Source organism: Peromyscus californicus, unplaced genomic scaffold, assembly GCF_007827085.1.
Source record: "Peromyscus californicus insignis strain IS unplaced genomic scaffold, ASM782708v3 Scaffold_19__1_contigs__length_69161282, whole genome shotgun sequence".
In the NCBI taxonomy this organism is placed as follows: Eukaryota; Metazoa; Chordata; class Mammalia; order Rodentia; family Cricetidae; genus Peromyscus; species Peromyscus californicus.
The window spans coordinates 29,933,641-30,077,819 of NW_026294491.1; the positions used below are offsets into that span (position 1 = coordinate 29,933,641).

General features: G+C 41.7%; 1 protein-coding gene and 1 long non-coding RNA gene across 9 annotated transcripts; one reads left to right on the plus strand and one right to left on the minus strand.

Moving 5' to 3' along the window:
* Window positions 1-15,023: 15,023 nt before the first annotated feature.
* On the minus strand, window positions 15,024-37,181 carry LOC128114754 (uncharacterized). Of its 4 annotated transcripts, none has more exons than XR_008219878.1 (4): window positions 35,235-36,962; window positions 26,297-26,541; window positions 23,197-23,480; window positions 15,024-21,874 (listed from the first exon to the last, which is right to left on the minus strand). It is a non-coding gene; the product is annotated as an uncharacterized LOC128114754 (long non-coding RNA). The 4 variants fall into 4 exon arrangements; XR_008219877.1 differs by adding an exon at window positions 24,261-24,411 and having other exon boundaries at window positions 15,024-23,635; window positions 35,235-36,651; XR_008219875.1 differs by having other exon boundaries at window positions 15,024-23,480; window positions 35,235-37,181.
* A 177-nt stretch (window positions 37,182-37,358) lies between these two features.
* St6gal2 (ST6 beta-galactoside alpha-2,6-sialyltransferase 2) lies at window positions 37,359-109,175 on the plus strand. 5 transcript variants are annotated; one of them, XM_052744970.1, is made up of 6 exons: window positions 37,359-37,497; window positions 75,983-76,971; window positions 85,200-85,297; window positions 89,093-89,194; window positions 90,388-90,562; window positions 104,483-109,175. In XM_052744970.1, exons 2-6 carry the CDS (start codon window positions 76,047-76,049, stop codon window positions 104,752-104,754), a joined length of 1,572 nt encoding a protein of 523 aa, XP_052600930.1. In that variant the 5' UTR covers window positions 37,359-37,497; window positions 75,983-76,046; the 3' UTR covers window positions 104,755-109,175. The 5 variants fall into 5 exon arrangements, with proteins under 5 accessions (XP_052600930.1, XP_052600931.1, XP_052600932.1 ...); XM_052744971.1 differs by lacking the exon at window positions 37,359-37,497 and adding an exon at window positions 37,573-37,886; XM_052744972.1 differs by lacking the exon at window positions 37,359-37,497 and adding an exon at window positions 37,903-38,036.
* Window positions 109,176-144,179: the final 35,004 nt, after the last annotated feature.

Genomic DNA, 144,179 nt, shown 5'->3' on the forward strand with positions numbered 1-144,179 from the left:
ACACATTGATTCTGTCAGCTATTTGTCAGAGAGACACCAAATAAATACTACTGTTCCATTTAGCAGGTAGGAAGAGTCAGTGAACCACAGGAAGCCAGATTTTGGGTAGAAAATGTTCCTGAAGAGGGTTCTGTGAATGCCCCCAGGGCTAATCTTCATGGAATGCTATCTGTATAAGGACATACTGCCAAGTGTTTTGCCTGTATCGCAATTCTGCATTGATATCTTTCTATGTATTTTTCTAATGAAATTCAAAAGAGTCCATTAATTTTAATGCGGTCCCACATTGCTCAGTGGAGAGGGCTGACTCCATGCTATAAGACTGAAAGTCTGCCACAGTATACACCATCTGCATGCATAACATCATCTAGGGTAGGTACCAGGGGTGCCCAGATGAAACAGCAGGCTCTGAATCACGGAATCCATGAGGGTTCCCTGAAGAAGACACATATAAACACAAAAGGATATTTAAGGTAGCCATTTTAATTAAATAAGGTAGACTATTCAGAGAGCCCCTCAGACAGGATCCAGTACATCACCTGCTACTTGACAGGTGAGCAGGCAGGTGATGTTTCAACCTCCAAAGATGAGGCAACCTTTCCAAGAATGAGAATATGATGTTTTGTTTGGAGTATCACCTATCTAAGGATGTCACAGTGACTTTGCAAGATAATTCATTCATAGGAAAACAATGTCTCATCAACCAATTATTTCTATGAGCTTACATTATTTCATGCTCTGGTGGGTACCATCTTCCCTCAAAGTCTTTCCAGCTAAACCACTGAATGTCTACTGAACTCTATCACTCACTAGGCACTGACTGATTTAAGTCACACCCTCCTTTTAAGCTGTGCTTCTTGCACTTCATTTTCTTTTCTTTTTGAAACTGTATGCAGGGAGTCATATGTCTCAGTAAGCAGGTGGAAGTCAGAGGTCAGCTTGCTAGAGTCTCTCTTTCTACCACATGTCTCAGGGATTGAACTAAGATTGTCAGGTTTGGTGGCAAGTGCCTTAACCTGCTGAGTCTTAACTTCCTGAGCCATCTCATCAACTCTGTAATGTTTTTCCTTTGTGCCTCTCTAGGTGCCATTGGAGTGACAGCTCATAGACACATACATATCCATGTCCCTCAACCTCCACAGCCCCAGCACATAGCAGTCAGGAAGCATATGGCTTTTTGCAGTCCTGGGAAGCTCAGTCTGCTCTCTTCCCTGTAACTAGCCAATGGGAGCCAGCAGTAGGATTTCATTCCTTTGCTTTCTCCTCTAGCTTTCTCTCCAACACAACATAAAACTAAGCAGAGGTGGCTTAGCCTGCTAGTCTATGAGCACACAGATAGCAAGTCAATGAACTGGGACTCAGCTAATGTTTTTCGAGTCCAGATTTTATGCTCTCCTTTACAGAAAATCAACTAACAAACTTTGCAAGAAATAAACAAAGCAAGTCCTCTACTGAAATGGCACTTGTGAAGAAAATAACACAGAGCCCTGTGGGAAGCAATGGTCCACCCAAGATGGTACATTGTCAGTGGTCACAGTTCTTACTCTGAGAACCTCCAGATGAGAGAAGTTTAAGGGTTTATACCTTTGTTGGACACCTGCCCCTGAAAGCAAGGGTCCAAGTCATTCTGCAAATATGAACCCACCAGAACCTCTCCAGTTTGGAGTTAGATGTAGTTAGTCTTCTCCTTGAGATAGTCAAACGTTCCTCTTTCCCAAAAGTTTTATAGAGGAAGCTTCAAGGTTTATCATTAATAGAAAGTAAGAGCCCTCCATCCCACCAGTTTCCAGAAACTTAGAATATGTGAATAGTAAAATTATCCTGTCATGATTTGTTATGGTGACTCAAGACAATTTGTATTTGTCAAAAACTATAGACTATAGAACACTAAGTGTGAGCCTTACTATTAACTATACAATTTAGTTAATAAGACTGTGTCCATATTTGTTTATCAAATGTAATAACTATGCTATGATAATGCACAAGGTCAATAACAGGAGAATCCAAGGAGGAGAAAAGGAGCAAGAAGTATGTTTATACATTTTGCTCAATTATTCTGTAGACCTGAAACTGCTGTAAAGGATAAAGTCTATGGATAGAAATTGATTAGGAAATGAAGCAAAGATAATAACAAATCTCAAGCTTGGTGTCTCCTTGGTACCAGGATGCTGCTCCTCACCATCTAGAGCTGGAGTCTTTAATGTCTTCTTGGACGTAATGTCCCCTCCTCCCGCATGTCTCTGTTCTGTTATATCTACCCCAACTTTACCACTGTCGAACAAAAATAAACACGACTATTTCAACTTAAGCTGCTGTCCTGTCCACAGGGCTCACATTTATGTCTACATACACCATTTTCTACTCTCACCTTAACTGCCTGCATCTGTCATCTGTGTTTAACGTATTCAGGGATAGAAATGAAGATAAACTTCATATTCCAATAATAGAGCTAAAGCATCATTGTTCGGTGGCCCTAAGAAGATGAAGTATTAAAGAATAGCCAGCTTAGAAACAAGCCCTCTCAAGGTGTCTCCCTGTATGTCATTAGACAGAGCTCTGTTGTCTTTTCAGTTGTAGTCATTGGTCTTAGCTTCCTTTTCATGGGTTCTACACACCCACAGACCTTCAATGTGATAGCCCTGAATTCTTTCATCCATGCTGCCTCACTACTTTCTCATCTCATACAGATATCGGTTCTCAGGTATTAGCAGTACGCATTGAATTGAAAATGACACAGAAAAATCAACAAAAGACAGGGATATTTGAAACGGTATCTCACTGTATAGCTCAGGCTTCCTCAAACTTGAAGTGTTCCCAGCTCAACCTCTTTTGTGCTCATATTACAAGTATGTACCACCATGCTAGGTTCAACTCACATATTTTAAATGTTATCAGGTAGTTCTCCAATATTTACTGTGCATGTATTTATTCTCTAATACATTGGTACAAATTCTTTCTTCAAGCATAAGATCTTATTTGAACTGCAATCTACTATGTTGCCCTGTTTTCAGATTTACACGAAGTAAAAATGACTTTAGGGTACTTATATCACCCTCAGGGTCTCACAATGTACACAAATATGGGAGCTCCAATTCACCTGGCCTCATTCAATGGGAGATGGGAGGTTTTTCTAGCTCACCACCACCAACTAAGCAATGAAGCTACAGCAAGGTAAAGAATGCTAATTAGAACCATCAAACATGAAGTAAACCATCTTCATCCCCCACCTGCAAATGAAAGTCAGGATCATATGGGGGAGGTAAGACCCGGAGCCATCCCACCCAGCGACTAACTGTTCTGACACTTGACATCTGAGTCCTCAGCATGTGATTATCTTGCTTCTAACTCACCTGCTAAAGCTTGAGTAGTGCCAGCAATTACAGACAAGCTGAGTCAGAGTGCTTTGCTGTATGGCTTAAACAATAAATGGGTTGATTATACCACATAATGAGCAATCCATGAGCCAGGAAGTTTGACAATTCAGTAGAGTGGTAACAACTTTCCCAAGAACACTTTCCTGCCTGTTTTTGCTATTTGGTTAGTTTTTAACCTCAAGTTAATCCACTCATGGCCCCAAGAAGACTGAAGCAAGTTCCAGCATCCCATCTTCACACAGCAACATCCAAGATCCAGGGAAATAATCCTTCTTTGTACTTATTTTTTTTCATTTGTTTATTATCATTGTGTGTATGTGTGCACGCACATAGACGCACACGCACCTGTGTGGGTGCATGTGTACCATGGGTGTATGTGAAGATCAAAAGGCAATTTTCAGGCACCTCTTCCCTACTTCCATCATGTGGATCCTGGGAATCCCAGATCATCATTATCAGACAGCAAGTGTTTTTATCCACCAAACCATTTTGCCATACTAACATGAGTAAAGTTGCCTAGGAATGAACCCAGGGTCTCATACATGAAAAGCATGCACTCCACCATTGATATATATATCTTCCTTTGTACCACTTTTTTAAGAATGGAGGAAACCTTTTTTAGAGGCCATTTTATGGCCTCTAAATATACATCACTGCTACTACTACCACCAATGGCATGTTCTATTCAGATTTTCTGCAAATTTTTAGAATTGGGCTTTTCATTTTCTTGTTGCTGTGTTTTAGCATTTCTTTGACTATTTTGGATAGCAATCTCACATATTCACAGTGCTAACTCTTTGTTTTACTAAATAACAATTTAACCTGTTCTAATTTATTTTCTCTTAAGGACCATGCCTTTGGTGTTGTGGCTTAAGGTATCACTTAACTCAAGGCCATCTGGATTTTCTTATGTTATCTTTCAGGCCCTTTGAATTGTACAGTTACAGTCATTCCTCATTCTCTTATCAGAGATTGTCATAGAAATAAAAAAAGGCACATTTTCATTCCTATAAAAAAAACTCTGGTGGTAAGAACAGAGTTCCCATAATCTGTTTCAACTATTGATTTTCTCCAACATTGAAATCATTTGTTATGTTAGGATTTCTTAAAGAAACAGAAATTAAAAAGGAAAACACATGAGATATGTGGAGATTTATCATAAGTAATTGCTTCACAAGATAAAAGAGACAGGAGAATACAAAATATCCAGCATCTTGGAAACAGAAGACTGGCTTGTGTCCTGTCTGAAAGCTATGGATGATAAAGAGAGAAGAGTGGTTTATGTCCTGTCTGAAGGCTATGGATGGGAAACAGAAGACTGGCCTGTGTCCTGTCTGAAAGCTATGGATGAGAAAGAGAGAAGAGTGGTTTATGTCCTGTCTAAAGGGTATGGGTGCAAAACTCCCTCTGGCTTGGGGATATGTGTCTTTTTGTTCTATGTAGACCTTCAGGTGATTGCATGAGGCTGACTGGCATTACAAAGGGCAATTTGCTTTTTCTACGGCCACAGATTTAAGCACCAGTTCCATGCAAACAAAGTCTACATTGACAGCATTCTCTCTCCACCACAAGTCCACCTTGTCAGCTTGCCACCCGCTTGCATGTGCTTGCATATAATCTCCACATAAAGACACAATGAGACCTTACTTCATTCTTTCCTGGCTATAACCAAGGATGCCCCGTATCCTTCTCCACAAATATAATGAAGAGTCCTTAGATAATGTCTCCTATTTCAGTACCTATAGCTCCGACTGGAAGATCTAGCCTGGGAGAAGAGTAATCACAGAGCTCTGTAGGAATGTGGGGGCTCTCTGACAAGCTCCTTGCTAGCAGACATTATGAAAAGTATGTCTTCTGGATCCTCTCAGGTGAATGAGCTGTGGCAATCTATAACATTCCAGTTTCAGCCTTTGAAGACCTCCTCCATAAGTCAAGACAGACTGGGTAATTCCAGGTGGTCACTTGGGGCCATCTTTGATCCATATATCAGCCAACCAACCTAACAAAACTATTACATCCCTTAATAATTCCCTGCGCTGCAATACTGCATGCAAAGCCTATAATCAGTGAGCTCCTACTAATAAAGTCCACCTGATCTGATGTTACATTTTTCCTACCGTTATGCCACACTTTTGCTACCATTCCCTGTGTAGTCCAGGTATCTGTCTGTATCAATCAGAAATCACAAGTGGTTCATTTGGACTGCAGCAGATCTCGTGATTACATTTTTATCTTAGCTATAGAGACGTGCTAGGTTTGGAAGTAATGAGGTAAAATCATGAAGTGTGATGGGGCTGAGTCCTGAGACGAATCAAGCCTGTCTTGCATGGCAACTGCCTAAGGAGAGGTCATTATAGTTTGTAGGGGTTTGGAAGATAGGTATCCTACGGGGGAGGGAGGGTGTTACAGTCCCTGGAGCAGAGTAGCTACTTCTGTGCATTGGGAGACTGCTTCCCTTATGGGTGAGACATCTTCATCAGCCAAAGAAAGCTCTTCTGAACGTGGGATTTCAGTGTTCCCACACCCATCAGAGTTCACCTACTTGTCTCCATCTCAATTTATACAATAGCATCTGCTAGTTTCTTAGTCAGTGTACATTCACCTCCATCAAACACACACACACACACACACACACACACACACACACACACACACACACACACACACACACTGAAGCTGGCTGTTCATGGTGTGTTGTAATTCACAAATCTGCATCTGCTTTTCGGCAATACCAACTCTGTGGTTTTTAGAGATGCCCCTGTCCTTAGAACACATACAAAAGCCTTGTGACCATTTACACTGACGTTTCAGCTAGGAAGCTGAATCCCCCAGACCTACCCTTTTCTAGTATCACTCTGTCCAGCAGCAACAGAAACAGTCACCCAACTTTATTGTATTTGTTATTTTTCCAAATATGTTTAAAAATGGCACGTAGGTTGTCACCCATTCCTTGCTTTTGATGTAGTGATTAGAAAGATTCAGTACAGATATTTTGTGTCTCTCCTTTGGCAGATACACTATGGACCATCAGGGCTGTCTTTATTACTGAAAATAGAGTCATTGGCATGACATAATCCAAACAGATTATAAAACCAATTCCCAAACACATTTAGAAGATTCATAGTTAAAATACCCTTCTTCTAGAACCATCCCTTCTACCAAAATGTTATGAGTCAAGGATCTTCAGAGAAAGAGAATCTATAGAACACACACACACACACACACACACACACACACACACACACACACACACGCCTATACATGCACACACACACACACACACATGTGTATATAATATATATATTTATTTTCCTTTCTCTCTTCTCCTTTAATATATGTAATATAAAATATATTTATATATTATGTAACACACACACACATCTCTTAAAGTCAGGAGTATGGTATAGCAAGGTGGTTTATTATGAGGAGTTGACCTAACTCCTGTGTTTATGCAGGCTAGGAAACCCAAATTCTGTAGTGTGGCTTCACACTATGGACCCAGAAAAGCCTTAAATTTGTGCATCATTTCTTCTTGCTAGAGGAAATGAGTCCTTTTCTTCTCTTCGGGCCTTCAGATGATGGGATGGGGCCCACTCACACTGTTGGGAGTAATTTATATGCTTTATCTGTGGTTGACTGACTGAAATGTTGAACTCATACTAAACTATCACTGAAGCTAAAACAAAATTAGCCAGTGTTCTTGGGGGCTTTAATAAACCCTGATGCCAGAGCCCTACCCATAGACGCTTAATTCACTGGCCCAGGGTACAATTTGACCGCCAGATATGCTTAAAGTCCCCCCAGAAATCCTCTTCCAATGTCAATTTAAAAACCTTCTAGATCAATTAAGATGTCTTTCATCTGGAGAGGAGCCTATCCTTGCACAGGGCCTCTAGATGGGTTTAAAAATGCATCTAGTAAGAAAGGAGCAGGAAGGAATGCCACAGGCCACAGTGACCACTTTTGTAGTTAAGGGTACATGTATATCATATAGAGCTGGAGAGGTAGCTCAGTGGATAAATGTTCTTACTGTGTAAGCATGAGGACCAACGTTTGAATTCCCAGAACCCCAATTAACCACTGGACACAGTCTGTATAATTCCAGCTCTCATATTCATAGAAATGAGAGGGAGAGACAGGAGAGGATTTTGAAGCAGAAGAGTAGAAAAACAACAAAAAGACTGTTTTGAACAAAATAGAAGGTGAGGACTCATACCCTCACATACAGAGCTATGCTCTGACATCCAAACAAAAACTGTGGGAAGTGTGTGACTGTACACACACACACACACACACACACACACACACACACACACACACCAAAAAAGACTACATCCTCTCTACTCCACAGGTTAGAAGCGAATTGTTTTTCTCCTTGTTCTTATTGTTTGTTAACATCTTCTATCCTCTTTTATATGAAGCTAATTAAAAATCTAAATTTATATTAAGTAAAATAAATAAAACCAAAAATTAATCTTGCAGTTCTATTAGCCACATTCCATAAGCTCAGTAGCCACCCAAGATTAGTACCTAGTATGTCAGACGACAGAGACAATTCTTGCTTCACAGAAAGGCCTGCTTCATGGTCATAAAGGGAATAACAAACTCGGTGAGTTCCAGGTGCTCCATGCCAGAGACTAAAGACCTGGAGATCATTAAAACACAATCCTGCCCTTCCATAGATTTCTATGCAGTTGAAGGGCGTGAGAATGGATAATTATAATAGTAGGTGACAATGACAATTGCAACATGTTCACTACACAAATGTTTACAAGAAAAACAATTGCTTTGTGTTGTGTTAGTGATGGTAATGGGATCCAGGCTATGTACACATAGAACAATGTGCCACTGAGCTACCTCCTCTGCCTCTCCGTGTTTCTTTCTATTTTTTACCTACTTCTTAAGGCATTTGTGGCACATTTACTCCTGAGATGTTAAAATAATACTTCCATATTCTTTCAAAGACAGAATGTTTATAAGCATAAAGACCACAGAACACCAAGGGTAAATGGGGCACCCTTGAAAGTCATAAATGGGCCTGTGGTTGCTTCCTGTAAATTGTGAGCCCATGTTCTATAGTAAATTCAGGCTAAAGTCTCAAATTAATCTTCAAGAATTGTAACCACACATGAGAAGTATGAATTCTGAGCACAGCTTCCCTCCTGACTGGTCTTGATTTGGAAGAGCTAGGAGGCTTGGCCTTTGCTTGCAAAGTTGACAAAACACAGACATTCATAACCAAAATTCCAAATTTTAGTCCCCCAAGGAGACTAGAACCCTTCATAAACCCCAGTGGTATATGCTAGCTACCTGTGCAGTCAGTGACCTATCTGGAAGACTCATACAGTAGGAAGGTTTGGCATGCATGACATAATTTACTCTCTTGGAGCAGGACAGCCTAGTGGAGGTGATGGACACAAAATTTCCTTTTCTATCTGTCCTGACAAGTCATGAAAAACAGACTCGACAAGCAGATCATATTGATTTCAGGAGAGGGGCCACAACTAAGGAAATGCTCTTCACTCTTGCTGGGGCTATGGACCTAGCCCCTGCATCTAGAATCCTGACAAAGAGATATTTCCTAAATTACATAGTCTTTTTTACGTGGTGCATTCAAGTACTCTTGCTCTATGTCAAGACTCCCTGAAAACCAGGTTTCAGATGTGACGGGTGGCTTCGCAGGGTTCCTTAGCCACAACATCTCTGATTGGTCTGACTGAAGCTGGCTTGGGGTTGGATATGGCGAGACCCTCTGATTTCTAGAGTCAGATCTGATTCTGGTTGTTAAAGCTCTGTCTCCTACCGTTACAAGGTGTTTGAACACTTAGATGAACAGAGAACCTTGCCTTTTCTAAGAATAGAAATTGTCGGAGTCTGCTGACAGTCAGCTGGGTAGCTGGGTAGAGGCCTGCAGATTGAAGAGACAATGAAGAAGACAGAAAAGAGTCAAGAGGTCTGCCGGTCAATGCTGGACAGCCCTGAGTTTATTTTACAACCAGCTTATATACAGTTTTGAAGGACAGAAATAGAACAATGCACAGCACAGGCATTCAACCACTATCGATCCTGCGTTGCGTCAAGGAGCAGGCAAGTTCATTTTCTATCTCAATGTACCTCTGGCTGGCATCAGCAGCCTGTGTCTGACTAGATAGTGTGTTCCTTCCTGTGGGCTAATCAGGACTTTCTCACAGCCCTAGAGCAAGCAAGCTTGGACTCTATTGACTCAGAATAGACTTCAGATTCAAACTGGGAAACTGAGTCAGTTGTGGACTCCCACAAGAAATGCTGGAAGGAGAAATAAAAATAAAGTATGAAAATCATTTCCTTTTCTGGTAGAGTCTTAGTTGTCCTATAGTTTGAATTCTTGGAAATATATCTTTAATGATAAATGATACTAAGGTAGATTTAATGGTGGTCCCTAAGAAGTATATCAGTATCCTCATCTCTACAACCTAAGAAATTGACCTCATTTGGGAAAAGAATCTCTGTAGATGTAAGGAACTTAGGATAAAATCATCCTCACCAGATAGACACAGTAGAAGTGTCTTTACAGGAGCACATGGAAGAAAGACACAAACACAGAGCAGGAGTATGTAAAGATGAAGGCCAAGAGTAGAGAGACCCAACACAACCCAAGGGACACCTAGAGCCACCAAGTCCTAAAAGGCAAGCAAGTATATTCCCTAGAGACTGGGGGATGACAGTCTTACCAAAATGCCTTGGATTCTTGTTTTTTAAAACTGGGGAAGAAATAAACTTCTAGTGGTTAAAACCATCAAATCTGCAGTAATTTGCTGTTGTAGCTATTCACAAACAAATGCAAATACTAGGTTAAACATTATCATTTCCTCTGAATTCAAAACCTGGGTCACAGAAAATAGATACCAAGGACCAGTTTTTTGTATGTATCAATTTTGGTTTAACACTAAAAGAATATTGAACAAAATGTCTGGTGTTTATCCAAAGTTGATTTTCTTTCAAGATAATCTAGATTTTGGGGGAGTCCTAGCCTGGTTTCACAGACTTTGAATTCTCATTCTTCAGTTGAAAGCAATGCTATTTTTGACTCCCACAAGAGGTACCCGAGAGAGAATAAAGGGAGTGAAAGGGAGTCTTTCTTTTCAAATGAGTTTTAGACTTTTATGTAGGTTGGATGTTTCTAACTATGGGAATATTTTGACATTTGACACCTGGGGCATTTAAAGGGACTTTCATTGTCTGGTTCTATATTTTCACATTTTAAGCCAAGACAAAACATACAGGAAGGGTGAAATTGCTATTATCCTTCAGGAAATAGGAGACACAGTCTTCTCCATGCATTTAAATTGGCTTCTCTGTATTTTTACACATTTCTAAGGCCTGCAATGAAGAACAGAAATGATACCTCCCTGTTATAATCAGCATAAAGTCCCAAGCAAGAAAAGCATCATTTGTGACTGCAGGTAAATTAAACAATCCTACTTTCAATTTATCCTTACAATGCCCTAGTATGGTAGTTAAACATTATTCCTGAACCCTTGCTAGCTCTGGAGAATTGGTGTCAAATGATGTTCCTCCAAACCAGCCAAAACCTCTGGTAGGAGAGCTCTCTCTCACAATCACGCACATTATGAGTCCAGTCCTAAGCATTATTTCACTCATGCTACTCACCTGCTAATAAGATCTTCAGACTCTCCTTCTCCTGAATTTAACACAGAAGTAAACTGGCACCAGAAAATCTGAAGGTGGAAGTATTTGCAGGAGCACAGGACACCAGTGACATTCCCTTCCCATCCTGTAATAGGTAGCCTCCCTTAGTGTCTTGGCCTATTATATTCTCATTTCCCTCTTAGAATTCAGCTCAGCCTGGGGTGGTAACATAGCATTTGCTAGTATCCCAGCATGGATTTGCCAAGAGCATTTTATATTTTTGGTTGTGAGCCTAGCCTTTAACGGCTGAGCCATCTCTCCAGCCCGCCAAGAGCATTTTAATGTGATGGGACATGGGGTTTCTGGAGAACACTAGGTGGTGTTCTTGAGGACAATGAAAGTACTAGAAAGGTTAATAGGTGTCTTAGTTAGAGGTTTTAATGGCTGTGAAGAGACACCATGACCATGGCAATTCTTATAAAGGAAAAACATTTAATTAGTGTGGCCCGCTTACAGTTTCAGAGGTTTAGTCCATTAACATCATGTCAGGGAGCATGGTAGCATGCAGGGAGATGTGATCCTGGAGGAATAGCTGAGAATCCTACATCTTGCAGGCAACAGGAAGTCGACAGAGACACTGGGTGGTATCCTGAGCATAGGAAACCACAAAGCCAGCCCCCACAGTGATACACTTCCTCCAGGAAGGCCATACCCACTCCAACAAAGCCACACCTCCTAACAGTGCCATACCCTATGAGATTATGGGGTCCAATTACATTTAAACTATCACAGTGGGCATGCTAATCAAGACACAAGGAAGAGAAGCATTACTCTGAAAGTAAGTACAAAACTTGGAGAAGCCAGAGTCATAGTAGGGGTGGACAGAGTGGCTCCAGCTGAAGGGTATCAAAATGTAGCCATGAAACATTTTAGGTGCCTTCTAGGTAGCACCTTGGCTAGCGACAACACTGCTGCTTTTGGTATGGTCGCAACTCCCTCAGGCTTGCCATTGGCACACACCTGGCTGAATTGCAAATTTCATTATTTTATCTGGGTGCCTGAGGACTTTTTCTTGTCACTGTCGTTTTCTCAGCCAGCTCTGGGCAGCCCTTGAACAGAAACCAATAGAAACTAATGCATAAATAACCCAAATTCTTCAAAATCTCAGCTAGCCCGGGCTAGCCACAACTTCACAATGCTCTCCTTCAGAAAGTACTCAGAGCCTTCCTATCACCCACACCTTCTTGGTGATTTTTGTGATCAACTCCAAATAAACACATACTTGTCTCAAAGTTTGCTTCTGGGGCAGCCAAACCAAAATGGTTGACACAGTTACTTGTGACCAGAGACTCGCTGCTTAAATGACTGTTTTGTACATCCAAAGGCTTGTTTGTTCAGAACATTAGCTCATCCTTTCAAAAATGGATCAGACTTGGTACACACACAGTTTAGATACATATTTTCTGTCTTGGTTCATGATGTAATTGTTAATCTAAAAATATTTCTAGGTCAACCGTTTTTATTGCAGAAACAACCGTGTTCCAGGGTGCCAAAGTGGAATCAGTAGAAGCTGGAGGAGCATTTAAATCTTCCATACTCAAGGAGAAGTAATGGGTGTTTCTATCTTATCCCTAAATATCAATAGAGCCAAGTGGAGAATGTTTTCACCATTCATCTCCATATCAGTGTGATAATGTCAATAAAGCCATATCAAAACATTGGAGTTTTGTAAGATTTTTAATCTTCTACTCAGTGTACTAAAGATTGTGTGTGTGTTTTGTTGTTGTTTGTTTGTTTTAGTCATGTCATACAAAATGCAAAACATTTTTTGAACTAAAAGAGAAAAGATACCAATGCCAAGATCATACTGACAGTAGGATTGTCTGGGAAACAGCCTTTCTAAGCGTGCTTTCCTAGGGGACAGAGAGATGGCTCATTTGTTACAGTGCTTGCCACAGAAGCATGAGAACCCAAGTTTCAGCCCATGTTCTTGTCACAGTGGCACACACACACTGATAATACCAGCACTGAAGAGGCAGAGGCAGGGCCATGCTGACCATGTACTCTAGCCAATCAGCAAAACCAAGTTCAGTAACAGACCATGTCTCAAAAATAAGGTGAAGATATATAAAAAAAAAAAGAGAAAGAAAAAGAAAAAAAGCAAAGAATAGGAGGAATCTCAGTGTTAGCTTCTGCCCTCTACAGGCTCATTCATATAATGAATTGTACACTTTCATGCTTGTACACAAATACATACACACACACACACACACACACACACACACACACACACACACACACACACAAGAATTCCTCACTAACCAATAATGAAAAGATTAAAAAGAAATTTAAAAGCAGCATGCCTAAATGAAAACAAGAGATGATATAAAGTGATGAAATGAATGAGAAGGTTGGAACTAAATGAATATAACATGCCACTCAAAACAAAAGATTCAGTGACAAGATCAGCAGTTGAATGCAAAGAAATGAAGAAATAATCACTCATATATACAAAGGCTACCAACCTTTATGTGTTAATTTTGGATCCTACTACCTCATTGAAGTGTTGATCAACTAAGGAGTTTCCTGATAAAGTTTTTGAAGATTTTTACACATAAACACATATCATTGCCAAATAAAAATACTTGGACTTCTTCCCTTCCTATTTGTATCCCTTGATCTCCTTCAGTTGTCTTATTGCTGTGGCTAAGACTTTAAGAAATTTATTAAATAGGTATGTGGAGAGAAATAACTTTGTTTTGTTCCTGGTTTTAGCTGAATTGCTTTGAGTGTCTTTCCATCTAAGTGGACACAGGCTCCCATCCTAACTAAGAAGCTATGTGCAATTGACATACACTTTCAAAAGAAAAATTTATCATTTTTCTTCAATGGAGTTTCACTAGGTATATTAGCCACACTTCAGAGTAGGTCCCATGCCCATCTGTAGATGGCCAAAACAAAATTAATTCAATGGTATTTTTGTATACTTTTTATATCATAATTGTTTTGTTTGGTCTTTTTTGTCTTATTGGCCTTTTGCTTGTATATTATGGCTTTCAGTTTAGAGCTTTTGTGGAGTTTATTTTCTTTATGGTGAGTTTGTGAGTATGTATGATTTTCTTGTGTTTTGGGTTTGGTTTTGTTGTGTGTATTGTTATTGAGTTGTTTTCTGTTTTGTTTTATTTTGGTTTTTTTGCCTGTTTTCTAAGGAGAGAGAAAAAGAAGGGGTATGGTGTTGAGTGGGTAGTTAGGTTGAAAGGATCTGAGAGGAGTTGAGAGAGGCAAAAGTATGATCAGAATATATTATATGAAAAAACATCTTTCCAGTAGAAAAAAATAAAAGAAAAAAGCTAATTTGAAATTAAGAGTTATTTAACATATTTCTTAAATATCAAAATATGTTCAAATGTTCACATAACTGAAATTATAATTTGTAATTACATATTTTGTGTATTTTTATAATTATATATTTTATTATATATTGTATAATTTATAATCATAATTTATAATTTTCTTTTAGAAGTAGCTTTTTTCACTACTAAAATAAAAATAAATAATTAGTGAATTTGAAAAGGAAACAACATAAATCACCAAATCAGAACATCAAGGGCCAAAGACGAGGTGCAAATAAAAAAGACCAGAACCTCTTAGGGACATGTGATATTCCAGGAAAATCTTTCACATTCCTAGTGTCAGAATCAGAGTCTAAAATGAATAAAAAGGAGAAAAACTTCATTTGTCATAAAACCAAAAACTTAAAGACAAAGATGGAAGCAAGGACCTTAAACCAGAAAAGATTCATACCAGGATACATTACAGTGAAACTTCTGAACACTAAAATCATAAAGAATGTCTTAGGTCTTAGAAGCAAGCAGGAAGTAATGACGCACCACAAACAGGAGAAACGTGATTCAAATGGCAGAAAAGTTCTTTCTAAAAACTTTTCTATTTTTGAGAATTTCAAACATGTATACAATGTTATTATGATCATATACAATCCTAATTTTCTTTTTCCAACTTCTCCCATATCCCTTCCAACCTGCCCTTTCCCATCTTCATGTCTTCTTTGTTTACTTGCTTTTGTTTTTTGATAACCCCGTTAGTCCAGCTGCTGCTCTTCATATATACACAGGTGTAGGGCATTCACTGGAACAGTGGAAATCTATTAATGACCTCACCCTCAAAAAGCATGATTCTCTCTTCTCCAGCACCTATCCACTGCTAACACTTCATCAATAAGGGATGGGGCCTTCAGATCATCTATCCCATCATCTATGTTGGGACTTTTGTCTGGCTTGATCATGTACAGGTCTTGTGCTAGTAAACCCAGCTGCTGCGTGTCCGTGATTGCAATAGCCATGTCGTGTCCAGCAGAAAGCACTCACAAAACCACTACTCATCCCCCAGCTCTTACGTTCTTTACGACTTTCTTCCATGATGTTCCCTGAGGCTTGTTGGTGGTGGTGGTGGTTGTAGGGTGAACATGGATGTCTCATTGAAAGCTGAGCACTCCATCACTTAGTTTCAGCACTTTGACCACTTACACTCTGCTGTCCACTGCAGAGAGAAGCTTCTGTGACCATGGTTGAGTGCAAGCACAAATATTTAGAAGGCACTTTGATAGCATGGCTGCTTGGTAAAATAACAACAGCAGTTCTACCCTAGGTCCTACAGCCTCAACAGCTGTTGACTTTCACCAGGATTACAGTACCAGGCATTCCCTGAGGCATCTACTTTGGTGGATAAATACCATTTTAAAGACCCACTGCTGATATCACACTTCATTGTGAGAACTGAATGTTTTATTCTTAACTTTGGAAGCAAAGCACGGCTGTCTGTTATGAGCACAGCAATTTTACTTTCTATTGAAAGTTCTAGCTACAGCAAAGAGATGAACAGATTATAAGGAAATAGAAAATACTGTCCACATTTACCAGTGTCATGATGATCAACATAGAGAACCCAAAAGTATCCACCAAAACTTCTCGAATAAGTAAATTCAGTAAGGCTGTAAGATGCAAGATTAGTATGCAGAAATCATTTTTATTTCCATATAATAGCAAGGAGCACACTGAAACCGATATTTTAAGAAGGAAATTCCTAGGGATAAATCTAGCATCGCCTGTATAGGAGTTGCATGTTGAAAATCACAAAATGCCAAGGAAAACAGTTTAAGAAGCTATAAGTATCTAGTGAAATCATATACTTTTGCAAATTGAAATAATGCAGTAAAAATGTTAATTCCTTTTAAAAGGATATGAGAAGAAAACAAAAAATAAAACCTATTAATTCCCAGGGATAATCTTTGCAGATTCAAACAAGATTCTAAAATGTACTTGGAAAGACAACAAAACTTCATGAAATAACTGAATTTCTGATGAAAATGAAGGATGACTTGAGAGTTACCACTTCCTAATGGGGTAGGAAGGATCACCCCCATCATAAGACAGAGCAGCAGTGGCCAATACTATATGATGTTAAGGTTGGGAAGGAAATAAAAAATACTGGTGTTTCTTCCAGAGACCTGGAATGGATTCCCACCACCCACCACCCACATGGTGGCTCACAGGTGGCTGCAACTCCAGTTGCAGGGGATTATGGTGCAAAGACATTTATGTACAGGCAAAATCCATAAACATCAAATATTTTTAAATGATTAAAAATGATCCTCAATTTTAACCTCACACCTAACAACTCAAAATAAATTTAAATGCAAACTATAAAATGATCAAACATGGTGCTGGAGAGATGGCCCAATTGTTAAGAGCACTTGCTGCTCTTGTAGAGGACCCAGATGTGGTTTTCACATCTTCATCAGGCACCTCACAACCTCCTGCAACTTTAGCTTTGGGAATCTGACACCCTCTTCTGGCCTCTGCAGGCACCCCTACTCATGTGGGAATACCCACATGAAGACATACACATACACATAATTAAAATAAAGTGAGTCTTTTAAAAATACTGAATGTATTACTATCTTGTTATTTATGCTTTATGTTTGAAGGGCTTCACAATGCATTCAACTCAGGATAATGAAAATAACATTGTTTAAAATTCTCAGTTTTAGTTATTGATATTATCAGTCCTTAAAGAAATTTTAGTTATTTCATCATACAGAGTAATTACAGATTTCACTTGTATATTTCATATGTATTGCTTATTGATTCTTCGGAAATTTCACCCTATCTGCTTTTTAGACCCTTTTTGTTGCTCTCACCATGCCTTTTTCATACCGTGTGTGTGTGTGTGTGTGTGTGTATCTTAAATCTAGATTTTGCTAAGAGAAAAAGTGATATTTGTCTGCTGAATGTGACTTACTTCATTTATCATAATGATCTCCAGTTCTATCCATTTTACTTCAAATGTCATGACTTCAATTTTTTACACTTGAAAAAAATTCCATTGTGAATATGTGCTATCATCTCTGACTTCATACTTCTACTGATTCAAATCTACCCTGCTTCCATGACTTGGCTATTGTGAGTAATACAACAATGACATGGATATGCAATTATCTATGGTATGCTAACTTAGATTCCTTAGGAATATACCCAGGAGTGGCATAGCTAGATCATACTGAAGTTCCATTTTTAGATTTGAGGAACCTACGCATTGACATCCACAGGGGCTACATCTGTTTACACTCCCATTCTAACTCCAATGAAGAGGAATCTCCAGGGAGTTTTAATTTGTGAATTCCTGATGGCTGAGGATGTTGAATATCTTTCAAACATGGCTTGGTTATTCATTCAGATCCTCTGAATTTCATTGGACTTTGCTGGAAAAGTCACTGTTTCATCTCTAATTGTTTTAAATGCAGTCCTCTCTTTCTTTTGGTTAATCTGGGCAGAACTTGTCATTTTTTTCTTCAAATAATTCTTTGATTCTCTATATTGCTCTTTCCATCTGTATTTCATTGATTTCTACCTCAATCTTTATTATCCTCACATCTACTGCTTGGAATTTAGTCTGTTATTTTTCTAAGACCCTGAAGTGCATTATTAGATTACTTACTTGAGATCTTGGATTTGTTGTTGTTTTTTGAAACAGAGTCTCACAGATCCCAGGCTAACTAGTCAACTAGTGTGCATTTTTGTTGGTGAGTTGAAATCATTTATATTTAAGATTATTATTGGGATATGTTTACTAATTCTTATAATTTTATTGCTTTTGTCTTATTATTTGATACTATTCTTGAGGAGACATTATCAAATGACTACTCATCCCATATAGGGAACTTCCAACAGATCAAAGTATCTGTATCACCACAGGTATCACCACAATCCATGGTGAACCAATAAATTTTGCAGGACCATGAGTGAGTGGTTACTTGCAGTAACCAAAATGCCTCAAAGACAGATGTATCACCAAAGCCAACCCTAGCACTAATGGCAGTTAATAAATGCTAGAAATCTGGACCACGCTGTACTACCTTCCAGCAGCTTCACAGGTCAGAGAATGCCCTGCCCAGGTGCTTCACTTGGTCTTCTGAGCATCTTCCAGGTACTGTGGCTAGTTCTAGGCCAATTGTTGGAGCTCCACTTTTTCCAGGTGTCTCAGCTGGTCTAAGACTCTTTCTAGGCAGCTCAGTTTGTGTAAGACTGTCTCTCAGAAGTCCTTACAGCAGATGTATGCTTGAGGAAGGAGGAGCCTAGTGAATCTAGTCCATTTTGGGGATTTCCTTTCAAGGCTTCAGCCTTTGAGTTGTTTGCTTCCTGAGATTAAGAAGCTTCCTTGCAAGTGGAATGTTTCACCTTCCCTTAGAACATCCATTGTTTGGCCTCCCCTGTAACACCCTGCATCTTAAGGAGTTTACCACTGAGGTAGAAGGTTTTAATCTAAGATGAAACTTCTAAACAATCTCTGGTTGTTTGGGAATTATTTGTTCTTTTCTTTCTCTCTCATTCATAACTGGGTTAGCTGCTAATTTACTATGTTGGAAATAATGGATCTCTTTCTGTTTTTTTCCTTTGCTCATCTTTTCATCTCTAGAAAGTTATCCTTTCCTGTGTTCTTTTGATGGACACTATCCTTTTTCTTCTGCATATAGCATTCCTTCAACTGTTACCTTCAGTGATGGATTGGTGGTCATGAGCTGAATTCATATGAGTTTGGAATTGTCCATTTCTCCATCAATTTTAAAAGAAAACTTTGCTAGGTATGGTAATCTTTACTTGGCAGTTATTTACTTTCAGGGTTTGGAATACATCTTTCCACACTTTCTTGGTTTTTAAGCCTACTAATGAGCCATCTGGTGTAATTCTGACATTTCTTCCATTGCAGGTGAATTAGCACTTTTCCCTTATAGCTTTTAACCTTGTTTCTTTATTTTGTACTTTTGACACTGTGCCGAGGTAGGGTCCTTCTCTAGTTTTGCCTTTTTGTGGTTCTAAATGTTACTTGTGTTTGAATATCAATGTCTTTCTCTAGATTTGGGGAGTTTTCTACTATAATTTCAAATAAATTCTGCCTTTGCTCTCTATATGAACCCTTTCTTCTTCCCATGTGAATGTATAAGTTTTATTTCTTGATTATCTCATTGTTATTAGACATTCTAGGCATACTTAGTATTTTCTTTATTGATGTTTGAGTTGAGTTTTTCTCAATCTCATTCTTAGTCCTTGAAAAATGTCTGCCTGGCCAGGTGTATGACTGTGTTTATCATTTGATAAACTGAGCCTTCATTTCTGACATTTCTTTTTTTTTTTCAAAAGTCTCATATTCCTTGCTGAATTTTCTTTCTCTGTCTTACCAGATTTTTCATGCATAATGCTGATTTACTCATCCATTTTGGAAATTTTCTTCCCTGTGTTTGTGAATTTTGTCTCCAGGACCTGAATCCATTCCCTTGCTTTACCCACGTTGTTGTTTATGGGGTCATTAATAACTTTTCCTTATAAACCTGTGAACTCTTCCTCAGACATTTGTCCATGCAGACTCAAAGCTGATGGGTTAGGATCTTTTGGAAGGATTCTGTTGCCTGATTTTGTGGCTTTCTTTTGTTTCTGACTTACAGCTCATATGTCTGTTGACTTAGAGGTCTCCTCATTTATTAGTGATCTTCTTAGTGAACAACCTACTCCTGAGAGCTCAAGCCCCAAGACTCTTCACAGAGAACACAAACTGCTTTTACATTGGCAATGCTGAACCAGATAAGATATGAAAACACATTTAAAATTGATTCAAGCCAACTAATATACCAGCAGTGATCACAAAACAGATAACATTTTTTTAAATCTATAGTAAACCAAGAATTGTTCATTTTACATCTTCTTTTCATAAGGCCTTTATTCAGTCTTCTTGTCTGTTTTCTGTAGGGATGATCTCTGTTATTTGTTGATGTGTGGATATTGCCAGTCTCTTTTATCATTCTGCAAATTGCATTTACTCTTAACAATGACTGTGAGCATTAGTACATACAGAACACAATTTCCTATCCCAGGTGTACTGCTTTTCTCAATGCTACCACCAAATACTTGACAAAAAGCAACTCTAGGGAGGATTTACTTTGGCTTTGTTTAAAGGGGACACAGTCTGTAATGGAGGAGAAGGCACGGTGGTGGAAATGTCTACTAGCATTGATGACTGAAACTTGAGAAGAGATCATGGTCTACTACATGCCAGTGTATCAAGAAGCTCAGAGAGACTTTCAGAGGTGGAAATTGGAGCTGAGAGATAGACTCTAAAGCCTCTCCTCAAGAGATCTCCTTCCTCCAGAGAGGCCTCATCTCCTCAAAGTTCCACAGCCTTCCACAAACATCACAATCCACTGCTGACTAAGTATTTAGATACACAAGTTTGTGGAGACATCTTAAATTCAAACCACAACTAAAAGGAATGGAGAGACCAATGGCCTATCTTGTTCTCATAACCATGGCACAGTTTAGTGTTCAGGATCTCAGAATCCCTGGGGAGTTCCCAGGATACAACCACATCAAATAGTGGGAATTAACTACAGCCGTTTCAGAAGTAGAGCATATACATTAGAAGCAGTATTTTTACTTCATCCTTAAGTAGCCAGGCACTTGGTAATGTGTATGTACTAAAAGGCAGCTGGTGCTCTTTAATTCTTCAGACCCCAGTCTTGTTGAATATCAGCAGCTTTGTTTCTTTCACTTAGATTTTTCACTGCCATGTTTTACCACCATAAATCCTGGAAACACAATCTCAAGGAGATGTGACATCACCAATAAAAGTGCCGTACCATGTAATGTTGAGGCTGTCAAACTACACAAGCCCAATGACAGACCAGGTAATCTCTGCTTCCCTCAGAACTGTGAAGTGCCTGGCAGCAGCTCACTGAGCTGTTCTGACAGGCTGGGCCCTTCCACAAACCATAGAGCTAAAAAGAACCGACTGAAGGAGAATTCCTAAGGGATCACCAATGTGACCATTTTTCACAGTATAGAAAGAAATTGTGTATTTTTGAGAAATGGAAAAAGCATGGCTGAAAGTAACTTTTGAAGTAGCAGGTGAAAACTTTGGGGACCACTTGGTGGTAGTTAGGTTTTTGGTTTTGGTTTTGTCTTGTCACTATAAGAAATACTGAGCTAGGCAGTTGTGGCACACGCCTTTAATCCCAACACTCAGGAGGCAAATACAGGTGGGTCTTTCTGAGTTCAAGGCCAGCCTGGTCTACAGAGCTAGTCTGGGACAGCCAAAGCTACACAAAAAAACACTTTCTTGAAAAACAAACATAAAAAAAGAAATGCCTGAGAAAAATCAAGCCATAATGTGAAAGGTTCATGCTGGCTATTATTTCAGAGGCTTCAGGCCATAGTTGTTTGGCCTCATGACTTTTGGGAGAGTGGCAAGGCAGTGCTTCATGACAAAAACGTATAGCACAAGAAACATGCTAACCTGGTGGTGGCCTGAGAATAGAAAAAGAAAAGAGAATTGTGGGATCATAATGTCCTCTTCAAGAGCAAGTTCCCTACTTCTTCCCACTAGATCCTCCTAAAGGTTACATCACCTCCTAACCATGCTAGAGGAGATTTAGGCCCGTCACACTTACTCTAGGCTTTTGGTGAACATTTCCAAACCATAGCATTTTTCTAGCTTGCTATCCTATTGCTATGATAAAAATGCCATGAACAAAAGCAACTTGAGGAGGAAAGGAAATATTTGACTTACAGGCTAGAGTCTAGCATTAAGCTGAGCCAAGGCAGAAACTCAAGAAGTAACCTGGAAGCAGTAACTGAAGCAGAAACCATGGAGGAACACTGCTTACCGGCTTTCCTTCTCTGTCTTACTCAGTTACATTTCCTATAAAACATGGTACCACCTGCTGAGGGGTGGCACCACCCACAATGAGCTAAGCCCTCCTATATCATTTAGCAATTAAGAAACTGCTCTGCAGACATGTCCACAGGCCAGTCTGGAGACAATTCCTCAGCTGAAATTCCCACTTCCCAGGTACTCCGGTTTATGTCAAGTTGCCAAAAAAAAAAGTAACCAGTACAGGCACTCTTTCAAAGTACTTAAGTTTTATTCCTACGTTAAAAGAGAGTTTCTAAGAGAAAAGGGTGGCAAATTGGTGTGTTTATGCAAGATGTAGGTATAACTATGCAAAGAAACACATAACTAGGTCATGTTTGTGCAGTATTATTTTTAGGAGCCCAATCTGGTCATCATGGAGAGTGGAAGGAAAATTAATGGCAAGGAGATAGGGAAACACAGTTATTTCAGTGTAAGATAAGAATCACTTGCAAAATGTAGGAGGAGGACAGTTTTGTTTTTAGTTGTGTGAATTTAGGACTTGAAGGATATAATGGGTGTTAGGGAAGAAGGATTGTGCTTGTCCTTCAGATCTTGGCTTCCCTAGTGGAAGGAATTCGATCAGCCAAGCTCCCATGATTCACCTCCAGGATGCTTTTCATGTCTGTATTCTAAGAAGGAAAATTTAAACCCCAGTTGCTACCCTGATCCAGCTACTCTTTAGCCATGCCTCTGTTAAACACTGTTGGTATCCACGCCTGATTCCCTGTTCTTTTCAATGCCAACACATTCGGAGCACTAATGGCCTCTTGCCCTGCTCCTCTTAGATTGCTAAGGGCCCAAGCTCTTCACTTCCAGGCTTTTTAGTCAGCTTTCATTTTCCATTCAAGCCTCTTGAAATCAAACACACTGCCTCATGCTAAACATATCTGGCACTGTTTCTAAGATGAATACATAGTAACAGTTACAAGCATACCTTCCCTCGGGACTCTGGCCCCGCCCATTCAAAGGGTTTCTTATGGGAGCAGCAAGCTGGGGTCAGGGCAGAGACTCTGATCCCAGTTAAAACTCAAGGAGTTCTAACATTCCCAGCAGGCACATGTCCTCAGGCATGTGGTCTGGGGAGAGATCATTGGAAGATCCAGACAAGTGTACATCCTCTTAGGAATTCTTGGCTGGTGTCCTGCTGATAGGTCTTATAGAGGACAAGTCCGCGCTGAGAAGACTCCCCCTTTGTGTGATGGATTACAGAAAACATTGCTACAGAGAAAACAGAGGAAGAAAGCCAGATTTTACCAGCCAAGTCATTTTCAGCAAGCTACCATGTGTCTGGCTGGAAAGTAAGTGGGCTCTGAAAGCAGAGTTAGCAGTGATCATTCTTTCAACAACAGGTGGCATCTTTGCCTGTATTGACGCTAGCAAAGGAAAGAGAGATCAAAGAATGTATGTCAGTGTTCTTAAAATGTATAGATTTCTGAAGCTGGAAATCTAGAGAGGGTTCAGTAGTTAAAAGGTCCTCTTGTAGAGGACTCAGTTTTCGTTCCCAGCACCCACACTGACTGGCTCACAACCACTTGTTCCTCCAGTTCTTGGAGATTCACAGGCTGCACTTGTACATGCATCTACACACACACACACACACACACACACACACACACACACACACACACACACACTTTACTTTCCATGATCAGCCTTTAAAAGTATAGCCACATGCCCACTCCCAACATGCCTAAATCCTCCTCATGTGCTTGTTCTGTATGTGGCTGTTATTACCAGTTGATTTGTCATATAATTTATATTTATTTCCTTATTCGGTGCCACCCCATGCCTCACCCTACTGCCACCTACAAGACCATAAGACCCACAAGGACTGGATACTTCTAATTATTTTCATCATTGTAGGTTTATTTTTTTCACCTAGAGAAAGTCTCAGCATAGAGAAAACTTTCAATAAGTATTTAGTGTGACCACACTGCTGCTAAACGCAACCATGCACAGGCACTGTAGACCACAGTGGTGTGCTTTAAAGGGGCTTACCATTGTTTAAGGTATCAGTTGAGTCTTCTGGTTTTACTCAGGATGAAATGTGAAGGATGAGAAGAATCTCTGCTCAAGGAGGTAGAAGGCAGACAGAGGAGGAAGAGGAGCATAAAGCTCAGGTTGGCTGAGAAGGGCCTGAGCCCAGGATCTGAGGGATATTACAAAGAAAGGAGAGAAAAAGGCCACCTGAGGGGCAGTGGTAAGGCTTTAATCAAATATTAAAGGGATTTTGATCAGAAATGAGACAATTGGAGCTTGGGATATTAGGACAGCCAAGGATTCACAAGATACTAGAACACATCAAGGAAGAGAGGGTTGTCAAGAACGTTGGTTCTCCAACTCACTCATCTGCCATCCTTGCCACTCTGAAAACTATTGAAGACCCAAAGGTGCTTGCATGTATACATTATCTATTAATATTTGCCTCCCTCATTTGAAATTATTGGGAAATTTGAGACACACATAATTCTTTTAAAAATATTAGGCCAGCTGAATATGATGGTACATGCCTGTGCCCCTAGCTACTTGGGAAGCTGAGACAAGAGGCTGAAATATTAAATTCTTGCTGGACAATTTAGAGAAGTCATGCCTTAAATAACTGACTGAATAAAATAAATAAATAAGCAAGGCTAAGGGGGTAGCTCACCTCAATTGCCTAGTGTGTGTGTGTGTGAGACCCTGAGTTCAGTACCATAAAAAAAGGAATAAAAATAACCATAATCATTTAATATTAGCCTCAAACATTTTAAATGAGAACCTGAGTATGTGTTTCAGAACTTTAGTCACATGAATCATGTTGCTTTATATTTTGGCCACTTCATAAGTGGGTTTTAAAACATGGGTAGACTTTAATGGTTGCTTTTGAAACTAATGTGCAGGAATATTATGTGTCACACAGCACACTGAAATTTCCACTGTGCATTCATGAGAGGGTGAAAGCATTAAATACCATGCAGTATTATCATTGCACCCTTTACCTACATAGGCTTGGCTCCAAGGTACTGAATAGATCTCTAAAGCCACACATAGTACCCAACCCTATATATTATGTTTATTCCTAGCCATATATACTTATGATAAGCTTAAAGTATAAATTAGTCACAGTAAGAGACTAACAGTAGCTAAAAAATGAAATAGGATGATTATAACAATACCCCGAGGTAACAGTTGAGAATTACGTATTTCCACAACTATTCAATTAGTGTTTTCTGACCTAAGAATGACTACAGGTAATTGAAACCTCAGAATGTGAAGCCACAGATAAGGAGTTTTGTTGTGCTACAAGAATAACATTAGTGCCTTCTGGGTCTTTCTGAGACGATCCCAAAGACCCATGGGTGCTGAGCCACACTTTAGGGCAGTGATTTTCAACCTGCGGGTCATGACCCCTTTAGGGTCACATGACCCTTTCATAGAGTCACCTTAGACCATCAGAAAATGCAGGTATTTACATAACAATTCACAACAGTAGCAAAATTACAGCTATGAAGTAGTGTTAAACATGAGGAACTGTATTAAAGGGTTCCAGCATTAGGAAGGTTGAGGACCAGTGCTCTATTTTGTCTTCTGCTGCCCATTTGAGAAGATACCTGGGGAAACCACCCTACCTGCAACAGCAGCCCAGGCCAACCCCATTGCACTGTGCCTTCTGTAAATATGGTCCTACGTGGGGAATTTTTAAAAGGCAAATCATGGATGCATCATCCTTTTATTGTTTCTCAGTGGTGCAATAGGTAGGAGCACCCTTTACAATCCATGTAAACTAGAAAGGAAAACAGGAACTCAAAGTGCTAGCCTTTTCAGAACAAATTATCCCATGTGTCCTATCAAGGATGCCACCATAAGCTTCAGTTGAGCCAAAAGAGCCAAAGAGATTGAGTCTGTTCCTGTCATTCTAGTATTCTTACCTGTCACATGATAACTGGTTTTTGTTCCCTTCATGCAAGTAACTCAAAAATTCTAACATTACATCCTGTGTGTCATATAGATACCATTTACATTGGTGACTTCTGTTGGCTTGTTTTTGTTTTTACCTTTTGAGACAGGTGGTCACTCTATAGCCTCAGCTTTCCTTGTATCCATGGAAATTGCTGTACCTTAGCTGGGATTACAGGAGTAAGCCACACTGGTGATTCTTGGTAAAGTTTATGATGTTTGGAAGAAAGGCATAGCTGTCTGAGCTACGCTGCTCCATATGTAATTTACCATCAGTCTCAATCACGGAGGAATACTCCCGGGAAACTGCATTGATTTTTAAGTCGTTAGCTGAGACCTGGAACTGTGCAGAGAAGAAAAACTCAAGCTTAAGAAGAAACGTATCAGGCAACCTAGCACTTCTCTTTTGAAAGTATGTAGGGCTTTTTTTTTTTAATTGGTCCAAAGTTTCCACTTTGTGTTCATGCCTCTGAAGTCTTAAATTAGTGTCATTATTATCCATTAGTTTCTATAATGAAAGCTATTTTGTATCATTTCTATCTGTGACTGAACAAAATTTAAATTGCTGTAGGATTTAGACTTCTGAAATAGCATGGTGTTTTCAGCTCCACAATAGCCAGGTGTCAGATCGGGCCACTTCAACTCAGAATGATTAGTGTTTTGTGAGGGATGGATGAGAAATTGCTGGGCTAAGCTAGTCAAGGGAAAACTAACCAAGAGTCAAGGTGGGTTTTAATTAATTACAATGCTCTCTCGCTAACGAGAGGCCTTTGAGAAAGTAATCAAAGGAGTCTCCCATATAGGGTGTTTGTTCTCTTAAGATAATGTTTCAAACAGAAATGCCTCCAATGGTCTTCAGATCATCTCCAGATAGCCGTGAGATGCATTTCTGTTAATTTTCTAATTAGTATCCTCTCTGTTGTGTGGAAACACACACACACAAAAAACCATCCAACAACTAAAGTCTAGATTTTAGAATATATTGTAGTGTTCAGAAAAATAGACAAACACCCTTGGTGGGTTGCAGAGACTTAAAATTGACGGACAGGTGGGAGAGCTTCAGAGTGGAGAGAATGGGAGGCTTCTGGTGGGAGCTGGTGACAGCCTGGTGGCTGGGAAGCTGCAGGATGATGTCTACAGTGTCCTGTTTAGCAACTGAGGAGCACATGTCTGTCTGTGTCTTACCTGGATCACATGAAAGGAAGTGAAGACAAGTCCAGGACTGCCCTCTCTGCATTTCCAGATGCTACCCCTGAATCAGCTACAGTATTGACACCTGACAAGCACTTGCTGGAATGGGGTAGGGATGGAAATGGCCCTGCTCTATAGCAAATCCCAGCACACATCTCTCAAACCTTTTCACTGCATGTCGGTATCTGCAGTCTGGGCTTTCTTCCATCCTTCTAAAAAAAACAGCTTCTGTTTATTAGCGGTTGCAATGTTTTGCACCAGAGTGGGCACTTGGACATCACCATCTTATTAAATCCTCTGAACTAACCTAAGGTATGATGTTATTATTCTTACCTTACAAATGGGAAAATGCTTCAGAGTTAACTGTCTTGTCTGAGTTACTTGCACTAAGAAACTATGTGAACCAGGGAAACTCACATTCTATCCTGATGCCTTTCACTAAAGACAAAAAACACTTTCCCCCAAGCATGTTATGAACAGAGCAGAAAAAAACCTCCCCCCGCCCCTACCAGGGAAAAATGCTAGCTACATCATGTGAAAGGAGAAACAATATAGAGAAGGACCGAGATGCAGGTGGACTCATGAAAGGAAACTAAAATTAGAGAGTGGACTGAAGGAGAAGCAACCTCAAAGCCAGCCCACATAAATTATCATTTCACTGGGAAGGCGTGAACAGCACTTCGCTGTGGTGAGAGGGACAGAGAACGTCTTATTCACTGAGTAAGCAAATTACCATTATCCACTGTTGGGGGGAAATAATTACAACAGCCTTTTAGATGTGCTGAGAGGAAAATGATTGTCTGGGGTGTTTCCAGCCCAAAAGTAAAAGAAAACAAAAGCCAGAAGTACATCTGAGTCTAAACTGGAGGGAAACAGGCTCACACTGGTAGTCACTTAGAAAATGGTTTGAACTTTTTTAATATTCCAAGATCAGGTAAAATGGGTACACTGAGGAAAAGTCGCATATGAGAGAGAATAAAGAAACAGGGGAATCTAGACATGGTAATGTCCCCAGTGATGAATGCTTGAGAAATGGAAATTCTAATGACTTGGTCTGAACATTGCTCATCGAGTACTGGATTATCACACTGATCCTCATAGATATGGAAAATTATTATATATCTCCTTCTATTTATGGTGTGTGTGGAGAGGAGACTATATTCTTACAAAATGCTAAAGAGTCTTTGGGGAAAAGGGGCATGATACATACAGCTTACTTCCAAAAGTTCAAGGATCAAGGAAAATTCTAAATAGAGAGGAGGTCTAGGTATAACAAACCACATCTATGAAGGTATCAATATTTCAGGAAAGCTTGGTTACATTTTCTATTAAGATAGTTTTATATGGGTAAAAAAAAATAACTTGTTAGAGAACTACAGGAGTCAGTACTTTAAAAGCCCTGCCTGCACTTTTAGTGAACAGGTACCATTATCACTGCCATGCAATTAACAAGAGACAGGGCCATCTCTATTTGGCCCCAGAGCCTGTCCTTGTCCCTAGTCCTTCACACCCTCACTCCATCTTTCAGACTTTTCAAAATCGAGCGAGATAATTCATGGGAAGGTTTATATGAAGTATGAAATGCCAAGCATTTGTGAGTGATAGTGAGCTTGTGAGTGAGCTCAGCTATTTCTGCAAAATGATTAGATGACCTTCATCCAGACCACGAAATGAGTTGTCGAAGCTCAGAAGTAGAACTGAGGGGTCAAGGTCAGAGGCAAACATGTCTTCCAGATTTCAGCTCCATCTGCTGGTCTTGGAACTGTGGAAAAGTCTGGTCTCTTTCTTTCTGACATGTTTCTCTGTTGTAGAATATTATTTTAAAATATGTTACATTTGTTTATGCTGTGGAACATTTGTTTAATAATGCCAAGAGGTGTTGCATTCTTTTATGTTGTATTTGTTTAACTCTGTGAAGCTGTGTTAGTTTGCCTGTCTAAAACACCTGATGGTCTAATAAAGAGCTGAACAGCCAGTAGCACGGCAGGAGAAAGGATGGGGATGGGGCTGGCAGGCATAGAGAATAAATAGAAAGAGAAATCTGGGTGAAGGGGAGAAGAAATAGCAAGAGAACAAGGAGACGAGGATGCTAGAGTCAGCCACCCAGCCATACAGCCAGCCAGAGAGTAAGAGTGAAAGTAAGATATACAGAAGTAAGAAAAGGAAAAAGCACAGAGGCAAAAGGTAAACAGGATAATTTAAGTTAAGAAAAGCTGGCAAAAAAAAAAAAAAAAAAAAAAAAAAAAAACAAGCCAAGCAAAGACTGGGCATTTATAATTAAGAATAAGCCTCCATGTGTGATTTATTTGGGAGCTAGGTGGCAGGCCTCCCCCAAAAATAAAAGAGTAAAAAAAAAAAACCCTAACCTTTTGGCACCCAACTTGGGGCTCTTGAATTTCCATGTAGGTCCTTAGAAAGAGGGGGGGGGGGGGGCGGGCAGAGGATATGACTCCTTTAAGAGTTTCTGCCTGCTGATAAGCCCTCGAGCAGCCAGTATATTATATAGGAACAAAAAAAAACCCAAAACCCTAAGTAAAAATGCCTAACACAGTGCAAGCATCGGCATTGTAGAGCTCTAGGAAGGTTAAATGCAGTTCTTGGTCACCTACCTCTGACTGGGCTGCAAGCTTTTGGCTTGGGTTTCCTGACCTGAGAAGCAGGCAGAGCCAGCCACCAAAGCTGCATGGAGGTCTCAGCCTCACTGCTTAGCAGTTTTTTGCTTGTGAAGACAAAAAACACTAAAAGATACACAGTAAAAGAGATTCAGATGGAAAAACCTCTAAACAGGCTCCAATGTGTTTACAATGTGGTTGGGCTTAATAAAGAAAGAAAAAGGGGGGCTGGAGAGATGGCTCAGAGGTTAAGAGCACTGGCTGCTCTTCCAGAGGTCCTGAGTTCAATTCCCAGCAACCACATGGTGGCTCACAACCAACCATAATGAGATCTGGTGCCCTCTTCTGACCTGCAGGTGTATATGCAGACAGAACACTGTATACATAATAAATAAATAAATGTTTAAAAAAAATTAAAAAAAAAAAAAAGAAGTTGTATGTATTTTAAAAAAAAAAAAAAAAAAAAAAAAAAAAAAAAAGAAAGAAAAAGGGAATGGACAGCCATAGAAAGAGATATTTAAAAAATAATAAAGTGTTTTAGGAGAAAAGTAAAATAATAAAAAAAAATAAGCCACATAGAGATGAGAAATATGAAGAGAGTTTGGATCCTGTATGTTATTGTGTTGATTTTGAATTTTTTTGAATGCTGATGAGCAAAAGACAGCTTCTAAGAGACTTGAGATTGAAACAGTGACAGCTGAAGTAAACCAGCCTATATACTTTAGGAGTGCCTTAACTTTAAAACGGAAGTTAAAAATGTTTTGGAAACGAGGTTTTACTTTTGTTTCCATAGGAAATGAGAGGCTGTAGATTCCTTCTAGGTTAATGTGGTTTGATAAGGGAAGACCTCCTGAACTTTGACAAGTGATATCTATCAACAAAGTTATATCTAGTATTTCCAGGACTTGGTTATTATCTCAAATTTTCTCAGGGAACCTTAATGTTGCTCTGCCTACAGACAGTTTGGAGAACACAATGCCCACATTCCCAAAAGGGGGTGGGGGTGGGAGGCATTTGATTATTTCTTGGGCTATGGATGTTTGTCATCATTTATGGGGGTTGTTTATTAATTGTGACTGGTGTTAGCAAGGAAGGAAACTATACAAATGAGATTACATTCAGAGATCTCTTTCAAAAAAAGGGAAGGGGGATATAGGAATGATAAGATAAAAGGGTAGATTATTGAATCCACTTTAAATAATAGGGTAGATTATTGAATCTACTATAAAGTAAAAATCAACTCAAATATTTTGTATTTGTAAGGACTTTTGTTTATTGATACAAATTTAAGATAATTTTGTTACAATACCCTGTATATATGTTTCTACTCTTGTTTAAAGGACTTTTGTATATTGTTCCAAATTTAAGCTAATTTTTGTTACACTGTATATATATTTTTTGTCTTGTTTAAGGTATTGTACCTATGTAGTTCATTTAAAAATGTAAGGTAAAATTCTAGTTTTTGAAAGGTATTAATGTAAACTATTTAGGATAATCAAGAAACACAGGCTAGTAGTTAGTCATTCAGAATGATCAAATTTGTAGATATGTTAGGTACATTTTTCAAGATCATATAGAGATATAGTTTACGTAGATAGATGGTCTTCAAACACTTCAAAGACCTATAGAATATGACATTTAAATGTTTTGTTAACTTAGGGTTTTTCATGACAATGAGACACCTATGTTCCTGGCAGCATCAATTTACTTCAGAGATGATGGGCATTGAAGAAACTCCTTATGGAGTTTGTTTTCATTGTGGCAAGGTTAGCCACTGGGCAAAGAAACTGTTCTTGCCTTTGACTGCTGACAATGTGCTACGCAGACTGGACATGCAGGATACACAGGAAAAAGACTGTTCAACTTTGCCAAAACAAGGCAGGACAGTCCTTCAAAATTCCTGCTTCACAGAAGATTCTGCCAGATATTCTGCAAGACATAGAGGAAAGTGACTGTCAAACTTTGTCAATGCAAAGCAGGACAGTTCATCAAATTTCCTGATTCATTGAAAAGTTTGCCAGATATTCTGGGTCTGTAGGTCTAAAATGGATGCCCCAATGTTGCAGAGGAACTTTGAGTGACTGTCCAGGCAGCCAAATGTCTCTGTTGTTAAATAATATTACATCCTCTGGGTCTTTGGCAGAGTTGATGACTAGATAGTTATAGTTGCAGTTTTATAGTTGTGATAGAAAGTAAGTTAAGTGTAAAACTTTGGATTCACTAAGATAGGATAAATAATGCATTATTTTCTCTGAATATGCTAACTATAAATGGACATAATGTTATAAATGTAATTCTTACTTGATAACTGTTTTTGATGTGTATGGTTTTACTATGTTTAAGTTAAAACCTTTCTTTTTATTTAGATATAAAGGGGGAAATGTAGAATATTATTTAAAGATGTTGTTTTACATTTGTTTATGCTGTGGAACATTTTTTTTAAAGATGCAAAGATGTGTTGCATTCTATTACGTTGCATTTGTTTAACTCTGTGAAGCTGTGTTACTTTGCCTGTCTAAAATATCTGATGGTCTAATAAAAAGCTGAACAGCCAGTAGCAAGGCAGGAGAAAGGATGAGGTGTGGCTGGCAGGCAGAGAGAGTAAATAGAAGGAGAAATCTTGGGGGTGGGGGAATAAAGAGCAAGAGAACAAGGAAAGGAGGATGCTAAGGGCCAGCCACAGAATAAGAGCAAAAGTAAGATATACAGTAAGAAAATGAAAAAGCCCAGAGGCAAAAGGTAGATGAAATAATTTAAGAAAAGCTGGCAAGAAACAAGCAAGCTAAGGCTGAGCATTTATAATTAAGAATAAGCCACCATGTGTGATTTATTTGAGAACTGGGAGGCGGGCCCTTCAAAAGAGTAAAAGAGAAAAAAACAAAACAAAACACCATTTCTCCATGCCTGTTTGGTGTTGCTCCTTGAGACTGAGTTGTGACTCCCCAAATCTGCTGGTGGCTTGCTTCTTCAAGGCAAGAGCTGACTGGATGCTGGCAAGCCTAAAGGCCACCAATAGCATCTGTGCGTCATCTCTCCCACAGCTGATGTTGCAGATGGCATCTCTCTTGTGTCTGATGCAAAACTTATTTTCTTTCCCATCTGAAATACAGAAGGGAAGGTGGGCAGGGGGCCTTGGGTGGCCTACAGACTTGATTCCCACATACACCTAAACAGAGTCTCTAAGGCTGTTTCTTCATAACAGGTATTTCTATTTACTTAATAATACTTCTAAGAGTTTTAAATTGGAATCTGGGATGTTGATACTGTATTTCATTTGAAATTTAAGATGATAACTTCAATTTCCGTGAAGAATTGCATTGGAATTTTGATTTGGTTTACATTGACTTAATAGATTGCTTTGGTAAGGAGGCCATTTTCACAATAATAATTCTACCAACACATGAACATGGGAGGTCTTTCCATCTTTTAGTACCTTTTTCAATTTCTTCACAGAAATTGAAGATACCATCTTAAATTTCAAATGAAATGCAAGAGACCTTGAATAGGCAAAACAATCCCAAATAATAATAAGCTGTTGGAGATATCATCATCCCAGATTCCAAGTTATACTATAGAGCTACAGTAATTAAAAACAGCATTGTAGTGGCAATAAAAACAGATACATTGATCAATAAATAGAATTAAGGACCCATACATAAGGCAAAACTCACACAGCCACCTGGTTTTAAACAAAGAGTCGGACAATGCATACCGGAGGAAAGGCAGCATCTTCAACAACTGGTACTAGTCAAACAAGATGGCTACTTGTAGAAGAATGAAACAAATTCTACCCTCACAAATTTCAACACCACGGGGATCAAGAACCTCAAGCCAGATACCCTGAATCTCATAAAGGATGAAGTAGGACATCTACTGGAACTCATTGGCACAGGAAAAGATTTTCTGTACAGGACTTAATAGTGCAAGCATTAATATCAGCAACTGCAAAACGGAACCAAATGAAACCAAAAAGCTTCTGCTCAGCAAAGGATACCATCTCGCCAGAGAAGCAGCATCCTAAGGAATGAGAAAAAGTCGTTACCAACTTTGCAACTTACAAACACTACCTAGAAGAAAGAACTGAAAAAAAAAAAAAAACCCAAACATCAAGAAAACAAACAACCCAATCAAAGATGGAGCATGGAACAAAACTAAGAGATCTCAAAAGATGAAATACAAATGCCTGAGAAATAGTTTTTTGGTTTTTTTTTTAAGTGTTCAACATGCTTAGCTGTTAGGGAATCGCAAAATAAAACTACTTTTAGATTTCATTTTATTACATTCAGAATGGTTAAAGTAAAAAAAAAATAGATAACATGCTAGTGTGGCTATGGGAAAAAGGAAACATTTAATCAGTGTAATCTTTACAGTCAGGAAGGAAATCAGTGTGGAACTTCATCAAGAAACTACTAATAAATCTGCCACATGATCTTGTTACACTGCTCTTAGGCATATAGCCAAAAGACTGACTATCTTACTAAGGAGGTGGGTAGTTCATTGCTGCTCCATTCACAACAGACGGGATACAAGCAGCCTAAATATCCCTCCAACTGATGAATAGATAATTGAAATGTGATACATTTACACAATGGAATATTATTCAGCTGTTAAGAAAAAAGAAGTTATGAATTCACAGAAAAGTGGATGGAACTCACACAATCATGCTGAGTGGTAGCATAGACCTAGAAAGAGAAACAATGAATGCTTTTTCTCATTTATGGATGCTAGCTTTAAACCTTTAGAGATGTATGCTTCATATGGAATATTCATAGAGGTCAGAAAATTAGTGAAGGGTCCTGGGATTTAGGGGAGGGTATTTAAGGTAAAGAAGAAAGAACCTATTGATATAAAAAGGGAATCCTAATAAAGGAACAGGAAGGGTTAAATGGAGTGGGAGATGGGAGGGTAGTGTAGGGGAGGGAAAATGGGAAGGTATCCTTAACCCTAAGGACCTCATGAAAACCAGTACTGCAAAGTCTTCCAAGTCTTCCTGTCACTTAAACACACATGTATCTAAAAAGATCTGAAATGGAATTACCCTATAATGGAGTCACAATGCTCCTACTAGACACGACCAACTAATAAGCGAAAACTCCAGTGTCAAGAATGGGTTTCCTCTTTAGGAGTTCTTGGTCAGTGTGGTCCCATAGATATTGCAGATTTTTTTTTCTAATGCTCTTGGTTCCAGTCCAGAACTTGATGCTAAGACCCTGTTGATGAAGGCACCACCTACCTGAGTCACGGAATGTGTACAAACCAAGCTGGCACTGAACTGTGTGCATCAAGAGTCTAGTAGTAGTACTTGGCAAGTGGTGGGTTAGGACAAGGATGACAGAGGAAATCTGTGTTTAACAGAGAACAGAAATGCAAGTTAGTATGAGCATAGACAGAAAGTGGATTTTTAAATGATTCCTAGCTTTGTTGTTGTTTAATTTTTCATTTGAAACTGAAAGGAGTACTACAGAGTCAGCAGAGCTCTGCAGTAGACCAATTAGAAAACAAGTCTACTCTTGTTTAGGGTTCCTCTGAGCCGAACAACTAAAGCATGTGAAAATATGTCATTCACCATTACACTCGACAGAAGCCAGCATTGACATACAGCCTTCTGCATACAAACTGCCTTTATGATTTGTTTGGGAAGCAACAGGTTGTCAGGTATGGTGCCCCTTCATTTTCTACCTGGGCCATAAATAATAAACTAAACCCACTCAAATTGCTACAACAGAAACTGGCATGTTTGTTTTAAACTGGGTCTTTTTTCTCCAGGCACAAAGTTGCTTGTTTGCTGGGAAGCATGCTTACCTTTTTTTTTTTTTAAGGTAGTCACAGAGCCATCAACTTTGGCAGTGTTCTTGTAAAAACAGCAAGATGGGAATAAAACATGTTTTCAGTCTCAAAGGAACATGGTAAGCTTCTTTTTAATTTTTCAGTAAAATATTTTAATAATGCCACTGTCGTTTTATTATTATTATTATTACTCAATTTACTGTTGACTTTAAGGACCAGCAAAGATGCTCTTAGCACATTATACAGCATACCTTGATGGTACTACCAAGTGTACCCATTACACGGAAGACATAGCTTAGAGACACAGTTTACATCACCTCAGTGCCCCGAAGTGTCCACTGTGGCAACTGGTAGGAAGGGGACAGAGCATAAAATTAGTTAGACCATATGTATTTCATTTATATAAGATGCAGTTATTAATCTGAGTGACACATCATCCCTTCGGGCAGTTCCTAGAAATTCTAAGTGTCAGAAACAGTTAATAGAACTGGGGAAATCCGAGTAAGCATCTCCCAGCTACACTTGATACCACACAGTGCATTTTACTCTGTGGGTTTTAGTTCAATTCCTGTGATGTTTTAAATGTCTGTAAACTTCTGGATTGAGTTTTGCTCATCTATGGTGGTGCCTAGTCCCAAACACATAGTAAGCACTAAAAAAATAAAAAATCGACTAGATGAACTTTAAAACAATACATTCAGTGAAGAATTTGTCTCCAAAATGTTCGTCCCTGCAAGGATGGGAGGATTGGATTGATCGGCTTGACCACAGTCCTGTCGGGCACAAACAGCAACTGAGTCTTGTTCTACTAGGACCCCTCGCCCTTGCTCTTTTCTGAACGCTGCAAGAGAATTCATAGGGAACACCCATATCCAAGGGGGCAAAGTTCACAAAAGCATGTTTACCCGCAACTCGGGACAGCTGTGGCTGCCTCTGAAAAATAGGAGGGCCTCCGTGACAAATGGGCATTCCGCACGTGAGCAGACCGACACACCCGATCTGCGGCTCCCACAGCCCGGCTCTTGGTCACCCCTGAGCCCCTCGGATAGTCCCAGGAGTCTCAGAGGCGAGAACTTGGCCACCTCTACCAGGGTTAGATCGGCCTGTGTTGGTGGGCAAGTGGGGAGCTCCGAGTGGAAAGCGACCCGTTCCTAAGTCCGTCCCCGCACAGCAGGGCGCCTCTCTGTAGCCGCCCGAGTGAAGATGCAGGCAGCTAGAGTCGGCGGAGCCTGAACAAAGGGAGCCAGCGGCCCAGAGGATGCTGCGCTCCCCACGCCCCACCCAGCGGGCCAGGACGCTGCCTGGCGTGCAGGTAGCCGGGCTTTCGCTCTGCCGAGGGCTGTGTGTTCGAGGCCAGCACACAAAGACTCACTTCCTTGAGGCCAGCCTCCCAGGCCGCCCTGCCCACCACTCGCGGCCGGTGGCATTCCTGTGGCCACCACCTGGACTCTTGCAACCCCGGGTGCCAGGTTCGGAGGAGTCGAGGCTGTGCGGGGAGCCCTCAGAGCCGCTCGCCTGGTGGAGGCGGTGGCTGGGATTAGCACGCCTTTTTAGGCAGCCGCGCCGCCCCACGCAGCGGAGTCTGCAATCGCTGTGCGAGAGGCAGGCTCTGCGTCGCCGGAGCTTCCCCGCCTGCGCCGGCCGCCGGGCAAGCTGCGGGCTAGGGCGCGCGCGGGAGGCCGAACAACTTCCCGGCGCCCATCAGCTAGGTGAGCCGGGACGGAAGACCGGAACCGGGAGGGCGGGGGTGCACGGGGCTCCAGGGCGGGACAGCCTCCGATCGCGGGCCCACGGGGCCACCAGCAACCGTGCCACAGCCGCGCAGGCTGGAACAATGAGGTGCGCGGCGCGGGGCTGAGCGCAGCCACGCATCGGCTGGGAGGCCGAGCTGCAGCCGGCGGCGACGCGGTCGCGCGCTACCGGATAGGGGACCACGCCACCACGGGATCGCCTGAGCCCCCAGCGAGGCCGCGCTTCCCAGGGCGTCCGTGTGAGTGTGGGAGCGCGTGGTGCGCGCGCCCGCCCGCGTGGCTGCCGGGGAATAAAATGTGACACGCACGAGTCTGACTTCGGTGCAGAGCACAGGCGTGGGGACAAGGTGAGTGAGTAGCGCGCGGTGTGCGGGCATCTGAGACCCGCCGCGTCTTGCTGGAATCGCCTTGGCCGCTGCGTTGAGCTACTCAGAGTTTGATGAGCTCAGCTGCCAGAAGCCAGCGCTGTGTGGGGAGAGCAGGACACTCCGAAGAGGGTGAGCGAGGAAGGGAAGGGTTGCGCTTTGGGGACAGGTGGACACAGTTCACTCTGGGGATCCGAAACTGTGCATTGGTTTGATGTGATTTAGGTGTGAAAGGAAGTGAAGATTTTTTTTATCAAATTGCTCGACCCATCTTCATGCCAATTAGCGCGCTTACAGCTCATAGAGAGCATCCTGATTTTATTTTCCCCACTGTGTGGCTGTACTGTTTAGGTGTAGAGGGCTCTTTAGAAGCCGCCCTCCTCCCCCAAAGTCAGTGTTAATTCTTATTCACTTGGCTGGCGAAAACTCCGCGTTGGGATTGTTTCACTTCCCATCGTGTAGAATGGTTATGTGATGAATTCTTTTTAGTATGAAAAGTGACATCTATCTCCTTTGGACCTGATGGTACTAGTGCTGCGGGACCAGTGAAGTTAAACTCATGGTTCGACGCAAATGAGGCTTTCCAAAGAGAGCTGAATAGTGTGTTTGGAGAAGCTGTGCTTTCCAGGAATTTAAATGAGACTTTTGTGATTGCCTTCCAGCGTCTCCCCCAGTGTTTCTCGGGGCAGAACTTCCAAAGAAGTGTTGGAATCCAAAAGCACCGTGGGGTGAGGAGTTACATGTACCTAGATTTTAGTAAACTTCGGGGTGGCGGGGGGGGGGGGGGGGGGGCGGGGACGGGGACGGCGGGATGTCCTGCTGAAAATTTGATGAGAAATAGGTCATATTTGGTGGAAATCATTGTCTCTTGAGTTACTGAGCGTTCTAGTACATGGAGGCACACAATGGTCATCCTGCGGACTGCCTTTCTGGGTGAGGAGACTCCTAGGCTGACTTAAACGCTGCACTTTCTGCACGCAAAAAGAAAAAAAAAAAAACTAACAGGAGTTTAGCTTTTCAACCTTTATTTTTTCCTGGGAGTTACTTGATAGTTGACTTTCAAAAATTCTGATCAATATTTTTGTACCACTTTGAAATACAGCGTATGACTGGGGGAGGATTTCAGTAGCAGAGTGTTGGGGTGGTACATTTGGGGTAGCTCTTCTTTTCAAAGGAAAAGCAACGTGTGGCCATTTAGCCACTTTTTCCATCACTATTTTTCTGGAACTGACAACCAGTCCCCTTCCCCCATTTTGTTCTAATGTGTTAAAAAAAAAAAAACTGTCAGCAATGGTAGTTGGGTACTGTAACTGAAGAAAAGAAAAAAATAAAAATAATAGATGACTGGGTTCTGAATTTTACAAGGGGGCGGAGACTCAGACGTACAGAAGTTCTCGATCTGCTTCTCACAGTTCATAGAAATTGGAGCATCCTGCATCCCTTTTTGCCCAGTGAAGATGATGTTTCCTGAGTTTTGAGCTAAATCCTCTTGGGAATTTGGACATGGGTCCTCTCCTGACAGAGCTCTGAACTCCATGGTTTAGGGTGCTGGTTGGTGTACATAATTTTGAATTAAAGGTAAGGATGAAGATACGTACCTGGAGGACCTGGGCTGAGATACTTTAATATCTGGAAATGTGTGAACGAGAGATTATGCAGAAAGGGACATTCATCTGTACTGAGTTCTGACCATGAAAACTAAGAGGGAATGGATTCAAGTTTCTGAGGGCAGCTGAGCCAAGCCATCAGGACAGATCAGATGCAGTACTAGTTGCAGAGATATCTTATACATATGTCCTTGTTTTTAGGGCTCCTCCTCCTTTTCTTCTTCTTTCTCCTCCGCTTCCTCTTCCTCCTCCTCTTTCTCCTCTTCTTCCCCCCTCCTCTTCCTTCTCCTTCTTCTGAGATGGTTCTCTTTCTGTGCAGATCGCTTGCTTTTATGCTAACTGAACCTCTATCCTTTAGTGCAGAATGTATCCAGTCATTTCTTGATAAGCACTGGCATACTCGGATCGGTACAGCCCCTGCTTAGATAAATAGGTCTCAGAGAAACTTGCAGACATTTATCCCTTGGGAAATTATTAATTAATCTGCAGGTTTTCTGCCTCCTTGCTTCTGATACTCTGAATAGAAATATCTCATGCATGATAATAGGATGTCTTGTTTTAAACACGGATTTCTCTTTAAGTGTACTGTATTATGGTATTCCCTGTTGATTGTGTTTTCCCTCCTTTGGAGTGTTCTGGAGTATGACCTTAAAATTTAATTGCTTCAATTAGTGTTTAATTCAACTTGCTCAAGTGTCTAAGCAAAACAGAGTTCCTTTTGTGGTCACTAGATAGTAAGTATTAAAATTGTTTTAAGCCTTAAAATTCGAAATTCATGCTTTACCAAAGATGAGACTCATAAGTATGAAAGAAACAGTTGCATGGAATCAGACACTAATTTTGGAATCAGGCGAGAAACAGGTGCACATTTACACAGAAATTTTCAGTGTTTTTAGCACCAATTATTGATGTCAGTGCCAAGGACTAAATGGGCTATGGATGATGACCAGCTACTGTTAGCAAATTAACATACCTTCAGTTTAATAAAGCTTCTCCTTTTTTTTATAGCCCATTCTGTACCACTTTTGAGAGATTTATCAAAAAGTACCAAGATTACAGCATTTGGGGTGGGGGAGGTTGTATTTATTATGTCTCTTATCAAATCTGAAGTTTATCATGATCTGAAATTCCCAGAACCCCCATGAGTGGATAGGGAACAGCTGCAGTGTGGAATATGTGCCTGGAACTTACCCAGTCTGCATTTGGAATGTATTAAAATAGGGACTAGACTGCCCTCAGGCTTTGTTAGGAACTGGTGATCTGGTCCAGCACTGCCAGTGATCCTTACCTGGCCACTTGGTAGAAGCTGGATCCCAGCTGTGTCAGCCACCATGTGTATTCCACACCACCCCCCAGAACCAAGTGCTTCCTGGTGTGCAGGGATGGGGGGCAGGGGAGTGGCTATGTGATAGGAAATGACACCCGAGGCTTGCCCCCCACTCTCAAACATACTGTCTCTACACAACTGTTCTAAGCCTGTCCTGCCTCCTGCTGTCCCCAGTGTTCCTCTTCAGGAAAAAATTCCAAATTCAAGGTACAGTTTGGCCCTAGAGAGATGGAAGAGTCTGAAGACTAGGTTTACTATTTTGTAATGGGCTTTCCTGAAGAACAAAGTGATCAAGAAAGCTGGCCATCAGTGGCCTTGCGGTGACTTATCCTGGAGGAAGTCTCCCTGTACCAGAGTTCAGTTTCCAGGGCTATAAAGGAAAAACAGGGACCAAATCTACTCCAAGTTCACTTCTGGTTTTTGGATTCTTAAGATCAATAATTTAATGTTCTGGTGTACTTAAAATCGATTTCCCCTGCAGCTCCTGGAGAAGGTATCAATCCAAGAAATCGTAACAGCAACTGATTTGCAGGTATTGGGTACCACACCCTGCCATTTGCTTTGCATAGGTTATTTGAGTACACTTCAGCCATAAGCCTAGGAAGTGCTATTACCCTGTTTTAACCGTGTGCAGACTGAGCCTCAGAGAAGTGAAATGTCTCGACAGCATTGGGGCATTTGCCCAAAGCTCATGCTGCTGGGCTGAGCTCCGCTCTACAGAAGATCACAAGTGGCCACTGTCATCATCGGGTCCGGCCAGAGAGTGTTGAGACTGTGAGATCATCTTCTCCGGTGTGCTGGAGCTGCTGGGTGGGGCAGGTGCACCAGGGTGAAGGAGAAGGTACGGGCCCTCAGAGACCCTGCAAGCAGGAAGAAATATTCAAGCTAAAAATTTTTAAATGGGCTATGGCATTTCAAGAATCCAGACCAGCAGGATTAGGATGAAACTCTGCTTGATATGAAGGACGCCATATTGAGTGAAATTTTCAGGGAAAGATTTGGGCTGAGATTGGAGAAAAAGGAGACATCTGCTTTGAGTTACTGGGCAGTGAAGAGCAGGCTTTCAGAGCGTAGTCTAGAAGTATATTTCAGACGTTTAGAAGTATATTGGCGAAAGCATCAGAAGGTTCACTGTACAGTGGAACCTGCCATCTTGATTACCAGTCTCTGTTTTCATAACTTTATTGTTCACACATTGAGTTCTGTTCAGTGCTGCTTCTAGTTTGAGCCCCCGAGAGGAAAAATGCTTTATTAAATTTCAAACAATTGGCTTTGCCTGTTTGAATTATACAGATTCTTTCAAGTCGAGGTTCTTGCTGTGGTTTCTAAAATGGCTTTAAATTAAAGTCTGGGAAGGTGAGCCTCTTGTGTAATCCAATTACTTTATTATTCAGGAATAAATCTGAAAGGAGGCTTCCTTGAGAGCATGGTGGTAATGATGATTTTTGTGAATGATAGTATATATGGCTGTGGCTGAAAACTTAGTTAATATGGGATTTGTTCATGTTGGTTCACTCAAGTGTAAGATGAATCTATAGTGTGTGATTAAATGAATGAATTCATTTTTGCTGTTGAGGAGGGAGCTAACTATGTAAACTATGTTTTAGATTTTTTAAAAAATCCTATTAGCATCTCCATGTGGAGTTGGGCATGGCGGTAAACACTTGAAATCCCAAGCTAGCATGCACTGCCTCATATCCTACTGGGGAGGAGCGGGGAAGAAGAAAGAGAAAAGAAAAGTCGTTTTCATATGAAAAAGTCGACTGCCTTTAAATAGACACACATTTCCTCAAACACACTCACACACAAATAAAGGAGGAATAAGTTCCTTATTTGTATCTTAAATCAGCGATTAGGAATGAGAACCAAATTAGGGTATTTGGTCTGGGATTTATAACGGTTAAACAACTAATCAGGACTCGAATTTGGCCCTTCTTACTGAGAGAATATTCCTTTTCTTATATCAGTTCTCTCTGACAGAATTCCGTGCTCCCAATTACAAGTGGCTTATCAGAAGTTACCCAAATGGGTAGGGTTTAGAGAACCTAAATTAGTTTCTTATCAATGGGACCTATGTGGAAGCATGTGTGCTAATTTATGTGTATGTGTGTTTGTGGGGCACATGCCTGTGAGGATTCTTAATAGCAGTCAGCATCTTTCAGGTGCCTTTGGTGGTTTGCAAACTGCTTCCGACTGGGGAGACTAGCTCTGGAGAGGCCCTGGGCAGGGCACCCAGTGGAGTAGCCTCAGACTGAAGACTAGACAGCTGCTCCATGTAAGCTGTTTCCCCAGGTGACAGACTGAGCCACTTATTTCAAATCAACGTGAAGTTGGTCAAACAATGTAGGTTACTCAGCCTCTCCCCCAGGGAACAAAATGCTGTTTGAAGTTGTCCTGAGTCACGGTGTCTTCTAGCTCACTGTAGGTGATAGCAGGTTACAGAATTTAAAACAGTAAGCCCAAGACTTTTGTTTTTAAAATACTACACTTCCTAATTCTCACAGGGATTTTTGAGTACACCAATTCATGAGTAAGTGGCAAGTGGGTCAGTGTTAACATTTTAAAAAACTCTGTCTAGCTGCAATATGCATGTGATTATGTGTGGGTATATAATTTCCATTTTTCAAAGGGAACCCCCCAACTTGACTCATAGTATAATTAAGAGTTATTCTGCTTTGAATTTAGAAAATTAGTAGAGTGGAGACTTGAACTCATTAACTAATTTGTCCAGTTAAATAAGGTTGGCCCTCTGCATTTGTGGATCCTACACAAACAATTTGACCAACTGCAGTCTGTTTGGAAATAATTTCATAAAATTGTGTCTATTCTGAACATATATGGACTTCTTAGAATCATTCATAAATGACTCAGTGTAACACATGCATAATCTGGAGTTGATTGACCTAAGTCAGAGGATGCATGTAGTTTCTGTGCATATGCTGTCATTTGATATGTGGGACCTGAGTATGTAGGTGGTCTTAGACTAGTGGTTCTCAACCTTCCTAATGCTGTGACCTTTAATACAGTTCCTCATGTTGTGGTGACCCCCCAACCATAAAATTATTCTCATTGCTGCTTCATAACTGTAATTTTGCTACTGTTATGGATCATAATAATGTAAATATCTGTGTTTTCTGATGGTCTTAGGTGACCCCTGGTAAAGGGCTGTTTGACCCCAAAGGGATTGTGATCCACATGTTGAGAACCACTGTCTTAGAGCAGATCTTGCAGTTCATGCATCATAATAGCAGTTTGAATGCCATTAAAGAAACTGTTGTATTAATCATTTGAGGCAAGGGGGTTTCAAAAACTGACTTAATCATATAGAGAACAAATACCTATATGGTGTCCTTTAAATAATGTGACTTATGTGCTTCATTTTATTCTTTGTACCACAGAGTTAAAATATATCACACTATATTATAATTATACCCTAGCAATGCATCATTTGGTCAAAGAGAAGCTTTAGTACACATTACTCAATATCCCTCTTATGGAGTAGTTAAAAGAATCCTCTACCAAGTTATCTGTGTTGTTTCTAGATGGTGTGCTTAACCCAATTATCTTGCAGAACTGATTGAGCTTAATCAGGTGTGTGGTGTGACTGTTGTATTGGCAAGACTAACTTATTTTACCTCAAATCTCTGTGTATAGATTCAGTCCAGATGACTGAATCTACTTGGTACTTAGCAGGATAGATGTGGAATATGGCAGATGAGTGTATGATGTTGAAACTTATAAAAGTGATACTCGGAATCACTCTGTGAGTGATTTAACCAATGCTCTGGGAAATAACAACATGCGGTGCCTGAGAAGCAGCCCTTAGGTGCTGGCTCTGTGATGCTATAATGGACAGCCAGGTCCTGGGCCAAGTGCCAGGTTTCTGCTTCATTTATACAGCAGACTCTCTTTCAGAAGCCATTGGTGGGGTCCTTCCTTGCCAAGCTAGATGGCATACCTAGAGCGATTAATTTGGTTCTTAGGATCCACATTTCCTATGAACCCAGAATGTCTCCCTTCCCAAATGACAATTCAAATTGTATATAGGATGGGAGGAGGGTATGCATCAATACTTATGCAAATTCATACACATTTTGGGTTGCTTGCTTGATTTTTTTTGTTTTGTTAGTATTGCAAGTATACAAGGATTGGCAATTTCAGGAGGCGTTTAAACACACCTCTTGAAGGATCTAAGACCTTGGTAATGTCTAGTGTTCACATCCTTTCTATAAGACAGCATAATATTTGCAAAAATCTACATACATTATCCAGGTGTCCTTTAAATCATCTCTAGATGACATGTACCTAATACAGATAGTTATAATGCATATATTAAGGAAAACGATAAGAAAACAATCTGTGTTCAAAATATATGTGACTTTTGGTGGGGGAGGGTAAGGGGTATTTTTTAACCCATAGTTTGCTGCATCTGTAGATCTAGAGGCTATAAATGGGCCCGTTGCACTGTCTGGCTTTTCTCAGAGCTGTAGAGTGTTGCTAAATGGAGAAATGTTAAATATTTTGCCAGTGCCACCTGTGCTGGAATTATAAATACACCATTTGGTGACTGTTCATGAATGGGATATGTTTGCAGGAAACACGGAAAAACGGATGTCACCACTTCATCAAGCCCCCTTTTGCCCCTTTTTGTCATTGTCCCCACGGTCCCTGTTTGGTTTCTAACAGGCTAGATGCATGTTCTCTTCCTGACTACATTATGATTTAATCAAAATACCCAATAATTTAGCATATTTTCTTGCAGAATTAAGGTAAAGTTAAGTAGGAATGGGAAGTACTGGTTGCACGTTAAAGTTGAAAATGTCTGTAGTTTACTCATCATGGAAATTTTTGTACTGAGAGTTGACAGCTCTAGAATTGTTTTTATCGCAAGAGCTTAGTTTTGTCATTGGGTGGACATCCTAGGCTTTTTCTTTTTGCTGACTGCAGATGTGGCTCACAAGTAAATGTTAAAGAGTTCTAAAAGCTACCATGTTGTGTTTCGAATCATGCAAAGTGCAGAACAAAAACACAATGAGTGGAATTTGTATTTCCAACTGAATTTATCTCATATGAATTGTGAATTTGGGATAACTTAGTATTGGCAAATGGATACATAGTTATAGAAGCAATTTTGCACAACCTAGTTTTCTTAGGAAATATGGTAGAGAAAGTACCGAAGCATGGAGGTCAACTGGGACTGATTCTTTGGTGCTTTTATCTTCTTAAAGAGGTTTGTCTTACAATGTGGAAATAAATGGAGATTCTGAAAACCTAGTCCAGACTGTTCCATGACATTAGCTTCCTAGCTTATACTAGAGTGTGAGGAGCAACTTGGTGATATCTTTCTACCTCGCTGAAAGTGAAAGTGAAAAGTTTTCTTCCAAAGGTGGAAAGATGTCTGAAAATTTAGTAAAGAGGGAGAAAAAGAATGTGGGTCTGGAGAGATTGCTCAGTGGTAAAGAGTGCTTGCTGCTCTTGTGGGTTACCTGAGTTTGGTTACCAGCACCAACATTGTAAGACTCCCAACTACCTGTAACTCCAGCTCCAGAGGATCCCATGTGCTCCTCTGGCATCTTTAGGCATTTCCACACATGTAGTGCACATGTAAACACTCAGGCACACACACACACACACACACACACACACACACACACACACACACACACACACATGCACATGCAGAAAAATAGAAAATTGTGGGGGGAAAAAACGGAAAGGAAATGTGATTCGGATAATAAGGGTAACAGGCAGGTTGTTTAATAAAGGTTAGCTGTACTCAGATTGTGCTGTATGAATTCGGGATTCCCCTAAAGCCAAAGCTGGCTTCCATCCAATGGCAGCTGCAGGTGCTCCATGTAGAACCAGACCCGAGGCAGAAAAGCCTACACACCAGGAGGTTCTATGGCCACCTCCTGAGGAGGAAGCTGTGTCTGCGACCTGCTCCCAGCAACTGCAGCATCTCCACACACAGCATGCCCTAGGGCAAGAGCTATTTAAGGGTTTGGGAATATGTGATTTGCCTGATGTGCTCCTCAAGCCCCTTTCCTATTCTAGACAGCAACATTGATGGTTTCTGGAGGGTGACTGTTTCTTGGGCTTCAGTTTCAGGGTCCCATATCCTTTAAGGAAAACATCAAGGAGAAATGGATCCTATTTACGAAGGATGAATCCAGGTTACCTCTGTCTCTCCCATCCTATCAGAATGTCCATCTATTTTTACTTCTGCATGCTTGCGGGGCACAGTGGGAGTACGTTGACGCATGGATACATTTAAACATTTGTCTCTTTCCTTTGCTTTGTGTTTCCCCCACTCCTGTTTACATCTGTCTGTATTCTGTTTTGTCAGTCACCTTATCATGTGACTTTCTGCCCTTCTTAGGTATCCCAGCCATTCTCCATGGCATGCAGGGCCAGGCCTCTGCTCTAGAGCATGAATGTGAAGTGCTTCGGGACTGGGCCAGTTCATGGTCTCCACAGTCCATGGTCTCCATTTTTTTCACTCTCCTTCTAGCCCATTCTCCTTTCAGGCTATTTTCTCTCCTTTTTAACTCCAAATAACCCTGGTCATTTCATGCTTCCTCTCCCTAATCCCAACCCCCACCAATTCATGTTAATTTTTCCAAGACACCCTCCCCCTCCCCCTCCATTCCTCCCACCCTCCCCCCCAGAGAGAGAGAGAGAGAGAGAGAGAGAGAGAGAGAGAGAGAGAGAGAGAGAGAGAGTTGATGGCTTTTCTGTGGATACATTTGTCACTGTCTTACAAGTGCCTTTTCTCCTCTCTCCCTTTCTTGGCTATAATCAAGGATTTGTGTTCCAGCCACATAGCCCATGGTGTACATGCTACTCAACAACTCAGTAGGTGCTTCATGAATGTTTGTTGAATGAATAGCTCTAAGAATCCCAGTAGACCGAAATGAGGACTGCCCACTCCTAAAATGTGAGTTCTGAAAATGGAGGGGAGTAGGCAATACATATTGCCCCTCTTATTTTGAGTCAAATCCCCATGGATATTGCTCCCCACTTAGAACAGAGTAAAAATGATGGGTCCAAAGCCAGGTGGATCCTTCTTAATATAGGTTATCTTGTGCTTGAGAGTCTCTATTAAGCACTTTGGAGAGACACGTTCATTAGCAATGTTGTGAAATCAGCGTTAAACCATTCAACCTTAAAATTTTTGTGACAATTGGGAACCTCAAAGAGAAACCTGAAATGCACATTTCTTTCTGTAATTATTCTAAATAAGGTTGAATGGCTTTGTTTCTTTCCTCAGCAACCCATTCAGAACTGAAGGACATGAGAAACTAGCAAATAATTAGAACATAAATTGGGTAGGATCTGTCTGTGGAGGATTTATGACGGCACATCATCTAGGATTCATAAATGCTGTATTAAATCCTAACAATTAGGACGGCACACAGTACCAACACCTGGCAAAGATAATAAGGCAGCGTTAGTGCAAATGGGCTCAGCATCGTTTTGTTATTAGACTGCATATTTAATTCTTTCTGCCCAAGTACCATCCACGAATAGCTATTAGAATATGGGAAAATTACTTTCAAGCCTCTGAAGAATTATATATGTGCAGGGCTTTGACCCCGAGTTCAGTCCAAGCCCAACTACAGGTCAGGAATCTGACACACCTTTAGCCTTCAGCCTGAGGGGGGGCTGTGATGTCCCCTGCCCCCCCACCCCAACACAGTGTCAGATGCACAGCTCTGGTCTTATTCTGCCAATGCTTCCCATTGGTGCCAGATACAGTGGTGAGGGGCTGAGTCAAGGGTCGGTGTATACTAGTGCGGGTCAGTGGGCACCCACCGTGCCTGTCGGATTCTGTCAGGAGCTCTCTGTGTATCTTCAGGGTACCTCCCTGGACTCCCACATCTCTGAGTCCGAAGCACTCTGCATTCCCCTCCCCAGGATCTGTGTGGTTTTATATTTGGGCTTTTGAAATTTTGCTGTCTCCCCCAAAAGGTCAAGTTGAAACTGGGAGCTTGCCTGAGCCATGTGACTTAATTAAAAGGGTTATGTCAGTCACTCTCAGGCTACAGCAGATGTTACCAGTGCTGCAAGTTGGAGACACTGAATGACTGCGAGTGGGAAATTACGCATTTGCCAAATCGCACAGGTGGAATCTAAAACAAAGGAAAGTGCTTGGAGCATTTATAGAAATCGTTTCCCTGTCCATTTACAGTGGACTAGATGCTAGGACTGGCTAGGAGTGAAGAGGAGAACCGAAGTGGACTCATCACACCGTGGAAATCATTTTACTGGCATTCATAATCACTTTAAGTGAGTGTTAATGGCTTTGTGCGGGTTAGCTATTAACTGTTATCCCGCGGGCTGTCACAGTCCGCCAGCACTGCTGTGTGATGGCCCCACCAGCACCTGAGCTGTGACCCCTGTCTTCACAGCACAGCACAGACTCAGCTGGCCTTGAATTCACACACCAAGAAAAAGGATGCTTCTAAGTTAAGAAAGCCAGTTCTACTCTGAGGAGCCTGGGTGGGTGGGTCTCAGTGCATCTGTCTGTGTGTTGCTGTTGCTCACAGTCATAGGCGAAGTGTGGAACCCTGGAAAAATTATTTCGTGTTTTGTAATAATCTTAGATCTCTGCACACCCCAAGCCCTTTTCATTTTCTTTCTGAGTCATGCTATGCCAGCTTAATAGGCCTGCCTCGCCAGCTGGTTTCTGTGTACTTTTAATTATGTTGTTGTCCGTAACAAGGGTTTGATAATAGGCTGTGGTTAGAAAAGTCTTCTACTTTTGTTCTGGAATACTGGTGCCAGCCAAGAAAGCTTCATCCCACACTAAAACCAACCCGTCAGCCAGAGAACACTGCAGGAAGCCCATGAGCATGGACACTGACAGTGCCTTCCAAAGGATGCCAGGCATGGGGGAAAGAGGATGCTGGCCTTGGCATCTCTCTACCGACAGGCCAGTGGACACTGTGCCCGTCTATTGCTGGATTTTCTTTTTGTGTTTTTCAACTGCCTTCTAATCCCTGGGCAGTGAAAATGAATATAATGTGGGGGCGCCCTAGAAAATTGGCAAAAGAGGTTGATTAGCGAGAAGTCTTGCCATTGTTTGTGCTCATGATCATCTGTGGTAATTGGAAATTTCAGCGTTTTGGGCTCTGTTAGTAAATTTACTATTAACCATTAATTTCACACATCACAATAGTGGCCTTTGTTCAGGGCGGGGGATATAAAAGCCTTTACTTTAGAAGGTTAGGATGATGTGTACTGTGGGAGTTAGTCTCAGTGCTTGTCTCTCTGTCTCTCTTTGTCTGTCTGTCTGTGTGTGTGTGTCCTCCTCCTGCGGTCTCCTCACACTTCTGCCCAGAGGAATGTCTGTACAGAAGAGTCCCAGGCAAAGTGCAGAGGCTCCCTGGTGACTGCTGTGTAGCTCTGGCCTGGCACCTCTTGCCACTGTTCTGGGGAGGGGCTCCCAGCAACCACAGCAGTTAGTTGTGTCCTTCAGTCCAACCAGGCGGAGTGCAAAGCTGCTCCTACAGAGGTTGGCCTTGTTACTTTGTTCAACAACTAACTTGCCTTTCCCAGCTCTGAGGTTAGGAGCCTCTGGGGCAGGGTGGTCTGTTCCGTCCTCCTTCCAGCCCTGAAGAGGCCCTTACCTGAGCAGGTGTGATGGAAGACATCAGACTGCATAAGTTTAAACCTCAGTTGGGTCCCTGCTGGGTCAAGTGTAGAGCTTAGCTCTCTGGGGAATTAATGAGAAGGGCTTAAAGGCAAGCAAAAACTCTATCCTCCCCAGGCCCTTTCATGTTCTAGAAAGACCTAACTGGTAGCTTGAAGACAACCCCACCTACTGCCCAGAGGCTAGTGAGAGGGGGCTTAGGCACTAGGTCTTTCCCTTGGTGTCAGAAAAATGAACAGGAAATCAGGGAGCTCCCTCTTGCCCTACCTCAGTCTGGAAGCTACCTGGGGCAGGAAGCTTAGATGCAATCTAAGGCGTTGAGGGAGTAGTAGTTTGAGAGCTCCTGGGAGGAAATGGTGAGACAAAGTGTGGCTTCTGCCTACAGTGGAAAATTAGCACACTGGCATCAAGTTGGTTTTCTCAAAGTATCTTAACCACCAGCTTTGCACACAGAAGCTGCTCAGGGTCCAGCCGCCTCCCTTCCCGGTGGGTTACAGATTCGAAAGGTGCCTTTCCCTTCCATGTGGGGAATTCCTGTGAGTCTTCAGCTCCTTCCTGTCTGTCCTCCTAGGCCTTGCTGGTGTCTCCTGGATGTTACCACCTCCAAATTCCCTGCAACATGTTTCCTTTCAAAGCCCCTAAATCCTGGGCTTAAATTGTCTAACCTACATTGTTACCAGTACCAGTTACCTCTCACAGATATGAGGGGTGTGCTGATTGGAGGGTTTTTGTTTGTTTGTTCTTTTTTCAATTAGACACAGCTGGGGTCATCTGGGTAGTGAGAACCCCAATTGAAGATAGGTTTCAGTCAGATTTGTTCTGTAGGCAAGTCTGGGGGGGGGGTGGATTTTCTTAATGAATGAATGATACGGGAAAACCCAGCCCATGATGAGATGTGCTACCCCTGGGCAGGTGATCCTGGGATGTGTAAGAAAGCAAACTGAACAATCCGGGAGGAGCAAGCCAGTAAGCAGCCCTCCTCCATGGCTTCTGCTTTAGGTCCTGCCTCTAGGTTTCTGGTTCGAGTTCTTGCCTTGACTTCCCTTCATGACCGTCTATGAACTGTAAGCTGAAATCAACCGTCTCCTCCCTGATTTGCTTTTGGTTACAGTGTTTTTTTCACAGCCATAGAGACTTGACCAAAAGAATTGGGATCAAAGAAACCATGTTATATTAACAGTGGGCTCCTTATAACCTACACTCCTGATGTGTGTTAGTGTTTTGCCACATCTATGACGGTTGCCTCTGAAGGTCAGAAGAGGGCATGGATCATCTGGAACTAGAGTTACGGATAGTTCTGAGCCACCATTTGGGTGCTGGGAAACAAATTCAAGTCCTATACATGAACAGCCTGTGCTCTTAACTGCTGAGCCATCTCGACCCAGCCCGTACACTCTTTAAACTTATTACTAACTTACAGTAGAAAATGATGCCGGGCAGTGGTGGCATACGCCTTTAATCCCAGCACTCGGGATGCAGAGGCAGGCGGATCTCTACGAGTTCGAGGCCAACCTGGGCTACAGAGTGAGTTCCAGGAAAGGCGCAAAGCTACACAGAGGAACCCTGTCTCAAAAAACCAAAAAAAAAAAAAGAAAAAGAAAGAAAGAAAATAATGTACTCCAGTAAATAATGTATTTAATGAGTAGCTTTTTTGGGGGGTTTGGAGTTTTTCTTCTTTAAGTATCATCTACTGATTCATACTCTCCAGTCATAAGTAATGCCTTTGGGAGCAGTAAAGCACATTTGAAGGTTGGAAATTCCCTTCCTAAGAACAGAGATAAGTTGACTGAATGGGTGAATGGTGTTTCCTTATATTGGGTTTCCTCAGAAGTCTGCAGTCACTTTTTCCCTCCCCTGGAATTTCTTTCTGGTCTATGATCTTTCTCCAGGCCACCACAGCAGTACTTCAGTGATGACGACATGCTCCAGGAAGCATGGCCAGCAGGGTTATTGTTGCTTTGGGACCAGCACATAGATATTTAGTTTATTATGGCCAGTTCTAAAAATTTATGACCTATGAAAAGTTTATTTTCAGAGTGGAGCCGAGGTCAGAATGAGACTTTTCATCAGAAACCCATGTCACTGAGTCCTCCCACCTGTGAAAGTGCTTTCCAAGCTATAGAGGGCAGCCCTTAAAGAGAACCAGGCTCCACTCAGCCAGTTCAGGCTCCAATCCTAGGGCACTGCCTTGAGGAAATTTGAGAATCACTCTTTCCCCCCCTCCACTTTGTGTTGTTATTGCTCCTCTTCCTCCCCCTCTTCTTCTTTTAAAGTAAATGAAAACAAAACAACCAAACAAAAAAGAATTAAGCACATTCTAAGCTTCGGGCTCTATCTCTGTACCATAAGGCTCTTTTGTGACAAGCAGTATTTTGAGGCGCAAGCCAGAACACCTGCACAGGACTCAAGGTCAGCATCCTTGTTCCCATTCAGAACACAGCAAACTAGTCAAAGGAGATGGAGTTGACGGCTACCTGGCCCGTATAGCTTCAGCAGTCTGGCTTAAGCCACGTGGCACTTTTCTTCCACATTAACTTTTTGAATAATGCCTTGTTCTGCGAAGGGACTTGCGGTTGATGTCACTTAAAAGCCCGTGGGTGGTTTTGAGGGAGAAAGAGCAGTAAAGCTTTGTGGTGGAAATCCTCGATTTTGCTTCCTCCTCGGACCTCCAGCGCATAGTTTTAATCCCTTACCTCCAGTGCACATCTGGTCCTTGCTGGAAAAAGCCCTTTGAAACTCAATGCCTCTTAGCAGCCAAGAGCACTTTCCTGGCCCCTCTTTCCTGTTTGTACAGTGCCCTAGAAGATCAGACCTGCCCAGAGCTACAGCCTCTTGTCAAAGAGGTCATTAAACATGAGATGAGCCAGAGAGAGGCTTGGAGGCTATGTGAAGCTTGTCATCTGGTTGTTTTCATTAAGGTTATCAGAGGTGATTTTGTCATATTCCTTCCTGAAGTTGCAGGTTGGGCTGATGCATCCTTCGAGGTGTGTTGAGCATACAGTGAGTGAATGGCAGAAGGTCAGCTGAAAGACCCTGCACAGAAAAGCGGGGTAGGGGAAGGGAGTCAGTCATCGGTCTCCAGGTGTCTCTCTCCAGATCCATTGCCAACCTCGGAACAACGGTGGGAGTTCTAGACACTGAGGAGCCTTTGCCTGGGAAGCTACATAGACTAGTGCCAGTGCAGAATAACTTTAGTCAGCCTGCTTGGGACTCGGTGCTGCTATTTACAACACTGGCTATGGGATGCTAATCAAAATTAAAATGAAGGAGTTTTTGTTGTTGTCTTTAAAAGTAGGAAATAGGTGCCCTGAAAGGAAGGTAGGACTCCATATTTATGCTGTTCTCTTTAGTGCAATTGGTTGGCTGAGAAAAAGAAACCAGAAAGGCCAGGAGGGGCCCTAGTTTGGAAATCATTTGGATTTCTTGGAGTGCAGCTGTTTCCTGTTGCTTTGGAAGCAGCACATGGTTCCAGCAGATAGCATGACCTCTATGACAGTTGAATCCCTTGCTGCCTTATGGCAGCCTATTTACCTTGTGTTCTTGTTCAGGCTCGTTGAGCTCCGTGCATTTGTGATTGGCCAAATCCTGTGCACTAGAGACATCAAGGATGTTGGTAAGTAAATGGAAGCAATGCATGATGGGTACACAGTTCACATGTTACTAGGGTCTGCTCTGCTCAGGGGCTTTGTTCCTTTCTCTCTCAATTCACTTCATCCACAGAACAAAAATTTCAGACAGCAGCAGAAAGACATTAGCTAGTGTGAGCCTTCCAAGCCTGTGTAGCAGACCTGAGGACATCTCATGTATTCTTAGACAATGTTGTCTCTTCTTATTGTATCTGATATGCGCTGTCTACAGTGATGGACTTTTGCAGATATCTTCTCTGTTCTGTTCAGGGACATCACATTGCTAGTTTAAAATTATCTGAGGGTTAATAAACAATGATGGACACTTGCTAACAGCCAGGTAGGTGTCTTTCCTCCCTCCATTTCTCTGAGAGTCGACTGTAAAGCAGCAGCAAACTGCCGAGGTGGAATCACAAATTCCTTCTGGAAGATTCATTCCATGTTGTGGCTACTGTGGCTGTTACAGAAGCCATTAGAAAATGTGAAAAGGAAAAAGAGGATGGAATGGTCATTCCTTGAGCAACAATACCTGGTGAGACATTAATTGCCTTTTATCTGAAGTCTGATAAAAATCTTCTTCCAGATGAGCTAAACTGTGTGAGACTATCCTAGTCTTGCAGTTGAAAAAGCTGCTCTGTGGCTTCTTAATCTTTCCAAGTTGATAAACTTAATAAATGAAAAAGACAAAACAAAAACCAGGTTAGAAGTGTGTTTGAGTCCAGGTATTTGTGACTCAAATATTCATTTTTTTTTTGCCTTAATCAATGGAAATAAGAATGTATTTGGTTTTGTTGTAGTGTGGTACTGGAGATGGAACCCAATTCATACATGTACTAGGCAAGTGCTTTATCCCCAATCTATAGCCTCACCATAGGGGTATAGCTGCTTGTAAGGTGCTGTAAGTGGAGGAAGGGACCTAGGAAGGCCAGGGAAGGTCTTAGGAAAACAGAGCTTCCAAAACATCAGGACATGTGTGCCTGGCATCCTGTGTGGTCTCCAGGATTGAAGGAGGAGGCTGGTTTTGGTAGAGGCACTGAGGCAGAGTTTAAGATGGTGGTCAGACAGACATCTGTTGGTGGTTTGCTAATTTCAATCAATATGCTGAACACTGTCTGTGTGGGAAACTTCCCAGAGTGCTAAACCACAGAAGCACACCTGGGATGCAGCTTCTCCTGGATTTCTCTCAGGCATGTGCTCCAGTGTGAAGATTTCCTAAGACAGCTCCTGGGCCATGGTCTGGTGTCCAGTGAGCCTTGGGTAGAACCCAGGATGGTACATTTTAAACACACTTGCTTTGAGATTTCAAGGCAGCAGCAGCAGCACCAAACGTTGGAGACTGCTGTTTTGCAGCTTCTTGGATAGCCACAAGAAAAGAAAGGACAAGCCCTCAATAGTAAAGATCTTCCCAGCTTCTCTTTATTTTACACGCCGTCTGTCTGGATCTCCACAGTCGCCTGGAGAGGTTGCAAGCAATTAATTATTCTTCTTAGTTTACAGTTGAGAGAACGCATCTTCAGATGGCACAGGTTAATTAAGTAGCACCAGGTCTCCCCATTAGCAATTGCCAGACCCAGACTTCTGGGTATTTTGCCAGTGTGCTTTTCTTGGGTGCACATAGCCTCACAGTAGCTGCTGCCAACATGTTGTGAGGATGTCATCACATGGTGGCCTGCTTCAGCACCAGTCTCCGAAACATGTGCTTTCAACTGTGGGGAGGACTCCCTGTGCTTGCCAAATAACTCTGAGTTCCTTTGGAATAATCCCTTAGAGTTCACAATGAGTGATCTCATTTTTGAGATTCCTTGGTCTCCATTAGTACAGCAGCAGATCCTAAGTCCCAACCACATACTTTGTAATATTTCCACCCACAGGGAACTGCATTCTATGAGATCGAACCCTTTGACATTAGAGCACCTAGAGACAGCTATAACCATTTTAGTTTGTGTAAGTTCACACTGAGCTTTTTGCACAGTCCTGAACATAACTAGTGATACACTCCTTAGAGCACCTCTTTGTCATTAAGTGACATATGACTGTGCCCTGGAACAGCATCCATGAGCCCATCCAATCAATATCATTGGATGATGGCCTCACTCTCACAAGTTAGAGTGCTAGAGGCTTTAAGGACTTCTCTCTCTTTTCATTGTGTGGTGCCAGAATAAAACTGAGAAGGAGACAATGGACATGGTGCCAGACACCTGTGTTTTCATATCATCTGCATCCAGCTAGCTGGGTGACCCTGTGTAACTTGGTCCATCTCTCTATTTCTCTTAGAAGAGAATGCTGAAGTTTTGTAAGATCTGCTCCAAAGACTGTAACCTCATTGATAGCACGTTCTTTGGTCTAGGACAAAACATTTGCATGTAAGTCACAAACTCATGGTTCTGCCCTTGCCTTCGTGTATTTAGGGCCTGGGACAATAGGAATGCATTTTGCCTGTCAAATTCTTTAGATTTAAATAGCTCAGCGATTTGGTTGGCCCAACATTGCTTGTTTGCATGGCTGTTTGTGTCTGGGGACACTTGCTCTGCATATTGCCTCAGATTTGTTCCTGGGTTAGAAAGCAGTTTGCATTCATCTCATCCTGCTTCCCCATTGATTCTATTTAGATCTGATACTTTGTCTTATTGAAAAACTGGGACTAAAACTTTCATTCTGACAAGAGAGCCAGCCAGGCTGGCAAGCACAGAATGTGGGGTAAACCTGCAGTAGCCATACATGACTTTATTTGGACATTCCATTCTGAAAGAACCAGAATATTTTTGGGGGGTGGGGTACATTTTTTTTCTTTGGAAGGAAAGCAATAACCATACATTGTTCAGAAATGAATTGTAGATACAGATTTTTTTTTCCAACTCATCTGACATTTTAAGTGAAATTTGACTGATGAGTTCAGTGTTTCTTTGATAGACATCATAAACATTTTCCTGTTTCAAAAAGCAATCTAGGGAGTGTGTATTTTTAGTGTAGTTAAGACTGTGTTAAGCTGGTGTAAAATAGATGCCACAAACATTTGTAGAGGAAAGAAAGAAAGTTTTTATTTAAATAGTGCCAAGAGCAGAAATGAAATGAGCAAAGGCAAACTGGAATGAGAGGCAACACGTAAAAATGGGCTGCTTTATGGGTGCATGGCAGTGGCTTTAGCACTTCATTTAAGCCGTGTGTCACATATGGAATGGTCTCTAGCAATTTTACGTCTGAATATAAATGGCTTGCAAGGGATGTTTGTTGAGTGAATAAATAATTTCTGCTGCAAAAAAACGTAGTTTAATCAACATGGATGTTAGATTCAGATACATTAATTGTATGTCCTTTATATACTTACCAAGAGTATGACATAATAAACATCAGCTGTTTTACTTATTTATGGAATGCCTTCAAGTGACTCATATGTCATGAAGACAGTGTTGCTGGTTGTCTTCCCTAATTCTAGGACCATGGGAAATAAGACTATTCTGTATCATCTGTTTAATGCACACCATTTTGCACAGTGCCTGGGCACTTAGCAAATGTCCAAAGGATATGGGCGGTGTGTGCACATTTGTCTGAAGTAATTGGGACCAATCGTGTTTCAGATTTTTTGATTTTGAATTTTTAAAATGTGCATAATGAAGTGTCTTGGGGAAGGGACCCATGTCTAAACTTGGAATTGTTTTATGTCTTATGCTCAGCTTGTACACAGAAGGAAGGGACTTCACTCCAGATATTTAGTGTGCTTTCATTTTCTCTGCAGCCACTCACAGGAGTCAAGGATGGAATTTTCTACTTGTGGCATAGGGTTGACCCTCAAAAGTTCAACTGTTGGAACATTTTGAATTTTAGATACTTAACCAAATTCTTTATGTGTTGTAAATTAACATTTCCATGTGTTTGTAAATGAGCTTTCTCCTCAAATGGGCAGGTGGGCAATTTCTGTGCATAGGCCAGAGATCTTTACAATGAAGGAAGAGGGTGGACTGCACAGAAAGCAGATGCTTGTTGACACTATTGTTGGACAGGAAGTCTTGGGTTCTGAGATTTGCAGAGACCATGATATCTTTCTTCTCCTTGGTGTACTCTATCTGATGTTAAATAAGCCAAAACTTTCCCAAATTACAGTGCATGGTGGCCAGGCTATTAGCCACCTTACCCTTTCACTGCTGAGGTTCCTTCACTTGAAATGTGTTCAAGAATCTTTATTCTTGGTGGCGCATGCCTTTAATCCCAGCACTCGGGAGGCAGAGGCAGGCAGATCTCTGTGAGTTCGAGGCCAGCCTGGTCTCCAAAGCGAGTTCCAGGAAAGGCGCAAAGCTACACAGAGAAACCCTGTCTCGAAAAACAAAACAAACAAACAAAAAAAGAATCTTTACTCCTCATGATCCATTTCTTCCCAGGTTAAATATCTCAGTCTCCATAAGACTTTCCCGGGATACTCACTTAGAATGATTATGTCCCCGAGTCTCATCTAAAACCACTTCTTTCCTTTCCAACTTCCTTCCTGGGCAGGCTGTCGGAGGCACTGAGGATGAGTGGTTCACAAGAAAGTCTACAGCCCACTAGAACAGAAGGCGGGCAACCCACATAAGTTAATGGTCAATGTCAAACATCAAAACAACCCACATAAGTTAATGGTCAATGTCAAACATCAAAACACAGCCACATAACCTGGGCAGAGAGGACACAGGAGAACTGAGAAAGCATTTCCACTTCAGTAAAACCAAGAGGCAGCCAGGCCAGTCTATCCAGTCTAGAGCAGGATGGGCTCAGGCAGAGGAAAGGGCCTATGCAAACACCATGTAGCAGCATGAGCAGAGCTTGTTCAAGAAGTAGAATTGGGCAGCGGGGGCTAAGGAAGGGGCCAGAACAGTCAGAGGAGAGGACAAAAAGGCACCCAGCATGAGTGCTCCAGCGCCCAACATGAGTGCTCCAGGTATTTGAAAATTAAGAAAGAAGGTAATGCTAGGTCAAGAACAAGGAATGGGGCCATGCTAAATTTCCCTATCCCCAAGGTCTAGGGATAATTGTGGAAGAAGGACCAGAAAGATTGTAAAAACCACAAGTCAAGGAAGATTGCTTTGAAATCCTACCTTCTGGATATGACAGAGCAGCTGCACTCATTAGCTCACAGCACTTTTGGTCATCTGCGCAAGATCTGCATAGGACAAGGTCATCACAGTATGGAAATGGAAAGGGCTCAGGAAGCCCAACCTACAGCTCAGGAATGATTGGCAGCTGGTGGCCTCTGAGGGAGACAGAGTCAGTTGTCTTTAGCAGTGTGGGACATGATAGGTTGCCTTGCCCCAGTGAGTGACACCCTACACCCATGTGCACCATGAGCAGCACTAATTGGACTCAGTGGGGTAAAGAAGAAGAGGAGGAGGAAGAAATTGAAATGAGATTGAGAAGGGGATGTATTCGGGGAGCAGAAAGGGAGAATATGATATAAATACATTGATTTTATGCATGGAATTACTGAAGACCTTGAAAAAATAAATGAACACCCCAAACCTATCACTTTGACATAGAGCATCCGCTAAGGAGGCAGGAAAGAAGCAAAGAGCAGCTCAAAGTTGTCCCAGGACCACATTGGGGCAGTGGAGTCCATGATACGCTGACACACAGTCACCATGGTGCTATTCTGTGGGGGTTGCTTGAACTTGGGCTGCTCTTTAGAGGCCTTTGCTGGCATCTGACTCTTCTGGTTCCAGCTCCTACCTCCCGTTCTACCTTTGAGCACCAAGGGATCAGTTTTATCCCTTGTGAAGTAAAAAGAAACTGGCTCAGCAAACTTGTTCCTGCCTCATCTCTGGAAATGTCCCTTTTAGACTTGACCATGAATTGGTAGGACTATACTCAGGTTCCTTTGTGACATTATCTTTTGTGGATGGAAAGCCTTCCTTGTAAATGGAGGAAATTCACAGAGTAAAAGGGAATGTGGTAGGGAAAAAAAAATCAGTGAAGACTACATGGTACCACACTCATGTGTAATTGAGATCTGTTTCCCCACACAACTGTCTGCTCCATTAGGAAAGTTACACAGTCCTTCTTTGGTCACTGCAGAGGAGGGTTATATGACCTCGATGGTTGCCAACATCTGTGGGTGCTCAAGTCCCTTATAAAGATTATCTGTACACACTCTTGGATACTTTAACCATCTCTAGATGATTTATAATACCAAATAGAGTATAGTTTCCAGGTGAATACTTGCTGTACTGTATTGATTGGGGGATAATGGCAAGAAGAAAAAAAAGGCTTGTATGTGCTCAGTACAGACACAATTATTTTCCCCAATTATTTTCGATCTGCAGTTGTTTTTCTTCATAAATGCTAGACCCCTGGCTATAGAGGGCCAGTTGTACTTTTTATCTGTTCAGCATTGTGAAGCAGGTGTTCAGTATCTGCAAAGGAATGGATGATAAAAAGCAGTAGGTGAGTGTGTGATGGACATCTGGGCTCATCTGTGCATTTGCACACCTGCACAAAAACACCTAATGAGATGCAAACTGGACCAGAGTGCTGTTAGGAACACCTGGCCCACCCCAAGGGGCTTCTCCATCCACAGTATAGTTGACTCTTGTTCAGCTGTCCCCTAAGCCAGTGCCACTCCAAGTTTCTGTGAGGACAGAGAACAACTTCCGAGTTCAGAGGTTAATACTTACTGTGAAATGTCTCGAAAGTCCCACTTTACATGCTAAACACTCAACTTGATTTTGTATTTCATTCCAAAATATTTGTGTATATGTGCTTTAATATAAAAGTATTGTTACTCTCCCGTGTTCTCCACCTGTGAAGACTTGGCCGGCTTATCCCATGACTTTCATTAATGAATCCTATCGTTAGGAACCAGGTGTTAGCGCCTTCAAAACTTGGCAGGTCTTCACAACTTGACATCCTCAAAACCAAATTTCAGAAGTGCTAATCCCACCTCACCACATCCTTTGAATGGTGGCACAGTACAAACAACCGCCATCTCTATTTACCTGACATTTTCTCCTGGCTGTAATTTATGCTGGGGCTTTCTTAAATGCATACAAGGATCATCTTTTCCTTTAAACTTACTTTGAAACAAAAAATTGACTAGAATCACTGTGACAAAATCACCAAAACGACAGTGACTCATACAATGAGAACTGAATGAATTGGTAGGATATTCTAATTTAAAGTGTTTTCCCCAATACATCTTCTTCCTATTGGCTATTTAACAGCACTGTGATGCAGACCTCATCCATTCTCTGATAAGCCATGGTCATGCAGCCTTTTTTCCTTGCATATCTGGACCAACCCATATGAACAACAGTTTGGGCTACACAGCCTGTGACAGAATATCACACCAGGATCATGGGTTCTCAGTGGGCTGAGGACTCCCTTTATTCAGGAAGAACTGATGGATGGAGGAAGGAAAAACAGGAGCACCAGAAAAGGCTCCATTGTTCCTGAAGGTTGGGAGTCAAGATGTGCACATATGCACCTGAGTGCATAGCACACCTGCTACTGCATGGCAGAGCCGCCAGTTTTATCTTCTTGGTATTTGTGAAAGAACCACGGATATTTCTCTTTCTGTGAAGAATTACATGGGGGGATGCTGGGAAGTCCATTCAATCTGTAGATTGCTTCTGGTAAGAGAGTCGTTTTCACAATATTGATACTTCCAATCCGCATAGGAGGCCTTTCCATTTTCTAGTGTCTTCCTCGATTTCTTTCTTTCTGGGTTTTCATTGTAGAGGTCTTAATTTTGTTGGGCAGGTTTATCCCAAGTCATGTTTTGGAGTCTGTTGTGAATGAGATTGTTCATCAATGTCATTCTCAGTATGTTAGTCTTTGGTATGCGGGAAGTCTGCTGATTTTGCATGCTCGTTTTGTAGCCTGTTACTTTGCCGAAAGTATCAATCAGCTGTAAGAGTCTGGTTGAGTCTTCAGAGTCTCTTATATATGGAATTGTGTCATCCACAATTAAGGGGACTTTGACTTGTTTTTTGCTTTATTTGTATCCCTTTTATACCCCACCAATCTTTTTGCTTGAGCTAAGACTTTAAGTACTATATTAAATAAAGGTGGAAAGACTCTTGTCTTGTTCCTAATTGTAGTGGAAATGCTTTGAGTTTTCCCTCACTTGGTATAGTGTTAGCTGTAGACTTGTCATATAAGATCTTTACTTTGTTGAGACATACTCCTTTTATCCCTAATCTCTTTGGTCTTTTGTCATAAAGAGATGCTAGATTTTGTCAAAAGAAAAGTCTGCATTTATTGAGAAGATCATATAATTTCTGCCCTTGAGCCCATTTATATGATATATTATATTTATTGATTTCCATATGGCTTAGTTTCTATCCTTGTTACAATGATAAAATAGCTTAATAAAAAACAACTGAAAAGAGAAACGGTTTCTTTTAGCTCCCAGTTTGAGCTACTGTCCATCACGTCATGGAAGAAAGGGCAGTAGGAAGTAGAAGCACCTGGTCATGTAGCATCCACAATCAGGAAGTCTGCCTCCTCAGTGCTGAGATTACACACCAAAATGATGAATGCCCATGATCAACTCACTCTTGCCACTTTATACCTTGCATGATTCCACTCTTAGGGAATGGCCCTCCCCGAAGTGAAGATGGGCCTTCCCACATTAATGAACATAGTCAAGATAATCTTCTACAAGCATGATCAGAAGCTAATCCCTCACAGATGTGTGTGGAAGTCTGTCTCCCAGGTGGTTCAAAATCCTGTCAACTTGACAGTGAACACCTATGATTACATTATGTATTGAACCATCCTTGTGTCGCTGGAATGAAGCCAGCTTGATCATGGTAAATGAGCTTTCTATGTGTTATTGGAATATTTGGAGTATTTTATTATTTGTGCATCTATGTTCAAGAGGAAGATTTGTCTATCGTGTGTGTGTGTGTGTGTGTGTGTGTGTGTGTGTGTGTGTGTGTGTGTGTGTACATGTGTATTTGTGGATATGTATGACAACCTTGAATGATATTTCTCAGGCGCCATCCACTTTGCTATTTGCAAAAGGACTTCTCACTGTCCTGGTCTTTGATGTCTTTCTCCACCTCCCCAGTGATGGGATTACAAGTACACACCAAAATGCCTAGCATTTTTACTTCGGTTCTAGGGTCTTAATTCATGTTCTCATGAAAACAAGCACGTTACTGATTGACCTCTTTTCCCAGCCCCTAATTTTCTTCATGTGTTATGAGTTGTATATTTTATTTGGTTTGGGTACTGGCTTCATAGAGAGAGTTTTGTAGTATTCCTTCTTTCTATATTTCATTGAATGGCTTGAGATGGACTGGGGTTACTTCCTTCCACGATTCTGTTCGAATTCAACAGTGAATTCACCTGGGCTTGGGCTTCTCTTAGTTGGGAGATGTTTTATTATTTTTTTTCACCCTTTTGCTTATCATAAATTTGTTTAAATTGTTTATCTCACCTTGGCTTAATTAAGGTAGGTCTTATGAGTCTCGAACTATATCCATTTCTTTCAGGCTTTCCAATTTAATATCTTTGCAGTAAGTAGCGTTATTTACTTATTTAAAAATTTTAACCTTTATATTTATGTGTATGGGTGCTTTGCCTGCATGTACATCTGTACCACATTTGTTGCTGGTGTCTATGAAGGCCAGAAGAAGGCATCGGATCCCCTAGAACTGTAGTTACAGATGACTCTCAGCCATCATGGGTGCTTGGAATTGAATCCACACCTCATAAAGAGCGGCCAGTGCTCTTAACTGCTGAGCTATCTCTCCAGCACACTCCCATAAATATTTTTAAAGTATGTTGTATTGATTTAATGAGTACCCATGGTAGTGTGTCCCTTTGAAACTCTAATTACTTTTAGTCTTCTCTCTGTTTCTTTTGTTTGGTTTGGCTAAGGATTTTCAATCTTACTTATCTTTTTAAAAAATAACTGTTTTATGCTTTGTATTTTGTTATTGCTACTATTGTAATTGTTGTTTCCATTTCGATTCATTAAATTCTGCCCTAAGCTGTATTTATTTCTGTATACTGCCTTAAGAGTTGACTTAATTTTCTGAGACCCTGATGTGCATCATTTATGTATTCATTTGAGACCTCTCTGGATTTTAATGTAGGCACTTGAGCAGTAAACTCTTGTTTTAGGATTTCTCTCATTATAGTACATAGGTTCTCCTATGTTGTATTCATCTTCATATCATTCTTGAAGTTCGTTTTTCTTGATTTATTCAGTGGTCTGTTTTTTATTTGATAGTATGCTTTTTAATCTGTGGTTTATCTTGCTGTGGAGCGCTAGCATCCATTGTGGTCAGATAAAATACAACTTTCTCGTATCTGTTAAGGCTTGCTTTGTGTTGCGTTATACGAGCAATTTCAGAGAAATTCTAAAGGCTGCTGGGAAGAATGTGTGTTCTGCACTGTTTGTGTGCAATGTCCTGTGGATGGCTGTTAGATCCATTTGATCCTGGTCGTCATGTAACTCAAATATTTCTCTGTTTATTTTTTCTCAGAATGACCTATCAGCTACTCAGACTATGGTATTGAAGTCCCTGTTTAATTTCTGTCGCTTGCTATTTGTAATCTTTGGTGTTTACTGTCCCTCGTTTGCTTCACTATTGTTCCAGCATGGCTTCATCCTTCCTGTAGCCTCGTGGATGTGTTCATCTTTCTCTTCAGTCTGAAGGAGTCTTTGCAGCATCTCCTCGAGAGATGGCTTGACAGTCATTAATTCTTTTAGCCTATTCTTATTGTGGGAAGTTTTTTTTTCTTTCTTTTTCAATTATGATGGATGATTTTACTAGGAATAAATAGATTTTCTTCTGGGTTTTAAAGTTTCTTCAGAGAAACCAACTGTTATTCTGATGTGGCTGCCTTTATGTACCATTTGTTTCTCACTTGTAGATTTAAATGTATTTTCTTTGCTCTGTATATTAATGTTTTAACTATAATATTTTTTTTAATGGTCCTGTCTTCTTATCATTCTAAATGCCTCCTGTACTTGGGTGGGTATCTTTCCATACACTTGTGAAATTTTCTGCTATGATTTTTTCTTTGAAAATGTTTTTTTTCCTGCCTTTTTCATGAAGTTCCTCTCCTTCTTCTCTGCTCATGATGCATAGATATGGTCTTTCCATCATATCCCATAGTTCTTAGTGTTCTTTTTAATATGTTTTAATTATTTTATGTTTATCAATGTTTAAATGTTTCAATTCCTTTTCTGTTTTTAAGACTTGATGTTTAGAACCCCCTTTGAACTATCTTATTTTTCAGGGACATTTTTATTTGACATTATTGAAGTTTTCATTTCCAGTATTTCAAGTTGGCTTTTTTCATTATTTGTACCTCTTTATTGAATTCCACTTTCATATCCTGTATTGAACTCCTTATTTAATTCACATGTTTGTTTGTGTTGAAATCCATTCTAGAGTTTATTTTTGTCCTGTTTGATTTCTTTGAACATATTTATGATCATTCCTTTGTATCCTTTGCCTAGGGTTTCATTTTATCCACTCAGATTAAATTGTTAATTTTGGGAGGAGTTGTATTGCATTAATTTATTGTGTTTCTTGTACTTTTGCACTGGGATTTGTGCATCTGGGGTAGATTATTTATTTATTTTAATTTAGCACATCCCTACTCTTTTTGCATATATTCACAATGTTCAAGATGGATCAGGCCATAGGATTGAGTTGTCATTTTCCTATTCTAGACAAGAGTTCGGGGCACCAAGTTAATCCCCAACACTCCTGTGAAAGTAGAATTATTATGTCTTTTTAAAAAAAAAAAATTGAAAGGGTAGGGTCACGGTAAAAATGTAGTAATAGTCAAGTAAGTAACAGTCTCCCCTTAAACACCAAATCTCCTTAACCATCAATCTCTCCTTAAACAATTTCCTATACTTGTTTAAGGAAGGCGTGGCATTGCATTAGTTTATCGTGTTTCTTGGGAGTTTGCCTTGGGACTTACACTTTAAGGAAATTCAACAGCAAAAGTGCCGAGTACACTGATGTGTTAGCACAGTAGGGTGACTGTGTTCAGTGATAACTTCCTGTTTATTTTATGAAGAACAAAGTAGAAAAAGGGAGCTAAAAGTTCCAAGGAAAGAAGTGATAAAGAGATAAAAATGGGAATTACCACACTCTGATGAATACACAATGTGCTGAAATATCAGACTACACCCCGTAAGTGTATATAATTGTTATGTGAAAATTCAAAAAGTGAAAGATTGTAACTCTCCAGGGCTGGGATTCTCTTCATTGTACATACAAACAGGAAGCCTAAAGTACAGAAGCTCACCCAAGTTCATGTGGGTGTGGCCACTGTTGACTTAAAGCCTGTTCCAGTATGAGCCCTGTGCTCTTCATTGCCCTAAAAATATTATTACATCTTTCGTGTGTGTAAATCAGGGTACACATGTGTGTGGATGTCAGAGGAAAGTTTGGAGGGTTCCGTCATCTCCTTCCACCATGTTGGTCCCCGGGTTCAGACTCAGGTCAACAAGCTCAGAGGCATCACCACTGAGCCATCTCACTAGCCCCTCTTCACTCTTACAAACAGATAAATTGGTTTTGTCTCTTCTTGACTGATAACATTGTCTCATCAAAGTTCTGACTCTAAATCCAGAATCTAGTGTAAAATACACATTTTCTGTTTTATGTTACTCTCTTAGCAGGAATTCTTACCTAAAGGGCCTTGGGACTAGATACAAGAATATAATTGCAATTGGTGGTATTTCTGTCTTATTTTTTACAACTTTCGTGGTTGTTATTATTATTTAAAATTATTACATACTTTACATGTGAGAAAACAGACGCTAATAAAGGAGTTTATGGATCCAGATTTAATGATGGCAATATTTTCCCTTCCCAATCCTTAAATGTTTCTGCATGGTGCACACACCCTCCTTCTCTCTTACTTATTGAAATCTCTTTGCTCCCCTCAGAGGTGTTTAGTGGATGGAGCCCTGTGATGTGTTTTTACACTGTTACACAAATGGCCATTCTGTGTGTCTGCTTTTCCAGCCTCTGACGTCCTCCGGGGTCATGTTTGATATTTGTTCATGGAGACAGCACCAAGATGTTCAGCTTTTCTTCTATTTTTACTCTTCACGGAGATCTTTACACACAAACTCTCTTTCAGAAGGAGAAGCAAATGTCACATGGAACCTCTAAAATCTGCTGCAAGTTCCCTGAAACCCCCTTCTCCTTCGGTTCTAAGGGTCCTTATTTTCTGGCCTAGAGAGATGTGGGGCTTTGGCTCTGCAGAATCCTTCCTGTTACTTTCTGCTTTTACTACCAAGTCAGTTCTCCAAGGACAAAGATCATGTGACATATACCCACCCTTACCTTCAGCTTAATAAATATTTATTGAATTCTAGCAGAATGAACTCTAATAAGCTGATTAGCACACTGAACTCATTAGCAGATACTTATCAGCTCTTCCAGGGCAGGTTTACATTGGTGACTGAAGCAGCAGAGACAGGTCTTTATTTAGGGAGGATTTGTTCCATGCTTATTAGCTGTAGTCGGGTAGTAGTGTTTGTCTAACTGAGGATGCCTCAACTTAAGTCACTTAAGGAGAGGGGGATGGATGCCTACTGGTAAATGCTCAAGTGAACACATGGGACCCAAAGTCAAAAACAGTAGAGCCCAAACTTCTTAGACCACTCTTTCCATTTGTACAAAATATGAAATCTACATTAAAAAAAATAGGAACCAGGCTATTGATGTGGGTCAAACCCTGTGCTGATCATGTGACTTCATTCATTCACTTTATAAGGCAATGGTGATTAAGCATAGTTACAACTCAGTTTTGGTGTGGAAACTAAGAGTCTAGTGTCCTGTTAGAAAGTGACAGTCTTCTGGCCACACAGATTTCTAGTCAACCACAAGTTGCGGTTGCTCTTATTTTTGATGTTTTGTTTTTGTGTGGAGATAGGGTATAATGTTAAGTAGCCAAGGAAGGATGACCTTAAACTGTTGCTCTTCACGGTACCACCTCCCACATGCCAGAACTGCAAGTGTTAGCCACCACATTTGATTTCGTGTGACTAACTGAACCCAAGGTTTTGCACGCACTAAGCAAGCATTCTACCAACAAGCCACATCCCAAGCCGTTGTCACCTTTACTATTCTGTACCATACAATGCCAAGGTCAGAGATGTTGGCTCTAACATGCTACTCTTCCCATCATGCACCTATGCACTGCCAGCCTATGGTGATACTCTAGCTACCTCTTGGGCTAGGATGCGGAGCAACCTACGTTGCTTTTTGCAAGAAATGGTAGCCTGTGCTTGTACGGAACTCTCTTTTAAGAGCAACCTTTGGCTACCTGTATGTTACCCCCAAGCCCACTTCCATTTTAGGAGTCCACATAAACCTTCCAAGTCTCAAAGGCAGGCCTGCAACTTCACATCTTCTGGACAGTTAAACATCAGGCTGAATCAAATTGACAGCTCCAGCCACAAGACTTGGAACATTAGTGGTATAAACTGTAAATATTTGAATACTAATGATTGTAAAATAGATAGCCACTGTGCCCAAAGCCTGAATGCTATTTCAGGAAGCCAGTAGACCCTCACACTAGGCAGCTTGTATTGTTTTCATACAATCAATGATAGCCTTCTAAAATCATTTTCCCTTCCCCTGCCCATCCTACTGAAGGCTGCTTGAGAGACTCACATATGTAAATCTACCTTTAAATCCACCTGCCTGACTCTTCAGTAAAAACACGGCACTGTAAAAATTAACTGACCTAGAAAGATATGCCACCATCTTGTAAGAACAGCCCACCCTAGCCTACCCAAACCATTTACTCTCCTTGTACTACCTGTCCTCTGTACACCTCTTGATGCAGGAACAAGCCTAGGTGTTGCCAGGCTTGGATCAACCACCCCTCTGCCACCCTCATCATCAGTGTCCAGCTCTAGGCCTTCGGCCTTCTCTCCACAGAAGTACTCCAGGTTTGCATTAGTGCACATCTTTAAACACACACACACACACACACACACACACACACACACACACTGGATTAGGAGGGTATGCAGAGTCAAAGGTCACCAGTCTCAATGTGTGTAACTTCTCTGGAAATGTTATCCAGTAACACACTGTGACATAGTTAAATCCATGTAGGGGTGGAATCCCAAGACATCACCAGTGAACACTACCTATGCAGAGATGTGGTTTCTGAGGCCTCACTGGGAAAAAAAAACAACAACAACAACAAAAACCAGTTACTGAAGCAAATGAAACTGGATTTTTGAGATGGTAGGATGTTTAGAGATCCACATGAGACTGGTAAATTTAAAGAGCTGATCAGAAGTTAGGGACATAGTTTGTAGCAGAGACAAAAAAAAAACAACAACAGAAAACATTGAAATGTTAAGAGTTGGTGCCTACATAGTACATAGCAATTTTTTTCAGGGCTTCAGGGTATAGCTGGAAAAGAGGAGTTTTGTAGAGAATCTCTTGGAGGCTCAGGTTCATACAGGTTGAGAGAATGTTTGCTGAATATTTTGTTGTATGTCATACTAACATGAATTTAAATGAGATGTTGTAGGTGTGGTGCTTGGTACAGTACGTGTGTGTGTGTGTGTGTGTGTGTGTGTGTGTGTGTGTGTGTGTACTGACACGCATGAACCATGCAGCGCCCAACACATGCCAAAGCCTTGGCATTCAACATCTTAACTGCATAGCAGCTTCCGTATACCACAGCCCAGCCATTCAACAACCTAACCATACAGCTACCTGCAACATACTATGGCCTAGCCACTCAATAGCTTCATCCATTCAATAGCTTCATGGTCTGACCTTATAGACACAGAGCAGCCTAGCCATTCAATGATATAACCATATAGCAGCCAAGACATGCAAAAGCCCTAACCATCTAACAATTTAACCATGTTTTCCTGGAGCTGCTCAGATCCTCATCATAGGCTGAGAAGCACACACCGACCGAGCCATCCTCCTAAACAACTAGGAGGCTGTGGGGACAATTACAAAGCAAAGAATTCCCTCCGTTTGCTACTTTTTACCAGTTCCAGTCATTTTTTTTTTTGAGAGATACAGGTTAAGAACATCCCATAAGCCATCCCACTTTGGTTCTGAGTGTTCAAAACTGAGTAAGATGTTGCTGCCACCTATAGGAGGGATGCAGTCATTGCCACTGTAGCTTGTCCCAGTACCTGATCATTACCCATTGCCTCGGGCTCCCTCATAGATCTGTACCTAGCCTAGTCATCATCAGAGAGAGCTTCATTAGCAGCTAATGGGAGTAGATGCAGAGAACCACAGCTGAAGATTAGGTATAGAGAAAGCCCAAATTGGAGATCTCCATCTCCATCAGGGCCCTCCCCTTGGAGCTCAGGGAACCCCGAGGAAGAGGGCGAGGAAGAATGGTAGGAGCCAGAGGGTCGAGGACACCAGGAGAACATGGCTCACAGAATCAACTAAGCAAGGCCCACAGAGACTGAAGCAGCAATCACGGAGCCTGTGTGGGTCTGCCCTAGGCCCTCGGCATATATGGTTGTTAGATTGGTTTTTGTTACGTGGGACTGCTAACAGTGAGAGTGGGGGTGTCTGACTCTTTTGCCTTCTCTTGGGACCCCTTTCCTCCTACTGGGTTGCCTCGCTCAGGCTTTGTAAGAGGGTTTGTGCCTTATTGTTTCTTGTTATGCCATGTTCAACTGATGGTATAACCTCATAGACACAGAACAGCTTAGCCATTCAATGATAGAACCATATAGCAGCCAAGACATGCTCTTTTCTAAAGGGAAAAGAGGAGTGGATCTGGCAGGGGAGGGGAGATCTGCAGGAGTGAAGGGAAGGGAAACTGGTAGGGATGTATTGGAAAGAAGGAAAGGGAGAGAAGGGAAGGGAGGAGGAGAAGGAAAGAAAGAAGCAAGCAAGCTAGCTTACACCTTTGCCAAGTGAGGTCCTGTTAGCCTGTCATCCCTTCCTGAGATGAGGCACAATCCATCCACATCCATCTGGGCACAAACCATACCCCGAACCTCTTACAGAGAAGATGCCTCTCTGTCACAGGGGGACTGCCCTTCTAAAGACGAAGATTTGATGTGCTCCTTAGAGAAGCCCAGTGTCCCAGCACCACAAAGCTCCCCTGACCTGGCTGACCTTTCCCTTCTATTCTGAATATTGGCCTAAAATCGGGCTGGGACTCTTAGCCTTCTGTACTTAGCTGTCTAGAGACTGTCTTGCGTTTACGAAAGTGAAGAAAGGAAAGGGGCCATTTGTAAAGAGGCCGGTGAGGTTAGGAGGCGATAGAAGATTTCCCACCAGAGGATGGATGGTGCCTTTCTCCTGTGTGCCCAGTGTCTTCTCAGATGTAACAGGAGCTAATTTTAAGGAAAAAAAAGATTGTGGAGACTAGTAAGATACGGGTGTCTCTCCATACTTCACATTTTAAATCTTTATTATTTCAGTGTTAAGATAGATACTTAGATTTGAAATTGATCCAAACAACTCCTTTGAACACATAAAAAAAAATGCAGCATGATTCTGAGACTCAGAAAACCTTGCCACTGGGGTTACAGCAAATATATCAAGGCCATGTTAAACACCACTACCATCAACAACAAACCTGAACCCCAAAACCTGGTGATAAAGCTTGTCAACCTCAGGGCTATGGAGTGACACCATTAAAGAGGCAAGGTCTAGGATTAAACTATTTGCTCTTGAGCAAAATATGAACTTACTGGTTAACATCATGCCGCAGTGTACTGTTTGAAGAAGTGTTTACATTTCATAATTTCATCTGACAACGTGTGACAAATTGTGCCTTTGAGAAACTGTGATTTCTTTCAGAACACTTTGAAGGAGAATTTAAACATTCCTCTGTGTAATTATGATTATCCCTAAGATAGCTGGGCTCTTTTGTTGGGTGGGGGGGATCTACATCTAAGCTAAGGAGACCCACCAGCCTTTCTAGATGAGCAAGGCAATTAGAATAATTCTTAGGGATGGATGGATAGATTCCCTATGTAAAAAAATAGAATTTCCCTGAAAGTTTGTTAGACAAGAAACTGAAGAGGAAGGAAGGATGGGAATAGGACAGAGGTAGAACCAATAACAGAGAAGGTCCACTGGGAAGCTAAACCTTCCTGCTGCTGAGTAATCTTTGAGAGTGGCTGTGGGAGGGAGAGAAAGCCACACTGGTCCAGGATGCTGGTAATCTAGACACAGCTGTTCTCAGGGGGAAAGTGGCAGGAACTTGACAGCCCCAGTCACTTAACCCTCATTGACAATATACACGTGAAGGTCTGCTTAGGGAACACTTTCCACTGGCATCTGGGGACAGATGATTTGCCTGATGGGCCTCTTCTCCATCTCTGATGCTGTCTATATCACACCAGCTAATGATGACATATAGCAGCGAGTGTAACCGGTAACTCTGATTAATATAATGTTTCAGATGTACTATAATAAGGAAAAGATGCTTTCTTTTGCATAACAAAAGCTTCCCTTTCACGTGGACGAGGGATATATGCTTTAACTTTGATGCCCCTCAACTTTATGTCCTCGATCTGTTACGCACATGTGCCTGATGGAGACCAGGAATAAACAGAGGGAATTCTGTGTATTTTGCTAGCAAAGGACCTGCCACTGCTTTGAGATTTAACCATTTTGGAGAGTGGTCTCTTCATCAGCGACAGAAGGCTTGCAGCCACCAACGTTGGTTGCCATGAGGGCGTTGGGATTATTCAAATTTGCAGCCTGATCATGAGTGGAGGCAGCTAACATCCTCCTCTCTATAATTACCATGTGTCAGGAGGCACGTACATCTTACCTGATGGAGAACTGCTGTTCCTTGTCTTGGGATTCTTATTCCTTTTGTGCAGCTCTGAAGATCTTCACTTTTCTCCTGCCTAGCACATCAGGCAAGAAAGAACAAATGGCCACGGGGCCTTGGGTACCCGGCAGGACCTTCTCTTCCAAGTGTCCCCAGACATCATCTCATTATTTTCTCTCCCTACCGTGCCAGCCATCATTTCCCTTGACAGAAAAGGCCTCACATCTCTTTTTCAAGGAAAGAGGTATTTTCATACAATGAAGCCTCTGATCTTGGGAATCATTCTGTCTAATTCAGCAGGTTCACCTTCGAAGTTGGCTTCACTGCGGCTTCCCGCAGCCACTAAACTATAAAGCAGCATGAATTCACGTAGGATAGGGGGCATGGCCCCAGGGGCCAGAGGTATCTGGCTCCTTCCCAACAGCTCAAAGCTGTTTTTCTTAGTTTATACCCCTGGCTCTGCACACACCTCACCTTTATCGGTAGGTTATAAAAATGTTCTCCCAGGCTAATGCTGAAATGATGTTATTATCGTTCTCATGTTACCCACCCAAACGCTGCTCACAGCAGTGAAACCATTCCCAGTCAGAGGCACAAAGGCAGGTAGCTTCAAATTTGCACCTGCAGCCGTGGGGTGTGGTGAGTGCTGGGGGACTCTTCTCTGTCATAGGATCCTTTCTGAAACTCTATTTCAAATTTTCAAATATCATGTGATAGGACTATGTGTGGGAGCCCACAACTGACTCAGTTTCCCAGTTTGAATCTGAAGTCTATTCTGAGTCAATAGAAATCAAACTTGCTTGCTCCAGGGCTGTGAGAAAGTCCTGATTAGCCCACAGGAAGGAACACACTATCTAGCTAGACGCAGGCTGCTGATGCCAGCTGGAGGTACATCGAGATAGAAAATGAAACTGCCTGCTCCTTGACACAAGGCAGGATAGATAGTGGTTGAATGCCTGTGCTGTGCATTGTTCTATCTCTGTCCTTCAAAACTGTATATAAGCTGGTTGTGAAATAAACTCGGGGCTGTCCAGCATTGACCGGCAGACCTCTTGACTCTTTTCTGTCTTCATTGTCTCTTCAATCCGCATGCCTCTACCCAGCTACCCAGCTACCCAGCTGACTCTCAGCAGGCTCCTACAACTACTCTCATTCTACTAATGAAGTGAGTCACAGGCCTCTACAAAGCTTTAGGGTGGAGACTTCAGAAAGGCTAACAATGTGAAATTTCTGAGTTGGAACTTGGGTTTAACCTCCAGCAAAGAAAGAAAGACTGCAGATTGAGTTTACTCTCAAGGCTGGTAATTCACCCAGTCACACCCATATCATTCAACCTCCATAAAACATTGGGCCTGAGGCTCAATGGAGCCTCTCTGACTGGTAAAGATTTGATATACCAGAGGTATATCCTTGTATCTTATCTCCTTGTGGGCATTGTGCATCGAAAACTAAAATGATTAACTATACCATTTTGCTTGGTTTTGTTGGTCATTCTAGCAAAGTATCAAACCTGATGGGTATTGTGGGAACTTCCTGCCTGATAGCTGAATCATCAGAGGCATGGCCTGGTGACTCCACCTGCAGCTGGCATCCAAAGTGAGGGAAATCTTATGGATATGGACCCGATCTTGTAGAGTTAGCACCAACTCTAGGTAGCAAGTGATGGAATGATATTTCAATGCCCACAGTTTTAGAGGAAATAGACTAACTGTTACTATGCTTAATGTTCTGATTTCCACTGGATCCTTAAAATACTAGAAAAGGCTCCTAGACCTTTTTGGTGGACATTATAACTTGAAGCAGTATGGACTGTGTCCTTAACGGACAGGTTAGTCAAGTAACGTAGAAGATGGCACTCAAAGCATGGCCCCAGACTGCACTGTAGGAAACTGTCCGTTATCACTTCCTAGTGAGATGTGTGGACACATAGGAATAAGCACTTAGAAGTTTTGACAGTAATTGGCATGGGCATGACATTCTGGTACAGAAGGAAACTCAAAAGTAGAGCAGCGAGTAGCAATTTGGGCAACAGTGATCCTTTGCCACAGATAGACAACAAGCTAAATTTAGAAAATACAACTTTCCTTGGTATGAGCAGATAGTTCCAAAGTTTAGCGAGCCCTAGAATCAAGATGGGCTTGGACACAACATTGCTTGCTATAACCTGTTTTTGAGCATGTTAGTTTACTTCTCTGGACCTGTTTTTAATTTTTTAAAAATGTCTTTTATGTATGTAAGTGCTCCATGTGCATGTATGCTTTTGTGCCAGAAGAGGGCATCAGATCCCACTATAGACGGTTGTGAGCCGCCCTGTGATTGGTGATTGCTGGATTTGAACTCAGGACCTCTGGAAGAGCAACCAGTGCTCTTAACTGCTGAGCCATATCTCCAGTCCTCTGTTTCTAATTCTTGGAAATGGATAGAACAGCACTTTCTGTCTCACTCAAAACTGAACATATCTAAGGAGATGATTCAGGACAAGTGCTAAGCACAGGGCTTGGAACACAGCCAGACAACTTCTGCTATTTCTCTAGGTTACCTTTGTGTCTCTGGTGGTTCAGTCTTGTTTGCAGAAAGGCAGGGCAATCCTTGAGGGCACACTAAGTCAGTCGGTACCATGCACAGTGTTTACCTGCAGCTACAGTCACCCCCATTGCTTTATTCAGAATCACCAGTGGTGGACTTTTGGTATGTTCCAGGTAGATCATGAAGAATTTAGAAACGCCCAGCATTGATACCTACAATAATATATATGAGTTGAGACGTTGATGAAGTGCTAGCAGATAACAGAGGCCAATTCTACAACTTTGCCTCACCAAACTAGAATTCTATGTTGGATGCACAGGGAGGATGCAGCCCTAGGTTCCCCACAAGAGTGTTCAGGCTAGAACAGCAGACATGTCCAGAGGCCCTTGGGAAAGATTTTTCTCTCCCAAGACTGCTGAGATGCCGTGACCTTGCAAAGGTCAAGAGTGAAGGGCACGGAAAAGTGAATTCAGCAGGGCTGACTTCCGATGTCCTTTTCAGTCTGTTTCTTCACCAATGCTGCCCCAGCAGTGTCTGAACAGGTTTCCCGCGCTAACTGTGGCTCCTGTCGTTTTCAGGTTCTACCGGCCTCCTGGCAGTGCTTTAAACCCCAAGGTGAAGGGCTGGCCCCAGGGGTCTGCAATGAAACCGCACTTGAAGCAATGGCGACAACGAATACTCTTTGGAATATTTGTTTGGGGGCTCCTCTTTTTGGCGATTTTCATCTACTTCACCAACAGCAACCCTGCTGCGCCTGTGCCCAGCTCCTTCTCCTTCCTGGAGAACCGAGGCCTCCTGCCTGTGCAGGGCAAGCAGCGGGCCATCATGGGCGCTTTGCAGGAGCCCTCCTTGCCCAGGAGTTTGGAAGCAAGCAAAGCGCTGCTGGGCAGCCACCCTGCCAGCCCCTTCCACAGCGGGCCTGGGGACCCACAGAAATGGGACCAGATGGAAGAGGGCTTTGACAATGGGGAAGAGTTTTTTTCATCCCAGATTGGGAGGAAATCGCAAAGTGCTTTCTACCCGGAGGAAGACGGCTACTTTTTTGCTGCTGGTCAGCCAGGGTGGCACCGCCACACGCAGGACACCCTGGGGCTGCCCTCCCCGGGGGAACCGTCGCGGCGGGCCGGACCCGCCCAGCACAAGCGGGAAAAGCTTCACCGTGCAAGGCGGAGCCGCGTGCCTGAGGAGGTCTACGACGGCGACATGCTGTCGGCTTCCATGTCCAGAGCCTTCCTGTACCGGCTTTGGAAAGGGACCGTGTCCTCCAAGATGCTGAACCCGCGTCTGCAGAAGGCCATGCGCTACTACATGTCCTTCAATAAGCACGGAGTGCGCTTCCGCGGGCGGCGCGAAGCCAGGCGATCGGGGCCGGAGCTGTTGTGCGAGCTGCGAAGGCGTGTGCGCGTGCGCACGCTGGACGGCAAAGAGCCCCCCTTCTCGGCGCTGGGCTGGCGGCCGCTGGTACCCGGGGTGCCTCTGAGTCAGCTCCACCCGCGCGGCCTACGCAGCTGTGCAGTGGTCATGTCCGCTGGTGCCATCCTGAACTCCTCCTTGGGGGAGGAAATCGGTAGGTTCCCGCGGGGCTGTGGCTCCTCTCTAAGCTCTTTGCACTTCTGGTTCCAAGTTGGGGCTGTGCCCCAGGATGCTGGACAAGCTTCATCCCTCATAGAAACCATGGTCTGCGTGAACGAACGGTAACAGGGGGCAGGGGCAACAGGTGGGAATATGGGAGAAGAGAGGAAGGTCAAGGAGGTCGTCCTTACGGGTGCCACCCTTAAGGTGAATGGTAATGATGGTATTGAACTCTGAAGGACTAAACCCAAGTCTGGGGGCTCTGAGGAGAGCTAGACTACTACTGAAAACAGTTCCCAGGCAGATAGGAGCTCTAGTCCCAGACTGTTCTGTCAGCCCAACCTTTGGGTTACAGCCCGTGTGCACAGTGGGGTCCTTCTCCATGATGGTGATCAACATGACCGTACTCAAACTGCTCTCTGCTTCTCCATGCTGTCCTCAAAACCTTGTGCCTTTCAAGAGCACGGACTTCTTACAGTCTCTGTGGGTCAGTAGCATAGGAAGAGGGAGGGAGAGATTTAAAGGACTTGGCTGAGCTTGCAAGTCTGAAGTTCGTAGGGCACGCGAGCAGGTGGGGGACATCAGGCAGAGCTTTGATGGTACATTCTTTTTTTATTATTATTATTTTATGTGTATGAGCATCTTACCTGAGTATTCGTGAGTATGTGATGTGTATGCCTGGAGACAGTGGAGGCCAGAAGAGGACCTTAGATCTCCGGGACCTGAGTTTAGGGAAGATTGTAAGCAGCCATGGAGGTGCTGGGAACCGAACACTGTTCCTCTGTTTTTAACAGCTGAGCCATCTCTTCAACCCTTCTATGCTGCATTGAGGCAGAGCCTTTTGGGATACCTCTGTGCATGATCTTAAGAACTTCAACTGATTGGGTGAAGCCCAGTACAATGTGGAGAGTAATGTGCTTTCTAAACAAACGAAAAAAGAAAACTTCACAGTGACAACCAGGCCACATAGCATGACCAGGTTGGCACACAGTGTCAACTGCCACAGCTCTCTGGTGCCTCAAAGTAGAGTATCAGGACTACAGGACTAGAATCTCATGGTTTGAAGGGCATGGAGTATGGTTGCAGTAAGTATATTTGCCACCCAGAGTCTAGATCCTGCTGTAGATGGGCTGACATGGGCTCACCAACAGAATACTCGGTTCATGGTGGATAGCATTCATTCCCCAAGCCTCCTTTGCCAGAGAAAGTATCTACTGTTTTGCCTTGCCCTGGCTCATGCAGCTCTTCTCTCCCTGGCAATTTTAGACCCTTTCTTCTAGGACCCCTCTGATCCGGTTGATTCCATTGCTGTCTCCCTAAGCAAGCAGTTTGGCCCTTCACTCATTTATTTCACAAATGTGTATTAATCCCCCAACTGGTTCTTTACTGGGCACAGACTACAAATGTCACTCAAACATACCTTCAGCCTCAAGTCTGAACACCAACAATCAACCACTACAGTTACAGTTTCACTGCAGATGGTGGCAGGTCCTAAGTCACTAGTGTGGAAATGACATTCAGGTTACAGAGAAGTAACTCACTGATTCCTGTATTCTTCTAAACAGATCCTTTAGTTCTGTGTCCTTGAAGAGTGATGGTGTCCTGCAGCCAACTTGAATGGCACACTCAGAAACCCCCTCACCTCAGCTGTTTCTTGGGAATGAGACTGAATGGGAATTTTTTTTTAAGTTAAAAACCCAGGGCAACAAATGTGGCCTTGTTGTGTGAGGTCTCCGTGTCTCCATGCTAACATTACATCAGGCTCATAATAACACTATCCATGCGTCACATAAGCTTGTAGCAAAACCCAGAGCAGAGCAGCCTGCAATTTATTAAGAAAGAACAGTGGTTTAGAAGTCCCCAGGGTGAAATAACACCACAGCTCTTTCTCATTTCCAAGGACCAATATTAATAATGCAGAAGAGGAATTTAAGTATTATGCTTTGAAGCAGGCAATAACTTATTTCTGGTTTTGTTTAGTTTTAAACACCTCTGCATCATAAATATATAGTATTTGAATGGCTCTCACATACCAAAGAGAAATCTCTTGTCCTTTTTTTTTTCCTTACATAAAGGATCATGATTAGAGCCTTTAAAACTCTATTCAAAATCTGGAAGAGGATGCGAAAGTCCCTTTCCCATGTTTCTGAGAAACATGAAAGGCCACTGTTACATATTGGTTAGTTTCCAGTATCCAAATTTAATTTGCAGCATGTGGTTTCATGATTAGAATTGCAAAGTCACAAATGGACTTAGGGAATGGAATTGGGTGGGTTATTTGTTACTTTGGCTGGTTGGTTGGTTCTGTCTTGTTTTGTCTAGGTTTATATTTTATACCTGGTGTTTTTAAGTCTTAGAACCATAGTATTGCTCAGATTGCATAAACCAAAGCTCTTCACCTTTGTAAGCTGGTTGTGGCAGGACCAATGCTGTACATGCCAAGGCTGGCCTCTCTCCTCCCTGCTCATCTGAAGTTGCCCTTGCAAACCCACATAGTCATTAACGACTCTCAGAGCAAAAACAATCTCATGTAGCAGATTTCTTCATGTACCTTGGAATGTTAGAGCACAATGCAGCTAACCTCAAGTTGCCCTGTCTGGAATGGCTAACTAAAGATCAAAGGAGTGGCCAAAAGTTGAAATGGCAAATGTGATGAAAAATTGAAAGCATGCCAAAGGCTGTCCTATGTCATAGCTCACCCTTAGCTCTGCCAGGAAGGCTCTCCAGCTAAAGTCTCCTGTTCCTTTGTGTTTCTAGAAGGAGGCTCAGTTAAGTCTGTTTGCTTCTTGGCTGCCTTTTGGCTCCCCTAGGTATCTGTTTTGTGGGCATTGAGTCCTTCTCCCAAGGCCCCATTTTGTTAGACTAAGTCCTATGGAAAGAACAGTTGTTTGGGATTAGAAAGGTATAGTGATTATAAATGCCTTTACTTTGAATGTGTAACCTGAGCTGTTTTGGAAACATGCAACATTCCTTCCTGGACTTGTGAGACAGTCTCTTGTCATCCATACAACAAGTGACAACAGCTTGCTGGTCATTCCTGACAGTTCTGTGAAAGTACACCACAGAAAATAAAAATCCACTGTGGGGAGACATCACAGTCTTGATGTGGAAGACCGGGGTCTGTGTTATTGAACAACTGAATACTGTCATGTAGGTGGGAAATGGGAGGTAGGAGATGGGATATGTTTGGGGCAGAACCCACAGTAATTTCAAAAGCAGGTCTTGGATTTGGCAAGTTCTTTAACCTTACATTTAAAAAGCCAAGAGAGCAGTTCACGGAGTCATTAAACCATCATTAGATGTTTGCTGATCACCATCTCTCCATCAGATCTTGTGCTAAGCACAAAGGTGAATAAGTGACAGACACAGGTTTCAAATTCTATACAGTCCTAGGTAGAATCCAGACTATGAACAGACAATTCCAGTATCCTGTGAATGGGAGAAACGCAGAGAAATGTGTAGACAAGCGGGCTAGAAACAATGGCAGAATCCTAACCCACCCAGAGGGCTTCTTATTGGTTAGCAGAGAGGAGGTCAGGAAATACTGTCCTGCAGAAACTGGTCCAAGCCAAGAGTCCAGCACAGGCTATGAGACTAGCAAAGCTTCAGTGAGTACAGGGGCCAGGAGTAGGCACGAAAGAAGCTGGCTATGTTGGGAGAGGGTAGCACATGGGTAATCTGGTGCTTACACAGGCCGAACTCCATTTACCAATTGCAGTAATATTGCCAGCTGAGAGTGTTTACTGTAGACAAAGCCCTATTCTGTGCATTTTAACTGCTGTGAAATCAACATCCCTGAGTGGTACGTGTATTTCCGTTTCTAGATAGGACACAGGCATCTAGAATCCACTGGGCAGAGCGTGGATTGAAGTTGCAGGCTGGGTCTCTAGGGATTGAGGGCAACGATATCTGAGGCAAGAAGCCTATGTGTTGATGTTTTATTTTAGAGACATCATCACACATGAGCCTGGGTTTGGGAGCATGAGAGAAGTCAAGTGGAATGGGCAGGTCAGAGAGGAGAGGAACAAGGCAGTGGGAACTGATAGAGATAATTCATGGTTTTGTCCTTATCCTGCAGGCCATTGGCTAGTGCCTGGAGGCTGCAGCTGTGACTGTTTAGTTTTTATTTTCTGATCAGCACAAGTCAGGAGGAAGAAGAGGGGAGGATGCTGGGTCTGAGTCAGGGCTAGATGGTGACTTGGTGCCAGGACCTCTAGCATGCCTGGCTGCTTCTTGATGGGCTCTGTGGTAAGGTCAGGACAGCTCTGCTCTGGCCCAGATATGCCTTCTCTAGAAGTGAAGCTTGACTTCATTCACCGTGTGCTTACTGTCTGATCTGCTCCCTTCCTCTGTATGAATGAATGGCATAGCTTCTGAAGATGCATTACCATGCAGTCAGGTGTGTATTTACCAAGTGTGTATGGGTGCGACAGTTGATGGTTTGAGCTTGTTGTCCCCTGGTCCTGTTCATTGACTGCTTCCATCAGGTTCAGCAGACTATCACTCTGCCTCCTTTGAACAAGTGACCTTGTGACTCTTGAGACCAACACACTCTTTCCAGAGACATTCGTGGTCTTCTGGCATTGTAAAATACCAAGCACTAGTAATCCATCTAGAGTAATAAGCATTTAAATGCCTGGGGATTTACAAGGGTGATTGGATTAAGTTGGAATTACAGCCAATTTACTTGGAACAGATCCACTGTTTAGGACTGGGGTTCTGTTCATCAGATCATGACACACAGACTGTGTCACAGGGATGGGCAGCATGGCTTCCTAGGAGAGCTGTGGTTGGGGACTTGGTGTCACATTTGGTCCCCAGTCTTACCTCCAAATCCTTCTGAGCCCTAGTTCAGCAACGGATTGGTGTCTCCCTCTTCTCTCTTGATTTCTTGATGGGTTGGCCTGCATGACCACTTCACATCTGTGATTCATTTATGGTTTCCAGGACTCTTTCAGGGCTCTAGAAGGTAAACTCAGTTTTTTTTTTTTTATACCCCCAAGACTTTTCCTTTTCAACGTTAACATTTATACAGGTGAAACAAAAGCAGTGAGGGATAAAACTACTGGCTTCTGAGCACACGTCTGGGGAGGGGTGCCCATGACACTAGTCACCACGCACTAAGTGTCACAGTAAAAGGAAACACTGCCGTGTTCTCTGTGAATGGCTGTGATGCTGTGATCAAAATGAGTACCTTCATGAAGTCTCAGCCCTTTGAGTGCGGGTGTTTTTCAGATCCTGAGGGACAAAGAAGGAAGTGGGGGAAGGTACTTACGCTTATCACTGTACGATGGGAAGGCCCTGTGGGGATTGAGCTGGAGGATGAACCAGCCCCTCATGCCATGAAATACAGTTTTTATCTGAAAAATAAAATGACTGACAGACAGACTTTAATTACTCAGAGCTGGACGCTTGGCAGAGTCCTTCTCGGGAAGGGATTAAATGAGACTGTCACTCTGAGCAAGATCACCTACAGGGTTTGTTGCAATGGTTAAAAAAAAAAAAAAAAAAAATGAAGCTTTCGACCATGAACTTGGAAGCTTCCCACACTTGAAAACTGATGAGATCCATGGTATATTAACCAATATGGTTTGTGGATAATTTATTGTGGAATATGACAATATTTAGAATCACTGCCCAACGTGTTCCCAGCGAGTTTTCAAATTAACATTGAACAATACTACAAAATTTTGCATGGTAGAGACCCATTTTAAGAGCAAGACAGGGATAGATTACAAAATTGTGAGCTAGGTGGAATGTTGGATTTATAGACATTCATTTTAATTTTTCAAAAAAATTGATTTTGGAGGCCTTATTATTTCAGGCACAAATGTTATTACTTTGTGCAAGGAAGACAGCCTGAATGGTGGGCACAGACAGCAGACTGCCAGAAGAAATCTGCTTTGCATTTCATAATAAAAGTTGGTTGTCAGCAATTTATTTTGGGGGAAAAAAACCCTCATTGACATGCTTTTGAGATGCCACAATACAACCAGCTCTTAGCAAACTACCACTTGCCGAGTATGGGTAGACTATCAAAGAATATTCAGTTTTCTGGAAGGACTTAGAAAGTCTAATCCTTTTTTTTTTTTAAGTTTTCAGTTTCATCTGGTTGTTTGTGCATGCGTGTATGTGTATGTGCAAAAAGTCCTGGTAACAAGATTAAAATATGAACTTTCTGTTCTCTATAATACAATTTTTATAGCTCAAAAATTTCAATTTTTATTATGCAGTATGTAATTAAAATATGAATAAAGCAGTTCATTGCAAAACTGGAAAGCAGCACTTGACCTGTGAAAGTCCTCAAGGGTTTTGCATCATCTCCAAAGAGCTTAGATTTCTTGAAATCTAGAGATTTACAAACTTTTTTTCCTTTAAAAGAGCCATGTAGTAAATATTTCAGACTTTGTGGGCCATGGAGTCTCTGTTTCAAAGTCAACTGTGCAAGGCTAAACCTTACACAAATAAATGTGTCTGCTGTATAGCTCTAGTCACTAAAGCAGAGGCAGACCACATTTACCCTACTGATCATAGTTTGTCACTTCCTCCAAACATTCCCCCAAAACGACAGTTTATTTTTTTGATGTCATGGCCAAGTACCCTTTATGTACTCATTGTGCTCAGAACTTGTCAATAACAGTAGGTACCCTTTAAAATCATTGTTTCAGTGGGGCATGCCCAGTGACTTTTACTCTTTAAGGAGTGTGGTAAAGACTCTGAAAAAGGAATAGCAGAACCCTCTTTTATAAAGCAGGCTGTCACAAGGCTTTGTGTAGACTGTGATCACAGTAAGTATAGCATGGATGTGTCCTTGTGACTCCTAGCCATGTCAGAAACCTATGAGTTTGCCCTTCATTCATACTGCCAGTCACTGTACTTGCTGCAAATTAAACTTGGAAGATACACAGGATTCGTTTGTTTGTTTGTTTGTTTGTTTGTTTGTTTGTTTGTTTGTTTGTTTTTTAATGTGCATGTCTGTGTGTCTGTGCATATGAGTGCAGTACTCACAGAGGACAGAAGGGGATGCTGGATCCCCCAGAGCTGAAGTTAACAGGCAATTGTGAGCTACCATGTGGGTGCTGAGAATTGATCTCAGATCCTCTGCAAGAGCAGCTGGTGCTGTTAACCACTGAGCTATCTCTGCAGCCCCCATGCACAGGATTCTTAAAGCTAAAGGTGACCATAGAAATTCCCTTACTGTTTGCACAAAAGCCCTGGCCACTGGTGACACTGGTAGTTTCTCTGAATTCAGAGACTCCCTGGCATCCACAGTGGGAGATGAGGCTTCATGGAAACCGAGACTGTTTCCTTTTAAACCTAAACCTTCACTAAAAGGTGATAAAGCAGATTCAAGGGCTGTAGGTTTAGTCTGTGAGAAAAGAGAGCAGGATTAGATGCAGATCTTACCATGGGAGACCTAGTGACTTCAGCTCTACAGACTAGGAAGCCCCAAATGAGCTGCCTTCAGGCTCCCAGCATCTTTAACTGTTCCTTTAATCCAACTTCCATATGTTTTGAAACTTTTAAGGGTAATAATTACACTAAGTATGACATATATACACAGTATAAAAAAATAACATGAGGCCGGGCGGTGGTGGCGCACGCCTTTAATCCCAGTACTCGGGAGGCAGAGCCAGGCGGATCTCTGTGAGTTCGAGGCCAGCCTGGACTACAGAGTGAGTTCCAGGAAAGGCACAACACTACACAGAGAAACCCTGTCTCGAAAAACCAAAAAAAAAAAACAAACAAACAAACAAACATGCATCTAAATGCAACTTGGGCAAAACGGGGTCACCTGTAAGTTGGCTTTATGTATGTATAGGTATACACATACAGTAACTTATCAAGAAACAAGAGGACATATCCCAGGAGATGTATCATCAGGTGACTTTGCCAGTAGTGAGCATCATAGAGTGTACTTAGGAAAAGAAGGATTCACAGTTACTAGGCAGTACAACTTAGGGTCACATTTATAAATATCTGTGACCTGGTGTTGACTGGTGTGCCTTGGTGATATGTAACTCTTGAGATTCCAAGTTATTCACCCTAGCAAATTATCTAAAATTTGCTAAATCAGCAGCAAATTATCTAAAATTCTGCATATGTGTATATTAACTTTATTAGTGGCTTCTAAGTTTCAGATATTGCAAGATTTGTTTTAATGCTTTTTTTCCTAGATTATGTGATTTCACAGAGAAAAAAATGTCACTTATGTGCCCTTAGATTCTCATGATGCAGTTTTGAGATTTAATTCTGCCCCGACACGTGGCTTTGAGAAAGATGTCGGAAATAAAACCACAGTACGCATCATTAACTCCCAGGTAAGATGGATGGAGTGTTTTCACTGGTACATTTTGTAGGCAAATCATTTAACTAGATAAGTGAACAGAAATATGGTTAGCCATAACCTCAGTATCTTGTTATTTCTTTGAGTCTTTTAAGCATGAAGAATTAGTGAAGAAAATGCAGAGGGAATTTAGATGCAATTTCAATAGGAAGAAATGAGTGAGATCAAAAGAAAACTCAGATTAAGCATAGAGAAATGATTTTTATTTGTGTATTTCTCTTTTTGTTATCATAGATCAGTGATTCTCAACCTTCCTAAAGTAGTGACCCTTTAATACAGTTCCTCATGCTGTAGTGACCCTCAACCACAAAATTATTTTTGTTACTACTTCATAACTGTAATTTTGCTACTATTAGGAATGGCAAATTTGGAGTAAGAATTGTAGCAAAGGGGTCGTGACCCACACATTGAGAACCACTGTCATAGACTGTGATTCAGTTTGTGAACTGCAAAAGGCTATTAATTACAGAAGAAATCATGGCAACAAAGCTAAAGGGAACAGAAACACATGAGACATGAGAGCTTTTAGGATATCTTTGAAACTTCAGATTTTGATTTGGAAATTTGAAAAATGAAAAGAAGTTGCTTAATGGGAAATGGAAATACGTCTTTTCTTCATATCCTTAATAAAAATGTCTTTCAAATTTATGGAAAAAATTATTCTCAGAACAAGCCACAATTTCTAATTTCCAAAATATGAAGAAAAATGAGATGATACATGATTTATGGTGAACTGCTTGCATGGCAAGCTATTAACGCTCTACATCGTTCACTGCACCAGGCAGCCTGCAGTGAAGTATAAACAATTACCATATTTTCTTAATTCATGGATGTCACTGGCGGTAAGATCTACATTTTATTTAGTAATTTCTCAGAAAGTGATAAACCCTCACTCAATTAAAATACATACATCCTGCAAGATGTATCCTCATTGCAGAAGCATTAAAATGTGATGAAAAAAGTGCATCTTCATAATGGTGAAAAATTTTAATTGATTGAGAATCTTAAGCATGCATGAAATGTGTTTAGAACAAGCCCACCCTCCAGTTCTCTCCCCTCCAATTCTTTCCTTATCACCCCCAACACTATTCCCTCCCAATTTCATGCATTATCTTCTTTTTTGTTTTATAAACCACAAATTCCGCTTAGCGCAGCCTGGATGCGCGTGGACACAGGGCCATCTTCTGGAGCCTTAGTTGCCTTTCAGAAGCTACATCCCTGAAAATAGCTGGCTCTCTCTTCTCAGAAACCATCAATTGCTAATAGCTCCTCATGTCTATCACCCTTCCCTATGCTGGAATTTTGTCTGGCTTAATTTTGTGCATGCTGTCACAACTACTGTCTGTTGAAATGAGCAACTGGGCTGTTGTATCCGAAAAACTCTGTTTCAGTGTAGAAATCCACTGTGCCTGGTTCTTACACTCTTTCCACCCACTCTTTTGCAATGATCCCGGAACCTAAGGAGAAGATGTGTCCTTTAGTTCTGGGCTTTCTGAAGTCCTGTATTCTATGCATATTGACCAGTCATAGTTCTCTGTGTTAATCACCATCTACTGCAAAAAGGAAGCCTCTCTGATCAGGACTGAAAAATGCATGAATCTATGGGTATAACCCCAAGTCATTAGGAGTCAGAATGATGCTATTTAGCAGAATAGTAGTAGATCCCCCCCCGCAGGGCCTACCTATTATAAATGAATGACCCCACTAATTGTACCAGGCACGGGTTCCATTTTATAGAGTGGGCCTGAAATCTAGCGAGAAAATGGGTTGTTATTCCCATAACTTCCATGCCACTATTGCACTAGTAGACACGTCATACTGGGCCAGTCGTGACTATGGCTCCCAGGCTTCACATCTGGGTGAGACTGATGATAGTTTCTCCTGCAGTAACATAGTACCTCAGAGCGCCATGAAAGCTAGGGATGAAACTTCCAGTGAGTGCCAGGTTGATTTCTTCATGTCTTAATGACAAAAGTATGTGGTGTCTTCAGCTAGTAGGGTCTTACTATTGTTTCTAGAGGGTAACCAAGTGCAGTGGCTATAACCTGTAATGTCTGAGGGTCTATGGAGCCACACTGATCAAAAAAATCCCAAAGAGGTAACCCATTTGCACTTGGCTTCTTTTTTGATAGCCTGTGGTATCTGGGAGAAGCATTGCCTCCCTCCTTTGGAGGGTAGCTCTATTTAAACTCTTTTTATACATACACACACACACATTATATATATATATGGAAGCTTCTGCGGTAGTAGGTTTCCATAAGACTTTTTCAAAGGGGTCTCATCTAGTTATCCCCTACACACACTTCGTTCTATACCCTGCCTTCCTATCCTCCACCCCACTTAACCCTTCTTGCTCCATTATTCCCCATCTCCCATTCATGCCATCTATGTTTTCCCACCCATCTCCCATGATCTCTTACTGGGTTTCTGACTTCTTACATACTCCAGTTTCAAAATCCTATCTAAAGATTCAAAGCTAGCACTCATATGTGAGAGAGAACCTGCAATGTTTGTCTTTCTGGCTCTTGGTACCTCACTCAGAATGATTATTTCCAGCTCTAGCCATTTACCTACAAATTTCAATTTTTTTCTTAACAGCTGAATAATAAACTATTGTGTATGTGTACTGTATTTTCATTATTAATCAGTTGATGGACATCTAGGCTGTTTCCTTTCCTGACCTGTGAATACAGCTGCAATGAACATGGTTGACCATGTATCTCAGTAGTAGGATAGAGTCCTAGGATATATGCCCAGGTACATTAAATGAGTTAAAGGCTAGATCTATATCTAACCTATTGTGGAAGCTCCATACTGATTTTCATAGTGGTTGTATCCATTTGCAATCCCATCAGCAATTGATAAGATTTCCCATCTGCCCACAGTCATACTTACCTTTGTTGTCTTTTTAAAATGCTGTTTGAGCTGTTCTGACTAGGGTAAGATGAAAGCTCAAAATAATTTTAACTTGCATTTCTCTTATCACTAAGGATGTTGAACATTTTTTTAAAATGTTCTCAGCCATTTGTATTTCTTCTTTTGAGAAATCTGTTTAGTTCCATGCCCTAATTTTTAATTGGATTGTTTTCACGGTATTGTTTTCTTTGTTTGTTTATTTATTTGGTTCTTTGTATGTTCTAGACACCAACCTTCTGTCAGATGTATAACTGGTAAAGATTTTTTTCCCATTCTTTAGGCTGATGCTTTACTCAAATGGTGGTGTCATTTGCTGTACAGAAGCTTTTCAGTTTTATGAGCTCCCATTTGTCAGTGGTTGGTCTTAATGCCTGTGCTTGATAGCTTTTTAAAAAGATGGATGGCAGGTGAAATTGATGGATCCATCCAGAATCAGATAGGACCTGGGAGGAGAGACAGCAGCTGACACCTCCCTAACTCAATTCTAGCTGTTCCTTACCTACACCTGTCTCCTGTCACGTATCAAAGGTAATGAGGAGGCTGGGAGTCTGAATTAGCCAGGGAGTTTCATCTTGCAAGGGATGGCATCCAGAGCACTGGTTTTGGTGCAGCCCTGATAAAAGTGGAGGAGTTAGTGCGTTCGTTTTCGTTTTATTTATTTTTAAAAAAAGTCTTTAAATATACTTCAAGTGCTTTATCACATGATACCAGCCTCACTCCCTCTCCCAAAGGAAAATATAAAACCTGAGCCTTGCTCTCATTCCACTTTTCAATTGTGACTTGTTTTAAAAACATAATTTTGAAGAAGAAAACATTAGTCATAAAGAGCATTTCCCCCCTTGTGTGCTTACAGATTCTAGCCAACCCCAGCCATCACTTCATTGACAGCTCTTTATATAAAGATGTTATCCTGGTGGCCTGGGACCCAGCTCCTTATTCTGCTAACCTTAACCTGGTAAGTGTTTTCTTGATGCCCTGGACCATGGGTCAGACAGTGCCTCTGATTAATTACCCACAAGAGCAGGTCAGTGATGACACTAACTCATATATGTATCATATACCTTTTGATACCATTTAGAATAACATAGCTGCCTTCTGCTATAGTGCTTTTTCTCTGAGGAACAGAGAGAGTACAGCATATATAAAGGCTAAGAAAGTTGTAATTACACCGGAAATTAGGCTAATCAAAATGGCAGTTATTCCAAAGAGATAGGATGGTAATGAGGGCTTTGAAAATAAACTTGGTATTGTTGGCAAAAACAAATCTAAATTGTTCATCGTTGTTTAAATAAAGACTGTCTCTGACTTTCTTAAGGATGATTCTCATTGGCTCTTTCTGAATGGGTTAAATTTTATAGAATAACCACCAAATACAAGCAAATTGTATTATTTTAAACTCATGGCAAACTGTTACCTTCCCCAGGAAGAAACTAGCCCTGTTGGATGGAACTTTGTATGAAAAGCCAGTGAGCTCATTTTTTTTTACAGGGCTTAGTAAAATGGATGAGAGTCATGCTAGTTTGAAGTGCTGTTGGCTGAAGGAGTAAGTGTCCATGACTCGGTTTTCCAAACCCAGGGAGTGTACAGCCTTCTTAAGATGAATGTGGGTGAAATTTGGAAAATCTACTTTCGAAACACACTGCTTGAGTACCAGGAGACCAGCATACCACGGTGTGAGCCAAACCTCGCCAGAGTTCTCTTCATAAAGCTGGAGCAGAACACAGTCTGCCTATCAGCCTCCACTGCTGTGACTGTTCCCATGCTGACCAGGGAGACCTCTGGCCCAGAGCTCTCAGGTCTTTGCTCTCTGACCTTTTACAGAAAATGCCTGCCGCCTCTCATCTAGCCCCAGGTCTTACTTTATCATGAATAAATCATCATTGGAAGAGACTGGAGTGAGGAAAGGGAAGGGGGAAATTATGTCATTGTAATATCAAAAATAAAAGAAATAATTAAAAGATAAAGCATTATTCCTGCCAGGACCAGAACTATGGTCTCTCTTTGTACTTCCCTGGGTGACTGGTACTTCCCCTCTCTCCAGTTCCAGACTGGCCCACTGTCCTCTAAGTCCCCCAGGACATGCACAGCACTGTCTCCTTTTCACAGCATGACCTGTACTCAATTTGAATTCTTTTTGTTTTGTTTTAGTGGTATAAGAAGCCAGATTACAACCTTTTCACTCCATATATCCAGCATCGCCGGAGACACCCAACTCAGCCATTTTACATTCTTCACCCCAAATTCATATGGCAGCTTTGGGACATTATCCAGGAGAACACAAGGGAGAAAATCCAGCCCAACCCACCATCTTCTGGGTTCATTGGTAGGTGTGTCTGAAAGTTGGGAATTAGTTGTATGTGGCTTGTATTGTGCTTTTCAGCCACGTTTTGATACTCAACATGTATGGTTTTACCCCGTTCTCCATTTCTTCATCTGTGTTGAGGCTTTTCACCCCATTTATTTCCTATTGCCTATATAGGGCATTTGAAGGCATGTCTTGAATGCCCTGGGAAATCTGAGAGGCTGTAACTGAACCAAAGGTATTGGGTTTGTTATCACCCTAAGTTCAGGACATTTATAGTATTCCTTGAGCTGCACAGAGGGTCTCCTTCAGTAGAGGGAAGATTTGTAGAGACAACAATGGCTTCATTTAAATTAAGGACACAGTATCCTCAAGTGAGGCTTGAAGTTTTTGGAGTTGGTTATGTCATCATAGTGATATAAAATATTTTATATAAAAACCTTAGTGTGACTACTTTTAAAGTCATGCCTCTGACAATTTCATTTGAAATCCCCAATTCTTTATCTTTTGTGGTTTTCTGAAGTCTTGTTGATTTAGGAAAGGAAACTTAATCCCGTTTTCAGCAAAGAGTAAATGTGTTAGAATAGTGATTAGATAGCATAAGAGGCCAAGTTTAATAAAGTCTGTTTTCATATCATCACCATATTTGATCAAGGCAAGAATTAAAAAAAAAGTTGGGGGTGAAATCAAACATAACTCTTAGAGACTTGAAATTTGAAAGGTCCAGCCAAATGGTTATAGCCACGGAAAACAATTCCCAGTTTGAAGAGGAGCTCAGGCCACATGGGCAGCTCTCCTCGGACCTGTTCCCTGTGGACGTGGAGTTCTCAAAGGCCCAGCGATGTCTCTGTATCTTTCCGTGAAGAAAGTGAACTACAGGTCCTTGCCGTTGCAACAAAGGAGGCTGGGGATACCTAGGTTTGTGCTTGCCTTCTTCGCTGCAGCTTGCAGGCATTGGACCTTAAGTTGCTTATTCCCTTGGTCCTCAGCGTCCTCCAATGAGATGCAGGAATAAGTCTTCCAGAGGGTGAAGTAGGGTCGATGGCTGGCCAGCTGCAACTGTTGTTTCCTAGCTGTGCCTTTGTTCAGTGTAGCATCTGTTAGCCACAGGACTATTTAAATTTCAATTAATCCTAATTAAATAGCAAATAACATCTGCTTCTGAGGCCGACCAGCCCGATTTCAAGTGCTCAGTTGTGGTATCCTCCTGGTGGCTACCATATTAGACAGCACGAATAGGGAGTCTTCTCACTGTCACAGGGCCATGTCGGAGAGCACGGCTGAGTTTGGCCAATGAAAAGAAACTGTGATGCAGCAAATTGATAGGAAAACTTTGGGTTCCCACCAGGTGCTCCGTGCTGTGTGGTGGAAGATCCAGCTGCAATAGAGGGCATCTGCTTCAGTAGACTTACTTACTTTCTGCCTCTAAGCCTCACCTCTTCCTGAAGGGTGTGAGATTCTCATCACGATGGGCGGTGGCAGCAACCTGGGTAACCTTTCCCAGTGCCCTCTGGGCATCCCCATACTGTTGTAGTCTTTGTACTTCTTCTTCGATCTGGATGGGATGCGGTTGATCTGTTCAGTTATCAGATGCTCTCAAATAGATGTGGAATGATGTCAGCCACCTCTCAGACTCTCTCCCAGGAGAACTGCGAAATCGGTGAGGTGGACTGTTTTGTTGCTGTGATCCAAAGTATGCTACAAGTGCCTTTTTCCTGCTCTAAAGTCCTGCTGAAGTGTTGACTTGGTTACTCAGTGTCTCTTATCTCTAGGTGCTTCAAGCCCTAACATCAGCTCCGAAACAAAACCTGCTTCTGAGGGGCAATGAGGGTTAGAATGTTTCAGTATACACTCATCACTGTACCTGAGAGCTGGTCAGCATGGAAGTCATCATCCAGAGATAGCCCAAAGCAGGGTCTTCCTCACCTTGCACTATATTCCTGTCTGGTGCTCTGCCCCGTGAAGCCAAGAGAATCACTTCCTTCACTAACTGCTATCCATCTATAAGGAGTAGTTTCATGGGTGCTTGCTCATGCAACAAACACATCCTGCATTGTCTTACACATGCAGAGGAGTTTGCACAAATGAAGTAGAGAGATCACATACATCTGGGTTCCACACCCACGGATTCAAATAGCCACTAACTGAAAATAATTTTTAAAATCACATCTTTTCTGAATATGTTCGACCTTTTCTCTTGTCTTTGTTCCCCAAACAATATCAACTATTTACATAACATGTATGTTGTTTTAGGTATTGTAAGTCATCTAGGGATACATAAAGCACACAGGAAAATGTGCAAAGGTATATGGAATGCTGTAACATCTTATAAGTGGCTTGAACACCTTTGGATTTGGGTATTTGCATGGGGCCCTGGGTCCAGTTCCCCAGATATTGAAGGAATGACAATATTTGGTGAGTGAATAAGTTTTTGCTCACAGGCTCTCAGAGTTTAGCATGCCTCACATCACACATGAGTTTCCTATGTTAGTAATCCATGTCTGCAAAGCAAAACTCAGCAACTGAAAAGAATGATCAGTGTGTATAACCTTGCAGACCAATGCATGTCAGTCATCTGGGCACAGATGGGCTGGATTATTCTGGCTCACAGTTTCTCCGGAGCTTGTAATCACCCATTTCTACCAGGCTATCAGACTAGCTATATTCTTTCTATTACACAAGTCAGTACTCTAGCTGTGAGAGGGTGGACAGGGGCATGACTGGCAGGCAGGAACATTGAGAGCCAGCTTGGAGGCTAGCTGCAGCAGCCTTTTAAACCGAGGATTTCTGAGTAAGGGGAGGAGGTTGGAATTTCAATTTCTTCTAGTCTCAAAGGGTACTGATGATGGTTCTGGGGTATTCAGATCCCCACTCTCAGCCTCATAGAAAGAATCAAAGTTGCAGAGAATTGTAAAATCCTAGTCCATAGGTTCTGTACAGATAGATGTATCAATAAGGTGATGGACTTGGATGCCGGGAGGGGACCCAGAATTCCAACCCACTCTCCTGCTTATCACTTAATTATGGCCATGATTAAACACAAGTAGAATAATTGTTTTTTTATTTATATTTACTCTAAATAATACAGGGTTCTACAAAATATGATACACATCTTCATTTTTTGAAATGGTATAGCATTAAATCTTACATACTGGCCCTACTAACTGTCAACTGCATTTGTATTCTTGTGTTCCTTTCTTGAACTCACAAATGGACAAAGAAAAGTCAAACATAAACAACCGTATATTTGACTGTTTATATTGGTACATATTCCTTGTACATAATGTTTCCTTGAAGTCTCTTGTGTTTTGATCACACTCCTCTCATGTGCACTCAATTCATGTCCCCAATTCTTGTCCATGGCTTGTCTCTTTCCTTCCCCTAGTCTCTCTTTGGCTTTCATAGACACTGTTTCATGTGCCCATAAAATATAAAGGATCCACAAATGATAGGAAATGTGTATAACCAGGATCCTCCAGAAGAACAGAGATCCATAGCATGTATATCCGTTACAAAAGGGAGTCTGTTAGGTTTGTCTACACACAGGGTGCAGGTAGTTCAATGACAGCAGAGTGTTAGAGGGAAGAGATGCCCAGAAGATCTGCTCCTGTGCAGGCTGCCTGGTGCATCCAGAGCCGTGTCAACACTGGGACTGGATCCCAGTGAGGGATTTAAGCCATTTCCTCCATGCTTTAGAATGCACATTCTCATAATCAGCTTCTCCAGTAGGATCAGTTTGGAACAAAAATGCTTCATTTACAACTGAGCACATTATAGTATTGTTGGAGATAAGGGGGCCTCTTTAGTTGCTTAAGAGAACACTCTACAGCTTCTCCACACCTCAGTGTTGGGCAATTATCTCTTTCAGGGGTTTGCAGTTCATGTAAGTAGAGTTTATCAAAGCTAAGGATTTATTATTGTCCTTTTAAAATAATAATAATGGGGCTAGAGAGATGGCTCAGCAGTTAAGGGTACCTGTTACTCTTGAAAAGGACCTGAGTTCCATTCTCAGCATCCTCATGACAGCACACAACTATCTGTAACTTCAGTTCCAGGAGATCTGATGCCCCCTTGTGGCCTCCACAGGCTCCTACATGCATGTAAACTCAGACAAACACATGTACATTGAAATAAAAAGAATAAATCTCTAAATAGTAATAATAAATGAACTAGAAGACATGTGTAAAGAATTATAATGATTAATGTAAATACATATTCATATTAAGTGAATTAAACTATACTTTCACTGTATTCATTAATATTAATAAGATTCTTACTAAACTTTTTGTGTTTATAATGTTGTTAGTCCTCTAAAATTCTGGATGAATACTTTAAAATCATGTTTTCTGCATTTTAAACATCAAATCCATGTTACAAATTAACAACCCTGCCTATCAAAGTATTTTGAAGAATCATTATTTAAAATGTGAATATTTATTGCATTTAAACATTAAAAATTAACTCAAATTACATATTAATAACTGAAAATAGATATCAAAACATTTCTAAATAATTCTGGATATATTTTGACGTGGAGGCATGGTCATTACTCAAAAATAAGTGAAAAACCTGACTTCTGAAGGTTTGTGTGTGTGTGTGTGTGTGTGTGTGTGTGTGTGTGTGTGTGTGTGCGTGTGCATGTGCATATTCTACACCACACATGTGGAAGTCAAAAGACAATTTGCATGAGTTAGTTTTGTCCTTCCCGCATATGGGTCCTGGGACTCAAATTTATCAGGTTTGATGCCAGGTGCCTTTATCCACTAAATAGTCTCACTGAACCCAAAATACATTTTTTTCAAAAATCCATTTCATGAGTATATAAGTCAAAAGAAGCTTGGAGATATTATTTGTTCTCACATAAATGTAAGCCCATCACTTTCACCAAATCTTAAAGAAAATAGTGCTTCCTGGTTTCATTAGTTTTGCTTGACAACAGGTTCGGGTGAAGGTCTTGACGTGTGGTCCAGGCTGACCTCAAACATGGAAATTCTCCTGTGTCAGCCTCCTGAGTGTTGAAATTGCAGGTGTAATTGGCAGCTTTTTTTTTTTTTAAGAAAAAGCTGTAACTTTAGAGATTCCTGTAACTTTAGAGATTCTATAAAAGGAAGTAAATAACATTATTAACTAAATGTTCAAGCATTTTGAAAACACCAAATAATTCTCCTCACCCTTCCTATCACCACCTTCTGATTTTATTTGATACCAGTTCATGTCTCTACCACATCCAGGTCTTAGTGTGACAAGTGTGCCCCCAGTGGGCTCCCACAGCCCAAGCACACATTCAACACTTGCTGGGAGAATGAGCGGGTGGGACTAGGTCTCTCAACTCCTGGATCGCCCATTACTATAATGTGTATCTCCTGCAGGATACTTACCTCCTTCTGAGTCACTTTGTGGTTAAGACCTTGAATTCTACAGAGAGCAGAATAAAATCAGGACCCTAATTTACTAGCTCTAACCCCCAATTTTCTATACATAAAACAAACTCTTTGTAATGAAGTTTTCATGTGGCTAAGTGCAATAACTACTCAATAGTAGTGATGCTTAGCTCTGACTCTGCTGTGCCTCATCTAACGTTGTGCTCCAGGTGAAGTAATACCACACTCCCAACTGGAAATAGATTGCTCCCCCCATTAAGGGCCTAATCAAGGTGAAAGTAGCCTTTCATTTCCTGTGATGTTCAAAAGGCCATAGAGTTAGTTACATACCATAGTTATTGCTTGTTTTATTTTTTTTATTGCTGAGAATTTTTGTTGTTTCAGATACCATGGAGCAATTATGTCAAAGAGCCATTGCTCTAATCATGTACTAATACATATTACAAATGTATTCAATATGTGACATAAATTTTACTTTCTTTGAGCTACTTCCTTAAGTCCCCAGCCTTATGGTTAGGTGACCATCCTGAGCAAACATAACTCATTTCCAACAGTCACATGGTTGCATTTCTAATCAGAGGCTACATCTGTTCGCAGGGTAAGCTACACTAGAGGATGCTCTGGAGATGTAGTGTGAGTCCTGACTCCCCAGAGAAGCAGCACACGACTCTTACACCTGCTGAGCCACACAACACTATAAATTAAGCTGATACAGCAGGACCATTTATATGATCCCAAAGGACCCATTCCTTTGGACCGTGTTTTAATCTATTGCCTTTTCTCTCTTTCATCCTTAGTTAGATACCAGCGATTGCATCTTGGAGCTTGATGCAGTGAGGTCATTAATTCTGCTGCAGCTTAGCTGAGTAGAGAATTCTCTCCTTGGATTCCTAGTTTCTCTTTTGCCCACATGAGGTTAACTACTTGATAGAGGGTGGGTATACCCAGTGAGAGTCATTAAGCCTGGCTCACTACTGCTAGTACACAGAAAGTGTCCAAGCAATCCAGGAAAAGCCAACCTCCCTGATCTTAGTGGGCAACTTACGACCAGGAGTCTAGCACACTAGACACTGAGCTGGTTTGTAATGTGCTACTACCAATTTTTTTATAAACCACCAACATTCCATCCATTTTTCAAAGGCAACCTCTGCATTGAAAGTAATACTTCTAAAATTCACAGTAATAACCTACTGCTAATTTTTTCATAATATAAACCACCAACACTCCATCCATTTATCAAAGGCAACCTTTACTGATGATATTGTAAGTAATACTTCTAGAATTCACAGAGACATACACTATAATTTCAGGCTATTTAATACATACACAAGAATTACATGCTTGAAAATAAGTTGTAACTTCCTTTTTTCCATTTTATATTGCATTTCAGGATCCAGTTTTCCAATATACTGTTCAAAATGAGAACATTAATGCAAAAATAACAAGCCAATTAAGTCTTTATTGGTGATGGTATGAAATGTACTATAACTTTTTGTATTTTTCTATAAATAATGAATCAAATGACATAAAATAAATGAACTAAAATTGGCTTTCAAATATTATTATTGCATGTGTTATATTCTTCGATATGGTAGATGCCTCTTAAATTAGCCTCTTATTATGTAAGTTCACATTTCCAGCAACTTTTAACCTCAGACATTTTCTGTAACTTCACTTTAAAAGTCACTTATTCTCTTGAAGCAATCAGAAGTATGCCTCTTAAGTGTCCCATGCGATGATCAAGTGTATGGAAAGAGTCGGAAAGCAGCTGCAGGACTTCCATTAGCACGGCATGTTTCCGTGCCCCAGGTCTTTTCATCCTCCCACCACCCACCCATCTATACTGTGTCTTCCTTGTCTTGTTGGGCTTACTCAGAAACTCCTAATTGACTCCACATGACCAAGTGTTTATTAAAAGTGACTTAGATTTTTACTGTTACTTATCAGTTTGCTGTTTCATATCAATAGCTCATTTTGCTATTCAGTGGAAAGATATTTATACCAAGAATTTGCCAATGTTAAATCTTTTGCCAGGCGAAAGCAGCATAATTTTTGTTGAATCAAATTCGGCTCATACTAAGTGGTTACCTGAGACCCAGAGTGTACCATGCTTGCATGCATGGCCACAGGGCTGCCTGACTTCGACAGGACATCATACATCTATGCATGGGCCATGGCACTTTCTGACTCCCACAGTGTGTCACGTGTATGTATGCATGCCCACAAGGCTGCCTGATTCCTGTGGTGTTTCGTGCCCATGAGGCTGCCTGACTCCCATGGCGTATCACGCTTGTGTGCACACCCGTGGGGCTGTATAAATAACACCCTGTTCATTCAGAGCTTAATATAATATGAACAAAGGGTCAGCTTTCTTTGGTTTAGCTTTCAAAGCAAATAATTATCCATCTGCTTATCATGCTGAGTCATATAACATGCCATTTTATTAAGACCAATTGAGATGCTTTTTAATTGGTTTGATAGTTTCATTGCTATATACAATATTCAAAAACATACAGTTTGGCAAATGGATACCTCTTGAGTCATAACTTCCCAGAACATACTGATAACTTTGTTTGTTCAAATGAATCCCTCTTAAGGAGTTTTCTGGAAAAAAAAAACCTTGGCTGTATAAAAAGTCATGAGTTGAATTTTGTTTAAGGATTTTAAGGAGCTGGTTACATGCCCATTTGATTAGCTTGGGAAATACATCAAAAACACTTAAGTACTTGTCTGTCTTTCAGAAGTCCAGCTCCAAGTTGAAAGGAGCAAGACTTCTGTTAGTGACAAAAGCAGTTAAAATTTGGTAGTCAGCAAACAAGATTATTTAACAGAAACATTCTTTAAGTAATTTTTCAAAGTTGGTAGCTACAGAATTATGTAGTACTAGCTAAACTAGGGAAACTTGGGTTTTGGTTTGGTTTTTTCTTTTCAATTGTTTTTAATTTATGAAATTCTCAGCAGAAATTAAAAATAAGATCAATTAACATTTTTAGCATAACCAGATATAAATTTCCTACGTCATTCTACTGTAGGGAAATGTTTACAAAGTGATATTTGAATTTAGTGTCTATGCTATCTGTACACAAAAACTGTCCAGGAAGGTGTGGCTGCTCATTCTCGGGCCTGTTTGTGAGGTTGGCCCTTGGCTACTACTTAGGAACTTGGTCTTAGAATAGGTTTCTACCCCTCTACACCTAGAATGCTGCTCATTGATCCTGTGAGCTTGTGCGGGTCATGTGGAACTCCTGCTTTCTTCTTGAGAGTTTGAAATTTTGGAACATGCCAAGCAGAGACCTGCTGTGATCCACTCCCAACCAACCCCTAAATGCCAAGCATCCAACACGCTTCCCTGGTTAGCATTCCTGATGTGATGCTGCCTTCATCAGCTCTGCTTACTTTAACAGAAATAACGCAGTCTCTGTAGCCTGAGCAGCAGCAAGTGGGACCCCCATAGTTCAAAGGCAGAAGCTCGGGATGCAAGTTCTGGCTAGTTCAAGTCCTGGAGAGGGCTGGCTCCCCTCTTGCCTTCTTGCTGTGTACGCACACGATATAGGGATAGATCCATAAGTCACCACTCATTGCCTTCAAAGAGCACTCAACCTTTGCAACATGCTTACCTAATCACTCCATCACCGTCAAACTGAGAGTGAGGATCTCAAGGGATGAATTTCAGGAGGATGCCTTCAGTCCTCAGCAGGTGTCACACTCACTGCTGGAGGAGTGAAGAGCGTCCTGTGTGACTTCCTGGAAGAAGGTGACAGAAGCTTGTGTCTGGCTTTCCCTATGCTTCTCTTTTACTGATTTTTACATGCATCCTTTGCTGTGATATAGTGGAGATGTGTGCTAGATCCTATTGGTTCCCTTGTGAGTCATCAACTGTAGAGGTGTGTGAGACTCCAACACTGTAGCTTACTAAGTCAGTCAGAGGACAAGGGAGCCCAGTGCTATAGCTCTGACATTATTTGTAGAAGCTCAAGTCGTCACAGCATTGCCCAAGAGGTTCTGTAGTGGAAGTCAAATATTTTTCCCAGCATAATATTGAGACACTTTCCCAAGTCATCCTAAAAATGGGCTTAGCCACATCTTTGCATGTAAGTATGAGTTCTTTTGCTTGTTTAAAGGCATTTCTCTAAAGCCCTAGTGATTTTCATAGTACCTATCCTTATAAAGTTGGGTACCCATTGAAGTGGTCTCCAACAGCACTCAAATGACTCTGCCCTTAAGTCCTGCTCTCCCTCTCTACAGTCCCTATTCCCACATGCCCTGTCCCCACACACATGCTCTGAGCCATGGAGAGCTGTCACAGTCTCCCGTCATTGATGTCTCATTAGTTCCTTCTGCAAACTATAAAGAAGTATATTCTTCAGGTTTTTGTTTATTCCTGTGTACTAGTAACTTAGGTACATGGTGTACAAATTTAAACATGTTATGATGATTTTCAGTATTTATCTTGTGGCAGAGTCTAGAATCTAAATTTATATAACAATAGCCTTAAAGTAAAATGACAAAGTATGTATATGCCAAATAATTATTGTGATGATTTCTAAACGATTAAATTATTAAGGAATAATCTTTCTTTAGGACATTAAGTCTCCCAGCCCACCTTTCCCATGTACCTGGTAAACTAATAGTTATTTCTTTCTCTTTGAAGGTGCTTCCACACCAGTTATGATATCCATACTTCAGCTGGCTGCCACATAAACACTGTGGGAAAGATTGATTATTACTTGAACTTTAGGGCACTCTGGCCAGGTTCATAGTTCCAGGAAGCCACAAGTTCACATGAGAATGCAGAATGAAATGGGAAAGCATTGTCATTAAGTCTCTGTCTATAGGCAGAATTCAGAAGGCTTTGTGCAGGTAACTCAGAACAGATCCCTGCGCTGGCATAGCCTCCATCAACCTTTAGTTTGGGCACTTTTGGAAAAACTGACCAGTTTTTCTATTTCTGGGAGTCTTGAAGTTGTTTGAAGATATAAATAATTTATATAAGAAAATACTGAAACTATACAGCCTACTATATTGAAAGCATAACTTTTAGCCTGGGCTTAGGACAAAATATATACTCCACGTTTAACAGAGATAGGAATTTAAATGTAGCAGCCAACTAGCAACAGGAGTGAAGTTTTCTCCAGAATACCCTAATAAAAGTAGTCTCTTTGATCTCTTCTCCCTGACTAAAACAACAGCAGGAACATCTACAAAAAGTGCCTATAGTCATTCCTACTTGGGTGGGGCATCTGTTCAGATCTGGTCTAGCTGCCAGCACACAGGTTTTTGCTTTTCTACTGGGAGAGATCAGAGACCCTTCATGGCCATTCTTCAAAGAGCTGTGTCTTAGACCAGCTTGAGCCTTAAAGCATGACCAGCAGACCACTGTGCCAGGAGCATCCGTCATTCACTCCATCTTGATTAGTGTACAGGTCTGACATAGGCTCAGTATCATTTCTTTAATAATCCATCCTTATTGTGTTATACTGATGCTCTGGTCTGTGACAAGCCAGATCATTTTCTTTTAATTGGGCATTTCCTACAGTTAGCCTAGGAATGCCTGTTGAAGATTCAGAGTTTGCCCCACACACAAACCAATGGAAGCCCAGGTTCTGGGCATGGAGATGAGTTCCAGCAACTGCCTGATCAGTTGCTTGAATAGTTCTTTTTCATTGTCAGGTTTGGGAGCGACTACTTTACTGGGAAGCCCAGGGCCAGCTGTGTGATCAGCATGCTCTTCTTAGCATGGCATTGACTTTGGAAAGCTATTCAGTTTAAGAACAAGAGATATAGGGCTAAAGAGATGGCTCAGTGGTTAAGGACATGTACTGTTTTTTTCAGAGGACCTAGCTTTGATTCCCAGCACTCACATCAGGAGGCTCACAACCACCTGTAACTCCACCTCCAGGGAATCCAATACCTCTATCCTCTTCAAGTACTTGCACTCAAGTGCACAAATCTACACACACATGCACATAATTTTAAAATAAGAAAAGAACCAAAGATATAAACAGCACAGTTTGGATACAGAGAAGAGATACCTGTCCTCATGGGTACAGCTGCATTACTGGGTGGATAGAAACAGGTTTTTTTTTTTTAATGACCTATAGTATGGTGACTCACTGATGGGCCTTAAGGTGCCTTTGTATGAATGAAATTTTTGAAGCTACAAGAATGTCCCTCAGTATCTGTGGGGGTTTACAGGCTATTATGGACACCAAAACACAGGAGCTCAAGCCCTAGATACAAAATGATATATTATTGGCATGAAATCTGTATTTCTCCCTATATATATTTTAACCATCTCAAGATTTTTATAACTCCTAATATAAGTGAAATAGTATATAAATGGTCCTTACTCTGTATCATGTAGGCAATAATAACAAGAAAATAGGTCTGTATATGTTAAACACAGACTTGTTATTTTCTGAATATGTTCTGTTGAATCCATAAGTATGGAACCCTAGAAAATGAAGTCCCAGTTGGCTGTTGATCACTGAGGAGAAGACACACCAGCACAGCATGTGTGACCTTGGGTAGCTGAAAGTAAGTGATGCAAAGGTAAAATCACAGCTAGACCAAAGAACTCATTCCATCCCGGCTCCATAGACTTTGGAGCTGAGAAGTCAACTGCTGAGATCAGACAAACCAGAGAGGTGCCCATTTGACAAGGAACAAATAATTTAATCCTCTGTGTGTGGATGGCTTTCTCGCTCATCGTACCAATGCCTGTAATGGTTCCTACTGTAGCACTGTATCTCAACACCTGGCAGTAACAATGGAGGAAGGACTTATTCTGCCTTACAATTTCAGCAGGGTTTCTGTACATCATGGAGGGGAATGGAGTAGGTCAGTTCGTGGTGACAGATGGGGGTGTGTTGCTTGCTGTTCATGTGACCAGACTATGAAGCTGTGAAGGTACCCAACCAGGGACTGATTATAATAAAGACCTGCCCCCTACTGACCTCCATCTGCTACAGATTCCACCAACCCCAAAATAACACCACAGACAGTGGAACAGGCATTCAAGGCATGAGCCTGGAGGAGACACATCAGATTCAAAGAAGATAATCCCTTATTGGTGATTTTACCCAAGGAGAGTAATGTTCACAGAACCATTACTGCCACACAGATGGAGAGACTAGTGTGGTGTGGGTTGCATGTTCTGGTGGCTAGGTGCCCAAAGGTCATGTAGTAGGTGCCAACTCCTCAATCTCCATTGGCCTTACCAACATCACTTAGTTGAGCATGGTCCAGAGCAGGGATGGCATCCGGCTAGTACATGTGCTGTGGTTGAAGAAAGAACTCTAATAGACCTGGGAAGGAAAGAAGAGGAACTGACGAGTCATGCAAAGCTTTGACCTCCTCTGGAGAGAAACTGCTCTTCCTAGAGTCTCTGGTATCACAGTACCCTGCCATGGTCTAGGGTTCTCAGTTCAGAGTGACAGAGTATTCACTGGAGCAGCACCCCTTTGGTCCCCTCTATGCCTTGCCTACCAGGAAACCATTTCAGCTTCAGCTTTTCCAGATCCCCCTTGGCAAAAGAAGATTCCTTCACTCTACTCCCCAACAGAGCTCACACAGAATTTCTTTGATTTGGGATTAGTTTTGTTTTGTGGTGCTGGGGACAAACTCAGGCTTTTCCCATGCTAGGCAAACACTCCATACTTCTAGCCTTGGTTCTAGATTTTTGTGGATCAAGCATGGTTAATTTCTTGGAAAATATGACAGTCCTCTATAGAACAAGCTAGATGTAACAGAAATAGCATGTCAAGAAAATAAAGAAAAGAAAAGAAAAACCAGCCTATGCAAAGAGCAACATTACTTAATGATAAGGTTTTGTAGTTGTCTACTGGAAACACTTAAAATTGAAAACAGCTTCAACAATGACAGCCTTCATGAGACTCATAACATTGTCATTGTTGTCACAAGACCTGTATTCTAACTCACTGTACTCCTGAGAGTACAAGTTTCTCTCTAAATCCTGGGCTCAGGCAATCCTCCTGACCCAAAGTAGCCCAGGCTACATAGTGTACCCCATCACATGTGACTGGGAAACATAATTTTGTTAGCAGAAATCTTAAAATCTACACCCTGACTCTCCATTGTATAGAGCTGTTCCACTTTAGGATTCCATTCTAGAACTGTCTGAAGAATGGTTTATAGTTTATTTATAATCACATTTTATAGCATTTGTTTCTTCAGAACATAACAGTCCTTTGGGAGATACACTTGTTGACTATAGCACAAAAGAGTAACCTAGACGTTATAAATCACACACTGGAACAAGGCCCCCTTCCGTTCAGTTTTATTTTGGTATGTCAGTCGTAGGTCTGCAGTAATAGCTGAAGGAGTGAATGGGTATGTGCAGTATTATATCTTTACATACTCATTCCACCATTAACCATCCTTCATAACAGAGGCTGTAATACTGCAAATGTAAAGTATGTGTCTTTCGCCACAATCATCCCTGTAAGTGGTCACAACTCCATGTACCCTCCCCAGAAAAAATAATCCTTCCTTTCTTGGAGTTGTTCACTCACTATATTTTCATTTCCTTCTTTGTTAGGAATCCTCATCATGATGTCCATGTGCAGAGAGGTACATGTATATGAGTACATCCCATCTGTCCGGCAGACAGAGCTTTGCCACTACCACGAGCTGTACTACGACGCAGCATGTACCCTGGGGGCATACCATCCGCTGCTTTATGAAAAACTCCTGGTGCAACGCCTGAACATGGGCACCCAAGCAGATTTGCATCACAAGGGCAAGGTGGTACTGCCAGGTTTCCGGGCCCTGCGTTGCCCGGTAACCAGCCCCAACAATACAGACTCTTAAAATGGAACTCTTGGGAACTGATGTGCAATAAGGTACTACTGTTGTCCTCAAAGTCACAAAAGAATACTTGAAGATAGATTTAGGCAATGTGTTGTCTTTAACTGTAACTTAGTGGCCATGAGAATTCTTTCTAGTCTAAGCCATTGGGTAACTACTATTGCTATGAATATAGAAATGGGACTTTTAAAACTACCCAAGAAAGAAGCAAAAGCAGGATATATAGAAAGAAAACAGATGTGTACCCATGGGCATGATACCTCTAAACATGTTAACCTCTACAGCAGGGACACTCTTTATCACAGTTGGTTCCAGCCACAAGTTAGGATGATACTACTGATAATACTGTTGTTTCCATCTAGGAATATTCAAATTGAGGTCTGTAGCTAGCATGTCACTTGTACATGCATTCCTCGTTAAGCAGCCAGCCTGGATTTCTATGATGAATGTCTGAATTCTTACTCAGATGTGATATCTTCCGTATATCTTGTCAGGCCCGTGATTTTCAACCACAGCTTTGAAGCTCCGCCTCCCAGTGCTCTCTGGGTGTTATGACTGAGAACCAGGCCATACGTAGAAAAATACAATTCATCTATCCCAAGAAGCTGAGCCAAACCCTGCTGTCAGCAGAGAACAGCTCCTTTGTCTCCCTGCAGCATCCAGTACCTGGCCAGGAACACTTGGCACACACACAGGCCTGCAAGGTCATGACTGGTCAGGTGTCCCTGCCCTGGCTATTCCACTTTATGCTCCTGGCCTGCAAAGGCACCCTGTAGCTCTTACATAGCCAGTAACACACAGGGCAATTGCTGCATCTCTGCAGGTCAGCCAGGGGACACCCTTGTTCCTTCCAAACTATAAAGAGTGGATTTGGAGTGCCCACTCGGAGCTGCAGGGGATGCACGCCTGTCAGTGCTGTATGCAATTCCTGCAGGCTTTTCTCAGCTATTATAAACTTGACCCTCCTGTCCTCTGAATGTTCCCCAGTTCTACTGACAAACGGCTAGGAATCTGACTTTGTTTTCATGGGCATGTTTTATGTTAACAGTGTGGTAGAGCCGCAGAATCGTTTTTAACACGGTGAATATATGTGTGGCAGATGTACAGGCAGGAGAAAGTGTTCTTCCCAGCGTGTAGCTGTCCTCAGATTTTTAACCTAAGCGTCTGTCACCAACACATCCTTTTGTGTGGGTTTTTTGTTTGTTTTTCAATGGAGATAGCGGAAGAGACGCCTTTTAGAATTCTGTAATTAAACAGGCTGTTGTTTCAATATCAAATCAAAGTAACTCTCAGTGGTGTAGTTAAGACTTCTTGGCAGTGACAATGGCAGCTTAATTAAGTGCAAAGCCCCTTGCAAAATGTGTGGCTCCCAGAGTTTTGTAGGGAAAAAAAATTGTTTGTTTCATGATTAGTTTTTTTCTGGAATGCTCTAAGGATTGCTTCCTAAGGAAGCATAGTTTTCTGAGACCGCTAGCTTCTGCTTGGTTATTCTCCCCAGCAGAGCTGAAGCAGGGCTACAGACATCCCCCGTGGCTGGCTGCAGCAGTTAAGTGAGAAGAGTCGGGGTTTCAGTCATGACAGCATCTGCTGAGAGCCCATTCTGAGGTCCACAGCTGAGCATCGTCTTCAGCTCATCCTGGTCCAGCTGTGCAGTCTCACAAAAGCTTGGTCTTATCCCCATGTTGAATTGTCTAATCATGTCTGTAATTCTGGAGGAGAAAGTGCTGGTGTGCGTGGGATGCGTATTTACTCCTGGAGTCCTTGGATATTTCTAGATCTTCCAGGCTTTGCCATTTTAAATGCTCACAACCATTAAGTTTCCTTTTATAGTCTTGAAGGGGATTCACTTACAGGCATACTTATTATCCCGGACAATCCCCTTTGGTGGCATGAGAATTTGGTTAGAGAATAACTTATTGAGGTCAGTGTAAATATTCAAGTTCAAAAGCCCCACAAAACACTTCAAAGGTTGTTAAATAGCATTCTATTGTCACACATGTACTTTTAAAAGGCGGCTCTCAGTTTTACAGGGGTTACAAGGAGACTGCAGAGCATAAAGGAAATTTAATTAAATTTTTTGAATTTATTATGGCCCTAAAGACTCTTGGGAATCAGAGTCTGTTAAACATTCAGAAAATGTGGTGCCCATATTAATATACTGTTGGCTAGGCACTCTTGTATTTAAAAGTTTAAATAGCTTAGCCTCTTGCAAATGTCATACAGTGATGGCTAATGTGATGGCCGCTTCTTGTATTAACTAAATGGGTCCTAAGTGGCAGTATTTTGCCAGACATTGATTAAATACTTTCACACCACATTCACTAACCTGAAGAGAAGGCATAGCAGCTGTGGAATAGCAACACTAACCGGCCTGCCACCTCAGTTCTCTTTGGCTCTGGCTCTTCCAGGACTGTCTGACCTCTTCTGTGAAGGGACTCCGGTTAGATCCTCCTGGTGTCACCAGAAGCCACCAGGTGCGGCTTCCTCCACCCTCAGGTGTGACAAATGTCACATTCCTTTGAATTGCAAGAAAATATCAACACTCAGTTTCTTGTTGTTGTTGTTCCTGTTACAAAGACACCAGTGTTGACAAAGAATAACAATTCAGTCACTTCCAGATTCTTCCTAACTTGTGTCTCTAGCTGCTCACAGGAGGCAAGAGATAATGTACATGAGGATGCTCAACCATAGACAATTCCTCAGAATATCAGGGCTGGGCCCATGTGGCTGACCACGCCTACCACGTCTCACAGAGCTAATTCTCTGGCAGACTCTGGAAGGACAAGTAGTGATCAACTGAAAAGTTGCACGCAGGCATCCATGCATGCATGTGCTTTAATAGGCAAGTTAGGGGCTTGCGTACATCCACATTGCTGTGTCTTTTCCTCCTTGATCTCTGAGCTCAAGGTGTTTGCTTCAGAAACGGCCCTTTGCTTGTGTCTTGACCTCTTCATCCCTCAGCCAGTCAACCTGGTCTCTCTGGTAGTCCTCTCTCATTGAAACCGTAACATCTGAGCAAAAGCTGTGCTACAGTAGTCATTAGTGTTTTCAGAATTGGATGTCAAAAGGCCTGGCTTACTCTGTCATGTTTATGAGCTAGTACATCTGCTAGGGCAGAGTTCAGCCCGTGTGGCCAGCTGACCATACTCATATTTTCTGGATTAATTGGGCCCTGTTTGTGAAATTGTCTCCCATATGTTTTGCTATGATAAAAGACTTTGGTGTGCACTGGTGACTTAAGTTGCCCCAGATTTTCTTAGGACACGTGGTACACTAGTCTCCAGACCTGTCTCATCACACTATCCATTTCAGTTCCTGGCTTTCTGATAGTTGGAATGCTGCTCCATGGCTATGTGACTGATCAAGGCAGCTCTGTTTAGACATGAATTGCTTAGGTAAAATATGCCCGCATTTCAGCACGCTCTTTATAGCTGGATATATCCAGTGTGAGATTATTCTGCATTTCTGTCACTTGGGCTTTGTTTAGACACTTGGTGAGTAAGCAGCATTTCTCTAGCAGCTCATAAAAGTAAAATGCAAGTTCTGGTTCTTGTTTTGTTAAGTGAATGAAGCCTTCAATAACAAAGGAAACTCAGTATATTCTCTACAAGACTAGGGTAGTGACATTTGAAGAATTAAGGCTGCTGATAGATTTCTTATTCTTAGCATAGAAGTGTGCATGTAGATAGTTATATCACTGTATATATACTTATCTACACACATGGTTGGTTTTGTATTATCTTTTTCATTCATCTTTATGATAAAAGTTTTACAATAAATTTTAATTATTAAAACACTAACTTTTTAAGAGAAGGAAGCAAATATTTTGTTCTTCTGCTAAAAATAAACCAGTCTTCTGCCCTGAACACACACACACACACACACACACACACACACACACACACACACACACACACCTTCTACATGGCCACATTAACAAACAGTGACCAAAACTTTGAAAGGTACAAATCATAGAACCATTACCCTAGTATTGTGTTTAGTCAGACACCTGATATATAGCTCTGAATTTTGAAGAGTGTGTTGACTGCCCATGGCTTTTACAAGATTAAGGGAAGAAACACTTGTTGATTCTCTGGAAAATAGATTTCAACAAAACAAATGCAACAGTAGTGTTAGAACCTAAGTTTACAACACCCACCCTGTTTTGCTCTAGATAAATACTTATGGAATCTTTCTGCTGGAAACCAGTGAACTTTTTTAAAGGCTTGGGGAATTTTTTTGTATGATAATTTTTAAAACAAAACGTGTTCTCTTCAAACTAATTAATGGCTTGAGGTTTTCCAAGAAGCGCATTTTAAAAGTGTTTGTACACATTTTAACACTTGGATATTTTCTATTTTGGTTTTGTATATTTTTATGTGTACACAGTGTATAGACTTGTAAATAAAACATGTTTTCATTTATCTAGAAGTGTCTCTGTTTTAATCTGGAAACATTGCACCTACAAACGAGGGAGCAGCCATGCAGCCCTTTGGAGACAAATAGACTGAGGCATACTAGGCCTGGAAGGGGAGGAGAAGCATCAGTGACCACAGGCCTCCAGAGTGTACACAGGGATACAGCTTGGCCAGAAACCAGAAGCAGGTCACATTCGGATCACATTTTCTTCCTGGTAAATTATCACATTTATAAAAATGTCAGGGGTAAACATAAAGTAGAAAACACATGTTTTAGGCTAATATACCATTAGCACCAAGTTTTTTGATTAATTTTATTATTCTCCTCACTTACCAGGCTTTAAGTCACATCTACTCTAATGTTACACTAGCCTTGGTCTTCACACCTACCATGGAAGGGAAAAATCAATTAATTAGGTCTTGAAACGTCATTCTGGGTCATTTGTAGTTTTCTGGCTAGAATATAAAAGAAGCCTCAAATCACCACAAGTGTCAGGGTTTGATGTGAAGACGGATGTGGACAGTTGGGGAGTTCAGGAAGCATAGGTCACTGGAGGCAGTTGTGATGGCTTGCAGAAGACCCCTCTTTTCGCACTATTGGCCATTTATTTTCCCTCACAAAATGATGGTTTTTCTTCCAGATAATTAAAACTGGCCTTCTGTGCTAGGAAGACTAGGATTGGGATAGAAAGTTGCTGCTGCATACCCAGGGTGCAGCTGCTGATTAAGCACCAAGCACATGTATAGGAGATCGGTGGTTTGAAAAAAAAATGGCCCCCAAAGGGAGGGCACTATTAGGAGGTATGGCCTTCTTGGAGTAAATGTGGTCTTGTTGGAGAAAGTGCATCATTGTGGAGGTGAGCTTTGAGGTCTCATATATGCTCAAGCCATGCCCAGTGAGACAGTTCACTTCCTGTTGCCTGCTTTTCAAAATGTAGGACCCTCAGCTCCAGCTCATGTCTGCCTGCACACCACCATGTCCCACCATGATGATAATAGACTAATCCTCTGAAACTATAAACCACCCATTAAATGTTTTCCTTTATAAGATTTGCTGTGGTGTCTCTTCACAGCAATAGAAACCCTAACTAAGACAGAGATCTTGTGCTTTGAGATCTCAATGCTGCTGGAAGAATCTGGAAAGGAAGGAATTCGATTAGGTAGATCAGAGATAAAGAAGGAAACAGAGATGTCCCAAACTAACCAATGGTTTGGAATTATTCAATTTACTCACGAGGAACCATATTTTGACTTAGAATTTGGGCTTTCCCCCGCCACCCCCCCGATCTAGAGCTATAGAATCCAGTCCTCTCTGGCAACCCTGGGCAGGGTCGCAGCCACAGTTTTAGTCTCCTGTGATCAACCAGGGCAAAGGACAGGCACTTCAGCCACTGTAGTGTGCTTTGCTGCTGAGCTAGAATGTATAAAGGTTAAAAACACTCATCATTTTTTTTTAAGGAGGAGAGAGTGGAGAACAGCTAGGACCAGGGAACAGGAAGTAAAAAGTAAGTGCTGGGCTCTCTGATGTCACTTTCAAACCAAAGTCATTTTCCCAGCAACAGAACTACCTCCTCACTAAAGACACATGAGCTGAATGCAATGAATTCTACCCCAAGAGTACCAGTGCATAGAACTTGATGGGGATGCCCATTTGCCTCAGCTGATTCTCTTGCCCCTTCATTCACTTTCTTTTTTTTTTATTAAGAGATTTTCTATTCATTTTACATACCAACCATAGATTCCCCTGTTCTCCCTCCTCCCAACCCCCAGCCTTCCTGCCTCCAACCCATCCCCCATTCCCACCTCCTCCAAGGCAAGGTCTCCCATGGGGAGTCAGCAGAGCCTGGTACATTCAGCTGAGGCAGGTCGAAGCCCCTCCTCCCTGCACCAAGGCTGCACAAAGGGTCACACCATAGGCACCAGGCTCCAAAAAGCTGACTTTCATGCCACTGGCTGAGTTGAGTCCTTAGGATGGAGATTTTGTAGCCAATACAACCTAAAACATTATTTTCTGGTTCATTATAGAACATAGTTGCTGATCTTGATCATAAACACAGTCTACCCAGAACTCTGGACCAGATGGTGTGCGTACAGTTCTCTCAAAACCATTTTCCAAGGAAGATATTCTGTTACCTCCAGGAAAGGCAGGGTCTAAGAGGTTAAGCCATCACACAGCCAGGAAATTACATGGAGGCTTGTAGTCTCTGTCTGATTTCAGAGTGCAGGCTGAGAACTATGATGCCAGTCCTTAAAAGCAACCCCTTCCTGAACTGCTGCCATAATCCATGACAGTCCCACTGCCCAGCAAACCAAAGACTCATTTTTGCAGGGACTCTGCTAACTCTACGCAATAACATTTCAATCAATTGAAAGATCAGGTATTCAACTCTCTGTATCAGATAACCACTGTGTAGTGGGCTGTACCTTCTAGGTTTGTTTAAGTACACACTAATATTCAGACAATGAGGAGACTGCCTAATGGTGCATTTCTGTGAACACATCCCCATCATTAAGCAAAGTGTGATTACTTTGTATATTGGGAAGAAGTTGTGCTTGGAAGTTTGTGGATAATCAGACTTCTCCAGTTCTCCAGAAGCCCCAGAACTCTGACGTGGATCTGAACTACATGTGCCAGGCAAGTATACATCTTTCTCCGTTGTAAGAAGCTGGACTGTCATTGCTATAGCCCAATGAAAAAGAACTCCATGTGTAGCTGACAGATGGCCACCAGTGAGTGACACTCCACAGCTCCTTCCCCCTGTCCTAACTGAACTCTAACATACACAGGAAACAAGTCAGTCTAACTTGAAGATTGAGGTTCCAGCTTAGACAGTTTCCCAGTCTAGTATGGTTAAAGTATGGCAGAAATCAATGATACTGGGAAAGGCAGTACCTTCTGTCCTCACTGACTTCATTATCATCCCAAGGGTAGAGGAAAACACAATAACACAAGGGATTTAAACAGCAACCTATGTTGCAGTTGCATGTTTAAAAAGAGGGTGGGGAAGACATTAGAGCCTGAAAGGGAGAGTCATGGGGCTCTGGAAGAACCTAGAGATAGACATTTTCCTGATGGAGTCTACAGCACACCCGGGCTCAGTATAGCGAGAGCCAATGGCAGTTGATGAGGTAGTTGAGAACCACCACCAAGCAGAACTGATTCTTGCAACTTGTCCTCTGACCTCCACATGTACATGTGACATGCACCCCCAACACACACACACACACACACACACACACACACACACACACACACAGAGAGAGAGAGACAGACACACACACACAGAGACAGACAGACAGACAGACAGACAGACACACACACACACACACACACACACACACACACACACACACACACAATGGAATTTTTAAGTATTTAAAAGGAATCAGTCCAAATGGGCCTGTCTAATATGCCTATTACAAGGCTTAAAATGAAATCTTCACAGTGGAACAAATGGCCAACAACAACAACAACAACAAAAATGTTGAAAATAGGTATTGACAGTCTCCTTACCCAATAGTGCCAGGGAAATTGGATGCCCACATGAAGAGGAAAGAAGCCGGGTTCCTACTTTGTGACATACATAAAAATGAATTTCAAGACTGATGTGAGAACTGAAACTCTGCAACGGTTAGGATCAAGAACAAGGGAAATACTTTGGGACACTGGACTGGGCACAGAAGACAGAAGCAAAATCAGGTAAGAGGGCATGAAAACAAAATCAGGTAAGATGACATCCAAACAAAATGCTTCTGTATGCAGAAGAGTCAGAATGAGGGAGCTGCTACCAAATGGGGGAAGAGTCTTTGCTCACTCTGAATCCCCCTTGTGGCATGTGTCCAGAATACAAGAACAGTTCCAATGGCCCAATGGCCAGAAAGGAAAGCAAGAATAGTTAGATTACAAACAAATAATAAATAAATAAATAAATAAATAAATAAATAAATAAACTTTTTAAATCTTTTCATCTTTTTTAAATTATTAATTTTACATCCTGATCACAGTTTCCCCTCCCTCATCTCCTCCCAGTCCCCCCCCACCACTCCTCCTCTGTTCCTCCCCTCTCAATTCACTCCCCCTCCACTTCCATTTAGGAAAGGGCAGGTCTTCCATGAGTACCAACAAAGCATGGCATATCAAGTTGCAGTAAGACTAAGCACTTCCCTGTAGCTGGAGTTTTCCTGCCTGGCCCACAGTCAGGACAAATCTCTCTCACCTGCCAGTCCCACAGCCGCTCAGACCCAACCAAGTAAACACAGAGACTTATATTGCTTACAAATTGTATGGCCATGGCAGACTTCTTGCTAACTGTTCTTACAGCTTAAATTAATCCATTTCTATAAATCTATACCTTGCCACGTGGCTCGTGGCTTACCAGCATCTTCACATGCTCTTTGTCATCGTGGCAGCTGGCAGTGTCTCTGACTCAGCCTTCCACTTCCCAGCTTTATTCTCCTCCTTGTCCCGCCTATACTTCCTGCCTGGCCACTGGCCAATCAGTGATTTATTTATTGACCAATCAGCAACACACTTGACATACAGACCATCCCACAGCACTTCCCCGTGTATTAAGGCTGGGCAAGGCAACCCAGTATGAGAAGTAGGGCCCCAAACACCTGTAGAAGAGTTGGAGACAGCCCCTGTTCCCACTGTTAGGAATCCCACAAGAAGGCCAACTGTAATACATATGCAGAGTGCCTAGGTCAGTCCCATGCAGGCTCCCTGGTTGTCCATTCAGTCTCTGTGAGCCCAGGTTAGTTGAGTCTGTGAGTTTTCTTGTAGTGTCCTTGACCCCTCTGGTTCCTACAATCCTTCCTCCCTCTCTTCCACAAGATTTTCTGAGCTCCACTTAATGTTCACCTGTGAATCTCTGCATCTGTTTCCATCAGTTGCTGGATGAAACCTCTCTGATGACAATTGAGCTACACTAATTGTCACCACAGGTGATGGTCAGTTTAGGCTCCTTTTCAGCTATTTCTAGGAGTCTATGCTGGTGTCTTCCTTGTAGATTCCTGGAAGACTCCCTTATGTCAGGTTTTTACCTGACCCCAAAATGCACCCCCCTTTCCAGTAGTCTCTTTCAGCACTCTGCCCTCTATCCCCCCCAACCACCTGATCGTTCATGTTCCTATCCCCACCTGCCCACAGTCCACTCATGAAGTCTCTTCTATTTCCCTTTCCCAGAGAAATCTAGGTGTCTCCCCATTGAATCCTCCTTGTTACCTAGTTTCTTCGGTTATCCTTTATTTTATATCTAATATCCACTTATGAGTAAGTACATACCATGTTTGTCTTTCTCAGTCTAGATTACCTCACACAGGATGATTTTTTTCTACTTCCATCCATTTGCCTTCAAATTTCCTAGTGTCCTTGTTTTTAACAGCTTAGTAATACTCCATTGTGTAAATGTACCAAATAATCCAATTAAAAAACTGGTACAGAGCTAAACAGAGAATTCTCAACAAGAGAATTTCAAATGGCCAAGAAACACTTAAGGAGATGTTCAACATCTTTAGCCATCAGGAAAATATAAATCAAAATGACTCTGAAATTCAATCTTATATCTGTCAGAATAGCTAAAATCAAGAATTTAAGTGACAGCTCATGCTGGGGAGGATGTGGAGCAAGGGGAACACTCCTCCATTGCTGATGGGAGTGGAAACTTGCATAGCCACTTTGGAAGTCAATGTGGGGGTTTCTCAGATAACTGGAAATCAACCTACCACAAGACCCAGCTATACAACTCTCAGGCATATACCCAATGGATGTTCAGTCATATCACAAGGACACTTGCTCAACTATGTTCATAGCAGCTTTATTTGTAATAGCTAGAACCTGGAAAGAACCTAGATGTCCCTCAACCGAGGAACGGGTAAAGAAAATGTAGTCATTTACACAATGGAGTATTACTCAGCTGTTAAAAACAAGAATAGTTAGATTCTTAAAATTGGCAATAGACCTAACAGGCATTTCTAAAAGAAGATATTCCTATGGCCAAAAGGCATGTGAAAATCAGCTCAGCTTTATTAGAATGAGACCATGCATATCCAAAGCACAGTGAGATGAAATCTAACAAAGTTGAATGTCTATTATGGAAAAAAAAATCACTGCTGGTAAGGGTGAGGCATAAAAGAGCCCTGTACTCTATTGCTGGGAAGGCAAGTTAATGCATCCATTATGAAAAACAATATGTGTGTTCCTAAAATAAACACAGAATGACCATATGATCATATTTATATACAAGGGGCATGAAACCAGCATGTCAAAGAGACCTCTGCATATTCTGATGTTTCCCATAGCACTATTCACAGTAGCCAGGGAATAACCTAAATAGCCATCAACAAATATATGGATGAAGAAAATAAGACATCTATGATATATGTGTGTATACATATACATGCAGTGGAATTATCATTCAGCCTAAAAGTCCTGTCATTTGGAACAACATGGCTAAAACTAGAAGACATCATACTGACTGCTGTATAGCTCTTTCCTCCCAGATTAAAACCTTCTATCTTGGAGGTAAGCTTGTAAAGACACAGGACATCAGAAAGGATGATAAACAGCATGATTCACTAAGCCCATCCCTCCCCAAGTGTATATAAGCTCCATCTCTGATCTAGTGTGGATTTAGGCCCATTCTCCTAAGGATTACATTTGAATTCCAGGCTGTAGAGGTACTTTTGGCATAGAAGCATGAGGCCTCCCAAAACTCCACTCCCTGCATGAAGGCAAGAACACTGGCAATTATTTCTCAAAACAAAATTTTCCTATCTTTGAAAATTAACTGAGGATTTTCAATTCAAGAAAAACAGAGCAGTCTCAGTAAGAACAGGACATTTTGTGGTGTTTTGTCTTGCCCTGTCCACTTCCTGACTCCCCAGCTCCATGATTGTCTTCAGCAATGACAGCCTCACACTGCAAGAGTTGGGAAACAAGAAGGCCAGAAGTCACCAGAGGAGTCAGAACAGCTAAGAAGGCCCAGGAAGCTGTGTCTCTGCTCCTCACAGTCCACTGAGATGTCCCATCCTCTGCAGTTCCTACACCTGACTCAGCTCTTGGGAAGTAGCCCCACCCATGGGGTGTTTGATGAAACCATGTAGCAGGAATTGTAAAACTCCAAAGCTCTTGATAAAGACCCTCCTTGGTGCAATAAGAGGCCAACTTATAAGGATCCACTAGGAAATGAGATGCCCATGGTTGTCTCGGAATTGGTCATGTGCATCACTGTGAATCTCACAGCCACAGTGTGCCTGCATGGAAGTCTCACATCCAGCTGAATGCTGTAGACAGGCCCCAACACACACAGACACCTTCACACACACACACATACTGTTTTTATCTAACTTTTGATTTTTTAATTTTATTCTTTTTTATGGTTCCTTAGCCCAAAATGTTTTTTTATAGTTTTTGAGATTATAATTACATCATCTTCCACATTCCCTTTCCTCCCTCCAACCCCTCCAACCCCTGCCATGCACTGCTCCCTCTTTGCTCTCTCTCAAATTCATGACCTCTTTTCTTTCTTCCTTTCTTTTTTTTTTTCCTTTTTGAGACAGGGTTTCTTTGTGCAGCCTTGGCTGTCTTCCACCCACGTGCTGGGATTAAAGACATGTGCCACCACTGCCCAGCTCTTTGAAATTGTTTATGTGTGTGTGTGTGTGTGTGTGTGTGTGTGTGTGTGTGTGTGTGTGTGCTTGTGCGTGTACAACCTGCTCAGTCTGTATACACACATCCTCTTTTTATAACCATAGATAAAAAAGAATGAATCAAGAGAAAGCCCAAATTTGTCTATTTTCCACACAATATACAAAATTTAGCTTAAAATAGACTGTAGACTAGTAACAAAACACATTGTCTGAAAGAAAACACAAAGAAATATTCATTATTTGCAACATATATTGCAAACATACATGTATATATATATATATTTATATATGTATGTATATATATATATATATATATGTAATCACATAAGCAAAAACAGTAAGAAAATAGACTGAGCATTATCAAAATTTAAAACATTTATGCTTTTTAAAGAATATCATCAAAATAAAAGTATAGTCCGTTAAGTGGAAATGATTCGCTGATCACACATTGCTAGAAGTAAAGGACTCTTACACCTCAATGATAAACAGTCAAGAAGCCTTATTTAAATGGGAAAAAGTTTCAAATAGGTATGTCTACAAATAAGATGTAAAAACTGGGTGTTATTATTAGAGGGAAGTGACTTCTACTCAGCCTTATGATTTCTCATATAAATGTAAATTATTCCAGCTACTGAGGTTTCTTAAAAAGTTAAAAGTTCCATGTGATCCAGCCATACCACCTCTGAAGAAACACTCTCAAAATCAAAATCTACTTATGATAGAGATACTGGCGTTCTCAACTTTATTGCTGCACTTTTCATGATAGACAGTTTATGGAATTGGCCTAGGTGCACATCAGCAGCTGGCTGGATAGAGACACTGAGAGAGAAAGAGGGAAGGAGGGAGGAGAGAAGAGGGAGTGTTTTACTTAGTCATAAATAAAACTTTTTAACTGGAGATCATTATGTTAAGTGAAATAAGCCAAACCCACGAAGCAAAGAATCACATGCTTTTCTGCATATTGGAATCTAGGAGGGAGAAGGACTTGAAAGTAAAATAGGGAGCTACTAGAGATATGGAAGGGCAAAGAGAAAGAGGGAGGACAATGAGGAAAGATAAAAGAGAGAGGAGATGGAGATGAACAAACCACACATGTACGGAGATGTTATGGAACATCCTTTATATAACACCAATAAAAATGGAAAAGAAATATCTCAACATTATTTAATCATTAGGGAACTAGACATCAAAACCACAGTGTGATACCTATCACCGTACACCCATTGTTTAGTTTAGGTTTCTTACACTTCCATATCGCTGTTTATCATAAAAGAAAGTCAGGACAGAAATTCAAACAGGGCAGAAACCTGGGGGCATGAACTGGTGCAGAGGCCATGGAGGGATACTGCTTACTGGCTTGCTATCCATGGCTTACTCATCCTGCTTTCTTTTCTTTTTTTTTTGGGGGGGGGTTGGAGAGGGTTGGGTTTTTTTTGTTGTTTTTTTTTTTTTTTTTTTTTTTTGGTTTTTCAAGACAGGGTTTCTCTCTGTAGTTTTGCGCCTTTCCTGGAACTCGCTCTGTAGACCAGGCTGGGCTCGAACTCACAGAGATCTGCCTGCCTCTGCCTCCCGAGTGCTGGGATTAAAGGCGTGCGCCACCACCGCCCGGCCTGCTTTCTTATAGAACCCAACACCACCAGCCCAGGTATGGTACAACCCACCATGGGCTGGGCCCTCCCCCATTGATCCCTAATTAAGAAAATGTCTAAAATGGGATTGTATAGAGGTATTTCCTCAATTAAGATTCTCTTTTTCGGATGACTCTAGCTTGTGCCAAGTTGACATGCTAAGATAGTGGGAAAAACATATCATGTGTTGATGAAAGTGAGGAAAAACTAGAGTCCCCGTGTATTACACTTAGGAATGTGACAGGATTTAATTACCTAAAACAACTACCTATTTCTTTAGAGGTTTCTGTGGAGAAGATTCTTTTCTACACCTATGTCTTGTAGGACGCTGCCTAAGTTTTCTAAAAGTTTTAGCATTTCAGCTTTCATCTTGAAGACTTTGGAGTTGGGTTTTGTGCAGGGGACAAATGACAGATGGGATCTCCTAAAACTGAAAAGCTTCTGTACAACCAAGAAGACAATCAAGCAAGTGAAGAGGAAGCCCACAGAGTGGGAATCTTTGCCAGCTACCTACCTAGAAGAGGACTAATACACAAAATATGCCAAGAGTTCAAAACAAAGAATCAAGAAAACAAACAAACCAATTTTTTAAAAAATGGGGCTTTGGACCTGAGCAGATAACTCCCACAAGAAAAAGGAAAAATGCCCTAGGAAATGTCTTTAAAGGTGTACAACATCCTTAGCAATTATATTGTAGTTTCACTTCACTGCGCTCGGAATGGCCAAGATCAAGAAAACAACCCACAAGAAATGATGGTGATGATACAGAGAAAGGAGAACTTTCATTCACTACTGGCAGGATTGGAAACTGGTGCCACCACTGTAGAAACTAGTGTGAGGAGTTCTCAAAAAAGCCAAAAGTAGATCTAGCATCCGGCCAAGCGATACCACTCCTTGGCATAGTTCCAAAGGATTTGAAATCCTACTCCACAGATGGTTGCTCAGCCATGTTCACTGATGCACTATTCACAATAGCTAGGAACTGGAAACAGTCTAAATGTCCTTCAACTGATGGGTGGATAATGGAGATGTAGTACATAGTCTGCTGTAAAGAAAAATGAAATCATAAAATTTGCAGGAAAATGAAGGGAACTAGAAAATACACTGAGTGAAGTAACCCAAGCCAAGCAGGTCAAGGAGTATGTGTTGTCTCTTATTTATTGTCCTAGCTTCAAATCTTTGGAGGTGAGTATATAACCTGGAGTAACCATTGAAACCTGGAAAGTCAAGGTACAACAGGTTGTAGAACTTTAGAGATGAATATAGTCAAAAGCAAGGTTGCATAAAGGGGAAAATGGAAAGTCCCTCCCTCTCTCTCTCTCTCTCTCTCTCTCTCTCTCTCTCTCTCTCTGTGTATACTTTAACAATGGATAGGGAGTGGTGGTAATACAGAGAGAGAAAAAGAGGACAGATAATAGCACTAAGGATGTTTGAAAATTCCACAAGGAAATATTTTTATGTTTACTTAATATATATATGTGTGTGTGTGTGTGTGTGTGTGTGTGTGTGTGTGTGTGTGTGTGTGTATAGTTTAGATGAAATTGCATTACTTGGGATGATAATGATCACCCCAAGAGCTGGAGACTAACAAAACTCCCAGTCAGTGACAGGCATGAGAAAACTCCCTTCAAGAAAAGTTGGCCAGGGGAGTCCAAAAGACTCCCAAATAGTATAGGCAGTTGTTGTTGCCCTTGGTTTCCTACCCTAACTTGAAGCAAGATGCTAAACCTGATAACATCATCTACTTCAGACACAGAATTTGGGAGAATTAAGATGTCCATAGAAGTCGTATTCGTAACAACCCACACTTAAATGTATTCAATATAAAAATAACCATGGACATTCCTGAAGACCAGTAAGGAACATTTCTGAAGCAAGAATGATCATTCATACGCCAGTTTTTTCAATTTCTCATTTATGACTTGGTGATTTGATCTTTCATTAGCTGGTATCCTTAACTGGCAATGAACTAAGGAGCCAAAGATTGAAGGGAAAAGTCTATGTAGCACGTCTTTCATCAAAAAAAATAGTCTATCAATTACCAGGATTTCCCTCTTGCATTAGAAAATGGTGACTGACATACTGAAAAGCAGTGTGCTGCTGTAACGACGTCCACACTCCAGACTTAAGGTTTGTTTGCACGAGAGTCTAGGAGTGTTTAGCTGACATGTTTTCCTCCCTCCACATGGCAAAAGTACAAATTCCTCCCCTGAGGGTTTCAGAGCCCTCCACATCACCTTCTGCCTGTGCCAGAACATGAGGAAACACTACTGCGGGATCTGAAAAGGCAGCTCAGGATTCAGGCCTGGAGATAGTGGGCAGAGCTGCTGCTACACTGTCAGCCTGAAATCCACCACCTGCCTGGTGGTAAAAATGGTGTTTCATCACAGAGGCAGCATACATGAAGCCTTCTCTGGGAGTCAGTGTCCTGCCTCAGCACATCACAAGTGGTAATGGGGTGATCAAGAGGATAAACTCTGGGTTTTGCATTTGGCATATGAGAAAACAGAGACAAAAATAACTAAACTAGTTCAAGTTGGACAGTGGATAAGTGTCAGACTCCTAAATGAAGCCCAGCGGCTGGATCCACAGCCCTTAACCTCTTTCTTGTGTTTCTGATATGTTATGACTATTAAGGGAGCTTACTAAAAGTCATATTATCTATCAGACATACTAGATCGCTATCTCTAATGATGTTATGAGCTAAAGAAAATCAGAATTTAAAACTAGCTAGGCTGGTGAGATGGCACAGTCCTTAAATGCTTGCCACACAGCATGAGGATCTGGATATGGATCCCCAGCTCCCCATGTAAAAACCAGGCATGGGACCTGTGCCTGTAACCCCAGCACTGGGGAAGCAGAAATAAAGAGGGTCCCTGGGACATGCTAACCAGCCAATCTATCCAAATCATTGTGTAAGCACAAGCTTCAGTGAGAAATCGTGTCCTAAAAAATAAGATAGAGAGCAGTAAGGGAGAATGCCTGCATACATGCATGCTTATATCCCTGCCCACATATCAGTGCACATACCTAACTGTTCTCTCCTTTCCTCCTAAATAATAAATAAATAAATAAATAAATAAATAAATAAATAAATAGAGTGCTGAAAGGAATAAACATAACTGTGAAGTCTGGATGCCCATCACATAGTCATTTTCACACCTTTAGTTCTAGATATCATCACACATTTCCTATGAGGAGAAATCCAGACTGCAGGGAGCTCTTATATTTGACTAAGATGACTGCAGTGAGACAGGATTTGAGCTCAAGTCTTCACACCCAAAGCCTATAGTGATTTATTTTGTTTTTGTTTGTTTGTTTGTTGTCCTAACTTTCTGCCTAACGAAGAAAATTGAAGACAAGTGTAAGCCCTGGGACTTACCTATGTCAAAAAACATCCACAGTGAATTAATGTAATTTCCAAGGAAGTTTCCTTGTGGTCTACCTCCTCTGTGCTCTAAATTTGGTGAAACATCTGAGCCCATAGAGCAAAACATTAAGGGAATCTCTTGCAGCTATGAAAGGTATGTTTACAAACACACAAGGATGACAGTGTGCACCAAGACTAAGGGAAAGCAGGATAGAAAACAGTAATTTAGTCACCTTCTTTCCCACATATACACATGTATTTATACACTATTTATAAACATGTACATTTAGTCCACCATGTCTGTGGGTTTATTATGCATGAGTCAATCACAGATCAAGTGTCTTTAAAACTTGTGTCTATACTGAAAAACTTTTTTCTTATTATTTCCTAAATAATACAGTATGAGAACTCTTTACTTGGCATCTTGTAAGTAATTCAAATACAGCTTAAAGCACATGGGAGGATTGTGCAGGCTACATGCAAATACTACATCATCTTATAAAAGACTTGAGATGTAGCATGAATCTTAAAGAGTCTTACTAATAAAAGCAAACCTGAAGCCAGGTACTGTGGTGAATGCTGGAAGATCAGAGAAGCAAACAAGCCACAGCTACCTCACCTTGCCAATTTCTCAGCTAATCCTGTTTCCTTAGACTGGAAGACTCTGAGTCCTCATCTGAATGGATCTCAGCTGAACTGCTGCTCAAAAGCCTAAAAGCTTAACCAGGCCAAAAGCTTCTAGTTTCTGGTCTTGACGCCTTATATACCTTTCTGCTTTCTGCCCTCACTTCCTGGGATTAAAGGCTCACTTCTTGGGATTAAAGGTGTGTGTCACCATGCCTGGCTGTTTCCAATGTGGCCTTGGACTCACAGAGATCCAGATGAATTTCTGCCTCTGGAATGCTAGAATTAAAGGCATGAGTGCCACCATTTTCTATCCTCTGTATCTAGTGGCTGTTCTGTTCTCTGACCCCAAATAAGTTTATTAGTGTGCACAATATTTTGGGAAACTTAATACCACCACATTGAACATCATACAATTCTGACCTCAGGGGTCCTGGACCCCATCCTTCATGGACTCTGAAGACTGACTGAATGTACATATTGAATCATTCGTGTCTGTAGGACCTAAAGTCTTTTAAAAGAACAAAATAATTATCAGAATGGTCATTGTTTATATCACACATCTCTAAAAGACCAATACATATGATCACAGAAAGCAAATTTTAAAAATATTTTGAAAACTTCATGTCCTGGTGATGAAGCACAATGGGGCTTGATCAGAGGAGAAAATCTTCATCCTGCTTTTGTTTGTTGATTTTTTTTTAGCTCATTGTGTGATGAGGCTGGTTGTGTCAGAGCCCCAAATATCCACAGCAACCCATGCTGTGAGAACTCCTGTGCCCAGCATCATCACTGTATCAGTGGCCAAATCATCATGGTAAACCTCTGGAATCACACTGCTGAATAGAAAGTCAGAGTTCAGTCCCTGCCTCCCAAGCTACTACATGAGCTTTGAGCATGGTTACATCTAAGGTTCATTTCCTCATGGGTAACACAGAGACAGGAACAGCTCCCACCAAGTGTATTAGTATGACTATGGATTTAGACAGTGTAGATGAATCATTTAACATTGTGTGATGCCTGATGAAAGTGAATTGTCAGTGGTCTTGTCATTATTATGTTTTGACCTCTTCAGTCTAATATATCTAATTAATTAATAGAAAAGAACTCTAACGCCAGGCAGTGGTGATGCACACCTTTAGTCCCAGCACTTGGGAGGCAGAGAGAGTAGGATCTCTGTGAGTTTGAGGCCAGCCTGAGCTACAGAGTGAGTTCCAGGAAAGGCACCAAAACTACACAGAGAAACCCTGTCTCGAAAAATCCAAAAAGAAAAAAAAGAAAGGAACTCTAATAGAGGCTAGATGGCTGTGTCTTCAGGAACATTCATCTCGTTAACATTTAAAAGCAACTGAAGTTGTCTGGTGGCTTGTTTCCCAGATTCCCTAAACAAACCTGGGGAAACATCTTCTGTAAAGTTAAAGAAAAAAACCAAAAACTAAAACAAACAAAAGAAACCCCACCACAGGTCAATATGTGCCCAACACTTTCTCTTCCTCTTCCCCACTTATATTTCTAGAGCTACTTCCAAGAGGTCTTTGATTGACTGCCCCCAAAGAAGGAGTTAAGAGTATCTCAGCAATTCTTGTCAAAATCTGTACAAACACCCCAGGGAAAATGTAACCAAAAATAAGTGGTGTGACCATTTCCTTTTCACTCTATTTGCGCTTCCCTACTCTATCGGATACTGTTTATTGCTTCAAAGCAAACTGTCAGGAGTGAAAACAGGGCTCTTTCTCACACTGTCACTGTTTGTTTGGGAAATCTACCTATGTGTTTCTCTTGAGCATCCTAACTGGTGGGTGGCCCTGGGCCAGCAAGTTTAAGCTGGTCTCATTCACACCTCTGGCAGGAAGTGCTGCCTGCTGAGTGGCCTCTCTCACTTCTCTGTGGGTATGTCTGGGTTTCTGTGAGGTGGTCATCTTCTTCCTAGGTGATGTCTAGACAGAGTTCCAAGCAAACAAAAGCTGGGCTCCAGAGCTCACACATACCTTACACATTCAAAGAGAGGGAGGGGAAAGGTGGTACTTCATGGGTGGGTGGGGGAAAAGTAGCACTTGTCAAAGGACATGCACTCAGAGTAGGGGGAAATGTAGCAACTGGGCAGTTAGTTCCTGGCCCTCATTTTTCCTGCTACAAGCCTGTATCCATACCTAAACCACTGAATTTTCCCATAAAATTTTCTTAACATAAAACTGCTATTACTTTCTGTTTTCTGGTGCTATGACACAGTATCACAAACTTGATAGCTTATGAAAGAAAGAAAGAAAGGAAGGAAGGAAGGAAGGAAGGAAGGAAGAAAGGAAGGAAGAAAGGAAGGAAAGAGAGAGAAAGAAAGAAAGAAAGAGAGAAAGAAAGAAAGAAAGGAAGAAGGAAGGAAGGAAGGAAGGAAGGAAGGAAGAAAGAAAGAAAGAAAGAAAGAAAGAAAGAAAGAAAGAAAGAAAGAAAGAAAGAAAGAAAGAAAAATTTATTTCCACACTTGTGGAGGCTGTGAAGTCTAGGCTCAACATGCTGGGATTTGACAGGGCCTTCTAGTGGTTTCAAATCATGGAAGAACAAAACACACGGCGAGTGAGCAGAGCAGAGGGGAGTGGAGTCTGAGTAAACATACCCCTATAACCCACCATGTGCAGATGACTCCCACAAAAATGTGATGAAATGGGAGGGAGGAGTGTACATTACCTAGTTGCCTCTGAAAGACCCCATGGGAGTTAAACAGCTGCATGAGTTTTGGAAAGGACATCCAAACCATAGCACAGTGCCAGAGGAAAAACACAGAACAATCTGCAAGAGTGTACCGTCATTGGCAATAGCAAAAGAACCTCCATTTTGGTTCTTTGCATCACAGAGATGAAGCCTTGCATCTCATTTCCCCAGGATCCTCACACAAACAACATGGCTTCCTAAAGGCAGCTGGGGTGGGAGGTGGGGGTAAAGCTCTGATCATATGTGTGATTCTAGGCAACTTCCCAGAGAGCCTGCAAGGTCCCCCTGCTCCACTGCCTCAGCAGAGAGTTGATGGAATGTTGTCAGACACCTCAAGAAGCATAGTGGCTATAGTGGGTATGCTTGTGAATCTGTGCCAGCCTGGGGTCACTGGGATCAGCTTCCCCAGCCTTCACATGCCATTTCTCCTGGCAGTCTGGGAAAGCCAGTGTTTCTTACGCTTAAGCTTGTGGAGTAGCTGTTTCGCATCTGAATGCTGATGGATACAATTTGGGGAATGTAATATTTTTCCCTTAGACAAAGCCAGATTTGAAGGGAAAATGAGATGCTAACCATCCATGGAATGCTGTGCAAAGCTGTAAATTCTAAACTGCAGTTGTTTGAACCTACATGCTGTGGAAGGCCAGGTTCGAGATGACTGGCTGCTCCATCGAAGGCGAAGGCTCCGGTGGAATGAAGAGTGTGGAGTTTAATGGACATGTATTACTGCTGCAGAATCTGGAGGGAAGGAGCGCAGCATTGCTTTCAGCCCTCCCCTGACTGTATATGTTGGGAATAGGAAGCTGCAAGAGCTGCCTGGAAGATAGGCTTCATTTCCCACAGCCAAACAGTGGAGAAGTAGGACTCACCCAAAGCAGAATTCTGAAATTGACAGAATTATAACACAGATGAACATCACAGCCTTGCCAGGTCTCCTAGACAGCGTGAGGAGGTGGGGAAGAAAATGAGCACTCGCTGCACTTAGAGCGAGATGGTTAGGAAAGATCTCTGTGCTGCTGAGTAAGTTGAGTTGCATACCCTAGCAAACCTCTCTTGTTCTCTCTTGTTCTAAATAGCTTCCTTCATCCTTCAAGACCATATGATAGCCACACCTACGTGGGCACCGTGCTGGGATGATTTCTGTCAAACCAGCCAAGCAACTCTCCTGGCTTCCTATGTCTATGATTGAGTCTGTTGACAGCTATGGATCCACTGTAGACCACAGGAGCACAGCATAAAATACAATTTCAAAGGAGGCCCTATACACATAATAAGAAGCAAATTTTAACCAATATGCATTGAGGGTAAGAACATACATAGAAATAGATTCTGGAGACAACACATTTGACCATACTATTCTAACCTGTATTCCTAGCTACATGTCAGGCTACCAGACTTATGTGAGCCCATAGTAGGAGAAGGTTCTATAGCTAATCCATCCTATTGGGCAAGATGCTCTTCACAGGAACTATATCTTCCAGCATGTCCTGTGTGGTCTGTAGTACTTCCTGAGAGAGGACGTCACCTGTAGGTTTTGGAACAAATTTACCCTCTCTTTCTGGAGGAAACAAACACTACCTTCTGGTAGTTTCTACATGGTCCCAAATTGCATTAAGAAATCACATGTTCTTTAAGTCACTCAGCTACAAAATTGAGTATGGGAAACCACTGCCCATCAAGTTGAACTGTCATATGGTAAAACAGGCTCAAGCAAGACTTAAGAATACAGGGTTTATGACTACGTAAGTACTCCAACTTCTGTGTGCCTTTTTCTCCTGCCTAACGTCTCTCCTTCAACACACATTGGAGACTTAGTAGGGATCCCCAAGGACCAGGTGGCTCAGGTTTTAAAATATATCATGGGCCTTGTTTTCAGATACATACAGCTGTATTGTAAAGTGACATCTATGACTCTCCAGCCCAAAAGGTGAGGTGCCTCTGGGGAAGAGGTGAGGGCAGGCTTCCCGGGACTGCTCACTATGGCTGCAAGAAGAGATGCCAGCAACACAGCTTGCTCTGGGAATCAACCCTTGAGTGGATCTTGCTGAAGTCACAGGGTGAGAGAACATTGGTTTCCTGGGGCTTTTTATAACACCTGGTAGCTAGAGTGTTTCTGAAATGGTAGCATAGCGTAGTTGGGCCAGGCAATCCCTCTGGAACCTTCCTAAAAGCTTGCCTAGTAGGTCTGTGAGCATAGTGATCATAATGGAAAGTTTGATGGTCATCCTCCAACAAAATAGAGCTGGCTGCTGATCAAGAAGTCCACCACACTGCAGGACAATACCCTTCACCTCATCCTTCACCATACAGCCTACTGGACCCCAGGTGGGTATGAAGAAGATGGAAGATGGTGTGCTTTTCCTGAACCATTACTTCAATTATAGCTTTGCAACCCTGCCTGTGGTGCAGCAATCCCTCCCTGTGGAAGTATGTTCCAGTACCCCAATGGATGCCCACTACCATATAAAGTTCCCAGCCCTCTATGTACTATTTCTCCCTCTACATACACAAACAAAACACATCGACCACACGTCCATGCCCACTGATCTCTGTACGTGTACCCTGACTTTAGCTTTCTCACAGCAGTGAAAATACCATGGATTTCTTTTCCTTCACAGTTTTACAAACAGCAAATCCATCCTTATTGTAGATCTCAGCAACCTCAGCCTCTTGCCTTGCTCCTTTCTGTAGTGCATTCACTTGTAAGAAGCATCTTGTCATTTCTCCTTGATATAAATGACTAGCCAATGGCTACCTGAACACAAGTGCTATGGCACCATACCACACAGTCAATCTGATAACAAACATAGCTACTAATGGACTCATGGTCAGGCTACACACGTAGTTTGAATATGCTGGATGCAATGGAGTGGCAGTGCAAGGGTTTGTCATCACACGACTAAGAATGGCAGGCAAATTAAAGTTATGAATTATTTATTTCTGTTAATTTCCTTTTAATATTTTTGAGTCATGGTTGACCAGCAGTCACTGAAATTGCAAATAAGAATAAACCATGCTTCTGCCAGTGCCTTAATTCATGAAATTTTAGAAAATTCCATCCCCTGTGATGCCATTTCGAACCAAGCCAACTTCTAATGTGGCCATTCTTTGAGAAGGGCAAGTAATGAAACCTATATCCACAAAGTCCTTTGCTATTGAAACACACCCCATCACTACAAGTTACAGAATGAGCCCGCTATGAGCAATGGGTATACTTGTGTGATGAGCAGTTCATAAATGTTATAATGCTGCCTGTAGCTGGCACATATCATCACAGCATTTTCCCACAAACCACTAGAATGTTTCTGCTTTGCTCTTCCTGCCTCTCTGATCTTGAATGTTATCTTAGGTTTTCTTTTCTATGGCTGTGATAAAACACCATGACCAAAGGTAACCTGGGGAAGGAAAGGTTTGTTTTAGCTTACAGGTGTACATTATAGTCCATCATGAAGGAAATCAGGGCAGGAACTCAAAGCAGGAACCCGGAAGTAGGAACTCAAGTAGAGCCACGGTAGAGTGCTGCTTACTTGTCTTGTTCCTCACGTTTTGTTCAGCCTGCTTTTATATAGCACCCAGTCCCACCAGCCCAGAGATGGCACTGCCCGCAGTGAGTTGGTCCTTCCCACATTGATCATCAATCAAGAAAATGCCCCACAGGCTTGCCCACAGACCAATCCTATGGGAGAATTTTCTTAACTTGGTTTTTTTTTTTTTTTCTTCCCAAATGATTCTAGCTTGTGTCAAGTTGATATAAAACTAGCCAGCAAAGGTGACTTGGTCAGATCACTTACTGATGCCAATTGAACACACATGATGTATATGTTTTCAAGATATGTATTTTCCAAAATTCTTTCTTTGGTGATTAAAGCCATTTTTCTTTGAAGAAGAATTTAGAGGAAAACAAAACATGTTTGATGTTATTGAGCAGCTGTTCCTTGTTCTTTGGAGGCCACTTTCTGTTGGTTCATGTTCTGTGGGATACATAGTCTCAGCGAGGTTGTGCTTGTTATGGTGGTGTTTGTTTTTGTTTGTTTTCTCAACTTGACACATACTCAGGTCATATTGGAAGAGGATGCCCCAATTTTATTAGATCTTTAAAAATTTTGTACAGTATGCTTTTACCTTATTCATCCCACTCCACCAACTCCTTCCAGATCCACACCCTTTGTCTACCCACCTCATTTTTACTTCCACCCATCAAGTCCAGTTTGTGCTCTCCATATGCTTGAGAATGTGTGGCCTTCCAGTGGAGCATGGTCAACTTACCAGGGGCAGCCATCTTCAGGAAAATGAAATCCCCTTCTCCCAGAAACTGTCAGTTGTCAATAGCTCTCTGCTAAGGATGGGAGTTCAAATTTACTTCTTTTCCATGCTGAGTGTGATAGCTATTCTTGGTTCTCAACTTGACTACATTTGGAACTACCTAAAACCCAAAAATGGCTGGGTATACCTCTGAGGATTTATTTATTTATTTATTTATTTATTCATCATTCATTCGTTTGTTTGTTTGTTTGTTTGATTGATTGTTTACTTATTTATTTCTGTTTAATTACATCATTTGAAGTGGGAAGATCCACTTCTAATCTGGGTCTTTGAGGTGAGAATATATGCCTTTAATCCAGATCTTTTGAGATGGGATGATCCACTTCTAATCTGGGCTACACCCTGTGCTAGAAGCCTATATAAAGGATATAGAAGAAGGAAGCTCTCTCTCTTTGCCTGCTTCTTTGCACACTTGCTAGCAAGTCCATTCCTTCATTGGCATTAGAATCCACTTCTTCAGGATTCCTGTGTACACTGAAAACCAGCTGAGACATCCACCTCATGGACTAAACGATTAGTAGATTCTTCGATCTTCCATACATAGACAGCTATTGTTGGATTAGCTGGACCCCAGCCTGTAAGACATTCTAATCAATCTCCTTTCTATCCATAGAAAGATTAGTTCTCTAAGTTCTGTTGCTCTAGTGAACCCTGGCTAATACGCTGGGGTTTGGTCTTGAGCTTGCACAGGACTTCTGCATCCTGTCACATTTACTGTCAGTTCATTTATGCATCTTCCTTCCCGGTGTGTCTGGAGGACCCTCGCTTCCTTGTGGTCATCCTCTACCTCTAGCTCTTGGAATCTTTCTGCCTCTTCTTCCACAAAGGTTCCTGAGCCTTAAAAGGAGGAGGTGTAGCATAGATGTTTGCATTCTGCAATCTCTTATTCTCTGCACTCGGACCAGTTGTGGGTATCTGTGTTGTGTTATTGACCATTTACTGCAAATAGAAGCTTCTCTGATGAGAGTTGAAAGATGCATTAATTTGTGGTCATTATGAGCTAGTTCAATACTATGTCCATTTAGAATAATAATAATAATAATAATAATAATAACAATAATAAAGGCTATGACCTGTCTATTCACAGGCCCTGTAGTGTCCTTCTGTCCCATGTCACTTTACTCTCTGCCATGTCAGTAATGTAAAGCCTTTTCTTATGTGAATCCATGCCTGCCTGCCTCATGGTAAAGGCAGTTCTGTTATAACTATGTGAAACAATTGTGGGTAGAGAGCAGAAAGCTTGATCTGATGTTGCCACCAGGATGAATCACTTTATTTAGCTGAGAAGACTTCGTAGGTCAATCATCATTGCTCTAAGTACTTTTCAGCCTTTGGATATAAAAATTTGAGGTCTGGGTGTTTTAAGAATTCTAAGACCCTAAATATATGCGTATTCTCTACTTTCTTTTTACTATTGCTTGCAAGCTGGCCAGACATCACTAAAGTTGTCTTCCTCGTAAGTTTTTAAAAGCAGTAGCAAGCAGCATACACAATATTCTAGCCCAAACCCAATACTTTCACAGGGGCCAACCAGTCCTACAAATACATGGTTCACCTTCAGAGTGATGTTAGCAACTACTTTTGTCAAAAGTTGTCTCATCTCAGTCGGGATCAGTATCACTCTGAAGTGCAGACTGATGGAGACACCATTCATTCTAATATGTGCCTTTTTGAGGTCACATATCTGCCCTCTGGTTGTGTAGAGGGAAAGAATGTTGGGATGTGCTTATGGTGGTATGAATACCACTGCTTGCTCAATTGGCTACACTTTGTTATGTGACCACATACAATTGCAAAGGAGACTGGGAAATGAAGTCTTCTGTGTGCCCTGAGTCAAAGCCTCTAGTTTAGAAAGTACTCATTCCAGTAGCATCACATTCTTTCGATCACAATCAGAATTTATTGTGTTAGTCTGTTAGAAGAGCCAAATTCTCCCTGACCTTGACAACATCATCCACTGTCTGGATTTGGAAGAGTTGGTACATATCCAGCCCTTGGTGGGATGCCCTCCAATCATGGGGGCATGAACTTTTGTGATGACTAATCTTTATTGCAACTTAATGAGATAGATAGATAGATAGATAGATAGATAGATAGATAGATAGATAGATATAGAGATAGATTCTAGGCATGCCTATGCATGATTATCCTGATAAGGTTCATTGAGTCAGGAAGTCTTGCCCACTTTGGGTGGCCCCATTCCCTAGGCTGGGATCTTAGACAGTAAAGGGAGAATGGAAACTGTGCTAACATTGCACTCATTGCTTTCTACTTTCTAACTGTGAATGAGATGTGACCAGCTACTTTAACCTCTTGCCACTCCTCTGATATGATGGACTGTACCTCATGCTGTGAGCCCATCCTCTCTTAAGTTGTTTTTTTTTTCTAGTATATTTTATCTCAGCAACATAGATACCAACTAATATAACTTCTCCCTAGGATAAAATGCCTCACAAATAAAATCTGAATTATTTGTTTCAATGTTGGAATAAAGTCATGCCTGGCAAAGAGAAATTTGGATTTTAGGAAGCATTTAACAGTAAACACTTCAATCAGGAAAGAAATGCTTGTTCTTGTATTCTGAATTAAGGGTGGGGTTTTGGTGCTGTTAGAGTCTTGTGGTTTTGTTTGTCCTATTTTTCTTTGTGGAATAAAGATAGGAAAGAAGAGTTTAACTCCATTCAAGCACCCTCACATACTTTCAGGTACTATGTGCTGCTACAGTTTCATCTACAGGCAAGTTTGGAGGACTCAATTATCATTCTCTCCCTAGGGAAAGGAACCACAAACCTAGCATTTGGGTTCCTGTGGTCTTTGGCCCCATAGGCTGTCTGTGGGAGTACTAGGGATTTCTGGTGGTGTTGCCTCCCCTGATACTGTGGCAAATGCTGACTACTTCAATTCTTTCCCTGCTCCTTATCACTCCCCCAAAGCTATCAGAGATAAATCAAAATGTCAAGGCTTGATCCTGTGTGCACATCCCATTAGCACCTCCATCATTCTTGATAAGCGTTTAATTGAACAAAATGAATGTTTTACTACTGAATCATGGCAGATTGTACACTTGGGGGCTCCCGTAAGATATTAGAGGAGGCAAAGAATGTGAAGAGAGGATGTGCTGCACTCTAGTGTGAAAGATTTGCAGCGATTTCATCATCCAATATTAGAATCCAGAAGGAATATCTAACCCAAATGCATATTTTGGCAAATTGTCTAAGCCTTATGTAGTGAGCACCATAAGAATAATTTCTCAGTGGCATTTCTATACTGCAGGGTGAGTTCAAGGCCAGGCTAGGCAACTTAGGGAGACTCTATTTCAAATTAAAAAAAGTAACAAAAGGTCTGGAGATGTGGTTCAGTGTAGAGTGTTTACCTAATAGGTGTGAGACCTTAGATCCGATTCCGTATACCTTCACCCCTCCAAAAAAGAAGAAAAGAAATGATACATTCCAGAAGGTTAAGGCAGGGGAGACTTGGCGGGGAGGGGGCAAAGAAAAACTTCACATAAGCTGTTTGGAGATGTGCTTCATTGGCCACGAAGTGGTAGAGACAAGGTTGCTAAGCAAGAGTTCTTCTGTGAAGCATCCTGTTGGAATTATTGTGGTATTAGTGGATGTAAAACTGTGTTCCACAGGTCTATGTGTGCATGTGATTGATGTCTCCATGCTGCGGAGTACATGTAGAGTGAGAGGAAATTTCCTCTAGGCTTTTCAAAAATCCTTGAGGAAATACTTATATCAATTTGGCAGGCCCTTCCCACTTTTACGTCCCAGTTCCAGTGCTGTCTGGGTCAGGAAGGATTTCATCTTGCTATCACTAGCTTTCGCATGCCAAGCAGAGTTACATCAGGAAGTACTCCTAGCCGGGCGGTGGTGGCACACGTCTTTAATCCCAGCACTCAGGAGGCAGAGCCAGGCGGATCTCTGTGAGTTCGAGGCCAGCCTGGGCTACAGAGTGAGTTCCAGGAAAGGTGCAAAGCTACACAGAGAAACCCTGTCTTGAAAAACCAAAAAAAAAAAAAAAAAAAAGTACTCCTGTAAGCTAGGGGCATCTACTGTTGTGGGATAATCTTTTTGTACACTGTGAAGATGTGTCTTTGCCAAGGCACCTTCTGACTGGTTTAATAAAGACTTGAATGGCCAATAGTTAGGCAGGAGAGAATAGATGGGACTTCCAGGGAGAGAGAGGAACTGGAGATGAATCTAGACATGCAAGTGATGACAGCAAGATGAAGAACAAGTCAGATGTACAGAATGAGAGAGAGGTAATAGCCACGTGACAGAATAAAAATTAAGAGAAACAAGTTAATTTGAATTATAAGAGCTAGTTGGGAACAAGCCTAAGCTAAAGGCCAAGCTTTCATAATTAACATTAAGTCTCCATGTCATTATTTGTGGGCTGGCGGTCCCACAAAGGAAAGGCCAATCAAAATCTACTGCCTGCCTGAAAGCATTCCATTATGGCTATGGATTTTCAAAGAGATATTCCTACCACCGTGTGTGTGTGTGTGTGTGTGTGTGTGTGTGTGTGTGTGTGTGTGAGAGAGAGAGAGAGAGAGAGAGAGAGAGAGAGAGAGAGAGAGAGAGAGAGAGGTTTCATCCCTGGGTCAGGATGGCAATATAGGAAAAGTGCATCTGCTCCTGAGGTTGTCAAGCCTTAGAGAACATCACTCACGCCTCCATTAAGGAGATGCACATTACTTAGAGAACATGGTTTCAAGTCAGATCCAGAAGTTGAATACTTTTTCAACTGTCCTCACCTGGGCAGGGTCAGTATGCTCTATGTAGAGTAAGGAAATTAATCAGTATTTAGGGAGTAGAAATATGAGCTGGCAAAGAGACTGCTAGCTTCACAAGAAACCTCCTGTCCTGCATTGCCTTCTGCATGGTTAATAATGTTCCCTGGCTTCCTTTAAAATTAGAAGGAGGAATGGGGTGTGATGTAATATAATTGTAATTGTAATGACAATCACTGACTTCTGGGCTGGATTGTATGCATTGTTCTTGTGTGATGTTCTGGTTCCATTCCTCTTCTGTGATTGTATCAAGATGGCCAAAGAAACTCTGAACTAAAGATGGCAGAGCCTCAGTCCACTTGGGTCCATGAATGGCTGCATTAGGCCAAGCTCCTCTCCCTTAAGACTGAACTTCTTAGACTTATACCATGAGAAAGGAATAAAATGAAGCTTGTGTTAAATCATTTTGTATTTGAGGGCTGGTTTTTTCAACTTGAGACAAGCCCAAATCATCTGGAAAGAAGGACCATCAGTGGAGAAATCAGATTGCCCAGGAGGTAAACCTGTGGGGTGTTTTCTTGACTAATGATTGATGTGGGAGTGCTCTGCCCACTATGGGTGCCACTCTTAGGCAGATGGTTCTTGATGGGATAAGAACTACTAAACTAAGTAACCCATGATGAGCAAACCAGGAAGCAACACTCCGCCAGGATCTCTGCATCAGTTCCTGCCTCCAGGTTCCTGCCTTGAGTTCCTGCCCTGACTTCCCTCAGTGATGGACTGTGACATGGAAATATAAGCCAAATAAATCCTTGCCTTCCCAAGTTGCTTTTGGCTACAGTATTTCATCACAGTAATAGAAAGCAAAGTAGAACAGAGGGTGATTTGTCAACCCGACTAAGATTACACTAAATAACATAGGGTCCTCATCTGTTTTCCTCATGCCCTAAGCTACTAATCAGCATTAAACTTATGACTAGACAACCAGTTTCAACATTTACAATGGCCTCCCCCACCCCCACCAAATAACTCCTTGTGTTCCACTGCCTCCATTGTTCTTTTGGAGACACTTCGTTCAGGTTACTGTCTCTGTGAATTTAGGCAAAGCTGTTAAATCCTAAGTTCTTTTAAGCTTTCAGTGGTAATGAGAAAATACCTGAGGAATGGATAAGAATGCCCATATTGATCATAATACCAACATATATAAGAAAAGCATCTCCCTGGTTTGATTCAATAGCTGAGGTCTAAAAGCTCACTTGACAAAAGCTAGATTCACATTAAAAGGAGATAAGGCAATATGATATCTATTGATGTTGATAATTCTGTGTTCATAGGGGAAGTAATATACCACTTTAACAAAGGGCTGTATGTTGTGGAGAAATGACTAAATGGAAAACTGGTTTGAGCTTTTAGGAACATCTATTTTAAAGGAACTGAGAGGGACTTGGGGGAAACTAATGATGGTAAGGTTACTTGGGTGTGGTTCATCTATACAAACTCCACTCCTGCCCAGTCTCTCCCTCTGCCAGAAACAGGCTGTTCTCCTTGTCCAGCTGCAAACCAGGATATGATTTATACCACCTTCACCGGAGAAAATCCATGCTCTGCCTTTCACCAGAAAAGGGGAAAGTGTAGACCTTCCCTTGCATGTGCTGATTTAGGTATTCACTAAATGCTCACATTGATATTGTTCGTGTTATCTAAAAAGAGACCCACATTCGCTTGAAAAGCCCCTGGGGCTGAATTCTGATGGAATAAACACTTCTGAAAGGAAAATAAGAGGTAGAGGTATTTGAGTTGTTGAGAAGTTGAACAGGAGAGGATTTGAGGCAAAGAACAAAGTATGAGACTGTACTTGTAATTCTCAAGCACCTGTGTCAGGACCCTGTAGGACACCAGGCTGGTAGCACACAGTGATGATAATGCCTAGAAGCACCATACACAGCAGAAAACTTGATACAGTCTGGCTAATGGTGAGATCCTGAGGAAGCTAGATTTAGAAAATAGTTACTCTTTCGAAGGAGGAATCAGTTTGAAAAGCTGAGGAACCTGGCAATCAGAAGGCAGTGTTTGGGAGTAATTCTATGCAGGCTAATGTTCTTGGTTATGCCTAAGAGACCAAAGCAGGTCCCATGTGGTAGTAGGGGGAAGTCATAGTATAGCCCAAGGTGGCCCAAGTTAGTCTTTGAATAAACTGAGCGAGACACCTCACATAGGTTCAGGGACCCAAAAACCATTAATGGGTATCTAAATAAGAACTTAAGGGCAGTGATCAGGTTAGAAATTTCATTGACCTGACCCAACACAGAGGAGACTTTGACAGTCAACACCAAGGACTAGGGGTATAGGTAGATTTTGACTAGTACTTACCAGTATTGTATAATGTGGGGCTCCGGGTACCTAAGTAGCCCCCATTCTCATATTGCCAGATACATAGAGAAACACTATCTTGTCATAAAATTGTATTACTGTCCTTCTTGGCTACATTTTCCAGAGCTCAGAAGAAGTAATCCTTTGCCCTACAATCCCCTCTTGGCTCCTCTGGGATCTAGCCAAGACATTGGAAAGTACCTACCAAGGTGTTTTCAAGGTATAACTTGCTGGCCACCTATGTTAGAGTTTAGGTGCTTAGACCACTTTCCTAGACCTCATGAACTGAACCTTGAACCTCCAGTGGCAGAATCCCAAAGTCTGTATTGTTTGTGACCCTTATCACTAGCATTTCAAGAGATTTGTCTGCCAATTGTATACTCAGTAAATATGAATTTTCTTTCTATATATTTCTAAATCACGTATGAAAAGATCTTTGTCCCAGGAAAATTAACACTCAATTCCTACAAAGATACATATTAAATTCCTGCTGTGGTCTGAATGTTTTGTCATTCCCAAGATTCACACATTGCCATTCTAATCCTTCCTGTGATTATACTAAGAGGAGAGACTTTGGGAGTAATTAAGCCATGAGAGAGCAGACCTCATGGATGGAACAGACCCAAGAGAGACAACTTACAAAAGAGACAACTCATGGCTTCCATCATGGGAGAACACAATGTAAAGGTGCTACCTATGAATAAGGAAATGGGCCTGCACCAGCGCAATGAACACAAGTAAAGGTGTATTTATGAATGAGAAAATGGGCCTGCACCAACGCAATGAACACAATGTAAAGGTGTATTTATGAATGAGGAAACGGGCCTGCACCAATGCACAAGCTTTTGTCACTGGGTAAGAATGACTAGGATACGATTTAAAAGGACTAAAGGTTATTTCAGCCCATGGTTTCAAAGGTCTCAGTCCCTGATCAGTGGGCTCTACTGCTTTTAGGTCTATGCTGAGGCATCATGGTCATGGGAGTGTGTGGCCAGGAAGCCTTCTCACTTCCTACAATTGGGAAGGGCAGGGTAGAAGTGTCTAAGGGTGGATGAGAATACAAGTAGCCAATGGCAACACATGCCATTTAAAATGGTTCATTTTAAATGTCAATTTGTCACCTTCTAGAAGCACTCTGGAGCTTTAATTGAGGACTTGTTCAGATCAAGCTGGCCTAATGAGCATGTCTGTGGGGATTATTTTGATTGCTACTTGATGTGGGAAGACCTAGCACAGTGTGGGCGGCACTATTCCCTAGGCAGGAGGTTCTGAACTGTATAGGACAGGAGAAAGCTAGATGATAGCAAATCAACTAGCAAGAAGCAGGCAGCATTGGTATATTCATTTCTGTATGCTCTTAACTGTGGATGTGATATACCAGCTATACCTTTGCTACAATGATGGGCTGTAACCTGGAATTGTAAACAAACCTTTACATCCCCTGTGTGGCTGTTGGACAGGGTGTTTTATCACAGCAATAAAAAAAAAAAATGAAGCCAGGACACCCATCTAAGACACATACCAGTGACCTACTTCCTCCTAGGCTCCACCTCTAATATCCCAGTCAGCTTGGACATGGATGACATTGCTGCCTTTATGATACAATCACATCTCAAAAGTATCACACCTGAACCTTTAGGAATGTATAATATTTAAGTTATCCCAACCAGACATTGAATCATCAGTCCCTGATCCTTGGTTTCCCTGTCTTCAGAAGCGCAGGACATGCAAGTCTGATGTTTGTAAGCTACTGGGTTGATGCCATTTTCTTATAGAAAGATGAGGAGACTAGGACAATCTTTCTGCCCAGCTATGTTTTCAAAAGATGAGCACCGTTATCTCTCTTCTTTTGTGTAACCCTATCTGCAAATGATCCTAACAAGCCCAGGTTCTGAGGGTCATATTGCTATGTACATTTCATGAACTGTGTGTCTTCAGTGCTCTGCACACAAACAGTACACACTGGGTGCTTATTGGCATCTATTGAATTGTAAGTGAGTCCTGAATGGGAATCTCAGTGTCCTTGTATAATTGCTCAAAACTTTTCTGCAGGAAAAGCTGAGCAGCCTTAGTCTCTAGCACAAAATAGCACTGTTCTTGGTGGTTTTGCTGTGTGTCATTAATCACTATGGCTTGGTAATGGATAAGTACAAAGACAAGTTTGACTTTCAGATGAGCAATGACTACACATATGTAGACCTATAAGAAATATTACAACTGAAAACAATAGGAAGGAATTATTAAAAATTATGGAGGTCTTGTTTGCAGTTATGAGGTGTGTCCCAACTAAGACCATTGGACCACTTATCTTTTTTTCATAGAAAGGGTCCTGCTATGTTCTTCCAGCTGACTTAACACTCTTTAATTTTACACTTGCTCCTATGTTTGTTTTTAGTTTGTCTAGGGTTTCCAATATATGTTCCTAGACAGTTGGAGTTGACCCTCAGATATTGCACCGTTACTTTACTGTTTTCAAACGTTTACTATTGCCGGCAGTGGCTGGTAGTGGCCTCCACTCTGAGATTAGGGGCAGAGCAATAGCAACTGACGAAATGAACACTGAGTTTTGTGTTAGAGAAAGATTCCTAATTCCTTCACAAGGAAAAAAACAAAACAAAACAATACTTCATTAGCAGCCTAGCTTCATGCAGGGCATCTTGGGGCTTGATGTAAAGAGAAAATAAGGTTTGCCTTAGTAATTAGCCAAATGAAGAGACAAGACATCCTAGAGAAGCCATTCACATTATCCCAATCCTTAAGTTAATAGGAATGCTGCCTTGCTTTTCGCGCTGGGAGACCCATGGGGCTGGCAAATGAGTAGATTGCCTCAGCCCCTCAGCCTTCCTCACCCCACTGCAGAAAAGAAGACAGCAGCAAGCCATTACACTGCTGCCCTTGCCCTGGACTCTCCCAAGGCAAAGGTTGACATACCCTTCCCCACCTCAGCCTAGTGATTCCTGAGCACTCACCCACAATCCCTTGTGTAGGAGAAAAGCTGGAGAATAAGGTTCATTTTCACACGAGAAGAAAGTCAGAAAGAATGGCTATAAATAGCATGAAATGGCCAGTGTTTTAAAGAGTCCCTGCCACACTCATTCACAGCAAGGATGGTACCCTGGGCCATCCCTAAGCTATCCTAGCAAACCTGACTGACCTTCCACCAAGCTCCCATCTATTCACTAGCCATCACTCTTCATTCCCTTGAGTCCAACTGGCCGCTGCTATGTTTTAGGCCCTGTGCACAGATTGTGCCACAGACATAATCGCAGAGCTCGTTAGGCATGTCCCACCTAGGTACAACCTTCTCCACCATCTGTCCATCTCTGTCATGAGGCCAGTTATAAGTTCTATATTACCCTTCGGGTAATGAGCTTTTAAGTAACTTGTCCTTTTCATTTTTCTCTGAGTCCACTTACCAGGTGTGTTAAAGAGTCCCATTGTAAGAACAGCTGTGTATGTTAACATCCAGTCTGATAGCTTCAAGTTCTAGCTAAAATCCATCATCATCATCATCATCATCATCATCATCATCATCACTAGCATTATTATTTTATTTTGAAGCCAAATGAGTGAGGGTTTTTCAGATTTTTTTCTTAATTAAAATGTAATTACATGCTAGGCGTCGGTGGCGCATGCCTTTAATCCCAACACTCGGGAGGCAGAGCCAGGTGGATCTCTGTGAGTTGGAGGTCAGCCTGGTCTACAGAGTGAGACCCAGGACAGGCACCAAAGCTACACGAGAAACCCTGTCTGGAAAAACATATATATATATATATATATATATATATATATATATATATATATATATATATATATATATATATATATATATATATATATATAATTACATGCTTTTTCTCCTTTCCTTTCTTCCCTCTAACCCCTCCCATACCTCGCCTTTCTGTCTAAACAGATTCCAGACTTTTATATCTAATACTTTCTTCATTACTTGCAAATTCAATGGAGATCACAAATTCAACATATCCCACAGACCTCGCCTTAATAACACCAATAACTCTTCTTCCATTTGCCCAGTAAGAGAGCAAATCCCCTTTGACTCTTCTCTTTCTTTCCAGTCCCATATTCAATCTACTCACAGGTGGTGTTGGTCTTTGCATGTGTTAAATCCTGAATGCCACCACTAGCCTAAGCCACCATAGTCTCTTCTGAGGAGTACTGAATGAGCTTTCTAGCTAGTCTGAATGTTCTCTTTGCATTCTTTATGTTTCATAATGTAGAAATTGTTGTTTAACCTTGGCATAGGAGAGGAATTCAGGCAATGCTTACTTATTTAATAAAGAACAAAGGAAATCCTTCATCATTTTGTTAGCCACATCTGTTCCAGATGGCTTTAGTACATGGACCATATCAGCAGGTAGTTTTTCTCCTAAAATTTAACATAGAGTTGAACCAAGAAAGTTACATTATGTTTTGTATTCAATTCTACAGTCTCACTCATTACCACACCAATTAACTACATCTATAATGCTTTTTTCCTTGTCTGTGTTCTGGTGCTGTCACAGAATACTGAAGGCTGGTCATTTATAAAGAAAAAAAAAATTATCCACCTCATTGTTTTGTAAGTCAAGAGCATGGTACCATCATCTCTGTGAGTTCTGGTGACAAACTCATGGTAAAAACAGGAAAGAAAACAGTGAAAGAGGCATGAAAAGAAAGAACTGGCCCACTCTGTAATGACCTGGCTCTCAGAAATAAAAATACAACCCGGGACACCTGTGCCAGTCTTATGGGAAAGAGATGAGTGCCTGTGTTAAAGGTGCCACTTCCTCAGTCTGCTGCCTTGGCAGCCACATCTCAACCTGAGTCTGGATAGTTATGAACAACTTCCAATCCAAAGTAGCTCCTTCCTTAGATGATGGGTGGGTCCACCCTGTAGCTAGAGTTTTCCTGCCTGGCCCACAGTCAGGACAAATCTCTCTCACCTGCCAGTCCCACAGACGCTCAGACCCAACCAAGTAAACACAGAGACTTATATTGCTTACAAACTGTACAGCCATGGCAGGCTTCTTGCTAACTGTTCTGACAGCTTAAATTAATCCATTTCTATTAATCTATACCTTGCCACATGGCTCGTGGCTTACCGGCATCTTCACATGCTGTTTGTCATCGTGGTGGCTGGCAGTGTCTCTCTGACTCAGCCTTCCACTTCCCAGCTTTATTCTCCTCCTTGTCCCGCCTATACTTCCTGCCTGGCCACGGGCCAATCAGTGATTTATTTATTGACCAATCAGCAACACCGCCCTCTCTAAGGCGTTGCTCAGCAGTGGCCAGCCCACCTCACACCGTCTAGGGCACTGCCTGATCCTCAGTCCTCACTCACCCACTCTGCCACAGACATTGCCCTGCTCCAACAATGTTTGGTGAGCTCTCATCCTGCTGCTGCCCCGGCTGCTGCTTGGCTACATCCCAGTCTGTCAGTCTGTCTTCCAACTCATCAAACCACCCTTTCCACCTACCTCTGTCCTGGGATTCTTAGGTCCCTGTCTTAATCACTGTTTCATGGCTGTGAAGAGACACCGTAAACCAAGGCAACTCTTATGAAAGAAGTTTAATTGAGGGCTTGCTTATAGTTCCAGAGGGTTAGTCTGTTATCATTACAGTGGGAAGCAGGCAAGCATGGTGCTGGAGCAGTAACTGAGAACTTTACATACTGATCTGCTATCAGCAGGTGAGCAGATGGGGAGTTGGCGAGAGATACTGGGCCTGGCATGGACTTTTGAAATTGCAAAGCCTACCCCTGTAACACACCTCCTCCAACATGAGGAGGCCACATCTCCTAATCCGTTCCAAACAGTTTATCAAGTGGGAGTGGGCTAAGCATGCAAATATAATGAGCCTATGGAGGTCATTCTCCTTTAAACCACCACCTTCCACTCCCTGGCCTCCATGGGCTTATACCATATATAATGCAAAAAGGGTTTGATCCAAATTCAAAAGTTCCCTCAGGAGACCCTCAAAAGACCCAGCCCTCCCCCTCCCCTCACCTCACCTCTTCATGTCAGCCGATACCTAGAGGCACTCTTTACCTGGGAACCCAGCCTGGGAATCAGATGGGTGGTCTTCACTCTCCTTCCTTTCCTTCGCGCAAATTCCCCACTTCCATCCCCAGCCCTGTAGCAGACCAGCTGCAGGGGCCTGTTCTCCATCTCTGACTCTGCTCTCACCGCAGCTGTCTCCTTCCAGTGTGTGTCTGTTACCATTACACTGTACAAAGCCACCAGGAGAGATCGGAGACACAGCATCCAATCCTAATGGAACTGCAAGGTAGGTTTCTGCTGTTACCTCATATCGAAAAGGGCATGGTCTTAAGGAGTTTGAATGTTATTGAGAATGAGAAGCTAATATGTATGTACGTACATCTTATTTCCATATTTATAGCTTATAGGAATAAAGCATTGCTATCTTATATAAAGACACAAAAGAAAAAGAAATCATTGACCAACCCCCAGAAGCCAATTTACAAGATTTAAAAAAAATATTGTCTTCAAGTATCAAAGCTTAATAAATATTTGATTCTTGTTATAAAATACATACTTTAAAGTCTACTGTGTTCTTTTGCTTTCATGAACCTTATTGAATTAAAGAAAAAAATACAGTAGTTCTTCCTTATCACCAGAGAAAATTGTAGATGCTTGATGGGTAATAGTACAGGACATTGTACACATAATATCTTTTTCATATATATGAAATATGTATATGCATATAAATATATAAATACATATGTGAAATAGGTATGTGAAATATATATGTCTAATGTTTCAGTTCAATTCTTAATTTAGGCAGATTAAGAGCTAATAATAGTAACGGTCAGAACATGGTCCAAATGGAATCCGGTGAGGAGAATCCTCAGGGCTTGTGAGAAAACTCCAAGAAAATAAGGCAAGAATCTTGTGACCTCATTTTCTTCAAGTCATGGAATTGGTTTTGGAATGTGTTTTTATACTCCTCCCAGGTGTATCAGGTAGGAGTGAATTTACTTGAAATTATTCATTACAACTGGCTGTTGGTATTGGCTTTATATGCCTGCATGTGTGGCTTGCTGTCACATGTGGTTTATCCTTGTGGTTGTATGCTTTACTCAAGTGACTCCTCTGAACTCTCAGAGTATAAAGTGTCTGAGGCTCTGAATAAAGTTGGCTATTTCGTGAGACTTTGGTCTGCCTCATTTTTAGGCTTTGCTCTTCCAGGTCCCACCACCTCTTGTAGATGTAACCAACGGTCTTATTAAATAAGAAACACAGAGCCGATTCAGAGAAGAAAGACAAGAGGTCAGAGCTAAGAGCCTCACCCTTCCTGATTCAGGGGTCCTCTTCAGCCAAGAGAGCTCTCTGAAAAGGACCTACTTCCTGTGTGTATGTCTTTATATAGTCTAGCTGTTCTGCCTTCTCATTGGTTGTAAACCCAAACATGTGACTGCCTCGTCACTGCCTGAATGTACCGCCCTCCAGGTCCTTAAAGGCATGCACCACCGCCGCCATGCACTTGCTATGGCTCTAATAGCTCTGACCCCCAGGCAACTTTATTTATTAACATACAATTAAAATCACATTTCAGTACAAGTAAAATACCACCACAACCTCTAGAGT

Bases quoted from the DNA above. Each gene is read 5' to 3' on its own strand.
- St6gal2 (XM_052744970.1), top strand. From the start codon at position 76,047: ATGAAACCGCACTTGAAGCAATGGCGACAACGAATACTCTTTGGAATA. The intron at 76,972-85,199 runs GTAGGTTCCCGC...ATGTGCCCTTAG, and splicing joins CTCCTTGGGGGAGGAAATCG to ATTCTCATGATGCAGTTTTG. The intron at 90,563-104,482 runs GTAGGTGTGTCT...CTTCTTTGTTAG, and splicing joins ACCATCTTCTGGGTTCATTG to GAATCCTCATCATGATGTCC.